This window comes from Hirundo rustica, chromosome 7 (genome assembly GCF_015227805.2).
Source record: "Hirundo rustica isolate bHirRus1 chromosome 7, bHirRus1.pri.v3, whole genome shotgun sequence".
NCBI classification, from domain to species: Eukaryota; Metazoa; Chordata; class Aves; order Passeriformes; family Hirundinidae; genus Hirundo; species Hirundo rustica.
In genome coordinates this window covers 35652642-35787307 of record NC_053456.1, presented here as the reverse complement: position 1 = coordinate 35787307, position 134666 = coordinate 35652642, and the positions used below count along the sequence as shown (strand labels likewise).

The window sequence follows — 134666 nt, the reverse complement described above, 5'->3', positions numbered from 1 at the left end:
TCTTTTTTCTGCTGTTGTTTTCCATTTTTTTTCTAGCAGGGAGACTCCGTAAAGCTGATGGCAATATTGCCTCTGCTGCTGGCAATCAGGCTGCAAAACAAATTGTTATATAAAGAGAGGGGAATGGTAATGGAGCTGCATTTTTTTCATGTTTGTTATTGAAGCAGTCCGCAGTGTTTTGCAGGGATGAGAGATATCCATCAGAGAACAGGCACATCTGCATTTTCTGGGAACACAGGAGGCACGTTGGAGCTGGGCACAGTGTCTGGGGGGGAAATATCAGCCCCATCCTCACCCTGCACCCTGGATGTGCAGTGGGAGGGCGTCTCATCATTCCCCATTTGCCTCTCCCGCCAGTTGTGTCTCCTTGGTCTCTCTCACTGGACCTTCCCCTGTGCCCTCACCTTTCCTAGGTGAGGATTTCATCCAAGATGCTGATCCTCTGTGCTCCTCACCGCCTTCCCTGTTTGAGCTAAATTATCTAATTGTCTACCTGCATGGTGCCATTAAAAATTAACCCTCCTCTGGTTTTGACCAGGAGCAAGGAAGGCTGGAGCTGCTCATCACAGCCAGCTCCAGCTTTTCTCCCCAACCTGCTCTGGAATTGAGATATCAAGAGACAAGTTCAATTATTTCAAGAGATCTGACTTCTCCGCTGCAATGAGTATCAGTGGGGTGTAGGCTGGTTTTTTAAATGCTAACACTCCCATCCATATGAAAAAAGGATCTTTTAGTGTCTGCCTGCCCCAGAGGGATGAGCTCCTTTCCACAGCTCAGGAAGGGGTGGAAGGAGTGGGTTTGCAGTATTTTCCCCCAAAGCCTTTGCCCCGAAGACATCATTTCTCAATCCAGCCTTGCACAGGTATTTCAGGAGGTGGCCAGTCCCTTCCCCTTGGTGTGTCACTACATTATTCCCACCACAGCACCCTCATTCCAGGGCTTCCCTGAGCCGAGACCTGCAGCACTTTGTGTCACACAAAGCTCTCTCAGGAGCTGGTGGGATGAATTTTTGCCCCTGGGCTGCAGCACATGGCCACAAGGGTTATTGCTGGAGGTCTCTGCAACAAAACCCTGAGCTTGAGGGTAGCTCACAGCTGCCTTGTTAGGGTGGATATTGCTTTTCACCTGAAATCAGAGCTGCTTTATTGACTTGGTGATGCCCGGCTCCCAGGCAGCCAGGCTTTAATGCATACTAATGAACAAAACAAGTGTTTTCCCCCAGAAGTGTCACGTGTTTCCCCAGACTTTCCCGCAGCTCAACCCGAGAGATAACATCAAAGTGGTACAATTTAATGAACCTGCTCCCTTACAGTGTAGAGCATAATTTACTGGCTGCTATGCAGCGAAAGAAACCCTCACTGCTGGTGAGGCTTTTCAGTCTATTCCTCTGATTTTAATAAGTTACAACTTACCTTGTGCCATTTGGGGGAAGAATGTGCGAGATGGAATGATAAAACAGTGATTCATCCCATGCTGGGAGGTTTATTAAAAGAAAAACAAACCCAGAAAACAAAAAACCAGCATAAACCTGACCTTTCAGCTATGTGTGTGAAAAGGAAGGAAAAAATGGTTCTGTTTTTAGAGATTCCTTCTGTGCCAGACAGAAGGGCTCAAGCCCTGTGCGTTATGAGGAAGCAGAGATACCTGTGCACATCCCAGCCTCTCTCCACCTGATGTCCTGTCGGGTTTTTTCCCCGAGATTCAGGTGGGTTTAGAGTCTTTTGCCCTCTGCAAAGCTCTGAGCCAAATGTAAAAAAGAGACGGAGTCTTCAGGTCCTGATTTTTCAAGGCTGTGCGCTTTGTTTATTGTTTCTTATTTTACAAATTTCTCAGTGCCCAACAAAGGTCTGTGCAGCTGCTCGGGCATCTGACGACTCCTCCCAAATGGGGCTGTCACTATCTTTTATACTAATTGTTACATGTTCTTTATTTATCATTATTTGCCAATACCTATCACTTATACTAAACAGGTCATCCCTACTTTGACCCAATCTCTTTAAACTACTTTGTGCCACCGTCGCTGCAGAAAATGGAGCGAGGGAAGAAGAAAGAAGAAGCAGGAGACAACGCCCCAAATTCTCCATCTTGCCCCCATTCACTTCAATGCTAAAAACCCAAACCTACTGTTTTCTCACCCTGTGATAAGCTAAACTACTCTCTTTCACACTCTTGTGGCCTACAATCCCTCCCGCAGTGCAGGAAGCCTTTCCCATGGACTGAGATCAAAGCCAGTGTCCCTCTGAGCTCTGGGCCAGGGTCCCAGACCCCCCTGTCCAGGTCCCTGACCCTCCAGGGCAGCCAAAGGAATGCCCTGGACTCCAACAATGTCCCTGGCCTCTTCTCCCAGGAAAAACTACCACTAAGATGAGGGGAAGTGGCCTCAAGCTGCCCCAGGGAAGGTTCAGGTTGGATATGGAATGCAGAATTTTTTCACTGTAGGAGCAGTCAGACTTTGGGGCACTGGTGGGGTCACCGTCCCTGCAAAAAACCGAGCAGATGTGGCCACATGATTTAGTGGGCACCGGTTAAAGGTTGGACTTGATGACCTGGGAGGTTTTTCCAGACTTAACCCTCCCATTATTGCATGGCACTGTGTCCTGGGAGGCCACCAGCCCTCATCCCTGCTGCCCTGGAGGAGAGGGACTAAAGGACAGGGCAGGACAGCCCGGGCTGCTGCTCAGCCACAAAAACTGCTGCTCTTTGAGGACGAAAACCATTTATCCATGGCACATCCCTCGCCGGGCGAGGTCCCGCTGCTGGAACAGCCTCATTCCAAGAGGTCACCTCGCTTTGGAACCAGCAAGAGCTGAAGAGCCCCAAATGCTGCAGCCCAGCTCCTGCACGAGCAGAGACTCCGAGAGCAGGGAGGGAGGCTTTAATTATGCAGCGGTTTCCGTGGCAACCTCCTCACTCAAGCGGCGGAGCACAAGGGCTCTCTCCTCCTGGCTCTCCTTTGCCTCTGGAACAATCAGGCCAGGATGAGAGCCCAGCCGTGTTGCACAGCTCTGGGCAGGCACAGAAGGAGCGGGAGCCTTCCTCCCCCAGCACTGAGCCCTGAGCGGGCCCAAGGAGCCTGGCCTGTGTTTCCATTGCCATTTCTGGTCACCTGCCTGCCTGAGAGATCTTCCAGGGGTTGTTGGCGAAGCCAGGAGAGGGAGGCATTTTCCTCACAGAGTCATGGAACGGTTTGGATTGGAAGGGACCTCAAAGCTCATCCTGTTCCATCCCTGCCATGGGCAGGGACACCTTCCATTGTCCCAGGCTGCTCCAGGCCTCATCCAACCTGGCCTTGGACACCTCCACAGATCCAGGGACAGCCACAGCTTCTCTGGGCACCCTGTGCCAGGGCCTCAGCCTCACAGGGAGGAATTCCCTCCCAATATCCCATCTATCCTTGCCCTCTGGCAGTGGGAAGCCATTCCCTGTGTCCTGTCCCTCCCTCCCTTGTCCCAAGTCCCTCTCCAGCTCTCCTGGAGCCCTTTTAGGCCCTGGAAGCGGCTCTGAGGTCCCCTTGGAGTGAACACCTCCAGCTCTCCCAGCCTGTGCCCATTGGAGAGATGAAGAAAGCCAGGTCCTCATCTCTGCCTCTCCCTGGGGTAATGTTCCCCATTTTTTGGCCCTGCTCACCCTTTCTGCCAGGTTTAAGAGGAGTTGCGTGCCTGTGTTTCCTTGTCCTGCTCTCACCAAGATGCTGGGATTCATTGCTGGTCAAAGGGGCCCTCACGTGCTTCTGGTTTTTACTTCACGAGGAGAAGCCTGGCTTTGAAGTGGGGGCCACAGAAACAGGTTTCTAATGAAGCCATCCTTCCCTCTGGCATGGGAAAAGCAGGAAGCCCTCAGCTCTCCCTTGCTCCATCCAAAGGAACTACAGCTCCTGAGATGACATTTTAGAGCACGAGGGGAGGAGGAGGAGGAGGAGGAGGAGGAGGAAGACATCAAGGTGGTGTCCAACCAAAGGCATTGTTCTCTTTTCTCCGGGGCCATGCAAATGGCAAAACATTAATATTTGCTTTTTCATTTCCCCCTGGGCCCCATTGTTCGAGGGCTCGGCCTGGAGACGACTTTGCAGCTCACCTCTGTTTACTCTGAGGGCCTGTGGCGGGCCTGTCCCTTCCTTCGCTGGCTGGGTGGGAAGGAAAAGCTAATTCCTCCTGGCGTGAGGAGACTCATTGTCCCTCTCGAGTGCCGTTCAAGAACAGCTGCTGCTCTTGCACGGCGGAGCTGTGTTTTTTCTTCTTTTTTTTTTTTTTTTTTTTTAGCGGCTCAGCATTACTTAAAAGGCGGGCCGGGCCCGAGCAGGTTTTCCAAATCAAATGGCTGGCTTGCTGTGAGGCTCAGCCCGAGGCTTGGAGTTGGGAAGGGATCCAGGGACAGAGCAGGTCAAAAAATCCCACTTGGCCTCTTGCTTCCCGGTTTCTGACAGCTAACCCCCCGTTTTTAGCAGTGACTGCGTGAACTCATCGCTCTCGGCCTCTTCTTCTGCTTGCCTTGAAACAAGCTCAACTCAAACCAGATTTTTATGTATCCAGAAATAATGATATTTCCAAGGATCTTTTTGGGTGCATTAAGGATGTCAGGGTGAGGCAGCGATTCCTCCTCTTTCTTTTAAGCTCTGCCAGCCCCGCTCTCTGCAGGTGGTGGGATCTTCAGCAGGAAGATTTGCAGGGCTGCCCCAGAGTTGTGGTTTCTGCCTCAAACCCAGCAAGCTGGTGGCTTTTACCACCTATTAAGAATTGCACCCCGTCTGTCTGACTTGATTTTTACCCTCACTCCGTAAGAGCAGAGCCATGGCATGAGATCTGCACCTTGCTGGGCTCCCAAGCACTTTTGCTGCCCCAAAAAGCAAGAATTTTCCCTCAACTGGAGGCAGGGAAAGCAAAGAGGCCTCTCCTGCCCAAACTCACCACCACATCTTTGTTCACTGCATGATTTAACAACTGTTGGGGTTTTTGTAAAGCAATAAAAAGCCTCTTTGGATTTATTGTTCCGTGTCACTCCCTCAGTGCACAGCTTCCATTCCTCCTTAGTCCAGCAATGGGGTTCCTGAGTCAGCAACAGACCCAATCCCATCGAGATTTTAAACCTGGCACTGTGGGACTGAGGCCTGGGAGCACCAGGGGCATGAGGAAGAGAAAATTCAGGTTTAAGGGCAGAAGGATGCTGCTTTTGCTCCGTTATCTCCACGTGTGCTGCATGCCCAGGCTGGATCCGGGATCCAGAGTGATCCAATCCCAGCAGCAAAAGCAGCAGCTCCAAACCCTCCATCCTGGGTGGGTGTGAATGACCCTGGAAGGTGGGTTTGGAGACCTGGACCAAAGGGCAGGCGGCACCTGTGGCGTCTTCACCTCCTGCTCGTCCTCAGTACCAAAACTGGGAATTGTGCGCTGAGAGAGAGGTGGGATGGCAGCAGAAAGATGGGAATGGAGCAGAAAGGTGGGAAGACAGCAGCGGATGGGAATGTGTCAGCACGGCGACGCTGCTCCTTGTGCCTCACCTCAAATTCCCAGCCTGCCCCAAACACATGCACTGGGATGTAATCCTGTTACTGAGGGCAGGACCGGCCCCAGGCCATTCACAGCACCTCTGTTAATTAAGACCAGCTCTAAGCCTCTTCAAACAAGGTGCCTGGCAAGCTGGGGAAAGAGCCAGGCCACTGGTTCGCTTTTGATGTGCTGCATCCAGAGCTTTCTGGGAGCCAGTGTCACCACCAACCCAGGGCAGGTGTTCCCTCATGGCAGAGTGAGCTACACTGTGTCCCAGGCTTACAAAATCATGGAATTATGGAATGGCCGGGGTGGGAGGGGACATTAAAGCCCATCTCGTTCCACCCCCCTGCCATGGGCAGGGACACCTTCCACTATCCCATATTGCTCCCAACCCGGTCCAACCCGGCCTTGGCCACTTCCAGGGGCAGTCACAGCTTCTCTGGGCTGCTGAAATGACGGAGAAGCAAAGACATCCCTCCTGAAGGGACTTAGGGGAGGTCTGGCAGCCCAAATTTACTGCAGGCATCATGCAACTCGTTAGTTTTCATTAAATGCAGCTCCTCGAGCCAAGCGGGAATCACGGCTTTTGTTAAAGGAGCCGTTGGAATCTCTCACAAGAGGCAGAAAGCAGAGAGAACTCAGAGCTGGAACAGAAAGCAAATAAAACTCCAATATTTTGGCTTTGTAATGAGTATAATTAATTATGCTGAAGCTCTTTGCATAATTCCACAGTTGTCTGAGAGGGTTTGCCAGAGCAAGTAGCTCTGACACGCTGCACGCAGAAACTGCCCTTTTGACTCCACGAGGATATTGAAGATGTTCTGGTAAATATTTACATTTTTTAATCTCCAGTGCTAATCAGAGCTGAGATTATTGCAGTCACAAGAGTTTATTAAAAGAAACTCTGCCCTGATTGCTCGCTTTTTGCATCTCCTGGGGTTTTTTATCCCTCCCACCTGCCCCCAAACTGTCCATATGCTGAGGAAGCTGGGATTTTATCGTGGTTAGATTTGTTGGAATACTGCAGTTTCTGTAGTAGTTTGAAAGGGTTTGGTCCCCAGAGGCAGATGTTGTCCCAAAATTAGATGCCACACAAATCGTTCTTGATGCTGAAATTACTGAAATATGGGGAATCTCGGGGTAGAAGTTATTCTGCAGGCTTTTTTCTTCCCCAAAGCTGCTGCTTATTGGGAAAAGTTGATTTCATTGTGAGGAAGGGGCAGTGTGAGCTCTTGTGGCATTTTCTCAGCCCATATTCAAGGTCAAGCTTCTCCTGTAGCCCCTGGAAGGGCTCCTTTGGCCCCATTCCATGGAAGTGGCCTGGGTTATCACCATTCATGCATCATCTCACCACAGAGCCCTGGGGCTGTCTCATAAACACTCCCCAGGCCAAATTCAACGCTTCGAGTGTGCAGTGGGGAAGAATTTGCATCCCTGAGCTGGGAAGACCCAACGCTGATGGAGCCCTGCTTTTCCCCAGTCCTTGCAAATCTGCTTGGCTGTGCTGCAGGGGCCCTGGGATGCTCTTAGCAGGGCCTCACTTGTGCTCCAGCAGGAGCCTGAGCCATATCTGTGGGAAATCTCCTCCCCAAAGGAAAGGGTTCAGTGATTTTTCCTGCTTCCTCGCTTTGCAAGTTGAAAATTAAGCCCAGTCTGGGTCTGTGCTGCAGACTGCCTTGGACCGGTGCCTGGGTTTTATGGGGTGGTTTGTCCAACCAGGAGCCACAAAGGGTCAGGAAAAAGACCATTTTAAAATCAAGGTCTCTTTACAGGTCTCTGTAAATGCCCCCTGAAGCCTTGGATTTCTTGCAACAGCCATCCCTGCTGCCAGGGCTCGTTCTGCCCTCTGCACAGCAACATTTGTGACAGGGGAAAATCAAAGGCTGCGTGTCCTGAGCTGGCAAAACCAAGGACAAATAATTGCAGAGCCGAGCAGTCAGTGAGGACAGAATAAATGAGCTATTTGAAAATCACAGCGGGGCTCAGCACTGCAGCTCCAAGCCGCTGCCTGTGCCCCAGAGTCAGGGAGCTCTGGGATCTCTCCTGCCTTCAGGTGTCTTTGGTTTTTTGCTCTTTAATATCAGCCCTGCAAAGTTTGCAGCTTGTCTGGGCATGTTCTTTCAGTGCTGCTGAGTTTGGGCTCTGGGCAGAGGTGAGAAGCTCCCAGATCATCCTTAAGGGGAAGGAAAAGCATCGCTCTTCGTTCAACATGACTTTTCACTGGGGATGGGCCCATTAGAAATCGGGGCAATGCCACCAAGTGAGATGCTGGGAACCCTCAACCAAACTGGGGAGGGAAAACATCACCTCAGGAATAAAACAAAGAAATAGGAAAAACTCCTATATTTCAGTTTTCTACATGAAAGAAACAAACTGCTGCTGTCATCTGTCCCCCCGGCAGCGCCAGGCTGTCTCATAGCAAAGGCTCACCCATCTTTTCAAGTCTGCCAGGTAATTTTGACCTTGTTGCCAGGCCAGACTGGGCGTTTGGGGCTGGCACCAGACAGGGTGAGGAAGGAGGGGAGGGAAAAACATTCGATTCAGCGCCACGGGAATGAAGCAGTGTGAAAAACAGGGAGCAATCCGTGAACAGATGGAGGGTGAAGTGATGAAGACTCGTGGGCTTTGCTGCATTAACGATGTTAATAAGCAGTGAGGAGTGATTAATGAATTATAGCCAACGGATTGGGGTCAGCCGGGGACAACCCCAGGGCAGTGCTGCCCCTGCTTTGCAGACAGGAATGGAGTTCTGGGTAAATGGGTGCCTCCCCACCATCCAGCTGCATTTCGGAGCAGGGAAGTCTTTCCCAGACTCTGGATAAACTCCCTGCCTGGCTGAAGTGGCTGTTACCCTTTCCTGCACAGGCTGAAACACGGGGAAAGGAAAATGTAGCACTGTCCAGAGGGGCTGGCCCCAGGATCTCTGGGAACACGGTGCTCTCCTGAGTTTTCCCAGGTGCAGGACACCTCGGAGCAGGCTTTGAGCGATGTAAGGTGTAGGAGATGAGCATTGGAGGGCAGGGCTGTGTTTCCAGGTGCCTCAGGGATGTGCTCCTCCACAGAGGACTGGACACAGACACAGCCAGGCTGGGATCTGCTGGAAATCCCTTCCTCAAGGAGCTTCCAACCAGGCCAGGGGCTTTCAGCACCTCTGTTGTCTCACCCTGATGGGGGCTGAGGGTCATGACCTCAGAGCAGAGCAGGAACCTTTAATCATTGGATCACAGAATCATAGAGGCTGGAGAAGCTCTCTAAGATCAGAGTCCAACCACTTCCCCAGCACCGCCAAGGCCACCCCCAACCATGTCCCCAAGTGCCACATCCACACAGCTTTTAAATCCCTCCAGGGATGGGGACGCCAGCACCGCCCTGGGCAGCCTGGTCAGGTGCTTGATCACCTTTTCAGAGAAGAAATTTTCCATAATATCCAATCTAGAGCAGGCTGGACAGGGCTTGGAGCACCCTGGGATGGTGGAAGATGTCCCTGCCCATGGCAGGAGTGGAACCAGATAAGCTTTGGGGTCCCTTCCAGCCCAACCCAGTCTGGGATTCTGGGATTCCGTACGATCCCAATCACTCGCAGCCTCGCTGTCCTTCCCTACTAAACTCAGCTTTCCGCTCTGGCTGTCAAGTTGGGCAGAGGTGTTTATTCACCACGTAATTAATCTCTGCTGCAGTCTGGAGAGCCTGGAGAGGCTCAGCTAAGGCAGCGTGGTGCTCAGATTCCTGCTGGGCTGCCAGGCAAACAAGGCAGGACCTCCAGAGATTACATAATTTTTCCCAAAGAACCTCCTGCCATGCAGAGATGGAAAAGTATCTTAAAGGAAGCTGGTCATTCCCTGAGAAAAAGCAAGAATAAAGTGGATGAACTCTTCCATGGTCCCAAATCAACAGAGAGGAACACCCAATGTGATTCAAAGCATCATTAAATTAATTACTGATAAAAATGTCCACCAGTGATGGTGCTGCTGCCCAGGGTGCTCAAGGCGAGCACCAGGAGTTTTACTCCAGATGGAGGCTGAGCCAAGCCATGGAGTAAATGGACTTTTTGGGATGAAGGATGGCAAATGGGTCAGCGTGGGACACGCAAATCCTGCTCTCCATGCTGCCACGGACCATGGTGGGATATTCAGCAAGCACTTGTCCCGTGTCTCCTTTGGGACAGGTGGATCAGGGAGCATCTTCCGGCCTCCTGTCCCATCCTCAGCCATAAAGGCAGCCCAGCTCAGACAGTTCCAGACATCTCAGTTGGAAGAACGCTCAGATCGAGTCCAACCATTCCCTCAGCACTGCCAAGGCCACCACTAACCCATGTCCCCAGTGCCACATCCACACGGCTTTTAAATCCCTCCGGGGATCTTGACTCCACCACCGCCCTGGGCAGCCTGTGCCAGGGATTGACAACTCTTTCCACAAAGAAATTTCTCCTAATATCTGATCACCGAGCAGGCAACACAACCCTCTACTCACAAAGTCAACCACGAAAGGTTATCCATGGATATTGCTGTGACTCCTCATGGCATCTTCCAGCTCCTTTAAAGGTCCCTTCCAACCCAAACTCTTCTATGGTGACTTGAGAGAAAGAAAATTGAGCTGCAATTTCTACAGGTAACCTGAATCTGCAACAGCCCCATCTGTTTAAAAATAAATAAATCTTTGTCTCCAGGACAAGCTGCTGTAGTCAGGACTAATTGCAGGAGGTTTCTGGAACTCTGACTGTGGTAACAGTGTTTGGCTCTGGGCTTCTGCCACCGGCAAGTCTCCAGGCAATTTCCAGAGGAAATCAGTGCATTTTCCATAGATTAATGCAGGAGAATTGACGGCTCAGAACGTCCCCAAACTCATGTCTTTGCTAGGTCACAGCCTGGGGAGGGTTTATCCCTCTCCCTCTCAGCTTTGCACTCCCGTGGGGTCTGTCTGTGTGGTCACATCTGTGCCTGCTCAGCTGCCTGCTTGATCCCACAACGTCTGCAAGACACCTGCATTGTGTCCCTGGAAATATTTATGGAAATTTATCCATCAGCAAACAGAGACGAGGGTGCGGCCCGGCAGAAATTTAGCTGAAATATGGCTTTTTTCTCGGTCTCAGGAATGAATCTTCGGGGATTCAATAGTTTCGGCTGACATGCCATTAATTTCAGGCTCTCGTTAGCAAGGAGGAGTTGATGCTAATTGTGCAAGGCCAGGTGACGTTTGAAATAGGATCTGTGTGGGCATTGTTGTAACTGATCCTTGGCTGCTCGGGAAGCCTTGGCTGGGGCCTCAATGGCTCTCCAAATACAAATATTTGCCTGTGGATGGATTCCTCATTATTAATTTAAAGCCTGCCATAAATCATGAGCTCAGAAATGCAGACTTAAGCTTCACAGGCAAAAATAGATGTGGCCTCTTGCACGGGGAGCTGTTCCCGACCACGCTTCCATAATTGGATCACGCTGAAATGGATACCTTAAATTTAGTTACAAAAGGCTAACAAGAAAAAAATGCCAGCAATTTATCACAGGCACGGTGCTATATTTAAAGCTGTCAGCATTCCTGGGCTATAAAGTGATTATAAATCCCAGTGATTTGTAACCGGCCGTAGGAATCTGCCTCCGCGCTGACATTCAGCGCCCGAGTTCTCCACTGGCAGCCCTGGATTCAGCCACGTAATTAAGCTTTCACCTCCTTTTCAGTTTAGGAATAACCCTCCTGCTCTTAGGGGTTTGAATGCTCTGCCAATTCCAGGCCCCAACTGAATTGATTTCCTTCAGTAATCAATACCTTGCTGTTGGTTTGGAGGTGGAGGTGCCGGAACGCTGCTCTCACGTCCCATTTATCTGAAATAAAGCACTGGTCTGGCGCTGTTCTGGGGCGCTGGCAGCTCATTAGCTGACACATGAGAGGAGCAGCAGACAAAAAACTCAGTGAAGTGTGCTTTTCCGCGAGCCTTTCCGAGGAATCTTTAGAAACAGACGCACAATGATCCATAGTTTGATACCTCTTCAATCCCTGGAGCTTGTTGGCATTGCCAGCTTGCAGAAAAAAAGGGATAAAAATCTTGGAAGCAGGCAGGCAGGGAGTGACTGTGCTTGGCTGAGGCTTCTTCCAGGTCTTCGCTGGTTCACGCCCTGGAGCAAGGGAGTTTGCCTTGTTTTAAAAACTCATTTAGGGCTTAATCTCCAACCTCGAGGAAGGTGGTGGTTCACTTCTCCTCACATTGGTAAAGGACTTTTCCACGGATAAAAGCCATAGAGTACTTTTTAATTTAAACTCGAATATACCTGCCCTCCATTCTGCAGCCTGTTAGGATTTCAAAACCTTAATTTCTAAATGTTTCCCCTTTTTTCTGGGTTACAACCAAACCCAGTTTTGTACATCGGAGATGGTGGAATTGAGAGCTAATGCCAGCTCTCCATCCCTTCTTACCAAAACCAGAAATGGAGCACTGATGTCTACTAAGGAAGTCCATTACTTCTTATTAAATATTTGAAAAAAATATTATTTTTATAACAGAAAAGAATGTTTTATTCAAATATATTTTCACCTTTGCTTGCTGTGACATTGAGATATTTTGCCTGCTCAAGACGCACACAATGGAAAGATATTTGCTTGAGTCATGACACGGATAATCCTGAAAGAGCCTGGAATTCAGGAAATTGGCCACAAAATAAGCCAGGGATCGAAGCATCTGCCTGTGGCTCTGCTCCCCTTTGTGTTTTCATTTCCTACCTTCATTCCTTCTCCCTTATGTGATCTCAACCCCCTGGAATGCATTTATTTATTAGCGAGCTAAAGAACAATAAGCGAAAAAATGCAATAAAAGAAGAAACTGCTCCTAAACCTCCCTTGCCAAGCATGTGAATCCTTCACAAAACTAATCCACTCCACAGCTCCGCAAATCACTGCGGAATGTCAGTTGTCCCATGGGATTAAAGAGCCCTCAGGAAGGCTGCTGAGATATAGGGTGGGGACCCCCATTTCACCACTTCTGTGCTGAGTACTTTTCCGTGTTTTCTAACAAGAGTTGTGCTTATCAGATTTTTTTTTTTTTTTTTTTTTTCCACAGCCCAAAAGCTCTTTGTTTTCTTGCTTCAAAGCCAGGACAAAGCCAGGATGCCCATGATGCCTTGGGAAGGCTGACCTGAACCAGAGACTGGACAGAGCTAGAGAATAAAGTAGATATTTATTGAAAGGCCTTTCAGGATACACCTTGGGCAGGACAAGAGCCTGGCCAGGGATACACCCAAGGTGGATTTAGAATGGTCACGAAAAATGGACAGCCGGTCATGAGGTCTTACACTTTTATATATGCATATATATTTGCATTTGCATATATATTTATATTTGCATATTGGGGTTTAATTGTCCAATTACAGCTTCATGTTGTAAGGCTTCATTCTTCTTGTTTTCTCTCTTCAGTCCACCGTTGTTTGTGCTTTTGGGCCTGAAAGTTCTCCTTGGTCTTCAGCAGGAAAAGGATTTGTTTTGTGTCCCTACTCTGTGAAGAGAGCTTACTAGCACTTAATCAGGACTACACCCCTAGGCAGCACAGAATCTGAAAAACATGAAAGCTAAGACTTAAGGCATTACCCATGAAGTGTGAATTTGTCCCTGGAGGTCCAGCCATGCTGTGGCCTGGGCTGCAATAAGCTCAGCACTATACAGACAATCACAGAATCGTTTCAGTTGGAAAAGCCCTCTAAAATCATCGAGTCAAACCATTAACCCACCACTCAGTTCTCAATTCACACATCCCAGGAGAGATTTTCCAGGGAAGGCTTCACGTGTGTGTCCAGACCAAGAAAAACATCCTCTTTCAGTGACGACTGAACAGCAGGAGAGTGTGGTCAAAACCAGGCCAAGTTCAGCTCTGCTCTTACTGAGGCTGAGAATTTCACCTTCCCCATCCTCCTGCTCACCAGGCACCTCAGAGAGGTTTGGGGAGGGGGCCTTGCTTTCAGAGAAGGCAGAGCTCACATGATTTATGGAAGTGACAATCTCCCCCAGCTGAAAACTGAGATAAGCATCTAAAGGTGTTCCGAGAAAGGTGGAGAGGGACTTGGGACATAGGCAGGGTGTGACAGGACAAGGGGGAAAGGCTTCACATTGAGGGATGGTAAAGTTAGATGGGATATTGGGAAGGAATTCCTCCCTGTGAGGGTCGGCAGGCCCTGGCACAGGGTGCCCAGAGAAGCTGTGGCTGCTCCTGGATTCCTGGAAGTGTCCAAGGCCAGGATGGACACTGGGGCTTGGAGCAGCCTGGGATAGTGGAAGGTGTCCTTGCCCTGGGATGAGATGAGCTTTAAGGTCCCTTTCCAACTCAGACCATTCCATGATCCTGAATTTCTGTTATTCCATTCTAATAAAATTCCTTCCTTCCAGACAATCCAGCTCTTGTTCACCCCACTCCTACATCCCATTTGATGGCTATGTGCGCTTCCCACCCAACTTCACCACTGGAGCAGGGTCCAGGAGACTCCCCCTGGAACATGGTCCCAGCATTCCCGGGGCAGATGTAGGTCCTGAATGCTCTGGGTGGGATCTGGGGAGCTGCAGGAAGCACTGTGTGATCTTTTCCTTGACTTTGTTGGTACCCACCTTTGTGAGGGTAATCGTGTGCTTAAAGCAGAGCCAGGGGAGTTAGTTTTCCTAGGAATTAAGGGAAAAGTTCTGGCTATTGGTGTTTCACAAAGCTGTGCCTGCGTAACTGTTCAAGGAGGCTCAAATATATCTGTCAAATGTGTGAGTTTATTTCAGTAATGCCAGAGGAACAGGGGCATTTTCAGAGGGAGAAGAGGCACAGGGATGTGTCAGCTGAGGAAACAAGGAAAAGGATGGCAGTGGTGGTGTTCTGCTTCTTGAGCCCAAACCTTCAAGACATCAGCACTAAAGTGACTAATACGTTTTTAATGGGACCTCTCACTGATTTTCTACTTGTCTTCCAGGCAGAAAGGTCTGCTGCTGCTGGTAGATCTTGGACAGGTGTGTGAATTTTTGCTGCACAAGAAAGATGCTCAGTCTCCTCCGTTTCCTTTCCATTTCCACCGAGATCAGCCCTCACAAACTGAGCCCTGGCTTTTTAGCAGGTATTTGGCATGTCCTCCCCAAACATCAACACAGCTGACAGACGCTCCTCTGTGAAAAAACACCTCTTTGACATCTCTCCTGCACAAAAAAAATAGGGAAAGAAACAGCTTCCCTTCCCCCTTCCCTCCTGCCTTGCCGGCTCTTTTGGAGATATCTGATTGCCAGCGTGACTCATCCAGGTGCCAATAGCAAACGGGAGGGAGGAGTGGCTTTTGATGTTCCAGGGAAATTTATGTTCCTAATAATCAGTCCTTGGACGGAGTAAAGAGGGCTCAGCCAAGCAGACATCCCAACTCCGAGGCTGATGGCTGCGAGGGACGTTTTCCTCCCTCTGTTAGCTTATCAAAGGTGTGGTTAATGGCACACATTAATTAACACAAGAGATCGAAAGTAGCAGGGTTGAGCCAGCAGGACAGGCTGTGACTTCCTTTGGGAAAGAGTTTAATGGCCTTGATATCCCAAATATCCCCAGAGCAGGCAGGGAACAACGCTCAGCCTGGAGTGAGGAGATGGGGCTGAATTGACAGCACAGAAGGGACCAAGCCAAGTGGCTGAGGCCTTCTGCAGGGTTATGAAACCTTCTTCTGGAATGATCTTTCCACCATAAAAACAGAGTTCAGGATCCTCCTTTAAAGTGAGCTTGCTCAGCGGTGCTTTGGATGTCTCCATGTGGGTTCCTGCCCATAGAGACTTCAGAGCTGGACTTTGAAGTCGTCCACCCTCCTCCCCTGGGTCTGCTCTGACTTTGACCTTCCTGACCCAAAAATAGTTCCTCTCAGTCACAGAAAATATCAAAGGCATCGGACAATGGCTGAGTCCTTGTTCTCCCTGAAGGCAGTGGGAACTCTGCCATGGTCTGGAGAGAATGTGATCGGACCAGCAGGACGATCCTCTTGGTCTTGGGGTGGGTGACACATTTCCTCTTGGGGACATGTGGCCAAACCCAGTCTCCATGTGGTGGCCTCTGGGATGTAGCTGCAAGAGAGGTCACCTGGCCCAGAGAGGTCACAGCAAAGCACAGGAGCTCCTGGATCAGTGTTGAAGACCTCATCAGAGCCAGAGCTGCAGCAAAGATGTTGTCGCAGCCTACAGGTCCTTCTCCACTCAATCTACCCATCCTGCACCACCCGACCCACACGTCCTACACCATCTCAACCTACAGGTGGTCCACCATCCAACCCACAGGTCCAATGCTGTCCCAGCCTGCATGCCCTACACTTTCCCAACCTACATTTCCTTCCTCCAACCCACACGTCCTACACCATTCCAGCCTACAGATCCTCCTCCATCCAACCCACAGGCCCAACACCATCCCAAACTTGAGGTCCCTCTCCATCCTACCCACAGGTCCAATGCCATTCCAACCTACAGATCCTACACCTTCCCAAACTACAGCTCCTCCTCCATCCAACCTACAGGTCTGACACCATCGCAACCCACAGATCCTTCTCCATTCCAACCCACAGACTCTAGACCATCCCATGCTACAGGTTCATCTCCACTCAACCTACACATCCTACACTGCCCAACCCACAGGTCCAACACCATCCCAAACTTCAAATCCCTCTCCATCCAACCTACAGGTCCTGCACCATCTTAACCTAAGGTCCTCCTCCATCCAACCCACAGGTCCAATACCATCCCAGCCTACATGCCCTGCACCTTACTAACCTACAGATCCTCCTCCATCCAAAGCACAGGTCCACACCATCCTAACCTACACCATCCTAACCATTCATCCATCCAAAGCACAGGTCCACACCATCCTAACCTACTCCATCCTAACCTACAGGTTTATCTCCACCCCACCTACACATCCTACACCACACAAACCACAGGCCCTACACATGCATAACCTACAGATCCTCCTCCGTCCAGCCCACAGGTCCACCACCATCCCAACCTACAGGTCCTTCTCTATCCAGCCAACAAGTCCCTCAGCCATCATCAGTCGCACGGGTGTCATCACCTCACACGGCTTAGCTGCGTGCCATGACCTTAGCTTCAGCCTGACCTGAGGTTCACTGGAAGCCCAGACTGTGAAATCATGTGAACAAGGAACAATCTCCACTCTCATTTTTTAAAGTCTGAAAGTCTTTTTGGGAAATTGCTGTCGTGTATTGGGAACACCACTCCTTTACAGTAAGACAGATGCTGTGAAAGCCCAGCCTGTCTAAATTTTTTACTTGTTTTGGGGGGCTTGAGGGTTTTGCCGGGTTAAAAAATATATTAGCTCTGCTCGCAGATCTTGCCTTACCAATGGCTTTGGACTATCCGAGCTACAACAGCTCTGCCATTAGGAAGAAAACCATCTTTTGAGCCCGTGGCTGGGAATACTGACAAACTAAGTGCCAATTTCTCTGCTGGAGCTCAGGCTCCATCAGAACAAACTCGTGGTGGTGTTTCAGTTCATAACCTTCTCCACAGGCAACACAGTCCAACTTTAGAGACGATGAGACAAAAATAAATGGAGGAAACTCAACATGGGAACATAATCAAAGGCATTGAGCCTTTTAAGATAGCGTCTGCCCCAATGTTTACAGAATCCTCCTAAAGGCAGGAGACTTCTTCTGGACTTCAGAGACTCATTGCTGCTCTGTTCTTGTTTATGGCCCTGATGCCAAAGAAAATTGAGGGGCTGATAAGCACCGTGCACCCTGCCATGCTCTGTCAATGGACTCTTCCTTGGGATTAAGTGCCTGAACAACATAAAAGTGTTTTCATTCTGCCTTATGTTCTCATCTGCCTCCAGAACAATTATTTTCAGAGTTGTACAGGAACATAGGCTCAGTAGGACTTGTGTTTTGTTCCTGCTTTTCCATCAAGCTACAATGGAGAGCCCACGTGCAGTGTCTCACTCTCACTCCCAGACCATGGCATTGTCCTCACGGGCTTGCCTTGTAATTGTCCCTCGTGTGGGAATTCGCTCATCTGAATCCAGAGCACGCTCCAGCCTGCCAAGGAATGGCTCCCCTTGGAAAAGTAGACATATTTAAAGGGAGCTTTCACTGTAGCCACTCGATGTTCAGTCTCTTCTTGTGTCTGGACCCCAATTAGAGAAGGGAGTTGACAGATCAGGAGCTAGAATTTGGTAGGCCTCGCAAAAGAGCTTCACCCCAGGCTTGTAATCTCCTGGGGTTTTCCATGATTAGTGGCTCTAATCCCACTGGTTGGATACAATGGAATAGAAACCCTCTAATTGTGTGTTAAATACAGTTAATTGCTCACCAGGAAGGAATCTAGGCCTTCCTAGTTGATGGTGGGAAGCAGTGGTAGCTGAAGGAGGAGGCCTCTAAGGCAGGAGGCAGGGCAGGGCTGCCCAGGTCACCTTCCTCCTCTGCCACCTGGGCTGAATCCAAGTGGCCATAGCTCCAATCCTGCCAGAGCTCCAGGAGCATTTGGACAGTGCTCTCAGGGAGGCACAGGGTGGGATTGTTGGGTTGTCTGTGCAGGGCCAGGGGTTGCATCGATGATCCCTGTGGGATATCCTGTGATTCCACCCCTGCACTGCTCTGGTCTCTGCTCTGCTCCAGGCTGCTCTTTGGTTGGTCCCATCCCTCGCTGATCAACCCATCCTCGTTGGGAAAGGGGCGCACAGACCTCCTTCTGCTTCAGACCTCAGAAACCGCCTCAGATCCCTTTTCCTTGCGGGAATTCCAGACCAGTGTTAGCTTGCTGCGTTGCAGGTGAGGTGGAGGGGAAGGGAGGTTGAAGGAAGGGAGGTTTCCCATATGCGGTGGGAAAGGAGCATGGGTGTGCACACCCAGTGCCTGCACCGAATTCCATGGAAAAACTGCCCCAGGAGCTGGGCTGCCAGGCTGTAAGTTTGGGAGAGAAAGGGAACACGGCCAGCAGAACACAGAGCCTGAAGCAAGAACAAGCTCAGGATGAAGGTGGGGGGCCGGGGGTTTGGCTCTTGCGGGTTTGTTGTTGCAGGGAGGAATGCGAGCAATTCCTTGGCAGGATTTCTCCGCAGGATATTAGCATTAGAAAGGGACTTGCTGAGCAGGGATAGTTCAGATGCGGCTGTTGCTGGCTCGGTTCACTCTCTCTGGGGGTCTTGGTCTGCTCTGCCCTTTTCCAGTTGATACAGTCTAAGGATCATTTGATTCCTACACAAAAATTCCTGCCTCGAAACCACCTGAGAAGGACAGCTGGCTGGATAACATCCCATTCGGCATCCCAGAACTCCTTGGCCTTTCTTTGCAGGCAGAGTGCAACCCAGAGCTTGCAGGAAAGGGGCTCCTGGCAAGGGCAAAATAACAGATTGATGCTTTCTTTCTTTTCCTGACGTGATGAGGGGATCCCAAATGAGTCTTTTTTTCTCTCCTGGCTCTGGTCCACATTAGGAATTTTAGCCTAATGAGTATATGATCATGTCCAGGGCACTCGGGGGTGGATGGAGAATCTATACCTCAAGGACAGGTATTTTTAAGGCACAAATGTGGCTGGAACCCAGGGGGATATCACACCCCCTGACTATTGAATAGGGATTTTTTTTTTTTTTTTTTTTTTTTTTTTTTTTGGAGGGGGGAAAAACAATCTCTGTGTCTCCTTTTACAGCAAGTTGTAAAACTTTACTGCTTGTCAAGCAACACAGTACCTGCCACTTCTGGGAAAAGGAGTTTTACTGTCATTAGAGCAGATTCACCCCAGCACCTCAGGGCTCAGAGCTGCTGGGCACAAATTCACGCCCTCGATCACTTCTAACAGCACTTGGGAAAAGGCTTCTCGTCCCACCCCTCACTGCTCTGGGAAATCACATCCCGACCCAAACGGAGTTGGGAGAACAGCTGTTCATGATCCTCCCCTCCTCGAGGGCAGATTAGATTAAACTGAACCAAAAAGTGTCCAGACTGTGCAGCTGTTAAGGAGCCAAGAATTAACGAGTTTTCATGATCCTGGGTCTGCACTGCAATTTCTTCTGCACCCCTGTGGCTGCCCACGTGCACTGAACAATGAATGTGCCCTGTTTCAGGGTCCACTGGGAGGTGAGTGAGTCTTTGTAAACTGAAAGTTGCCCTTTGAGCCGCATGAAAGTGACTGGGGTGGCAGAAATGGAGTCTGGCAGCCCCTATCCATGGATAAGGAGCTATGCAGGCTCCTGGAACAGGGGCAGAGAGGAAGCAGCCTCCAGGTGTAGCTCCAGCTTCTCCCCTTCGGGCCACAAAGTTTTGGAGCCACATGGCTGCAGAGGGAAGGGAAGGAATCCTGATTTTCTTGGGAGATTCTCCTAAATGTGTGGAGAAAGAGCACCCCACTCCTTCTTTGCACTGAGACACCTTTAATCCTGTGGAGATGCCATTCCCGTTCCTTGTTGGTGTGTCAGCCCTTGCTCCATCACGGGATACCATGATCTCCTTTGGAGCTGCACAGTCAGTCCTCTTCCAAGTCCCAAAAAATTGGGAAAAACCCTTTGAAAGTTTTATGCACTCAGTAAATGATACACCAGGTCTGCCTACCAAGGAGCCGGGAGTTTTCGGGATAAGGACAGGAATGTTAATGGTGAATTAGTAAGAACGGCCAGTGGAGCATGACACTAATCAGGAAAGGTGATCACGCTCTGCTTGAAATCTGTGACTGCCCCTGAATCACCTGGATTTGCTGCTCCCCCGGGCTGGTGCAGCAGAGCCTGCAGAGGGAGGGAGGCTGGGCATTGCTGAGGGTTTGACAGGTCTGATGGCTCTCTCCTGAGACCATTTCACAAAGCCTTAATGAAAATCCCACTTCAGCAAGAGGTGGTGTGTAGGGATGGAAAACAGGGAGCTGAACTGCTTTTTCAGGTTAAAGCGAAAGTCTCAAAACGAGTGATGTGGGCACCTGAAAGCTCATCATGATCTTTGCCAGGTCTCAAAGGGACTCCATTCTCTCTTGTCCATGAGGGTCTCAGATCCTTTCCAGGGCTGGGAAAATCCACCAGGAGATGTGTATTTGTTGAACTGGTGCTCCAGCAAGTGCCAGAGGTGTTGCTTGAGATTTGGAGAGTGACCAGGGACCCCAAAGAGCAAAAATTCAGTTCTCTGTTGTTGGGTTTGGTGGGGGTCAGGGAGGATTTAATGTGCTTTAAAGTAAGTGTGCATAAAAATCACCTCAGACTGGTTTGGGCGGGAAGGGACACCAAAGCCCATCCAGTCCCACCCCTGCCATGGGCAGGGACACCTTTGACGAGACCAGGTAGCTCCTAGCTCCGTCCAACTTAGCCTCGAACAATTCCACACACGGAGCAACCACAGCTTCTCTGGGCATAATATATACACACATACAACAAATACCAGTTTATATATGTTTTAATAAGCATATCCTAAAAGTCCATGAGCCCTCAGTATGGAAATTACGAAATGGACCAGGGCTAAACTACTTCCCATTCCCATTATCCGTGCTCCTCCCACTGATATTAAGTCAGACTTAAGTATTTCCCTACAGTGTGAAGCAAATAAAGAAAACAAGAGTCAAGTGGAAGGTGCCATTAAGCTGTAGGCAAACTGGCGAGCTTCCGACCCTGGGAATGATTTACTGGTGTCTTTAATGAAGCCTGAGTGGGTGAATTATGGGCAGAAAAACAAGGATAAAAGGAGAGCAAGATGAGGGTATTTTTGTAATCTGTAAATTCCTGTCAGATTTATGCTTTTCTCAAGTTTTACGAATGCTCGGACATAATTATTGATAAACTTTTTACAGTGGTGTTTTCATCCCAAATTTAGTTTGTGTTGTGAGAATATCTGTTAGAACCCTATCTCATTCCAGCTGTTCCAACATCCAGGCTACTTTTGCCACTACCACAGACAGACCTGTTATCCATCTGGGATGGGTTGGGATGGATAGAGGGATACCGGATTCTACTAGCACTTGTGTGGGTCTACTTGAAGATAAAGCCACGAAGCAAAACTGAGCAGTTTTGCCACAGAAATGTTTATCTGTCACCCATTTCCCACCCACCAAGGAGGAAAAGAGAGTTTTGGATTCAAATCAAAAGGGTTGGTGGAGCTGGATCCAAACGGGCCTGATACCTCAATGAGGCTCCAAGGAAAAATCCTTGAGCTTGGGTTGACAGCATCCAGCACCCACAATCCAAGAGTAACATAAAGACTTGAGGTATTAAAGGCTGGGATCAAAGTAATTCCATGCTTTCCTGTTTGTCCCAGCTCCTGACGAGCATGAGAGCTGCTGGGACTAGATAGGAGTGGTGAACGTGCTCCCGGGGAGGTGAAAGCCTTTTGAACTGAGGGCAGCAAGGCATGAAAAGCACATTTGTGCCTCCCCACTCCTCCCACCTCCTGCAAATCTTGCAGGGTGGGGAAGCCTCCCTCAGTCCAAATGTTTTGCCACGAGAAAGAAATGGAGGAGCAACACTTGGAAGTTCAGGGCTCTGTGTCAGCATGACCCTGGTTCTCTCTAAAGCCCAGGAAGAAATAACTCCTGGAGAAGTGGTAGCACTGGTTCTTCCAGGTCAGCCCGGTTTGCACGGGAGCATTTCGGATTAGTTTATGATTTTTAAGGCCATGTTTGTGCCAGCCTAAGCCCTGGAGGGGATAACACCAACGTCATACAGCCCATGCAGCTACAGCCAGCCTCTCCCTCCTTCTGACTCTTCCCCCATTACCCTCTAAGCTCCCAACAGCTTGAGGCTGTTGTGGGCTAAGCCACCTCTTGTTACCTGTTTTTAGATCCAGGTTACTCTGTTTCCAGGCTTTTCATTCCTGGTTTTAATTTTCCGAGCCAGCCAGAGCCACATCCAGCCCTGGGGACCTCAGAGAGCTTCAACCAGGAGTGAGTTTGGCCCAAGGTGTTTCTATCACTAAGCTGTCAAAACCAATTTCTTCTGATCACAGTGAGTTGAAATCCCAGTGGAGGCAATTCATCTCCTGCTGGATGCTGGGTTGAACGGCAAATAAACATCATAGGCAGGAGAGCCTGGCTGGAGATGAGAAATCTTGTCCTGTGATGAGAGGTTATGAACCTTTCTTATCTTATCTCACCTTTATCTCTTTGGGTTTCATAAGGAGAAGCCTGACGTGACAGCAGCTCATCCCCGAGCTGGGGGCTGGGATACCTGGGGTGGCTGAGGGTGCTGCTGCCAGCTCTGCTCCCCAGGTTTGTAATGTGGGATGAGGCTGGGACAGTAAAACTGGAAGCTGTGGTCCTTGTGTCCCTGGCTGTGTTTACTCATTCCCAGGGGCTGAAGGACAAGGTGGGGAGGGAACAGGTCAGCCTTGGAGCCGTGGTGGATTTAACAGCAAACCCTTTATCTGCTGCCAAGGTGGAAGCAAACACCTGTGGGAAGGTGCCAGCCCTGGCCAAGGTCATTCCTCCAGAGCTCCTGCCCACACTGAGCAGTGTTTTGGGATGCAGCAGTGCCTGGGAGACAGCAGCGGAGCAGCTTCATTCCCTTCACCTCCAGCTCAAGTTATCCTTAATGCTGATACCTCCATCTGTCTGAGCCCCAGGACCCCTCTGAGGGCCACCTGTGACCACTCTCCTGGACATATCCCTCCCCTCCATGCCTTGCAACTCCCACCACCTCCCACCACAGAATCGCAGAATATTCCGAGTCGCAAGCGCACCACTTGGATCACCAAAGCCCAACCCGTTCCACCTCCCTGGACAATGGATGATTTTTCCCCCGTTTGCCCACAGCAGCTGCCACACGTCTGCAGAGTGAATTAACCCCATCCCACCCGGCTCCCATGGGAAATGGGTGTCAGAATCATCCCTTGCCTCCCATTCCCACACTGCTCCGCCGCCTGCCAGCGCTGCAGCAGCGAGGAGGAAATGCCAGGGCTTAAGCGATTTAGCTTGGGGAATGAGTGAAATCTACTTACATGGGCTAATTGATAGCAAATGATTCCTTAATAAGAAATTATGGAATTGCCCCCTAATTTACGAGGAAGAACAGGACCAATGCATTGAGGAGCTGAGGGGTGTTTCCCGCGGTTGCTGGTGATTTTCCTTCGGAGATGCTCTCGCCAATTAACTTTTCATGACATAAATTTGTTTGCCTTAAAATATCCAGTTAGAAGCATTTGCAAATGCATTATTTAAGGCTTGAAAATAAATATTGGATGCTCAGGCTGTGCTTTGTGAGAGCTCTGAGCGGCGTGGCTTCTCACTCAATTATTGATTGCACTTTCTGCCATGCTGGAGACGTTCCTCCATGCAGACAGAAAAATCCCAGCTTGTTTACTTGCTCCTTCTATTTCTCAAAGTCTCCAAAAAACTCACCCAGCAACAGATTTGGGGATGGTTATAACTTTTATATCTCCCTTGATGTGGGTTTTCTGGTGTTTAATAAGGTATGAGCACCTCGTGCAGGTTTTTTTTTTTTTTTTTCCCCCTTACCAAGAAACAAAACACTTACTGATGTTTTTCCGTATAAAATTTTGCCAGGATGGATTTATCCTTGTGTCAGATCTGATTGTAAAGAGAACCACAGAATCATGAAGGCTGGACAAGACCTCCAAAATCTTCAAGTCCAACCCTTGAAGGCTCCTCAGAAACTGTGGTGGCTTGGACCACACCTTGGGCAAACATCAGCAGAGAGAAGTGATTAAAGCTCATAGCCAAGGAGGTGAGATTTGTAACGGAGAAGGAATTGCATAAACCTCATCTTTGGAAGATTGCAGAGATGTTTCCAGGGATATCTGGGGGCTGCCAGTGCCCAAAACTGCTTGCCCTCGGCTTTCTGTCAGGAGATCTGACAAATATTCGCATGTGGAAAACCGGTCAGGCTGCTTGGCTTTGCAGCTGGAGCCTTGGCAGGAATGGGAACACCATGTCCAGGGGGAAGAAGGTTTCTACACCCCATGAAACCCTCTGCTGCACAAAAAAAGCTGCTCTGAGGATGCTTTGTGAGAGCCCCAGCATCACCCCGGATGGATCTGAGCATTGTCAGAGGGATAAATAATGCGGGACCTGTCGGGAAGCGTTGCAGGGGGAATTCAGTTTGCATCCCAGCTCCTTCCCACATGGCAAACTGGAGCCACAGAGCTTGGAAACTCTGCAGACTCATGGCCATAATTAATAGTACAAAGAAGCTGGCAAGGGGACGCCACCAGACAGGCTCCAGCTCTGGCTCTGACCGGCAGCAGGTCTGCAGAGCCCTGGCCGAGCCGTGGCTGGTGGTTAGAGCCAGCGGGTATTTCACTGCTGCCTTCAAAGGAGCCAACATTTTGCCCCAAAACCCTGCTGCTCCCATCTGCTGCTCCATCCCTGGCACAAACAGACCACACAAATCCCAAACTTTTTCCACAGGGTGCCCACCACAACAGAGCCAGTCTGATAAATGCTACCTCACTCCAATTTACCCACTTTTAAAATGGGAATCGTGCCATTCGTGCTGGTGGCAAGCTCATCTTATGGGTTGGTGGTCACTGTTATTGCAGGGAGGGTCTCAACATCCATGCTAATAATCCCACGGCACTGGGAACTAAATGAGCTCCAGGCACTTGCCAGCTGGAAAAGAAAACTGGGCATTTCTTCGCCGGAGGAAAAGGAGGGCAAATAATGGGCTTAGAAAAGAGAGAGTGCCAAGTAAAACGCAGAGCCAAGTGCTCGCTGCTCTCCTTCACATGCTTAAAGAAAGCAATTCAGGCTCAGCACACGCAGTTATTAAATGGGGGGAAGAAAAAGAACTATAATTCTTGTGACTCGGTTTCTTTGTAGGGCGGCCGAGCAAACTCCTCGATCCGCCGTGACCTTGGGACATAATGGGGCATTGAAAAGCAAATCCGGCGGCACAGAAAGGAAGTGTGTTCCACCAGGGCCAGAGGAGGCACTGAGGGAAGGAACAGCCAAGTGGTTATCTCTGACTGGCTTAAATCTCAGCCAGGCAGAGCTCTGGACAAGCCAGGCTTTGTTGGGAGAGCCACGGGCAGGGCAGTGTGTGGGGTTGTACCTGGCAGCTGATATGTAACATCATTTCAGAATGATAAAAAAACTCACTTGGGATGCTCTTCATCCTTGGCAGGGTGGAAAAATCACCCAGGACATGCACCTGTGTGGCAAAACAGCCACCACATCCTCGTCCTTGGGGGCTGCTCCAGGATGCCTGGTGAAGGAGGGATAGTGGTTATGGATTTCAAACCCTGCCAGGGGAAATGAGGGAAATCTGAGCATCAGCATCACTGCTTTGTCCCCCTGGTTCTGGCAATAAATGTCCCCACTTTCATCTCGGCACAGTTTTGAGCTGAAACACTTGTCAGCTCCCCAAGCTGGGCTTGTTATCACCTGAACTCACTGGAAACACCCTGAACTATGTTCACGCTGACAAATTTCAGCACTGTGCCCTTGCTCTGCTACACGGGGCTGATCAGAGAATCCCAGGGTAGTTTGGAAAGGGATCTTAAAGCTTAAAGGGATTTTCTTCCACCCCCCTGCTGTAAGCAGGGACATCTTCCACTGGACCAGGTCGTTCCAATCCCTGCCCAACACGGCCTAATTCCTCTCTCCCCCTTTGCCTCTAAAAACCAGGGAATTCTAATTTTCTCCTTTATCTTTTGAGTCCTGAGCCCTTTCCCATTGTGAATAGCAGGTAGCTGAGGGTGCTGATACTTTTATCCCAGGACACTTCCACCCAGTATTCCTGGGATGAAGCTGCAGAGAACGCTGCTTGCTTTGCCCTTGCCCTGTGTCTGCACTAGGCTCTTGCAAATGCCCGTCCCTGTCCCAGGCCACACCGGTGTCTGGTGCGGACACCCAGCGTGGAAATCCAGGTGGAAATGCCCGCAGGCAGATCCTCTCGTTAAACGGGGCGAACGATGTGAAGCAGCTGCTCCGAACACAAGTCAGCACAGTCATCAATTCAATTAACCCCACTGATTAATGCAGGAGCTCAGCAACGGCCATAAATGAGGCTGTTTGTCGCTGGACATGAGGAATTATTGTGTCTTACACTGCTTAAGGAAGGAAACTTTCCCCCGTTTTATCACGGAGCTGTCTGGAAAGTGGAAGGGCTCCGGCAGTGATCTGAGGGAAGGGAATAAATGATCATAACAAATAAAGGCGCATCCCTTGGCAGCACCATTAAATGGCCCTTGCTCCCCATGCCTTTGCCCCAGAGAATCTTTAGATGTGGAGGGAAAATTTGGGAATGAGCAGCCCGAAAGAGGTGGAGAAAGGGCTGCTCTGAGCCTCTGAGGGGCACGGAAAGGCAGTCTAGGAGGATGTTTAGCTAAAGACAAAAGTATTCTTGGCTGAAAAACAGGACTTTCTGCTCCTCTAACTGCCTCATGCAAGCTCTGGGCCTTTTCCAGGCCCACAGAAATCTGCTGGAGCATGACTGTAGAAATCCCACAGTCTGGAATCTGTTGGTAGACGGAAGGAGGAGGTTGGAGCCACCTCACCCTCATGACGAGATTCACAAGGATGCATCAACAACTGTATCCCCCTTTGCATCCCCCCTCTGCTAGCCAGGGATATTTATCCATCTGGGGCAGCCATCATAACCAGCTATCACTTCCCTGTTCCTATTATCCCGGCGCTCTCTCCCCTAACGATGATAAAAAAGCCTCATCCTGCTGGTTGGTTTTAGATAGAGCTGTCATTGAGTCTGGGAAATTTTTTTTATTTTCTTCTTTCTTTTTTTTTTTTTTTTTTTCCTGCAGCTTCCGTGGTTCTGTTGCCAGGAGAATCTCCAGCGGGAACAAAAGCTGTTTTATTTGGTGGGATGGGACTCGGGGAGGAAAGGAGAGAAGGGGAAGGGCGGCATTAACTCGTGGGCTGTGGGTCTTGCTGCTGTGAGCAGCCAGGCAGCGTGGGAGTGAGGACAGGGATACCTTGGTTTCTAAAGGGTGATGAGGAAAAATGAAGTGGGCGATTTGGTGGGAATGCTGGCTTAAAAGGAAGGATTTTGGTTGCCAAAAAAATCCTAAAGAGGTATTTTTTATTAGGTAAAAATACCTAGTATTTTTTTATTATGAAAAGTTACCAAAAGAGGCTCCAAGAAAGCTGGAGAGGGGCTTTGAAGACGGGCCTGGAGGGACAAGGGGGAATGGCTTTCCACTGCCAGAGGGCAGCGTTAGATGGGATATTGGGAAGAAATCCTTCCCTGTGAGGGTGGGCAGGTCCTGGCACAGGGTGCCCAGAGAAGCTGTGGCTGCCCCTGGATCCCTGGCAGTGTCCAAGGCCAGGCTGGATGGGGCTTGGAGCCACCTGGGATAGTGGAAGGTGTCCCTGCCCATGGCAGGGGGTGGCACTGGATGGAGTTTGAGGTCTCTTCGAGCCCAGAGCACTCTAGAATTCTAGAATTTTGGTTATAATAAAGGACTTTGCCGTGTGGAGTAGTCCTCCAGGGGGAGGCAGGTTGGTGCAAAGCTCTCCAAAATCCATCCCTTACCACGGGGCAGGGTGAGCAGCAGGTGGGATTTATTCCCTAGCAGGGATGAGGGGTGTGATGGGGACAGGATCTGTGGAAGGACACTGCAGGATTTACTCCGAGGAGCAGAGAAGGTGCAAGACCTGTCCCTGTAGCTCTTTCACCTCTCCCCTCCTCCTTTCTGCTGTCCTTTGTTCATTCTCTCTCTCAGCTGATGTCAGGCAGCCAAAGATATTAAAAGCCTCTCCGGAAGCTCTGTCCTTTGCTCTGTGCACGTCCTCATCAGGCTTAAAAAACTAATCCCTGTTATTAGCAGGAAGTGGTTATTACCTGGCCTGGTTTTTCTGTCACCTCACAAACCCCATCCAGGAGTGATCACAGGGGATATCAGCCCTCCCCCTTCCCACAGCTTTCCTTCCCCTTTGGCACCAATGGCCACAGATTTACAAATCATGGAATCACTGTTTGGTTTGGGTTGGAAAAAGACCCTAAAGCTCATTCCACCCCCTGCCATGGGAAGGGAAACCCTCCACTGTCCCAGGCTGCTCCAAGCCCCAGTGTCCAACCCGGCCTTGGGCACTTCCAGGGATCCAGGGGCAGCCACAGCTTCTCTGGGCACCCTGTGCCAGGGCCTGCCCACCCTCCCAGGGAACAATTCCTTCCCAATATCCAATCTATCCCTGCCCTCTGGCAAAAGCAGAGGCCAGGCTTGCCAATATCATGTAGGGAATTGCTACCTCCAGCCACTGTGACGGATGGAACGGGAATGAATCCTCCAGACTCCCAGCTACAAGAGGAAATCAGGTGTGTGCCTGTGGAGACGGGTGTCGGAGGAGTAAATCTGTCCCACTTTAATTCCAGCCCGGCACAACGGAATTCCGAAAACGAAGCAGAAATAATCCATTTGGGGAGCCTGGCAGAGGGAGGACGCTGCTTTGTTTGCCAGCTCCAAACGGGGCGAGCCTCGTTTACGAGGCACTTCCGTGGGTAATTGGCTTTGAAGCGGGAATAAATCTTGTTGGAATTTATTGGCTTTATCCAGCTCCTAAACCCCGAGTACCTTCGGGCAAACACTTGGAAGCGCTGCCTGTGGCAGCAACGCTCCAGAGCCTCGATCCCTGCCTCGGGATGCAAACAGAGCCGCTGCTTCCCAGGAAGGAGTCAATAACTCAGCTGCCATAGGAGAAGAGGGACATCAAACCCTGCCAGTTATCCCTCTCCTTCGTCATTAACCATCAGGGCTGTAATTAATTCACAGCAAGGGGAAGATTGGCCCGGGAAGAGCTCGCCCCAGGGAGTTTGCTGGGAGTGCTGTACTAACCAAGCGTTATTAAACGTACCTTGGCAGCCAAGCACGCGCTCCCCCAGCTCTGGAAAGCCATCCATAGCATGATCTGGGCTAAGGGATTCTCTGGATTCCTACCAGAACTGCAGGATCACGGAAAAAGCGCTCCCTGCGGCGCATAAGCAACCAGCTGCAACAAACACGGAGCTTGGTCCCACCGAGGGTTCTGATATTCCACGTGGAAGCGGATTTTATCAGGTTCAGGTTTGGCAACACTCCCTCCTGGAAGGTTTTGGGATCTCAGGGTTCATGGCTGAGCTCCTGCTGTGTCTGTGAGAGCATCCCTGCCCCTGCAAGGATTGGAATGAGATGGGCTTTAAACCATTCCATGATTCTGTGATTCCATGATCCTCCGGGTGAGGAGATTGGTGGTGCTGAGTTTGGGACTCGTCAGACCCAGGTCCGGATGTCCAGCCCCTATCTGCAATTCCCAAGGCAGCATCAGAGCAAAAAGGAACTGCTCTCTTCCCAAAAAAAGCTGGCTACACTCACATAACCTGACCCACTGGAATGCCATCCCGGACCAGCCCTGTCCCTAAGAACTGCTCAGGCCAACAATTTCCACCCAGATTTGTGCCTGAGAAACACCACAGAGGGGAACGCAGAGAGAAATGAACTTTACCGTGGGATTCCTGCAGGACAGAATCCCAGCACCACAGAAAAGCCTGGCCTCGTTAGGGCATTTTGTCCGGGGCTAATTCCTCCCTGGTATCGCTTCCTTGCTCTGAGCTGCTCCCAGGCATGGCAAACTGCTCAGCAAACAGAGAGGGATGGATGCAGATGGAATGCTCATCCCTCCATCCCAGGCTCGGCACCAGCAATGTGCCCAAGGCACGCCCTGAGCGCTGGGAAAGCTGCTCCTGGGATAAGCAATGGTTGTTACCCACAAATGGCTGATTTCTAATGGAGTCCAAGCACAGCATTGGCACTTGGAGATGTGCTTTTTCCCAAGGGATCATGAGGATGCTGAGCTGGAACTGTAGATTCTTGTACACCTTCTCCAGCCCACTGGAAAAGACACTTTTGTCCCTAAAGCCACTCAAGGCGCCAGACCAAGACAGGAATAATTTTGCACTTTCCAGTATCCAAAAAAGGGGAATCACACCAGAGATGGAAAAGAGGAATAAACCAGCAACTCAAGTAGCGATTTTAATGAGATTTTTGCAGGAGCAGAGGGACAGGAGCACCCCAGGCTCAGTGCCAAGGCACACAAATGGGGGGCAGCACCCAGCCCAGCTGCATCCCAGGTGCCATCCCAATGTTTTCCACTGGCAAAACTGGATGGAAGTGCCCCGTTGCAGTTCGAGAACTGGGTTATCCGGCTGCAGGGAACTCACCTTGGAGAAACCCCAAAGCTCCCAAAATAATGCCACGGAAAAGCGCTCCCAAGGGTGCTTTGAAGTGGTTCTGTGTGGCTCGTTTTGGGAAGCCAGGAAAAGGCTTGGATGAGGCCGGGAAGTCCCAGCTGAGCCCCGGGATGCAGTCTGGCCCTGCACCGACTCGCAGCCACCCCGTTGCCACCCCACTTTTGTCTCAAGCCGGCCAAAACTCCGTCTCCTCCTGTCACGCTGGGTGCAGGAGGAGCCAACACCAGGAAGAGGAAATTTAATCATCAGATCCCGATTAAACCCAGGAAAAAACAAGGAGGGAGTGGGAAGAGCAGTGGCTCATGTAGCCTGGACCCATCTGCTCCGATATTTCTCGCTCAGCTGCTTTTCCAAAGGGTGTTCCAACGGGAGATGGCCACTGCGGTGGTGGTGTTGGTGGCCACTGCCTCTGGGAGCACTTTGTTTCCTTCCCTGTTCTGCTGCGTTGATGCTCCTGGTATCCCATTTCCTAACCCTGCAGCCCAGCCGGGCAGCACAATCCCAGGATGGAATAACTCTCTCAACCTATGGGATTTTAGAGACCACAACCCTCTCTTTCCGGCTTTGGGTGCTGTAGGAAGCTTAGAAGCCGCTCTCCGGCCGTGGTTAACGCAAGAAGTCAAGAGTTTAGCGTTTTCCTCTGTGCTTCTCCTGCCTTTCCCACCCGGGGAGAGCAACAGGGGCGGGATTTCTGCTTTCCCGCCAGGATTTCGCAGCTTCGCTTCCGTGACAAAAACGGCCAAAAAGCAAGAAAAGTGGGGGGGGGGGGGGGGGGGGGGGGAAGAAGGGGTCATGAACCCTGATCTGCTCAGCGCGCGTCACCATGAGCGTGACGACCCTCCCCACCGGGCTGGGCGGGCGCGATGTCCCCCGGCGCTCCCCGGTCCCCGCCGCCCCGTCCCTCTCCCCTCCCCACGTGTTCGACACGAGCATCTCCCCCCGGCCCCGCACCCCCGGGGCCACGCCCCGGCCACGCCCCGTGACGTCACGGCGGGCGGGCGCGCGCGGCCCGTGCCGGCGGAGGCGCGCCCGGGAGCGCGGCGGGGCCGGTCCCGGTGGTCCCGGTGTCGGAGCGGGCGCAGGTGAGAGGCGGGAGCCGGGCGATGCTCGGGGGCTGCCGGGGATGGGAGCGGCTCCTCCCGGGCTCCCGGGGCCGCCGGGGAAAAGTTTGTAGCGGCGGCGGCGGCGGGAGGGCGGCGGCGCTGGTGGCGGCGGTGGTGGAGGGTCGGGGCTGAGCCAGCGGCGGAGCGCGGCTGGGGAGAGTGTGAGTGTTTGTGTGCGTGGGGCTCCGTGTGCCTCTCGTGTGACACTGTGTGTGCGCTGGTGACCGCGTGTCAAGTGGCGTGTGTCTGTGTGTGATGGTGTGACGCTGCGTGTGTGACTGTAAGTGTCCTCTCTGGGTCTGCCAGCCGTGTGTGCGTCCTGTTTGTGACTGTGTCGTGTTGTCCTCGGTGCGCCACTTGCTGCGTGTGTCGTGCGCGTCTGTGCGTGTCGCACGTCCCCTGTGTGTCCCTGTGTGTAGTGTGTCCCCCGCGTGCGTGGCCTCGGTGCTCGTGTCCCCGCGCTGTGTCCCCGCCGCGATGCGCTGTGTCAGGGGGCGAGTGTGACCGCGGCGCGCGTGGCTCCGTGTCCCCGTTCCTTGGGAGATGCCGTGGGGTGGGTGTGCACACCCGTTGTCCCCCAGGTCCCGCTGGCACCGCCGCGAGGGGATGGGGACGGTGGGCACCGACTCCCGGGATTGTCACCCGGACGCTTCCCGGTGCCGGCGGTGTCCGACAGCCAGGGCGGAGTGGCCGGGCTGGCTCCTCTTCCTTATCGGCCACAGCTGGGACGCTCCGGGGAGTTCGGGGCTGTTTCGACCAGCATTCCACCGGCTGTGCCTGGCATTCGTTTTCCAGGAGGATTTTCCCAGCTGGGGCTCGCCGAGGGGTCGCTGACCTCGTTGCTCCTTGCTGGCCGCCCGGGGGGATGCTTTGCGGGGGAGGGATGCTGCGCGGGGCTTGGTTTTCCAGCTGTTGCTCCCGGGACGCGGTTGGGTGGGAGAGGTGGAGGTGTGCAGGTGTGTGATGTGCTGCAGGCTCGGGCTCCCGGGAGTACCGACTTCTCGGGATTCCTGGCTGTTCAGGAGTAACTGGATGTTACCTAGACTCGGCGTAACTGTGGTCCAAAGGGGGACAGCGGTGACCGTGAGGTCGCTCTGTGCCCAAATTAAACCACGTCGCGTCAGAGCCCCAAAACCCAGAGGAGTTGTGGGATGTGGGATCAGTCGGATGCAAATTCCTAACGCAGCATCCCTTGCTCTGGAATGCCCATCACTGCCTTTTCCCACCCATCCTGTCTTTGCTGGCTGATGCTCCCTGAGATTTGCAATGATTAAGTTTTGTCTGTTAATTAATATATGCATTACAAGTTAATAATTTGGTTATGCTGAACGGAGCAGCAGCTTGGGTAGGAGCTGGGGGCGTGTTGTGTTGACAGCTCTGGCTAGATGCTGAGACTCCAGAATAAGGATCCGTTCTTCATTTCCTCGTGCCTAACTCCAGCAGTGGGATGCTTCAATTCACCTTAAAGTAAAAAAAAAAAAAAAAGATAATGAGAACAACATCCTCCTGGGATGAGTCGTAGGTCTGGCAGGGGTCAGTGGTGGGTTTGCCGGTTGGGCTAATGCTTGATGCCTTCAGAGAGCTTTTCCAACCTAAATAATTCCAGGATCCTTGGAGCGGTTGTGTCTCCTCCTGGCTGTTGCTCCTGCACAGCTGTGTTGGTAGCAGACCCTGCAGAGGGCACAGCATCTCTGGTGGCAGCTCTTCTCTCCTGTTCTGCTTTTTCCTTCTTTCATCCTTTGCTCCGGAGCAGCTTGCCCTGACAAGCTGGGGCTGCCCCATCCCTGGAATGTTGGATGGGGCTTGGAGCAGCCCTGCTCTGGTGGAAGGTGTCCCTGCCTATGAGGTGAACTTTGAGGTCCCTTCTAACCCAAACCATCCATGATTCCATGATGATTGCCTTAGCTTTTCCAGGGTCTCCATGTTCTTTCCACTGAGAGCTTTTTACCCCCCCGCCAGTCACTCACAGCAAAAGAATTCCCACTTTTCTCCCCTATCCCACGGACCCGCAGCCTCTGCTGAGCACATCCCCTCCTGGCTGGGGAATTTTGCAGGCAGAGATGCCAGCTTTCCATGGATATATATTTCCAAAATAACTCCGTCCGGGCCGTGGAAGGGAATGTGCCTTTCAGAAATAGCAGCTTCGTTACTTTTAATCAACTGAAGCTGGAGCAGCGTGGAGCGACTGCAGCCGCCGCTCGCCTCGGCGCTCGACATCCTAATTATGTTTGCCTTTTAATGAGAGGAAAACTATTTGCGAAGCTAAAATATTTATTTTAGCCTGGTGGGGTTGCTCAGAAGAGCTTGTGTGGATGGTGAGGAGGTGGTTTAGACACTGTGTAGGGTTTTGTTGTTGTTTTTTTGGTTTTTTTTTTTTTTTTTTTTTTTTTTTAATGAGAAAAGCATTTAAATATGACAAGAGGCTTTCTCATGGCCGGGGCTGTCTGTGCCGAGGGAGCTGGCAGCTGGAGAGGTCGGGGATGTGCAAGGGAATTTGCATCCTTCTCAGTCTCCTAATTTCCAAGTGGTCTGAGAGTTGCATCGCCTCCTGGCTCTGTGGGTGGATTTCTGCTGGCAATTGGCACAGGAGTGAATGCAAATAACCTCACCTCGGAACCTCTTGGCCTCGGGTTTGGCACCTGCCTTTTCTTTCCTGCCCAAAATTCATCCTAAAAGCTCCTGAGCTCTGCAGGCTGGCCCGGAGGCTCCCCGGGAGATGCTGAGGAGGTAGGATGGGCTTTTATAGAATTGTGGAATTTCCTGAGTTGGGAGGAACTCGCAAAAGATCGTCCAGTCCAGCCCCTGGCCCTGCACAAGCACCCCAACAATCCCACCCTGAGCATCCCTGGCAGCGCTGTCCAAACACTCCTGGAGCTCTGGCAGGGTTGGGAATGTGCACCTTCCCTGAGGAGCCTTGGGCAGTGCCTGAACCCTCTGGGGGAAGAGCCTTTCCCTGATCTCCATCCTAACCCTGCCCTGGCACAGCTCCAGCCATTTCCTTGGGTGCTGTCCCTGGCCACAGAGAGCCGGGGATGGCAACACCCAGAAAAGATTTGTTGCCAAATGTTGACTTCCCCAGTGACCAGAGATGGGTCAGCTTTGAAACAGGGAGATCAACCCACTGGGAAATGTATTTTTGCTTATTAACTGGGATATCTTAACTGGAGCCCCTCTGCTCTGGAACCAGGCTGGGAGAGCTGGGAATGTTCACCTGGAGAAGAGGTGGCTCAAGAGAGAGAGATCACAGCCCCTTCCAGTGCCTAAAGGGGCTCCAGGAGAGCTGGAGAGGGACTGGGGACAAGGGATGGAGGGACAGGACCCAGGGAATGGCTTCCATTGCCAGAGGGCAGGGTGATACTGGAACGGGATAGTGGGAAGGAATTGTTCCCTGTGAGGTGCTGGCACAGTTTTCCCAGAGAAGCTGTGGCTGCCCCTGGATCCCTGGCAGTGTCCAAGGCCAGGTTGGACAGAGCTTGGAGCAGCCTGGGACAGTGGAAGGTGTCCCTGCCCATGGCCGGGGTGGGGTTGGATGAGCTTTGAGGTCCTTTCCAACCCAAACTGTTCTGGGATTCTCTGGTGGCTGCAGCAATGTGTTCATGGAGAGCAGGGTGTGGGCGCTGCTGAGGTTCCCTGCCCTCTGGACGATGCCCTGCTAGGATGCAGGATGCATCTCCACTGCCAGCACCAGCTCAGGACCCATCCCAAGCTGCTCCCCAAAATCTGCAGAGCAGGATTTAAAAGCGCAGAATGCGTCCCGCATTGCTTCCCTCAGCGGGAGCCGAGCAGGGACTGCTTCCCTGGGCTCCCTCCCGGCCAGCAATCCCTGCATTCGCCCTGCCCAGGGCTTGGGCACAGGGCTGGCATTGTCTGGGGGCCTCGGCAGCGCCGTGCCAGCCTTGGCTGGGGCAGGGGGCACGTGGCTCTGCTGGCGCTGGCACAGGGAAGATCCCACTGACGGGACTTGGACGCAGAGGCCGGAGGAGCAGGAGAAACCCTGGGCTGCTCCTGGTGGCGGTGGTGGGGCTGAGTCCTGTCCCTAAAGGAGCTGAAGGGTTGGTGTCACCGACCTGGGAGCACACCAGGGCAGCTTTGCTGGTAATTATGAGGCTGCAGGGCTTATTGCATTCAGAAGTATTTGCAGCCCCAGCTGGCTTTGTGGCCATAAATAATAATCTTGGGGGTTTTAGGAAGGGAAGAAGGAGAAGGCTCGTGCAGGACCCGCAGCTTTGGCACGTGCATGTCCTGACAAGTCCCTTTGCTTCCCAAACAAGGCAGAGGGACTCGCTCCCAGCAGCTCAGATCTGGTTTTTAGTGCTTAAGTGATGCCCCAGTTCCGTTAACACCACAACCATCCACACCCACGGATAATTTTTGAGGATGCCTGTGGCATCTCCCTCTTCTTGTGCTACTCCTTGCAGCCTTGGGTCCTTAATTTCTCCTGGTGGTCCTGGAAGTGATTTCCGTGTATTTCTGTTTCTGGGGGCTCCTAAAGAAAAGCGGGGGAGTATGGATAGGGATGTGTGTGGATGGCTCACAGCAGCAAGGAGGGCAGGAGCACATGAAATCCCTCTGCTGCCTCAGGGGGGCTGCGAGTCCAGGTGTTTCCCAGGGTAAAGTCAGTTTTTCCTGGATCAAAGAGCAGACCTTTCATTGTGTCCCTGGATTCACTTTTTGCCCCTCTGCTGGGAAGTTGCTCTTTTGGGTGCGTCGCGTGATTTTGGGAGGAATCCCTCGGTGTGCCATGGAGCAGCATTTCCTGGCTTTAATCTCATTTTTGGGTGGCCAAGCTGCTGCCCCTCCACTGGGAGCCCCATGAGCAGTGCTCCCCAGTCCCACGGGATATTTCTATTTTTAACCTGCTGATTCCATGCGGATTTGTGCGAGGGGTTATTTTCAGTGCCGGGAGGCAGCCATTCCCGTTCCCAGCTGGCATATCAATGGCAGAGTCATGCTCTCATTCCCCAGCTCCTGGGGCTAAAGAAGTGTTCCTGCTTCTTCCTACCCGAGTGGGTGTTCCCGCTCCACCCAGAAGAGAGGTTGTGTCAAATCCAGCTGTGGGAAGACGGCACATCCCATCTCCTCTTTGTAGGATCACCACAGAATCCCAGATTGGTTTGGGCTGGAAGGGGCCTCAAAGCTCATCCCATTCCACCCCTGCCATGGGCAGGGACACCTCCCACTGTCCCAGGCTGCTCCAAGCCCCACTGTCCAACCTGGCCTTGGACACTTCCCAGGATCCAGGGGCAGCCACAGCTTCTCTGGGCACCCTGTGCCAGGGCCTCAGCACCCTCACAGGGAAGAATTCCTACCTAATACCCACCCAGTTTCTTTCAGTTTGGGAGAACAACTTCGTAGACTTAAACCTCTGTATATGAAAATACAAAGGTGGAAGGTGGCCCAGCCACTGGTTTTTAATTGCTCCGGTGTTTCTTCCAGCTGAAATGGCTTCCAAATGAGAGAATGTAGGTTTAGATGGGATATTGGGAAGGAATTGTTCCCTGTGAGGGTGGGGAGGCCCTGGCACAGGGTGCCCAGAGAAGCTGTGGCTGCCCCTGGATCCCTGGAAGTGTCTAAGGCCAGGTTGGACAGGGCTTGGAGCCACCTGAGGCAGTGGGAGGTGTCCTTGGAATGTCAGGGGATGGAATGGGGATGGGCTTTAAGGTCCTGTCTAACCCAGACTGTTCTGGGATTGGGTGACTTTTCATCATCTGGCTGCTTTTGTGTAAATTGGAGGGATGCTGATGCACATCTGGCTTGCTGTCCTGTTAAATGATGGGGAAGGCTTTAATAATGATGATGATGTGAAAACCTTTCTTTCTCACTGTTCTCTGCATTCTCTGGAGTTGCTTCCTTCTCCTGCCCCGCGGGAGGGTCACCCTGGGGACCATCCCATCATTTCCAGGAGGGGAAATCACTGCCACGGAGCCAAACCAGATGCTTTCTAGCTGACTCCAGAAAATTTTGCCCCAGCAAAGACTCCTGGCTGTGGTGTGGGATCGTGGGGCTGCCGTGCTCACCCCGTGCTGCACAAGCTCCGTGCTTCCTTCTCTCCGGGGGTAAATCCAGCTGCCGCCCTTCTCCCGCCGTGCCTGGCCACTCCGCCCGGATAAAGTGCTTTAGGTCATCCCTATGAAGTGTTTCAGGTCGTTTTGGAGGGGGCAGGGTCGGCGTGGTGTGTGGCCTTGTTTGAACAACGCCGGCTGTTTCCTTAGGAACAGGGAAAAAAAGGCTTTTTTGGAATTGAACAATTGTGCGGCGCCGGCTGGGTCAGTGCGGAGGAGCCGGGCAGGAGGTGTTTTATGGGCACTGCTGCTGGAAGCAATGATCCTAAAGGTCTTTTCCACACTAACTTATGAATCTGGGATGAGTCCAAGAGCAGGTTTGCCTGGACTTCTTACTGCGTCCGGGGCTGGATGCAGCATCCATCGTTTTGGTTGGCCTGGTGGGGAAAGGTGCTGGATAACTTTATCCAGCTAAAAACACCTCCACAGGTAAAGTGTGGAGAAAGGGAGCAGGGAAAAAAGAAAAAAAAAAAGGCAGGAGTTGGAGTAACGGATGCAGCGGTCACACAGGGAGTTCAGCCCAAAGCCTCCCAAGTCTCACACACCTCTGGGACCGAGAGCGTTTCAGCCCGGGTCGTGTCACTGTGGGAGATGTTAAATCCCTGATTCCTGCCTCGTTCCCTGCCGCTGCTCCGTCCTCTTGGCTCACATCCGTTCCCAGAGCGGCTGCTGGGTCCCTCGGTGCAGAGGCTGCCACGGCTAAAATTAAACAAAGAGAAACTTCCCATTTTTTTGTGAGCGCTCCAGCTTCCGGAAAATGGCAGCGCGCTGGAGGCAGGCGAACAAAACAAGGCGTCCCCGGGCAGAAAAAAAAAAACCCAAAACCCTCCTCACCTCAGAGGCATTTCCTTGCTTTCTTTCCCCCCTTTCTCTCCCTCCCCATCGTGGCTGCTCCATTGGAAACCTGCCATCAGATTAGGGCTCCCGGGGTGGGGTTGCCTGGGAAGCGTCTCCCAGGCGGCAGCCTGCATGGAAAGCCCAGCTTGAGGATCGCTCTGCTCTCTCCCCCACATCCTCTCCTTGCTTAGTTTGCCAAAAACATCCTCGGGGGGCGGGGGGAGGTTTGGGTGCATGTGGCTGTGCCTTTGGGGCAGGTTGAGCTGTTTGGATCCGTGAGGAAGTGCAAAGGAATAGTTCCCAATGGGCCTGGGAGCGATTGGTCCTTGCAAAGGATAAGGTTTGGGGTTAGGGAAAAAAGGAGGAGATGCTTGAGTGCATGCTGAAAAAAAAAAAAAGAGATCTGTGAGTCCATCCCACAAAAGCAGGACCCGTGTGAGTGTATCCTGCAAAAAAAAAAAAAAAAAAAAAAAAAAAAAAAAAAAAAAAAAAAAGGAGGAGGAGGTAGGGGTGCATAGGAGGAGATGCGTGAGTGCATCCCAGAAAAAAAAGCAGGAGGGAAGCGCATGTGTGGGTAGATCCTGGATAAAAAGAGACATGCAAGTGCATACCACAGAAGGAGAAGGGGATGCGTGGGTGCCTCCTGGAAAAAAGAGGAGCTGTGTGAGTGTATCCCATTAAAAAAAAAAAAAAAAGGATGAGGAGATGGATGGTGCCTCCCTCAAAAGGAGGAGATCGGAGTAAATCCCACAGAAAAAGGAGAAAGCGCATCCCACAAAAAGAAAGAGGGGAAGCCCAAGTGCATCCCACAAAAAGAGAGAAGGGAGGGGTGCATCCCACCGCTTGTCTTCCCTTGCTCCAGCTCCTCCTTCCCTGTGGATGCTGTTGGCTGCAGGTTCCTTGAACAGAGCCTCCCCATGGGTGGTGTTTCTGCAGGGATGCATCCCGTGATTGCTCAGATGGGACAAGTGGGATTTTGGAGAAAGGGGAGAAAAACCTGGCATCCCCAGCGCCGGGTTGGGTTATTTTGGGGGGTGTTTTGTGCCTTTTTTTTTGATACCAGCTTCCCAGAAAGCATCTCCTTTCCATCAGCTGAGCTTATCAGGGAGTGAGACCACAAAACAAGGCTTTCCTGGGGTCTTCTGAAGTGTTTTGCTTGGTTTTCTGGAAATGGACCATGGACAAAGTATTTTCTGTCCTTGGGGGGTGGCAGTTGCCTCTCCAGCAAAGCAGAGCTGCCAGTGCTGGCCTTGGCCCGCTCGTCATTCCAAGGGCTGCCTGGGAAGGATGCTCTGGGATGGGGACATCAGCGTGGCGTGGTGGCTTTCCTGCGCTGCCTGGCTCTTCACATCCTGCTCAGCCTAGAACACAGGTGAAGTTTTGGGGGGTTTAGGGTTGGTTTTTTTTTTTTCCCACTGAGAGTTGCTGGAATCAGCAAATGCTGCAGAGAAACAGCTCGGTGCCGTCAGTGCTTCCAAGTAATTTTTCCCGTCTCTCCTGCTGCTCCCGAGCTGTGGCCCCTACTCCCCAGGGAGAGCTGCCTGAAAGTTAATCGCTGCTGAAAAATGCTTTAATTAACTCAATTAGCCAGATGGTCCATCTGGGCTCCTGCAGAGCCTGATGAGGTCCCTGGAATGAGGTCGCAGCTCCACCCTGGTGACTGGGAGGACACAGGGACTCATCCAAATCCCCATGGGATGTGCTGTGCTCTCCAGAGCATCCCTGCCCCTGGACCTGCAGTGGGAGGTGTTTGACAAGGGCATGGAGTGACAGGACAAGGGGGAATTGCTTTAAATTCCCAGGTCTAGAGGGCAAGGTTAGGATATAGGGAAGGAATTCATCCTTGTGAGGATGACACCCAGAGAAGCTGTGGCTGCCCCTGGATCCCTGGAAGTGCCCAAGGAGAGGTTGGATGTGGCTTGGAGCAACCTGGGCTAGTGGAAGGTGTCCATGGGAAAGAGTTGGGCTTTAAGGTGTTTCCAGCCCGTGATTGTGCACCTTGCCCTGCCGCGGGACATCCTTGAGGCTCCCCCCGGGTCAGAGCAGCTGGTGCCTCTGCAGCTCTTCCCGTTAACAGGAGCTCCTAAAACATCCACCAAATCCAGGACACGGCCAGGCGTGGAAAGAGTGAGCAGAGAAGAGCCCCGCACGGCTGTTTGAGCGGAGGAATGCAGGGCCCTGGAGCAGGGATTTGGGAAGGGTGAGTGTTTAACCCCCTGTCTGCATTGTCACCGTTCCATCCCGGCTTTGGCTCCGTGTGTTGGGCTCTGTTCTAGAGCCTGGCCTAACAAAAGCTGGTTTTCCGGGCTGTGATGGAAACCTGAGCTCAGGCAGGTGGACGTGCATCCTTTAGGCAAAAGGGCGGAATGCGTGTCCTGAAGGGTTTGGATACCACTGGAAAATGGTGCAGGGAAACTGAGGCACGGGGCATCAGCGTTTCTCCGTGGGAAGGTGGTGGTGGTGGAAGGAAACCGTGGTGCCCATGTCTCCAAAACTGGGCTCCAAAGTCACTCCAAAAGGGCTGTTGGTGGGGGGTGGGAAGATAAATCAGTGTGGGAATATTTGCTGTTGGGCCTGATTTCTAAGAGATTGTGATCACAGAGTGGTGATGCTGCATCAGATGCTCCCCTGGCTTGGAGAGGGAAGGGGAGGTGTTCTGCTTTGGGAAAGGGCAGGTAATTCCTGCTTTAAGGCAACTGAGCTTGTGAAAGTGGGACAGAGGGTAATTCCCAGTGGGAATGTTGGCAGGGGAGGTGATGCTGCTGAGTACTCCTAGAATGCAGAGCATCTTCCTTTGGGATGAGATCCACTGCCCGGTGCTCCTGCCTGAGGAGGTCCCAGCTCACCCTCAGCTCCAGAGCGGTGCCGAGTCTGAGCATCTCCCTGATTTCTTTCTTCTTCTGTGGATGGGAATCCTTTGGAAACAGAGCCTGTCCATGGAAATCCCACACTCCATAGTGCTGCAAACACTTCTGCCTCACTTTTGCCTTTCACTAGAAAATCCTCATCCCCCTTCCTGCACAAAAAATGTGAGTAATGCTGGAGAAATTTGGGATGAGGCCCAGCAAAGATCGGATATCCGGCTAAGCAGGGCTCTGACTTCTGTACTGAAAACTCCCAAACGAATAATGCAGCCAGAGAAATGGCAGATTTCGAAGGATTATATTTTTCTGGTGGTGCTCTGTTTTATCTCTCTTTAAATTTTCATTCTGTAAAACTTGGGAAGGGCTTTTTTTTTTTTTTTTTTTTTTTTTGTCATTTTAATCTCCTCAATATATTTGTTTTATGCTCAAGAAATAACACATTTCCCGTTGTCCTGTTAAAGGCAGAGCTGATGGTATTTAAAAATAATGCTGGTGCCAGTTGTCTTGTGATGCACATCATGTGTTCTGGCTGTAAATGTTGTTTACTGGGATCATGCATGGCAAAAAAAAAAAAAGCTGAATTCACTGTAAAAGTGGACTGTTGGGAGGCTAAAATGCCAGTGGCTGTTGCCCTAAGGAATAATGGGTGGTGGTGGCTGTCTCTGTTTTGGTTTTCTTTCCTTCTCGACCCTGCTGAAAAAGTTCCCATTTTTTTTTCCTGTTGTTCGAGTACTTAAGTCATTCTTCTAAATATAAATCTCTCCTGATGCGTCAGCTGTGCCTGGGATTTCACTTCTTTTATGTGGCACTTCAAGCAAGTTTTAATTAAAAAAAAAAATAGTCCATCTGCATTGGTTTGATATTTAGGGAGTTTTTTTCCTCCTCAGAAGCGTGTCTAATTCCAGCCTGATCCTGCAAAGTCCTGCAGGCTGCATGTGGCCATCAGCTGGTTGTGCTGGAGAGTATCCTCAGCTCCTGGAAAGTTTTTGCTGTGTCCTGTTTGGAATCAGGGAATGGTCTGGATCGGAAGGGACCTTAAAGCTCATCTCATTCCAGGGCAGGGACACTGCACTGTCCCAGGCAGCTTCAAGCCCCTGTGTCCTACCTGGCCTTGGACACTTCCAGCAATCCAGGAGCAGCCACAGCTTCTCTGGGCACCCTGTGCCAGGGCCTCTCCACCCTCACAGGGAGGAATTTCTTCCCAATATCCCATCTCTGACAGTTTAAAGCCATTCCCCCTTGTCCTATCTCTCCAGGCCCTTGTAAAACATCTCCCATTCCCTGGAAGTCCAGGTCTTTTCCTCAGGGCTGCTTTCAGTCATTGCTGCTTCTCCTGGCAGAGCTGTCCCATCACTGGCACCAACATCTGCTGGATGTGACCAACCCTGAAATATGGAAGATCCTAACAGGGGAAAAAAAGAAAATTGGGATGTTGATGTTGCTGTGGAAGATGCTGAGAACAGGAGGTGTTGTCTGGGCAGGTCGATGAAGGTGCCATGGATCTGTCTTCTCTAGCCAAGAACCTGCTGCTTGCAGCCCGGTGTTTTGGGTCTGGAAATTAAAATGCACCGCTGTGGTTGTCAAAGCAGCCTCCAAGCAGAGCTGGTGGTGGGATTGAAGTTGTTTTCCACAGAAATCCATAGATGCAGGAGGATCTGTGTTGCTCGTGGCCCGCTGACACAGAGCATCTGTCCCTGAATATGTGAGGCTTTTTAACCTCAGTTTAGTCCTTACTTTCTGAAAAGAGGTGTTCTCGTAGAGACAGGGGATGAGCTTTGGGCTCCTCTGTGTCTCCTGTGTGGCTCCCAGTGGCTTTCCTCTAATTTGGGTACTTGTCTGTTGGCCCAAAGCCACGCCTTATCATGGCTGATAATGCCTCACCCCTAATTCAAGCTCCAAAATTCCAACATTTAGCTCCATGGAGTCTTACAAATGGGAATTGAGCAACCTAGTCTAGTGGAAGGTTTGCCCATGGATGGGCAAAGAAGGGGCTTTAAGATCCCGTCCAACCCAAACTCTTCTGGGGTTCTGCAGAGTCTCAGTGGGAATGGATGGAGCTCTGGGGCTCCAGCAGGGAGGCTCTGAGGTTCCCCCTGGGCAGTGAGAAGCCAGGGCAGGTCTGTCTCCTTCCAGCCTTGCCTGGGGCTGACTTGTTGGAGGCAGCAGAGAGGGAGTAACTTGTCCTCTGGAAGTGTTCCCTCTGTGGTGGCTCGGAGTTGTCCCTTTTTTAAGGGATGCTCTTGTGCTCTCTGTCTGGTGCGCACACGGGAGGTGTTTTGTCCTTGTGAGTGCAGTGCAGGGAGCTGTAGAAATTACTCCACTCAAGCAATAAAGCTCTGCCTTGGGCAGGGAACAAGCTGCCGTGGCTTTTAGGATGACTTTCAGGTGTAGTTTTAATTTTGCCTGGTGACTAATGCTGCAAAAAAATGTGCTTGAGATTCAGCCCTGCTTTGTCCAGCAAGGAGAATAATTTTGAGCAAAGACTTTCGCCAAATTTGCATAAATTACTCTTTTTTTGCCAAAGCACCTTGCTAAATAAGGGGCACCTATCCCCCAAATGGCTAAATGTTTTGCCAGGTGTTATGTCCTGGCCCGGGGAAGCAGCTTTGCCATCGCACACAGCGGAGGCTGCAGAGAGAGGACTTTGGCTCTCGCCTCACGCCGCATTAATCCCGACAAGGGCCCCGTGTGTTCTTGAACTGACGTAAAGCTGCAGTTCAAAGTGCGTGACTTTGTTTGCAGATAAAGCCTGCCCATAAACATTTGGGGCTTAAAAGTGATGAAATTGGTTTCTTATCAGCCATCTGACCCACGGTGATGGGATTGAACAGCTCTTAACCTGGCGAGACTGAAACAACAAAACCCCGAAGCAGCTCCGAGACCAAAACAACAAAACCTTGAAGCTCTGACAGATGGGGGTGGGTGGTTTTGTTTTGGGTTTTTTTCCCCTTCATGGCACTCCCAATGCTGTGGAAAATGCTTGGAGCCACTGCTTGGGTGCTATCTGACCTCAATCACCCCCAGGTTGAGTTAATTTGCAGGTTGCATGGAGTCTCTGTGCAGTCTGATGGGCTTTAATTTTGGGGTAATTAATTAAACAAGCAGGTGTGGTGTTTGCTCTTGTGTTGCATAAACAGCAGCCAGTTTTGGTGGATCTCAGGCAACCTCCTGGCTGGCAGGCAGGGGTAGGTGTCTGCACCTGGAAAGCTCATTCCCACCCCTGGAAAAGCTCTAAGCTAAATTAAAGTGAGGACTTGTGCCACTGAAAGCCACCTAAAATGAGCCATGTGGTCTTTTTTGTCCATGTAATGAATGTGGTGTTCAAAGCATGTTCTGGATCGAAGCAGGAACACTTCCAGGGATGGGTCTGCAGCTGGCTGTATTTGCAGGTGAGATCAAACCTGAGGTCCTAATCCAGGCTCTGTTTGGTTGGTTTAGATCAGAATATTAAGAAGAAATTGTTCCTGTGAGGGTGGGCAGGCCCTGGCACGGGTTCCCCAGAGAAGCTGTGGCTGCCCCTGGATCCCTGGAAGTGTCCCAGGCCAGGTTGGACGATGGGACTTGGAGCAGCCTGGGACAGTGGAAGTTGTCCCTGCCCATGAAACAAACTTTAGGTCCTTTCCAGTCCCAACCATTCCATGATTCTCAGATCTGTCCTCACGTCCTCCTCCTACTTGCATTATCACCTGGGAGTATCTTTGCCCTCTTTCTAACATGGAAATCCCTGGTTTGTGAGATTGGGTGAAGCATGGAGCATCCCATGGTGTGACCAAACCCCATCTTGCCTTCCCATGAGAAAACCATCAACTCCAGCAAAGGGTTAAGCTGCTTAAACCCAGGTGTCCCAGGCAATCTGGTTTGGGAATGTTTACCAAAGAGGAGCTTAAAAAACCCCTGCTGTTTTGGGGGAATTCTTTGCAATTCACTGATTCCGTTTGTTTCTACTCGAAGAGAGGACAAGAGGTTTTTGGCTCCCGTCAGCATTTTCAGCGTAGCTGAGGGTGTCCTGTAATCCAGTGGTAGATAAGTGATGGATTAATCAGGGAGGTGTGCAAGAAAATTAAACCAAGGGGTTGGTTTTGTCCCAGCATGAATGAGTTCTTGGAATCCAGAGGCGTTTCATTCATCGTCGCTTGGTGTTCACAGGCTTGCTCAGGTGATGAGTTGGCAACAAAACCCCATGTTTTTCCCTAGAATGGATCTCCTGAGTGAGGATACCCGGAGATGGATCAATCTTAGTGGAGTACTTGGGCTGGGAGAGCTGCATGGATTAGGCTGTGATGACCTGCTGGGAGCTGCCTCGTCTCTGGTGGTCTGCAGCTCATCTCTGGAGCTTTGTGGTGTCCTCTCTGCACCAGCTGTGGTGGCAGCCTGTCCAGCCAGCAGCACGAGTGACCTTCTTGTGCCTGCCCTTCTCTGGTGACACTGGTGGGACTGATTTTCCAGCCAGGAACAAGGAGAACACGTGGCATTGCAGCAGCTCCTCTCCGTCAGGCAAGGGCAGAATCAGTGAAGGGTGATGGGGACAGGGCTCTGAAGTGTTGATGCACTTAAAGATCTGTCATCATCTCCTCTTGGGGGAAGCTCAGCAGTTCAGGGACTTGGGGTTTTGACATCTCTTGAAGGCCAAATTAGCATCCAAATTATCCAAGGAAGGAGAAGCTGCCGGGACTGTGGCTGGAGGGTGGGAAGATAGCAAGTTGCTCCAGGATTTTCTCAATTAGTGCTTTTTGCCTTCAAGCTTGCATGGATCTGGTTGATTTGAGATGGGGAGGAGGGGTTGAGTGGCCCCCCTTGGGTGATTATGAGATGGTTCATGCAGCACCCACAGAGGTTGGAAGCTGTTTCCCCTCCTTTTGACTTCCGTGGTTTCCCTTACTCTGCTCTTTGTGGGTGTTGGCCTGAGATCTCCTGGGTGACCATGGTGTCTGTGTGCATTTTCCTGGTGATTCTGGGAGGATCTTTTATTTAAAAATAAGTGTCTTATTGTGGCTCTGGAAATCTGGGTTTCATTTCTCCTCCTCCACTGATTGCCTGTGTGAGCTTGGGCTGTTTCCTGACCCAGATCAAATTTGAGTTTGCCTGCTTTGAGAGACGTTTGGTCCGTGCTTTTGTCCCTAAGCGTCCTTCAGCAACAGTCTTGCTTTGGCTGTTGGCCAAACTCTTGGGCTTGTGAAGGACTTTGGAGAAGCTGTGAGGGCTTGGAGGAAGGCAGTTCTCTCCTGAGCTCCTGTTCCATCCAAGGATTTTAAAGCTAGAGTTTATGGCTTTTATGTTTAACTCCTCTGGGAGCACAGCACTGGATGTGACTTTGGGTTCTCATGGTTTTGTTGGTCCCTGTGGAACTTGTCTGGATTAAACTCCTTGCCCTGCCAGAGGAGCATCCATCCACAGCTCCCTGTTGAAAAGCCAGAACACCTTTGGGAGTGCCCTGCCTGAATTAGGAAGTGTTTTTTCCCCTCGGAAGAACATTGGGCAGACAACAGGGACAGGGTGGACCAGGACTGAGCTCTCTCTTTTCCGATACGAGGGCTGGTGGACATCAGACGAGAACCTGTTCCTGATGGAAATGAGTTTTCCATTGCCTTCCAGCCCATCCATGGAGTTCCTTGCTGTAGGACATTGTGTGGGCGAAAATGTCTGTGGGTTCAGGGAAAGACTGAGCAAGAGGTCCAGGTGAGGCTGCAGAATGGTCCCCGTGGAGGCCTCCTTTGATCTCAGTGCTTCACCAAGAGACGTTTGGGCAGACACCACCTCTGGGTTTTTAATTGGCTCTGTGGAACAGAGGAATCTGCTGTTGTGGCATGCCTCGCTCTCCTTGGCAGTGTTCTGGCAGCATCCGTTGCACCGAGGACCATCCCGCTGGAGACATCCCTCTGCCTTGCTTTTTTGTGGGGGATGCCAGAGGGGGTGGCTGGTCTTCCAGCCCGTGGCAGTGTTGAAACCATGGAAGCAAATCCGGCTTTCTCTACTTCCCTGTGTTATCAGGACGGGCACGCGTGTCGTGGTTTTGTTGCCGGGAATTGTTGCTATGGAGCGGGAGGACCTGGGCTGTTGTCCCAGGAAAACCTTCTTTGTGGCCCTGTAAACCTGCGCAGGGTTCCTGCCCTGTGCAGCACCTCCGGCACCTTTCTGCACTTCCAGGTTTGCTAAACCTCTCACACCAGCGCCATTTTCAGGGATTTGTGGTGGGCTTTGAGGTTGCTGTGGGTGCTCGAGAGCGGTGCCTGCATCTCCAGGACCCTCCTCTGCCATGGCGTCAGTGCTGGGCAGCAGCAGGAGGTCCTGCAGGGAAAACTCCCTTTTCCCACCCTCAAGACTAATTTATATTTGAGTCTCATATAGCTGGTGATGGATATCCAGCAGGACTCGTGCTCCAGTGTCGCTGCTATAAAAGGAAGCTTTCCTGTCCTTCCTGCTTTGCCTGTGAAGGATGACATCCCCGGCAGGGAGGCCGTGATGGACGCCAGCCACCAGCAGACACTGGCAGCACACGCTCAGCCAAAATTGCCTTCATTCCTATCCCTTCCCCATCAAACTGGCCACGCTTGGCTTTCCCTTGCCTGGCAGCAGGAGCTGAGCCAAGCTGGAGCTCGAGGGCAGGATTTTTCCATGGGGCTTGGCAGGGAGCGGAGGGAACGGCATGGCACGGGGCCGGGCTCCACTGCCGCCGTGTTGGGTGCAGTCATTCCCACATCACACGGTGGGAATGGGCTCCAAAGCAAACCCCTGGGACGTGAGGGTGTTGCAGGAAGGGTGGGAGGTCCCAATACTTCCACAAGTCCCTTCTTGTTGGCTGGAAAAGGAGCCAAAAGCGCCGTGTGTTGTGTTCCTGGCAGCTCCCGGGAGGCTCGCACGGGGACGGACGTGTGAGTTCACACCAGGGTGTTCTTTCTGGTACAAAGAGTTTTGGTTTGGTGTTGTCTTAAGGGGTGGTTTATCTTTGCTTGGCTGGGTTTTTTTTTCTTGTTTTTGGAAGATGAAAGCATTGGCTTGGCAAATACAAGCGGTGGAGGAGGAGGAGGAGATAAGAGAGAGGCAGCAGGGTCAGGAATCACCGGGATACAGGGCATGGCCTGCATCAGACTTGGGGAGTGCCTGGGCCAGGTTATTGAGGGGAGAAACTCAACAGCAGCCAGCTCTTCCCCACCCATCCCCACCAGCGAGGCTCCTGGAAGAGATCTGGCTCACCAAGAGATGAGCTACAAGGTCATCAGCCTGTTCCTTGCCACCAGCAGCTTCCAAAGCTGTCCCAGCCTTGTAGGAGAGTGCAGAGGACCTGGATGGGGCTGTGCTGATGGTGCCAGTTTCCAGAACATTGTGTTTCTTCGCCTGCCTGAAGATCCCTCAGTACCAGCACGGAGAAAGGAGGGAATTCTTGAGGTGGTGGGATCATTTTCCGCTGGGGAGGAAGCGTGTTGAGCTAGGGCCAGCGTTGTGTTGTGTCAAAGCCATGCAGGAGATCTTGAGGATGAAGAATTCACGGGGCAAAACCAAGTTCCTAAATCAGATTGTTTGCTAAAATTTGGCAGTTTCGGTCACTTTGGGGCTTTTTACAGCTTCTTTTGTAGGCCATTGCACCTTGCAGTAGGTTGGTGTCATCTGGCACTCCCTCAAGCCTGGGGTGTCCCCGGGGTATGGAGGGGTCTTTTCTGCATCTGATGGCACAGATTTGAGTTACTTTGGGTTTTGTGACTGATAAGAGCAACATTTTCAGTGAATTCTTTGTGTGGGACGAGTGTTGGGAGCACTGTGGCTCTGGGACGTGAATTCCTCCCTAGAAAAAGTTTTAAGTTTGCTCATATCCAAGCAAAGCCAACTGTTTTTAAAAGAAACCTCCAAAAACACTTCTATGTTTGTAGGAGAGCCAGAGGAACTCGACTTTGGAGAAGGAAAAAGCAAATTAAAAGCCATAAAGCAACAAGTGCCTGGAGTTGATCTTGGCTCTGGTGCAGGGAGAGGATGATGAGGGACTGATTGGATGCTCTTTTTTTTTTTTTTTTTTTTTTTTTTTCTCCCCAATTTTCAATTTGTGGCCAAGGATAGGGTGGGAGATTTTCCCTGAGCTCGCACCACAGTCTTGAGAGGCTTTTAATGGATTTTCCAGGGAAAACAGGGGTGCAGGGTGGTAGTCATGGCAGAGTTCACTGGTCTTGTGTCGCGGTGGCTCCGGTTCCTTGTGCTTCCCACCGACACAGATGTGCCCTGATGGGATGGACCCTGCAGCTCCAGGGAGGGCTGGGAATGTGGGATGGGCAGGGATGAGCGCTGCTGCCCTTGCTGGTGGCGGCTCCTTGGCTGCACCTGAAAGGACCTGGCTCCATCTCCAGCCCCGACGGTGCTCGGTGCCGCCCAGCCCTGCCAGCCCTCCTGGCTCTTATCAGCCCAAATTCTTGGCAGCCAGGGATTTTCCCCTCGCTGAGGCTCCTGGAGGGGTCCTCTCCCACCCTTGGCCAACAGCAGATCCTGCTTCCCGCCCTTGGGCTGTGCGCTTTTGGGTGTTCCCGTGGTTTTATTGCATTTCTTTGCTCCAGGATGTGGGTTTGGTATTTTTCCTGGGATTGCTTTTCCCTGTCCAGCATGGCTGGGTGCCCGTGGTGTGTGTTTGATAGCTGAGTGTCTGGCCAGAGGTGGGTCCATCCCGTAATCCCATCAGGATGCTTGGAATGATGGATGGAGCTGGGAGCGCTGGGGAGGACGGGGCTCAGCTTGTGCCAGGTCTTGGGGGGGCTCCCCTGGGCCTGCAGTTGGATTTCTGGGATAAGGTCTTTTTATTTATTTTATTAATGTTTATTTTTGGCATAGGATGTTACTTTTAACCTTTTCCATGCCACTGCATGCTGGGAAATGCTGCAGCTGAGATGCTGAATGCTGTGTGTTCAAGTGCTGCAGGAAAATTTGGTTTAGTTTTTAGTGAAGTTTTAATAAGTGTCTTTTTAAATAGATGTGACACTGTCACCAGCCCCAGACCTGTCTGGTGGGAGCCGAAGGAGCAGCTGAAGGTGTGTCAGGAGATGTTGAGGTTGGATTTTAGGAAAAGATTCTTCCCCCAGAGGATGGTGGGGCACTGACCAGGCTCCCCAGAGAAAGTTAGAAGTTAAAAGAAAAGACGGAGACACCATCCATCCCAGGAGGCTGTGAGGGTGCACCCACGGGAATCTGCTCACCGAGGCTTCCCTAAAGCTTTCTCCAGCTCCCAGCAAAGCCTGGGTAGGATTTGGGAAAGAAAAATGTAACCACTGTGGGGCCCTGATCCATGCAGCTGAATTTGTTGGGATGGGGGTAGCAGGCAGCATGTCCCCCGAGCTCGTAGGGATGGATTTGACCCCGCAGTGTTCCCTGTTCCTCGCAGGAGGAAAAAGCCAGTGTGAAAAGCAGGTGTGGGTGCCTTTGAGAAGCTGCAGGACGAGCTGCTGGCGCTGTCAGGGCGTGCTCTCGTCGCCCACTGGTTTCCTTCCCCCCACCATTCATTTCGGGTTCTGTTTGTGGCTTTGGGTAAACAGATGGGGCTGGGTTTTTCCCTGGTCTATATTTAACCCCAGGCTAAATTTAAAGCGCTTTCAGAGGCGTTTGCAGACCATTGTCTCGGTGATTTCTAAACAAATCTTGCCCCTTCCACCCTTTGTCTCCCCCCACTTACCCCTTTTATCCTCAGACAGCTTGAATTTGAGGGTTTGCTGGATACCTCTGCATTCAGATACATTTTGGGTTCATCCCCAGCTCCAAAACAGGGCTCCCATCCCAAATCCAGCTGCGGGGGGGCTTCATCCTTCAGTGTGTGTGTGTATCCCGACATCCAGGAGGGACAGACAGATCCAGGAGGGACAGACCGATCCGGGATGCTGCTGTCAGGAGAGGAAATACCTTTCCATTATCCCTCCTTTGTGTGTAGATTCTCGATGCCTTTTGGGGCCTCAGGGTTCGATGCAGAGGGGATTTTTCCAGCTGTTTCTTCACACAGCCACATCTGTCAGAGACCTTTAGCAGGAAGCTTCCCATCTCCTTATATAAATAGAGGGAGGGGGAGCATCCCTGCAAATTCCAGGCTTGTGGATATGTCAGTGAGAGCTGTCAGGGCTATAGGTGCCGTAATTAATATAAAATTCATTTGATGCTGGACCAGCAGGCAGGTGTTTCAAAACATATTCGTAGCCTATGCTTGGTTTTTTCCTACTTTGTGCAGTGCTGCCCGAGTAGGGGGGAACTTCGGGATGCCACAGTGGCTTGATTTTTTTTTTTTTTTTTTTTTTTTTAAACAAGATTGTGTACAAGAGTCGCCAGAATTGGTGAGGTGTGGGATCTCTAGAGAGAGGCACTGTGTGTTTGGGGTCTTGCCATGCCGCCTAGAAAAGCTGCAATACCAAATGGCATTAATGGGAAACTGGGTGGGTGGTGAATGGTGCCAGCCAAGGGGAGCATCCTTCCTCCCTTCCTTGCTTCCTGATGGAGCTTCCTGCTGGTTATTCCTTTGTCTTGCCCCTGGCAGCAGCTCCAGGTGCCCTCTTTTACGTGTCCCAGCTCTGGTAAGTTCAGCCTTGACTCGAAGCCTGGTTTCCCTGTGTTTATTCCCCGCCAAACCCCTTCCCCTTGGATTGCTCCCAGCAGGACCCGACAGGAGGCTCTCCTCGAAGCAGAAATGTTTGCACACAAGTTCTCCCTTCCCTTTTCTGGCTGCAGCCGGGTGCATCCCTTCCAGCCAGCCACATTCCTGGCATACCAGCCCTGGGGATGGCTTGGGAAGCATTTCAGGCAGGCTGGAGTATCTCCTGCTTAGGCTCTCCCCTGCAAATTTCCTCTTGCTGCATTCCAGAAAAGGGCACCGAATCCTTCAGGACTTGCTGTTCCCCCTCCCAGTGCTGGAGGAGACATCAGCTCTGTATTCCCACCTAAGGAATTTGGGTCTGGCTGTTATTTTCTGCTTGATTTCGTTTTCAAGCAGAGGGAAGAAAAAAAAAAAATTGCATGGGAGGGGGAGAAGGGAAGAACAGCGTTAGGAGTGGATGAAAATCCCTTTGTAAAGCAAGGGATTTGGATATAACTTTTAATTGAAAACTTTTATGTTTAAGACCTGTTGGTGTTTTGCAGCCAGGCTGGAGTTTTGTGGCACCTCTCAGGGAGCAGAAGGCAGGAGCTGAATCCAGAATTTCCAGGATGATCCTGGGTACGCCAGACAGCGTTCCTGCTCCCTGGTGCAAACCTGGAGTAGCAACTCATGGCTCAGGCTGCGCTCCAGCCGTGCCTTCAGCCTTCTCTGCTTGTCCTGGCCCATCTGGCCACTGTCCCAGCTCCAGAGGGACATGGATGACGTCAGGGGAGCTCTTGCCCATGCTTGCATCAGCCACGATGTTGGTGGTCAGAGTGTCCTGTGGGAACGGGCTCATTTTCCTCTTGGCTCCGGCAGGCTGATGCAGCTGCTCTTCCACAGGGGTTCTGGAAGTGTTTTTGCAAGTGCTTCTGGAAAAAAGGAGGAAAAACCCCTTTATTTTTATTGCATTCACTGCAGGAAGGAATGTTGCTCTGCCTGGTTGGCTGGGTGAGGGGAGAGATGCTGGGAGCAAGTGGGAAGAGCCAGTCCTCATCCTAGGAGATGCTGCAGTGGGAGAGAGGGATGGCCCATTTGAACAGGGAAAACGCCTGGTCCTGTGGGTCTTCTGTGCTCTCATAGCAGCCCAGTGCTTGGTGGTTTTATAATTGTATTACAGCAACGTGCAAATGCTTGGGAAATGGGGAGAAGGACCAGTTTGCCATCCTGGGAGCAGTGTATTCCCAAAAAACACTTAAAGGCCAGAGGGCTGCTTTGGATGGGGCTGTGTCCAGTGTTGTGCAGGACCAAGCTGTCCTTACTCTCCAAGGCTTTGTAGGCACAGCTGTGGTTCCTGGGAGCATCCAGGTTATGTTCCATGGTGGTTTAAGGAGAACGGGACAGGCTCTCCTCTTTCGGCACCGTGGGATCAGCGCATGGGTGGCACGGGGGAACCCAGAGCCTTTCTAACACCCTGGCCTTTGTCTGTCTCTCCTAGGCTGGTTCCCCGAGGTGACCCTGGGGTCCCCATCGCTGGCAGAGAGGCGATGGCCATGTAGTGCCCGCCGGGAGCGGAGATGGCGGCGCAGAGGATCCGGGCGGCCAACTCGGGAGGGCTCCCGCGGTGCAAGTCCGAGGGGACGCTCATCGACCTGGGCGAGGGCTTTGCTGAAACCGCGCTCTGCGACGTCAAAGGTGCGTGGGGATCATCCCCCTCCTCGTTTCAGGCCTGTCCTCATCCCCTCGGGAGGGCTCGGTGACAAACAAGTTCCTTCTCCCCAGTGCTGGGAGCCTGCAGGTTGCTCCTCCAATAATCCTTTATTTTTATTTTTTTTTTTCACCTTTTATTGCCTTTTCTTTTTTTTTTTTTCCCCTTCCTGCTGTGTTTTCCTTACCCAGCATAAAAGCTGTGGTCAGGTGGGAGGGGAATTGCTGTTCCCCCGGCAGGAGAACATCCCAAAGAAAAACTCCAGGTGGAAGCTGGAGAGCGCTGAGGGCCTTGAAAATAAACATGCACAAAGACGATTGTTTTTGCAGGTGTAGCACCTGAACATCAAACACTTGCTGCAAATTAGATAGGTTTTAATGCAAAAATAGGAACAGCTCCTCTTCTCCAAGGGGTTTCAGCACATCCCTGTTAACCCCTGCATCCCCAGCTGGAGGGACATGGGTGCAGCCACTTGCCTGTCTGATCTGACACCAAAAATGCTCCGTCCTGCAGGATGACTGAGTTAACAGCCGCTTCCAACCTAGCAGGCTGCCAAAATAATTCCAATTTAGAGTTTCTGTGTAGTTTTCCACTGGATGAATGTCCTTGTGCCTTTGCCTGCTGTCAGATGAGTTGTTCAGGATGTGTACAAAACTCTTCTCCTCCAAATACTCGAGCCCTAGGCTATATTTAAAGGCTTCTCTTTGCTCAGCTGTATCTTCCCTTGCCTTGTTATTTCCGTGGGTGAGAAGTGCTGCCAGCCTGCGAGTGGTGACTGCAGGCATGTGCAGACTGAGCTCCCATCCCTTTGTCTCTGGGATTTTAAGGGCTTCCTGTGTTTTCTAAACTCCCTTTTCCTCCCAGAGAGCTCTCGAGCCTGTTGAAGCAGGTGCTGTCCCAGTTCCCTTGCAGCTCCCTGTTAGTGAAAATCCAGCTTTCCTTGTTTTCTTCAGTCTGTCTAGGGAGACAGCACACGTTTAACCATTGATAGAGCATCATCTGCAGGTTGTTTTTAGCACTTCTTACAGAAACGTCCTGAAAATGAGAGCACAGCCAATAATTAGGGTGGCAGTGTAGGCTCAACCCAGCCTGGATGTAAATTGGGATGCCCTGGCAGAAAACTCTTCCACTGGCACTTCTGCAGGAGAGGTTGGAGATGCTGCCAGGACCAGAACAGCAGTGTGGGAGGGAGGTGCTGGGATTCTGTGAGGGTTCGAACTGGGTAACCTGTAGAACCGCAGAACGGTTTGATTTGGGAGGGACCTGGAGGCAGGGACACCTTCCACAAGCCCAGGTTACTTCAAGCCCCATCCCACCTGGCCTGGAACACTTCAAGGGATTTAGGGGCAGCCACAGTTCCTCTGGGAATGTTTGACATGTGCAGGAGAGGGGTTACAGCAGAGCAAGAGGGCTTTTAGCCTGGAGGGAGAGTTATCTTGTGTTTGGATGAACCCTTTAGGGAAGAGAGGTGTGAATGTACCAGAAATAGTGGAGTTTTCTTGAAAAAAATTTATGGAGAAAAATACCTTCAGGCTTGAGAAGTTGCCCAGGGAATTAGTGGACCTGGAAGTGTTCAGAAAACACATAGATGTGGCACTTGGGAATGCGGCTTGGTGGTGGACCGGGCAGTGCAAGGTTAATGGTTGGACTCCATGATCTTGGAGGCCTTTTCCAACTTTATTGATTCAGTGATTCCAAACTACCTCCATCACTTAAAACAGCATGGAGGGGTGACCTGGGATAAAGGATTCCAAGTCAGTGGTGACTCTGTTGTGCACCTCTCACAGTGCTGTCTCCTCCTTGCCTCTGCAGTGCCTTCTCCCAGTGCCTTGCTGGTGGACAATCCCACGTCCTTTGGAAACGCGAAGGAAGTTGTAGCAATCAAGGATTACTGTCCCACAAATTTCACCACCTTGAAGTTCTCCAAGGGGGACCACCTGTACGTGCTGGACACGTCGGGAGGGGAGTGGTGGTACGCCCACAACACCACGGAGATGGGCTACATCCCATCCTCCTACGTGCAGCCCGTGAACTACCGCAACTCCTCCCTCACGGACAGCGGGATGATCGACAATCTGCTGGAGAGCCCCGACGAGGGTGTCAAGGAGCTGGACCTGCTCGGGGAATGGACTGATGTAAAGAGGAACTCTGCCAAATCCTACCACAACAACCCCTTCCTGAACGGAGTGCAGACCAACCCGTTCCTGAACGGGAATTTGCAAGCAGCGCCCGGCTCGGACAAAGAGTCTGACTCCAGTGCTGCCGTGGATTTGTTGCTCTTTGACACAGGGGCTCCCACTTCGGCTCTTCCCAGTTCAGCTGCCAACAGCAGCCTGGGGAACCTTTTTGACGAGTTTCCCTCCGCAAACAGGCTGGATGTGGAACAGCCCGTGAGAAGGGACAACCCCTTCTTCCGAAGCAAGCGTTCCTACAGCTTGTCCGAGCTGTCTGTCCTCCAGGCCAAGTCAGACGCGCCGGCATCGTCGTGTTTCTTCAGTGGTTTGAAGTCTCCCACCCCTGAGCAGTTCCAGAGCAGGGAGGATTTTAGGACAGCGTGGCTGAACCATAGGAAGCTGGCTCGGTCTTGCCATGACTTGGATTTGCTTGGCCAAAATCCTGGCTGGGGTCAGACGCAACCGGTGGAGACCAACATTGTGTGCAAGCTGGACAGCTCCGGCGGGGCCGTGCAGCTGCCGGACACCAACATCAGCATCCGCGTGCCCGAGGGCCACGTGTGCCCCGGGGAAACGCAGCAGATCTCTATGAAGGCCATGCTGGACCCGCCGCTGGAGCTGAACAGCGACAAGTGCAGCACCATCAGCCCTGTCCTGCAGATCAAGCTCAGCAACATGGAGGTGAAGACCTTCATCATCTTGGAGATGAAGGTGTCGGCGGAGGTCAAGAACGACACCACGAGCAAGAGCCTGGTGGGGCTGCAGTGCCTACGCAGTGACGTAAAAGAGGGGCCATACACACCGATGCAGCTGAGCTATTCCTACGGGGACACGATCCAGGTGCAGCTGGAGAACCTGGAGCCCTGCATGTACATTGCGGCCGTGGCACAGGGCCAGAACATCCTCTACCCTTACACCGTGTGGGATTACATCAGCAAGAAGATCACGGTGGGCGTCTACGGCCCCAAGCACATCCACCCTTCCTTCAAGACCGTGGTGGCCGTGTTCGGCCACGAGTGTGCGCCCAAGACCCTGCTGGTCAACGAGGTCACCAGGCAGTCCCACAGCCCGGCTCCCGTCGCCCTCCAGCTCTGGGGGAAGCACCAGTTTGCCCTCTCCCGTCCCCAGGACCTCAAGCTCTGCATGTTCTCTAACATGACCAACTATGAGGTGAAGGCCAGCGAGCAAGCCAAGATCGTCCGGGGCTTCCAGATGAAGCTGGGCAAGGTCAGCCGCCTCATCTTCCCGATCGCGTCCCACGATCCCAACGAGCTCTCGGACTTTACGCTGAGGATACAAGTCAAGGATGACCAGGATGCCATTCTGACCCAGTTCTGCGTCCAGACGCCGCAGCCGCCTCCAAAAAGCGCCATCAAACCCGCGGGGCAGAGGCGGTTCCTCAAGAAGAACGAGGTGGGGAAGATCATCCTCTCCCCTCTGGCTGCCACCGCCAAGTATCCGGTTTTTCAGGACCGGCCGGTGTTGAGCCTGAAGTACGGGAAGCTGCTGAAGACAGTGGTGAGGCAGAGCAAGAACCACTATTTGCTGGAGTACAAGAAGGGAGATGTCATAGCCCTCCTCAGTGAGGAGAAGGTCAGGTTGAAAGGCCAGCTGTGGACCAAGGAGTGGTACATCGGCTACTACCAGGGGAAAATCGGCCTTGTGCACACCAAAAACGTGCTGGTGGTCGGGAAGGTCAGACCCAGCTACTTCTCCGGACCGGATCTCACCACCAGCCTGCTGCTGGAGCAGATCCTGAGGCCCTGCAAGTTCCTGACCTACATCTACGCCTCGGTGAGGACTCTGCTGATGGAGAACCTCAGCAGCTGGCGCTCCTTCGCCGACGCCCTGGGCTACCTGAACTTGCCGCTCACGTTTTTCTGCCGGGCGGAGCTGGACAGCGAGCCAGAACGAGTGGCCTCCGTCCTGGAGAAGCTGAAGGAAGATTGCAACAACGTGGAGAATAAGGAGAGGAAATCCTTCCAGAAGGAGCTGATGACGGTGAGTCTGAGGCCTGGCGAAGTGGGGGCTTCATTCCTGGCTCTGCAGGGAGGGCAGGGGAGGTAGAAGTTTCTTAATTCAGTCTTTAGAGGATGAAGTCCGTCTTGAAGGTCTTTTGAAGGCTGCTGGGCAGCGTCAGGTGGGAGTCCAGCACTGTGGTTGATGGGCTCTTGGTTTAGTGGGATCATGGCAATAATGAGTACTTGGAGAACTAAGGTACTTGGAATTCCCGAAATCACACAATGGCTTGGGTTGAAAGAAACCTCAAAGCTCACCCAGTTCCACCCCCTGCCATGGGCAAGGACACTTTCCACTGTCCCAGGTCACTCCAAGCCCTGTCCAGCCTGGTCTGGAACACTTCCAGGGATAAGGAACTTTTTTTTTTTTTTTTTTGAGTAGCATCTAAATCAAGGGTACCTCTGAGTTGGAATGTTTTATACATTGCAAATGGAAATGTGTGACTTGCTCCTTCTCCTGGAAGGAATCTGGGAGGAGTGCTGCCTGCCGGTATTTCTAGGATGCTGTTAGCAAGTAAATCCTTCATGAAATATCATCTCCATGATCATTTCTAGCATTTCATAGGATGTGAGCCAAAGAAAATACAGGGCAAAACGTCTGGAAGAGATTTGCAGCTCTCTCCCTTTCCGTGCTCTCCCACAGGAGCAGAACAACTGAGTTACGGAGAACAGGATGGTTTAAAATGTCAATTGGATTAAGGAATAGTGGCGGCCTTGTGTGGCAAAATGAAATTATGGGAAAAAGGGACTGGGGCTGAATGAATGAGTTCAGTTCCCACACGCCTTTTAGGGAGAAGGGGGAAATTTAAGGATGGAGTAGAAGGTGTCCATGGTTATTCATGGAAATATCGTCCACAGAGTTCCTGTGCCCGGGTACCACTTTGGGGCCTGTGGGGGGGTGTTTCAGCTTTGACTTTCAGCTCGCAGGTGGTGCCACCAACGCTGCTTCTGCTGCAGGGTTCTCCTGGCCATCAGTGACACCTTCCTCACTGAGGGTTGGAAAATCCCCCCTCCGGCTCCCTGTTTCCTCCCAGGGAGGGTTTGTTCCTTTAATCATCAGGCTCAGTGAATGTCAGGATGAAATTAGTGCTGCTGTTGCTGGATGCTTCCCGGAGCTTTGTGCTGTTTGCTTTACGTGTTTGCAAATCCCGTAGGTGTTGCTTTTATCTATCCCGTTGTTTTCAGGGATCCCAGACAGTCTGCAGGTCATGGAGAATCCTCACTGGGGAGACAAAGGGAAAGATAAGGCTCTGGGAGCTGCTGACTCAAGAGGAGGGCTGGGAGCCGCAGGAAAACAATGTGCTCCCCTGTGGCTGCCGGGAGAGCAGAGTCCCAGGGCAGGTTTTATTCTCCTTGTTTCTCTAATCCTGCTCTCTGTGAGGCTGAGCCTGTGGATAAAGGATGAGCTCCCTTCTTGGTGGAACTCGATGCTGCTTCCAAACCCCTGGCTGCCGTCAAATCCTCCTTAGCCTATGGAGAAATTAGATTGAGCCTGTTGAAGGAAGAAAATAATGATGTTTCAGGGGATGGCAGTGGAGCAGTAATGGATTTTATTGTGTTTAAATCTGATTTGATTTGTAACAAATGGACTGGCTTTCTGGCAAGAGGTACCAGCTGCACTAAGCTCCAGTGTGGCCATTTCAGCTGAGAGTTGGTTGTCTCCCCTCAAAAGGACTGGAAAGGGAGAAGTGGAAGCAGGTTTATCCGTGTTGAGTACACAAAATGCCAGTGGCAGAGTCGTGCACCAGCAGCCAAGCAAGGAAAAGCCTGGTCATGATGACTGGTTAATCAGTAATCTGCCTTTAATTACTATTTTTCTAATCAGGCACTAGCACTGGAGTGTGAAGGTAATTCAGGGGGATGTGGCTCAGGAATTACTCAGCGGAGAGGGAGAGCTCTCCCTCCTTCCTCTCTGCCTGGTGGAAGCAGGCAGCACATGGATGGCTTGGATAAAAAAGCTGGGCACGCGTTCAAGAAGATTTCATTGCCCCTGGTGCAAGGCCCATGGGGTTAGACCTGCCCCGAGACACAGCATTTCTCCCTCTCTGGCTGCCAGAGAGACTCTCATTTATCATCTTTCCAACAGACACTACTGTTGGGAAAAACACAGGTCTGCTGGGAATGGCCCCTGGCACGGCAGCAGGGAGCTGTGCAGAGGAAACTATGAGCTTGTTCTTCTCCAGGCTACTTGTAAAGGTCACACAGGAGATGAGCTTGGGATATTTTTTTCCCCTCCCATTGTTTTGTTTGCTCTGACTCCCGGTATCCAGGTATCCATGTGCTGCCTGTCTCCTGCCAAGAGTTTCTGCTTTTCCCTGGTGTGTGCAGGCCTCAGAGAGCCGCTGGGAGGCTGTAGCTGTCCTGAAGTCCTGCAGGTCAGGGTGTCCATAGCTTTGGGTTGGAAGGGACCTTAAAGCCCATCCCTTTCCAGCCCCTGCCGTGGGGAGGGACACCTTCCACTATCCCAGGTTGCTCCCAGCCCTGTTTCATCCTGGCCTTGGACACTTCCAGGGATGTGAAGCCACATCTCAGAGCAACCTGTGCCACGGCCTCAGCACCCTCAGCATGCTGAGATCCAGCTGGGCATTATGTCCAAGGGAATTACCCCATTGAGGCAGTGCATGACTGTACGAGGTAAAAGAAAAAAATGTGTATTTAAGGCTGAGCGTGTGTATTTTAAACATATGAGATGATTTTGGATGTGGTGACAGCCAAAGCGGTGAGTGAAAGAAATGTTTGATGCCTAAACAAGGGTTACTTTGGGGAACACTTGTACAGAGCCAGCTTTTTTGGGTCAAAACCTGACCTGTATCCTAGAGAGGATGATGAGCCCGTGCATGAACATCCTCTCACCCCATGGGTCTCATGGTCTCCTTGGGGACTTTATCCCCCAGGTTTGAGGAAGTCTCAGGGGGAGACTGTTTTCCACCACAATGATGCTTTCCTTCATTAGGAAATGGGGTTCTGCATTTCAAAGCTGGGATGTAAATTCAGCCTCCCCTGGATGCCTTTCAAGTTGAGGTGTTCCTGCTTTGAACTGGGATTTGAATATCAAACACCCTCTTTGCTCTTTGCTGGGCTGGCTGAGCCGGTTCCCAGCTGCTCTCAGGGGAATAAATAAATATTCCTGAGGGCTCTGGCAAAGCACAGCCCGGGTCACACCTGGGTGATGAGGGATGGAGACGCACTGAGTGGACCCTGCTATCCTTGGGAGGCTTGTCCAGGGCAAGGGAGGAGGATGGAAAAAATTGTAGCATAATCCCACTGGAGGATTAAGTCTGCTGAGCTAATCCCAGTGTCTCGCCGTTTCCAGTAACATTCCCCCTCTGGCTGCCACCTCGGTGTCTGTGATGCCTTGCACCCCATCCCCACGTGGCTCTGGTGCTGTCCCCAAGTCCTGTCACCTCTGCTCGTGTGATTGGAGCTGCCAGGGCACAGCAAGTGGTTTTGGAGTTAACATCCCTAGATTTTAGAGTTAACCTGCCGCGCTCCAGACCAATGCGTCTCTCCCAGAGTCGTTCTGAGTGGTTTTGCAGTTCTTGATGAGGGGGCCTCCGAGGTGTTTTCCTTGCTGCTGTTTTTATGTTCAACTGGAGGAGCAGAAGGAGCAGGAGAATCCACCTCCTGCAGCAAAGGGGCAGGAAGAATCCATCTCCTGCAGCTCCATCCTTCTTAACCCTCCAGTGCTGCCTTTGACTTTGGGCAGGAGATGAGAGCAGCTCCTTCACCCTGCTCTCCTAAATGCCAGGTCGACGTGGGGTTGGGATCCAGCTGCCTGGAAAGGCAGGTTTGAGGGTGTTCAGTCTGCCCCTGCCTTAGGGCCCTCCAGATCCCTCACCTGCAGAGGGTGGTGGATCCATGGGCTGTAGGAGAGGAGGCGGTTCTGGCGCAGGCGTGTGAGATCTAAATGCTTCTTAATGCCTTTTTGCAAAACCAAGTGAGTGCTTTTTTCGATGGGTTTTCCTTGCTTGTTTAACAAGGGGGTTTATGGCCTCCCTGGCTCCCACAGGAAGCCGGTGTCAGCACTTTGGAGGAGCAGGCACGTGCTGTGCTGCAGCTGTGATTAGAACCCAGCTCAGCTTTAAGCTGGGAGCAGATAAGGGGAAAATCAACGTGCATTTGCTTTGCAAATCGCTGGAGTGTTTTCAGATGTTCCCATCTTCCCCAGCTGTCCCCAGTGCAGTCTCTAGTGGGAGGATTTAACCCTTCTTTGCCCCAGAGACAAACCTGGATGTGCCCAGGCCCCTGTGTTGGGAGAGGATGTCAGGACCCACGGGGGCGGAGAGGTGGATTCTGGCCACATGGGGAACCACCTTATCCTTATGACTTCCATAAGAACCATCCCTGAGCTGCTCTGAAGGGTCTGTTTGCTTGATTGCCATTTTTAATCACATCAACCCCCCTCCTGAGGTTCAGGGTGGGAAATGCCCAAGGTCTGGGGTTGCTGCTGCTGGGACTGTTGTGGTCCAGAGGCTCTGGCAGAGGCTGTGGGAGCCCTGGGGAGTAGGATGATGATCCAATCCTGGCAGACAGATCCCATCCTCTGAGACTGAACACTGCCATTAAACCCTTCCTTTCCCAGGGCTGCACTGGGGGTTTTCCCCTGCTGCAGCTTCATCCCGCTCTGAGAGGCTTTTAATGTGATTTTACACTTTAAGGCAGGAGATAACCCTATTCCAACCTTTTTTACCTGGCTAAGTCACTCCTACCTAGAAAACCCAGACTGGTGCAGTTGCTCTTTCCACTTCAGAACCATTTGTGGAAAATCTCCCTTTTAGGACAGTAAAAGATACAGGATGAGGAGGATAAGAAGAACATCCCAAGCTGAGCAATGGTCCTGTAGTGCTGTAGTCTTCACCTGGGTCTCACCCCATTCCACCCCCTCACGGGGCTGATGTCTAGGTCCTATCCCAAAATGTCCTGGTTTTCCCTTGCCCACTGCTCCTGCAGCTCTGGGATGGAGTCTGGATTAGTTCTCTTGATTAAAAGCATCTGTTGTCCTCAGCCCCTGGGATGCTTTAAACTGCTTAAGGTGGGGCCTGGACATCTTGGGAGGGGTTGCCTGGGGAATGAGGCCGCGAACCCCATCCCGGAGGGGTCAGAGCGCTTTGTGCAGTTCATGGGATTATTCTCTTGCCAAGCCTGGTGGCCTAATTTCCCCAGCTGTCACTAAAAAGGCGGCGGGAGGATTTTTGGGACGCTCTTGGGGCGGGGTTCGCCAGCCGGCCGCTCACCCCCGGCCTTGACCGCCTGCTTGCTTTCTCCACCCGTGTCCTCTCCAGGCCCTGCTGAAGATGGACTGCCAGGGGCTCGTGGTGCGGCTGGTCCAGGACTTTGTGCTGCTGACCACGGCCGTGGAGGTGGCCCAGCGCTGGCGGGAGCTGGCCGAGAAGCTGGCCAAGGTGTCCAAGCAGCAGATGGACGCCTACGAGGCCCCGCACCGCGACAAGACGGGCGCGGTGGACAGCGAGGTGAGAGCGGGCGCGCCCGGGCCTCGGGAAAGGCCTCGGGAAAGGCCTCGGGGACGTCCCCACCGCGCTGCCGGCCCCACCGCGTCAGTGGCTGGGCCCGGCGGTCTTCGAGGCCTCTCCAGCCCAAACCATTCCGTGTTCCTGTGGGGATGCCTCCAGAACGCGCTCTTGTCGGAGGGTCACAGGGATCTGAGGGTGCTGGGGGCGGCTGTTTTCCCAGGAACGTGCTTGTTCTGGGATGCTGGCTTGTTGCGTACAGGTAAGAATTACTGGATTTCTCCGAGAGCCAGGTGTGTTTAGCTCTGCGAGGGTTCAGCACCTCTGAGGGTGTCCAGCACCTCGCAGAAAATGGCTTAAAATAACAAGCGAGACGGTATGATCAAGCGTGTCTTGAAAAAGCAAAAAGGTTTTAATAAAAGAAGAAAATAAAGGAGCAGAGCCGCTCACGGTGTAGGGACAGGTCCCACACACCTGCTATAACGCCCCGAAAATGCGCTGAGAAGCCTCGTGCTCTCTCTTAAGTATTGGGCGATTTGGGTGGGGTTTTTTTGGCAAACAGCCCAATAGGGAATTGCTGCTTTTCTGAGGAACAGGTAAAGAGAGTTATCAGTGGTTTTGTCTTGTCATTGAGCCAATTACTGCCGGGAGAGCAAAGGAACTTGTAGTGGTTTTCCCTTTAAAGTCCTAAAGTGAAACTGGAACCTTTTTCTTTATATAGAAAACATCTACCTGGTTCAGTGCTACATTGAATCTTATAAAAAAAAAGCTTTATAAAATCAGGCCTTAAACCTGTCACTTCTTCTAAGTAGAGATCAGCAGCTAGCTAAATTCCCGTGTGAAAGAATCTCGACAATGAAAGTCAGTTAACACAACAGTTTATTCTTGTGAGAGAAATAAGTTTGCCGCCTGCATAAACAATAAACCTATCCCGTGAGAATCAGTGAAAAAATATGTAAACAATCCGAGAACAGCGAGATTTGATAAGCAGGTAAAATGCTGTTTACTAACCAGTGAATTAAGGGACGAGAAAATTACTAGCCTATTGGAGCTGAACGTGAGAAAACTGTATGAAATTGAGTTGTGTGAATGAAAAATTGGCTTTTCTTCATGGCGAAGCTGAGTCCTGTCTGCTTTATCACTGCAACGCTGGCTGAGCTCTGATCCCCTCCCACCTGTCCCCCCCTCTCCCCAGGCCATGTGGAAGCCGGCGTACGACTTCCTGCTCACCTGGAGCGGCCAGATGGGGGACAGCTACAGGGATGTCATCCAGGAGCTGCACACGGGGCTGGACAAGATGAAGAACCCCATCACCAAGCGCTGGAAGCACCTCACGGGCACCCTGATCCTCGTCAACTCCTTGGACATGCTGCGGGCAGCTGCCTTCAGCCCCCAGGACCACGAGGATTTTGCCATCTAGCCCGTGTTTGTCCACTTCTCCTTGGCTGGGAATTTTTTTTCCCCCTGTGCTGTTTTTTCCTCCTCCACCTCCCTTTTCTCGAGCAGTTGACTATAAAGAGAAGGGAGTGGAGGTGGCTCTCCCCTGGGTTTGAAGAGGCCAAAGTTTGCGAGCTCTCCGCCAGGACTGGAAATCAGCAGGAGATATCCCACCTTGATGGGAATTCATCTGGAAGAGGACGGCTTTTCATCCAGTTAAACTATTTCTTACTAAAAAAAAAAAAAAACACAACACTTTCAAGAGGGCAAGAGGTGGGGAGGGGTCCCAAAAGAGGTCACGTTTTCTAGGCATTTACAAATAAAAGTCTAATTTTTGTAACGAGCAGTAAAAGTTGTCGCCACTTTGGGGAGGGGAGGGGTGGGGGAAGCTGTGGCTGGTTTTAGGTGGTGGAAACTGCTTTGAAATGATGGGGTTTGAGACAAATACGAGTCCTGTAAATAAGTATTTTACGAGGAAGCACAGTAAGTGCCCTTTCCTCTCACCACAGGCAGGTTTTGGGCTGCCAGATGTGACTAAAGCACCATAAGGAACTTGGGCTTTCCCCAAATTCGGGATGTGCTCAGCCCAAGCAGCACCTTGCACCGAAAAAGCCTTTTTTAGTTTTTTGTTTTTGTTTTTTTAAAATTTTTATTCACAGGCCCTGTGAGCATTTTGGTTGATTTTTGGGGTTATTTTCATGTCTCTGCAGATGTGGATTTTCCTGTTTGTGGCCAGGGAGTTGCCTGTTCCTGTCTTTTAACCAGGTGGAACTTCTTCCCACCTGGATGTGGTACAGGACACCTCTGGAAGAAGCTGGAGGTTTGGGGCTTGCCAGAGACCTGAGGAGATGGATCAGGAAAATGGTGAGAGGGAATCAAACTGCCCAGGTGCTCCTGCCCTGGGGAAGAGGCCAGAAAGGGGGAGGAAATTGTTGCCATCCAGATAATCCCTTTAAAGGCCAAAAAAAAAAAAAAAAAAGAAAAAGGAAGAGAGAATCTTTCTCCTAATTCGAATTCTGAGCTCACTGGGGATGTCTCAGGTGCTCTTTGTCATTGATTTCTAATTCTTCAAGGCTCCTCAAATCCAGTTTAACTTGTAAATAATCTTTGCTATAAACCTGGTGCCAAAAACCTCAGTATTTGTGTCACCCAGTGCCCGTATCATTTTTCGCCTGTTCCTTTTAAATCTGAGTTTTTTGAATGACTTCCTTTCCTCCTCCTGCTCCTCAGCCTTCAGATATTTCACCTGGGAGGGAAATAGTTTTGCACAGAAAAGATCATTTTAAGTGCAAAGGCTCCTTTTAGTGAAAAGCTGCCACCAGAGGATGTGTAAATGTTCTTAAAGGATTTTTTTTTTCCTTTTTAGGTTAATTAAAAAAAAAATAACAGAAGAAAAAGAGTAGGCAAGGCATCTGGTGGAGGGAATGGTGTCTTTTCCTCTTCTCAAAATCCCATCCCCAGAAGTGACCGCTGTCTATGGACCCCTCAACAGCACCATAAATTTCTCCTCTGGGGCTTTAAGGGGTTCCCTGTGCAACACCCCATAGCCCAGAGGATCTGTCAGCAGCCCAGCCCCATTCCCTCTCCCTGAGGCACTCATTTATTGCATGCAGGAGCTAAAATCCCTGTTGCAGTGAGGGTGCCCTCCAGGTGCAGGCAGCAGGATGCCTTTCCCCAGGGGTTTTACCCAAGTCTGGGGTTTTACCCAAATCTGGGCTTTCCCCCTTCTCCTGGCAGGCTCCAGGGCTCTGCAGAGGGCTGTGCTGGGGGAGTGGCAGCAGCAGGTGAGGGCAGGGGTTTGAGGCTCCCCTGATCCATGAATAATCCCAGGGTTTTTTTCACCCCCCCCTTGGTTTTTCTATCTACCTCAAGTACTCTGAATACCCACCTTGGCTGCCTCAAACACTCTGGGCTCAGCTCCTCACCACCTGTGCCCTCCCCCGTCCCTTGGGACCACGGCCAGCACGTTTTGGGGCCCATGGGGTGAAGCTGCGTTATTTTCTCCCCATTTCTGGTCTGAAATCCAGTCCTTCCTCCCGTGCTGGGGCTGGGAATGTGTTCCTCACATGCCTTCTGAACGAAATCTCAAGGCCTTCTCCTAAAAATCTGTCTGGGCTTTGCTTTGCCACCCTTGTGCAGTAACTGGGTTTTGTTCCTATTGTTAATGGTCCTTTTTTTAAAGAAAAGGGCGTTTTTGGGAGAAAAAAAAATCCAATTAAAGCTGTTACTCTCCAGTGCTGTTGGTTAGATGTCATCTGCTGTTGTCTCTTCATCCCAAAGCAGAGTGGAATTAATTTAGTGGGGTTTCCACTCTGCCAACACCCAGAGCCAATGGCCCTGAATCCTGTTTCCTCCCCTCAGTGTTTCCATCCCACTGTCTCCAGGGGAAAAGTGGCTGGAAACAGTTTCACCTCCCAGACTGCTCCTTATGCTCAGGCTCTAGATAAGGAACTTCCTGAAGTGGGACAAGATGGGGTTGGAGGATTTCTTTTGGCACGGAGGGAGTTTCCTGGTTGTTTTCTGGCTGGGGAAAATGCCCTTGCGTTTAGCCAAGGCTGTTGTGGTGCTCCCAGTCCCACTGGAGGTCAGATCCCAAGCCAGGGAAGGGAAATATTTGGGTTTTTGCTGGGGCTCTCAGGCCCGTCCTGCCTTGTCCCAGCTCTGTGGGATGGACACAGGTGATGCCCCACCATGGATACCCTGCTCTGGAAAATAGGGACACCAGCCAGATGATTCAGGGAGTTCTCCCTTGGCTTATTCCCTGCTGCCTGGCTCCCTGGAATATTTCAGCTTCAAGGAAAGAAAGGATTCGGCTTTTTATTCCTCAGGGAACAAAATGCTTCAGCGTGAATCACCTTGCAAATGCATCCCCTCAGCATTTTCTCCTCTGCTTCAGCTATCACAAGTCAGGGATCATCTTCTGTGGGCTCATCCAGCACCAAAAGGTCGGAGGAGAGGTGTCAGGAGGGGGAAAGGAGAGGAAAGTCACCCCATGGTTATTGGGGTCTCCACGCAAAGCGTGGTTTGCAGGGAAATCTGGAGCCTGTGGTGAAAGACCCTGAAGCTCTCTGGGTGTTTGTTTTCATCCCTACAAATCCCTGCTGGAAAAGACTGGATTTGCCTCCTTCCCAGCTCTTCATTGAAAGCCTGTTGAGGATGAACAGGACGTGATGTGAGGAGCAGGCTGCGAGTGCTTAGAGGAGCAGGGTTGCTCCTAAGCCTTCCCCAGGTTTTTCTCTTGCCACCAACCCCCCACCCCTCCCCAGGGCTGTCTCCTGCATCCAGCCTCCTCTGGGGGCCATATTCCCAGGCCATGTGGAGGCTTGATGGTTTGTTTTGTGGAAAACCGTGGTAGAAACACCTTCAGTGAGGATCTCAATGGATCCCTTGGAATCCTGTCCTGGGTGCTGGGATTTGCTGGCATTCAGAGCACATCAGGCTCAGCTGTCCTGTTCCAGGCTTGGGTTTCCTTGTTTGCTGGATCCTTTTTTTTTTTTTTTTTTTTTTTTTTTTTTTTTTTTTTTTTTTTTTTTAACCTGAGTAGCCCGAGGTGACTTAATCAGGCCTGATCCCTCACAAAAAAAAGGGCTTGAATGGCTGGAAATTAAGGATGATGGTCATCCCAGGAAATGCAACTCCCATTTCACAGCATGACCCTCTCACCTCTCAAGGCTCCTTTCAAAAGCTTTTTTTTTTTGGTAACAGGCGTTACCCAAAGCATCCCCTGGGTCTCCCCTCTTCACAGCTCAGCAGGTTTAATCCATTGCTGGAATTCGGGGGCTTCTGAACAACAAATGGCACCTCTAGGCTTTTTAAAATTTTATTATAACTTGGGGGGAAGAAGGATGTAAATGTTTGTTTTTCTCAAGGGGTGGCTGATGGCTGGATTTGGGCTGGAAGGACCCTGATGTCCAAGTAAAAAGGAAGAGGACTCTGAGTGAGGGGAGGAGTGTGTAATTTTTTTACAGTTTAACAGCCTCACTCGGTGCTGGGATGTTGGGAGTGGTGGTGGTTGTGGTTTCCCTTTGCTCCCCCTGCCCCTCCCTGAGTCATCCCAGCCCTGAATCACCCTCCTGCTCTGCTGAGATCATCTCCAACCCAGCCCCCGAGAATGGCTGCAGCATCCCTCCAGCAGCCTCTGGAATATAACTGTGGGTTCCTGCCCTCCTTTGATCCCCCCCACTGAACATTAATTAAAGCTTCCAACCCCGTGGCATCGTCCAGCACAAATTGAGTCCCTGGGACCGAACCACAGGGGGATGCTTGGATCCGCCTCGGTGAAGCAGGGACCATGCCTCCCCCTCCCCACAGATAATCCAGGCTGGTAGCATTCCTGGGAAGAAATCTGCTCCTTTTATTCAGGCTGGTTTTATTAAATAAACCAGGCAGGAGCTGGCTGGGGGGATTTGGGATTTGCTCGATGACTTGCTTTTATCATCCTAAGCAATCAGCGGCGGCACGGGAGACCTTTCACCCGTCCTTAAAAGAAACGGAATTGATGCTCCCTCCCGTGGAGGGAGAGTCTGTCCTGCCCTTTGTGTCAGGTGTTTTGGCAATCCCTTTTCCTCAGGTTTCATCCCACTCACCTAGAAATAACTCCTAAAAACACCCGTGCAGGTGATAATTAATCCGAGGGCTCTGTGGCTGCTCCAGCTAAAATTGCCTGGGCTTGCTGGTGCCAGCTCCCTGTCACCCTCAGGCAGTGCCAGGGATCCAAACTGCCGTGGGATGGGACATCTCCAGTGCCAAACCCTCTGGAATGCTGCAGGGATAACTGGGGGATGGTGCAGGGCCAAGGCGTGTTCTGGACCACTTCCCTTGGGTGTTCCCACAGCATTATCCCTGCACTGCTCCCCAGGCTGGGCCATCACAGCTGCAATCCCAAAGCCACTCTTTTTTTTTTTTTTTTGTGGATGTGTGTGGGTTTGGGGTGAGTTTGAGTGGTTTTTGTTAAATGAGGCTGGTGCTGTTCCTGGCAGGTGGGTTTCCCTCATCCACACTCCTCAGGGAAGTGGGATGCGCTCCACATCTTCTCATGTCATGCTCCCGTGCTTCCCACAGTGGGAAATGTGCTCCTGGAAAATCTCTCCAAACTGGAGTTGTGGCTGGGTACCAGCAGCAGTAAGTTATTTACTTCTTACAAAGCCACCCAAAAGGTAGATTATCAGATAAATTAATTAAATGATTAACCGTAGGTCTGCGTGTGAGCATCCAAGTGAGAGTGTCCAGGGCAAGGGACCCACCTGTGCGTGGAGCGCTGCACAGGTAAGGAAGGGGAAGTGTTCCTGTGCCTGTGAATAACCAGGGTATTTATCTATAAGGACATATTTCTGAGGGGGAATGGCTTTCAGCTGACAGAGAATAAGTTTAGATGGAATATTAGGAAGAAATCCTTCCCTGTGAGGGTGGTGAGGTTGCCCAGGGAAGCTGTGGCTGCCCCTAGATCCCTGGAAATGTCCAAGGCCAGGCTGGACAGGGCTTGGACACCCCGGTGTGTCCCTGTGGCCAGGGGTCTCGGTGGGCCCCCACACTGGGGAGGTGGAGAAGCCCAAGATCCACACGGAGCTCTGTGGCGGTGGAAAAACCTCACTGTTGCCCTTGGGGACTGGGCTGAGGCTGAGAAACCCTGTGGCTGCAGAAAAATGCCAGCAATTCCTGTCATTTCCCGTGCTCTGGCTGGTGGGAAGCAGGGAGAGATGCCGGCTGCATCCTCCCCCTGGAGCCAGGGCTGCTGTGTCCCCCAGGATGCCCCATCCCAAAACCATAGAGCTCCCTGGCTGTATTTTGCAGCTGGGGTGGGTCTGAGCAGTCCCGAAGAGCTGGGAAGCAGCACTGTCTCTTTCCCAGACGTACTGGGTGCTAAAATCCAGGGGGAAATAAGATAAACCCTCCGAAGGTCCCTGGGTGGGAGCAGAAATCACCATCTCTGGGGGGGAAGCTGCTGAGGTGGGAGGTGTTTGTATCCCCGTTCTCCAAGGGCCGTGAGGGCGTTTTGGCTGCTGCCTTTTCCCCAGAGATTCGCTGGAAAAGCCCAGCCAGCAGTGCCTGGGGGCTCTGGGGAGCTCGAAGCAATGGCTGGCCCTGCCTCAGTTTCCCCTTCCAGAAGGTGCCCCGGTCTCAGCTCTGGCACTTTAAACTGGGCTGTGGCTGTGCATTTCTCCACCTCCCAGTAAGGGAAGCGGGGCTGGAGGCTCTGCCCTGGTTTTTTGGCTCTGTATGGCCCCCAATGAAGGGGCAATAAGAGGGGACATGGTCCCCAGATTATCCCTTCCCCTGGGAAGGTATGGGGGGCGCAAGCTATGGTCATGACCCAGCTCCTTCCTCTGCACCACAGCCACTTGTCCCAAGCGCTTCGGCTCCTAGCTGGCTCTGGAAATCCTCTCCTGGCAGCAGTGTCCATATTCCTGGAGCACACGGGGCATAAACAAGCCCCTGTGGGGTTCCAGCCACCCACCGGGGCTGGCTTGGTGGGAAGAGTGGCCTTTTCCCGGCTCCTGATCCCAGAGTGTCCTCTGCTGGGCACTGGCGTGCTGGTCCAGCCCCGGCCCGGCACATTCTTTCTCCGAGGGAAAATATTGAGCAGGATAAAGCGGTGAGGGTGAGGAGAGTGAAGGGAGGAAGAAGAGGAGGATACCTGGTTTCTGCTGTTGCTTCTCTTTGGCTGGGTTAAAAGTATTTCTGAAATGAAATAAGTCATGGGATGGGCATTTTGACTTCCTTCCTTTCGGTTTTATTTCCCCTGCACTAGGGGGTTGGAACAGGGATATTTTTATATTTTTTTTTCTCTGTTGTGTTCCTCTGATCTGAAATCAAAGAGTTTTCCCCTTGTCCATGCAGAGAAAGTCGCTGGGTTGATCCAGAGCCAGTTTGCAGCAGGGCACTCGGAAAACATCTCAAGGACGTTTTGAAGAGGTGTGGGGTTGCTTTTTTTTTTTGGCATTGGACACTGCTGGGAGCCAGGGATGCTCAGAGAGGACTGAAGCCATTGTGGCTGTACTGTGACAGCCCAGAGGTCTCGTAGGGTCTCCTTTCCAGCTGCACTGCTGTCACCAGAACCTCGGGGACAGCCGGAGCTGTCACCTCAGGAACGTGTGGAGCTGCAGCAGCTGCATTTTCCAAGCAGGTCAGCCCTCACACACCGTGGGGAGTCTGCACACTCCAAAGAAAGGTTTCCTTCTGTGTGTGGTAGGCAGGAGCAAGGAAAGGAAAGTGCTGGATGGGATGGGGGTGGATGTCCATGGGCTGTGGGGACAGGCTGAGGACAGAGCCTTGAACTTCACACAGCTTCCTCTGAAATCCCCACTTTTCCAAACAGCCAGAGTAAAGAGCAGCAGCAGGTACTCGGCAGGACGCCTGTGCTGCCCCGATGTACTGGGATCCCCGCTTCAGAGCCCAGAATATTCACCTGGGAGCTGTGGCAGCCTCAGGATATCACCTCTCAGGAAGGACCAAGTTACCTGGCAGCAGGGACTGGAACGAAGGGGGCTTGTGTATCAAGGTGGCTTTTACACCATGGGGGATTGAGTCTGTCCCTTCTCCAGCTCTTTTTCCATGAACAAACAAGCATCCCCCCAATAATTCTCAAGACAGGAAACACAGCAGCCTTTATTTTTAGTATTTGGGGTTTATTTATAGGGATGGGGTTTGGGGTCTTTCCCTGAGCATCACTTACACAGAGCAAATCAGTTGTGGAGGTCTATAAGGAATGCTTACAAAGATGTCTTCATCAGCAGGTTACCTCCAGGCAAACCACATCTGCCTGATGGGAAATTTGGGGGAAACACCAGTGGTTTTCCAGCAGCTTCCCTGCCAGAAACCTTGGTTTTCTTCAGGGTCTTGTAAACACACAAGAAGCTGTGCATCAAGCTTGGTTTGCGTGACAGAAATTACGAGGGTACAACATTTGCCTCTCAGACAGCAGCAGCCACACAGAGATTTCAAACAGAAATCTGACCAGATGGTTCACCTAAAGTCCTCCAAAATCCCCACAGATCTCTGCTGCAGGTTAAAAGAAAAAGTCACAGAGAGTCCTCTGCACACTGAGAGGTGGAAGCCAGGGGCCTTGGATTCCACACTCAGACCTTCCCAAGTGACTGCAGCACTCCTACACAAGGCATTTTTAACAACCATCCTTAATTAAAAGGCCAAAATTAGATCAGTGGGACAACCCTTGCCATGGTGCTATTTCAAGGGATCCCTATGATTCCTTGACTGAAAAATCGTAGTGTTCTATTCATTGCAGTGAAATTTTAGCTGTTCCCTGACCCCAACGCTGGGTCCGGAGCAGGAGCTTCGTCACCCACCACGGTTTCCAGGTGCTAGTGGGACTTGGCTTTGGCGGGCTTCCCGGTCCTGCCCTTCTTGCAGAAGCACCTGCGGCAGCAGCAGAGGCAGCACTTGAAGGAGATGAAGAGGGAGAGGAGCGTGACGGCCGCCAGGAAGGCGATGACGTCCAGCGAGTGGTACTGCACCCAGTTGAGGTCGTGGGCGGCGGGGCGCAGGTGAGGGGCCCCCTTGTGCCTCATCACAAACTCCACCCAGTGCACGGCCAGGTCCAGAGGGTGGATGGGTCTGTCCAGGTGCAGGTCGGAGAGGCGCTGGATGTTCTCCTTGTACCTGCAGAGAGAAGGCGTTGGGAGAGGGGTGGCGCTTCAAGCGTGGGGTTGATGCCTTAGGATTTTTAGCTTTTATGCTTTTCTGCTTTAGGGTGTAACTCTAAAACTCCTTAGCTTGTCGGCTACTGTTCTCCTGTTCTATTCAGACAAAATAAAAGCCCTCTAGGCCTGAAACTCAAGGACACCTTATTGCCTCAGGACTTGAAAAAATGTAAATAACAGTGAATTGTGGGGGGAGCAAACCGGGGGTATATGACTTCATTACCTGAAGCTGTAATCGAAGGATTAACCCCTGCTATGTAAACGGGCCAAACTCATAATTGTCTGAAAAACTTCTGACCACCATCTATCTTGGGTGTAGCCTCTGGGAGGCTTCTGGCTGCCCAAGGTGTATCTATTGAAGGCCTTTAATGAACACCCATTTTATTTTCTCAGTCTTGTCTAGCCTCTGTTCTAGGTAGCCACTCCAAGGCATCAGTTTTCAGGCGCCCCAGATGGGACAAGAAAAGCTTCTGGAAAACCCTTGGACCAGAGAAACACCCAACCTTTTTTAAATACCCACTTTATTCTCTTAATCCTGTCTATCCTCTGTTCTAGGAAGCCACTCCAAGGCATCGGAACCACAGAGTGGGGTGGGTTGGAAGGACCTCAAAGCTCATCCCTCATGGGCAGGGACGCCTTCCACTAGGCCAGGTTGTTTCAAACCCCATCCACGACACTTCCAGGGGTGGAGCAGCTGCAGCTTCTCTGGGCTCTTGTGCTACTGAGCCCCTTGAGAAGGATAATGGCAAAGTTACAGGCCCAGGAAGTGCTGTTTCCAATGACAAAAATTTAAAAGAAAAAGAGGGAATGCTCATTTTGGGCTCTCAGCAAAATCTCTCGGGTGAAGGTCTCTGGCTGAAAGGGATAGAAAAGCTGACCAGCTTTTCCAGCAGCATTATTATTGTTTTTTGTTAGTAGTAGCGTTATTGCTATTATTGCCATAAAAATTGGGTAGGAAACAATGTCAATAAGCTGCTGTTTCTCAGGAATGTGGTGGAGTTTCTTAATCCTTGACATCCACGAATGGGAGCTTGAAGAGGAGAGCTCTTATGTCCGAAAGAAATCTCTGTTCTGCCTTTAAACCCCTTGGGCGTGCTGACTGCAGCACTGTGATCGACCCTGGGCTTCCTCAGTGCGTCCCTGCATGTTCCTCCTGTTCTGTGCTGGAATTGTCCAGCCTTGCAGAGGCAGGCAGCATCTCTCTGTGCTCACAGAATTCCTCGTGAGCACTGAGGGGGGGAAAAAAAGCCAGACAAAACTCACCTGTAAGATAAATAAGTGATAAATATGTCTGACAAACCCTTTTCAGACTCCCCACCGACCTGTGTTACCACAGGCTTGGGAACAAAAGCTGTTTGCCACTTGTGTCAGTCCTCTCCGTCACTGCCTTGGCTTTGAGAAAGTGACACATTTTTTTGGCAATTTGATTTCTTCCATTGCGTTCATGGACCATCTCCCCTGCTCCCTGCATCCTCCCTTCTCAGCCACTTCTTGTCCCCTAAAGGGGAGAGCCTGAAGTCAACCCGGGGCGAGCATCAGCTCCTCCGTGGAAGCAGCTGCTATCAAATCCATACTTCTGATAAAAGGAGCCATTTAGGAAGGAAAAACGCTGTGTTAAGCTGGAAGTGAGCGTGCTGGGGGCTACATGGTAAGAATGGGGAAGGCTGTGCCTCGGGTACTGACTTTTTATCGTTGATCACTGCTTTCAGGGCGGTGGAAATGTCGTTGGAAGTCATCTCCAGGATGTTCAGCGTCAGCCCTGCTCCCCGGGACTCCACTCTCTTGGCGTTGTCCATCTGGTCCCCAAACAGAGGCATCAGCACCATGGGCACTGCATTGCATATTCCCTCATAAACACCATGGGAGCCTCCGTGGGTGATAAAGGCACGAGTCTTGGGGTGAGCTGTGGAGGGAAACACAGGCTTGCTTAGCTCCTGGAATTGTTGACTCCCGGCAACGTGTCCCTGGGGAAAAGAAACATGCACAAAAAAGGGCCGCAGTTGGGATAAATCAAGGATTTGGGGCTGTTGTGAGCATCACCCCTCGTGGCCAGACTCAGGGACTGGAGTGCTGTAGACCTCTGTCTTGGTTTTGGGTAATCCTCCAACTTCAGGATTAAACCAGAGCCAGGAGAGGTTCAAAAGGATGTTATGATTAGTTTTCACCATCTCTTCCATGGTAGTGAAGGTCTCTCACAGCTGAACCTGTTCTCTTACCAACAGATGCTCTCCTGGCAACAATTCCATCACTTTAAAAGCCCAAAGACCTGTCTGGAAGCGCTCCCTCGAGGACCGTGAAGTTTCTTTTCAGGCCAGAAGACGGGACAAAAACACCGCTGGGTGCTGAGACTGCTTAGTCAGACATAAAGACTCCCATCTTTGACCGGTCCTGAAGTGTTGGAAAAACCTTTTCAAACAGAGCTGTTTCATAATTTGGTGATTCCCAGCTAAGTTACTAAAGGACAAGCCCTGGCTCCAACAGCAAAGGCTGCAAGGAAGGTTTGTGTCCCACAGTGATGGGTCAAGGGATGGTAACTCACACCTGACCCACGGATGATGCCCTTGGGGCCTCACAAGAGCAGCCCTGGAGCACCAGCACCACCATGGTGTGTCAGACCTACCCAGGAGGTCGTTCTGAGGCAGCCACTTGACGAGCTTCACGTTTTTGGGCAGGTTGGGGGGTGCCTTGCCCGTGTAGCGCCACAAGACCTGGCAAGGGAAGAAAAGCCCACGTCAGATCCCAGCAGGAGAAGGAAGGGAGCGCCTGAGAACAGCATGGAGCTGCTCTGCTGGAAGGGGAAGAGGGAATTGGTACCGTCTGAGGGACTGTTCCCAAGGCCTCTGCGATTTCCATGGCTTTCTTCATGGGAATCTCGGACACCATGGAGCCCAGTGAGAAGACAACGATGCCGTGTTCTCCAGAGGCATTCACCATGGCTTCAAATTCCTGCCAAAGGAAAGCAAGCCTTTAGTCAAAGCCCTTTCTCTTATCAGAGGTTGGAGTTGCTGCCACATTCCCACAAAACTCTCTGGAAAGGCAACAGAACCAGCAGTGAGCACAATGTAATTAGGACCAGGAAAACGAGTCGTTACTGACAGTTCCGCTTCCAAAGCAGCACAGCCAGCAGGTCCAGGGAGGGCATTCTCCCCCTCTCCTGAGACCATACCTGGAATCCTGCATCCAGATCCAGGGTCATCAACATGAGACGGACATGGGACCTGTTGGAGCAAGTCCAGAGGAGAACCATGGAGTTGACAAAGAGGCAGGAGCACCCCCGCTATGGGGACAGGCTGGGACACTGGGGTTGGTCAGCCTGGAGCAGAGAAGATTTTTGTGTGGGGACCTCAGAGCCCCTTTCCAGTGCCTGAAGAGGCCCAGAAGGAAGCTGAAGGGGGACTCTTCGTGAGGAACTGGAGTGATGGGACAGGGAATAATGGGCTCAAATAAAAAGAGGGGAATTTTGTGTTAGATATCAGGAAGAAATCCCTCCCTGCGAGGGTGGGCAGGCCCTGGCACAGGCTGCCCAGAGAGGCTGTGGCTGCCCCAGGATCCCGGAAATGTCCAAGGGGAGGGTGGATGGGGCTTGGAACCACCTGGGATGGTGGAAGGTGCCCCTACTGATGGTAGGGGGTGGGACTGGATGGGCTTTAATGTCCCTTCCAGCCCAAGATGTTCTATGTTCCTAAAGAAAATGAGTCTTGGGGAAGTAAAAATGGGCACATTTAACCCAAGCCTAGATTCAGAGCTGATGTTCTTCCTTTCAGGCCATGCAGCTGCAAGAGAGAATTAAAATCCTGGAAGAGGGTTCTGACAGCAGGTAACTCAAATTTCTGATGTCTGGGTTTATTGTATCTGCTTTGGGTATGATAACACTGAACTGCTGCCAGTTTTGTCTCTCTTTTGTTTGAGTGATTTAAATAATAGAAGGAGATCTAGCACTGGAATCCAGGAACAAAAGGATTCCAATGAAGCAGAAAAAAACAGCCCAAGGCTGGAGCAAAAATTCTTTGAAATAGAAAATTGTTTGGTTGAGCCAAGGAAGGAAAGGCAAAACTGGAGGAAATTGTCGTAGGCATCAGAGTTAAATAAGGGGAATACAATGAACTAAATGCTCCTGTAAGTCTGGCAATTTCCATGTTATCTCTGGGATCTGAGGGGATAACCAGAGAACCATGGAATGCTTTGGGTTGGAAGGGACTTTAAAAATCACCTCATTCCAACCCCCTGCCATGGGGAGGGACATCAGGGACTGATTGTCCGTTTACGCTCTTTTCCATATTTTTGTGGCTGTCTCAGGGCATATTTAATCCTATTTATATTCTGTGGGACATTACTTTGCTTTTTTAGATGTTTTTTAGCTCCAAGGTCTGACTTTCTGCTCAGAAGTTCTCGTACTATGAGGAAGTTCTTTTCAGCCCTACTTTGGGGATACATAGATTATTTTAGTAGTGGTTTTAATCAGCATCTGCTCATACTTTTACAAAATATCTGCAGTGCAGACCTGTGGAAAAATAAGAGAAATGGGAGGATATCTTAATGGAAAGTGGGAGATATCCCATACTGAGGAATTTTGGCAGAATTGAAGCAAAATACAGTTACAGTGCAGAGTATTTTACACAAAAGTGGGAGAAGTGCTGCTTCACTGGTGGCGGGGATTTCATTCGGGCATGTCTGAACTGTCTGAAGTTCATGGAACATCCTCAGCTGGAAGGGACCCACAAGGATCGTGCAGTCCAACCCATGGCCCTGCACAGACCCCCCAACAATCCCACTCCATGCATCCCTGAGAGCTCCTGGAGCTCTGTCAGCCTGGGGCCATGCTCATTCTCTGGGGAGCCTCTTCAGTGCCTCAACACCCTCTGGGAGGAGAACCTTTTCCTGATCTCCATCCTGACCCTGCCCTGAAAGCTCCAGTGGCTCCCTTGGGTTCTGTCCCTGGCCACAGAGAGCAGAGACTGGAGCTGTCCTTCCACTGTCCCTCTTAAGGAAGCTGTAGAGAGGAAGAAAGGAAAAGGGAATGGAAACAGATAGGAAAAATTGAAAAGAAAAAGGCTTCTTTCTTTTTTTTTTTTTTTTTTTTTTTCTGTGCGGGTTTGACTGAGAATGTAGAGGTGTCCCACAAAAGTAACTTTTCCCTCATTGCTCAAGGCATGCAGCGGTGCAAAATGCATTCCCAGCCACTTTCTCCGGGCATCATTTACTCCAGCCTGGGAGCTCCATCTCCTGGAGAGAGCTCACAGCGCACCCACAGGTAAACTCCAGGGCAAAAAACGGGAACTAACCTGGGGTAATCTGTTTTCCCGATTGCAGCCTATGCCTCCGACCAAGACCATGTTGGGCATGAGGGGCCTGGGGTACTCAAAGACAAAGTCGTATTTCATGAGCCAGACAGCGGCGTGGCTGAACAGCTCGGGCACGGTCACCTCCCGCTGCAGGAACTCCCGGATCAAGGGATCATAGGGAGAATAAAGGACAGAGCAGGCCAGTGAGCTGCCCACGGCGGCCAGGAGGTTGCCCAGGCGCTGCCGGAAGGACATGTGGTCCGTGGAGCGCGTGAAGAACCGCGGGACGTAGGAAGGAGGGCTGGGACACATTGTGGCCTGGAACTCCAGACTGCACGGCAGCCCCCGCAGGAAGTACACGGAGGGCAGGGACAGATGTTCCGCCAATATCTGCCCACATGGGAAGAAGGGATCCATAAAGACGGAGTCAAATTTGCTTCCCTCGAGGTATTGGATCAGCTCTTTGTTGGACAGGAGACGCTTGCAGGACTCCAGGAACATGTTTGTAAAATTGGCAATTTTGGAGAGTTTTTCCAAGAAGGGCTGAGGTGTGAAACTCCTGTGGCCCATCTGTTTGAACTCTGCTTCCACAAACTCCTTGGTGTAGGACACAGGGTAGGTTTTCAAAGTGTAAAGCGGGGATGAATGGATCCGCAAATTTATCTCCGGCGCAACAACCACGATTTCGTGTCCCTTGTCCCTGAGCTTCTCCACGACCGGGCGCATGCTGAGCCAGTGGCTGCCATCGATGGGCACGACCAAGAGCTTCCCACCTTCACCAGAGGCCCACAGCAGGAGGAAAAACACAGCCCAAGAGGCAAGAGAAAGAAATCCTGGCTTTGGAGAAACCATTTCCCCGGTGCCGCTAGCAAAGTTTTAAACGGCAGTGAAACTGTGGCCGAGGAATGACTTGCGGGGTGCTTCCCACTTGAATTTTAACTGAGGTGGGTTTTTAATTTTTAACAGGCAGAAACTGGGGTAATTTTTAACTGTGGGTAAATATTGGGTTTATGATCTGTGCGCAGGGAATGCTTTCAGTGAGTGGGTGCCGCGAGGTGAAGCTGAATGTTCGGATTGACAGTAGGAGGGAGGAGTGACCAGCTGTCTGTGGGGCTGAGAGGCTGAATGAGAGCCACGAGTGGGACTGACCCAACAATCACTACAGCATTAACATCCAGTTAATGATCAACCCCCTGCCTGGAGTCCACTGCACTGACTGGACATAGAACACGGCACAGATCTGACCTTTGGATTGCTTTGTCCCCCCAGAGCGTAACCGAGAAGCGAAGATTGACAGAGGTTTGATAGGGAGTGGGTTGTAAAAGTTTATCTCCAGATTTGTTGCTCTGTCACAGCAGTTATCAAAGTGAAAGCCCTGAATTTACAGTAGTAAAGTTTTGTAAGGTGAGCAATAACTCCTGCTGTTGCTGTTCTGAAAGCAGAATAAACTGGGGATATCTGCATTATTTGCACAGCACGAGGGGAATCCGAACAAGGGACAGTAGCTACAATCCTGAAGGCTTCCTTTCCCGACCATCCTCTTATTTGCTGTCTTCCACTGCTGTTTGCACAAATCCAGAGGCAACAGAGCTCCCTCTGCCGTCTTTGCACGCCCTTGGTTTTGGGCTGCTAGTGCACATGGAATCATGGAATATCCTCAGTCAGAAAATCCTGACCCATATGGATCAGTGATCCAAAGCCTGGCCCTGCACAGACACCCCTACAATCCTACCCTATGCATCCCTGGAGTGCTGTCCAAACTCTCCGGGAGCTCTGGCAGCCTCGGGCTGTGCCAAATCCCTGGGGAGCATGGGCAGCGCTCCAGCAGCCCTGGGGGAAGAACCTTTCCCTTCCCCCTCCCCTGATACTCTGTGCTTCACCCAGCTTCATGTTCAGTGGCACAGCAAAAGTGCCTGGGCATATCCACAGAATGAATTCTTTATTTCCAATTTTTGTGCAATCAAGTCTTTTGAAATTAACTGGCATTCCACATCCCTTAGGGATATGAAATCCTCTGACCTAGAATTATTTCGTCATTTACCTGGATATAGAGCCACGAGTGATGGTGACAACTCGACCTAAGCTCTCCTGGAGAGAAACCCTTCAGCAAGCCTTGTAATCATCTCAAAGCCTAAGATTCCCACTCCCATGCCATCCTGGGATTTGATCACACCCTGCCTCAAGCGCAAATATCACTACAGGAAACACTTAAGCAAAAGCACATCTTGAACAAGCACCAACACCACCCTCACGGTAAAGCAATGACAAACCTTTGAGAGTGGTTTCTTTTGCTGACAGTTGATACCTCCAATATAGACCATGTTGGGCATGATGGGGCGCGGATACTCAAAAACAAAGTCGTATCTCATCAGCCAAACTGATGCTTGACTGAACAGCTCCTGTATGGTTACGTCCCTCTGCAGGAACTCGGAGGCCAAGCTCTTGTAGTTCAAATAAAAGAGGTGACAAAGCAAAGGCTCTGAGAGCCCAATTAGGAAGTTCTTCACACGCTCTGGGAACGTCATGTGGTCGGAAGCAGATGAGAAGGTTCTGGGCACATAGGATACAGGGCTGGGAGACTGCGCGGCGTTGTAGTCTAAGGTACAAGGAAGGCCACGCATGAAGAACACAGAGGGGAGGGTGAGATACTCAGCCAGAATTGGCCCACAGGGCAGCACAGGGTCCATCATGATGGCATCGAATTTGCTGTCCTGGAGGTATTTCATGAGATCTTTGTCAGATAAGAGATGCCGACAAGCAGAAGAGAACATGTTGGTCATCTCTGAGATATTGCTGAGTAAAACTGAGAGTGTTAACTGAAAGCTCTTTTCCCCCAGCTCCTGGTAGGATCGGTCCACAAACTCCTGGGTGTAAGGCACTGAATATGTTTTGATGGTGAAGGACTGGGAGCTTTTCAAGAACAAGGCAGCATCAGGAACCACGGCCACGATTTCGTGCCCCTTCTCCCAGAGTTTCTCCAGGACCATACGCATGCTCAACCAGTGACTTCCATCCTGAGGCACCACCAAGAGCTTCCCACTGTCTGCCAGATTCCAGAAAGCCAGGAAAAGCACAAGCCCAGCATGTACCTGGTGCCTCCACATAACTGTTAGGGCAGTTATGAACCGTGGGGCAGGAAAAGAAACGGGCTGCTCCTCCTTATGTTGTTCAGCAGCATGTGGAGAAAAATCTCCTTGTACCTCATTTATATCGTGGTGGACTATAATGTTTATCTCTACAAAATGATACAGGTTATTGGAGTTCAAAGACCACATTGCTGATAAAAGCCTTGATTAAAGTGCTGTTGAGGCACCTATGCTTCCCTATGCATTTAAGCTATCTTGAATTATTCAGAATAATCAGCAGAAAAAGCAGTGTTCGTGGAGGAGTTTTACTGTGCCGGGGTTGCTTCAAGTGACTCACTGTGTACTCAACTGTCCGAGGCCAGATTCAAGTCAGGAATCAAATTTATGGCCACTACACAGAGCTTACAATCACAAGAATTGTGTTGCACCGTCGACACGCAAGACCTAAACCCCCAACCTTTGCTCAGGAAGGTGGCTGGAGCTCACAGAGAATGTTCTCCATGGCTAGCAGGAGCTGGCACACAGAGCAGCGAAGTCACCAAAGTTTGGGTAACACATTAACCAACCACCTTTCACCTTTTTTAGCAAAACAGTGATACAGCAGAAAGCACAGTTTGTGCTCAAGAGGGGCCATCAGAGTTCACAGGTAAGTGGCTCAAGGCTAAACATCTCTCTGAAAAGCAATGATGTAGCAGAATATGTGGCTCTTGCTCAAGAGAGGCCACGGGAGTTTGGGGTGAGAGGCTATAGGACAAATGTGCTTGAAAGTTCTTAATAACAGTCCCTTTCCCAAATTTCAGATGGCTTGGCTGTGGTATAAGGTATGTAAGTCCACACTCGTGGACAGAAGGGCCTGGCCAAGCAGATCTCACCTGCCATTAAGGCATATTCCACATGGACAGGGAAAAGCTGGATGCCAAAACTTTGCAAGTTTACAAAAGCAATACAAGATATGCGAATGGTAACTGGACAAGAGCTGGCTGGAAAAGACAGATTCTTTTAGACCCCCCCAGCCAAGCACTCCTGAACAGAGTGCATCTGAACAGAGAACTCTGAGCAGTTTCTCCAGGCCTGGAAGAGTTCTCTTGGAGCAGGTAGGAATGATGGGAAGTCTGATCCATGAAATGGCTACCTTTGCCAAAGGCACCTCAGTGTGATAAATACACTCCAAGGCTAATCCTTAGTGTTATTCCGAGATTAAGACTAAGTGTATCCTAAAATGTTTATTTGGAGAGGAGATCCTACATGTGGCCTTTTAAAGAAAAGGGGTTCTTAAAAGCCAGCAAGAAGGACTGTAATGTTTATGGAAAATGCACTAAATAGGAAGGAATTTCAGACATTAGTGGGGAGGTTTAGATTGGATATTAGGAAAAATTTCTTCATGGAAAGGGTTGTCAAGCACTGTCCAGGGCAGTGGTGGAGTCACAGCCAAGTGTTCAAAAAATGTGTGGATGTAGCACTTGAGGACACAGTTTGCTGGTAGACCTGACAGTGCTGGATTAATGGTTGGACTCTGATCTTAGAGGGTTTTTCCAACTTTAACAGTTCTGTGATTTGATGCAGTCCTATTCTGCAGCTGGTGAAGCAGAACTGTGGAGCTCTAGCTGGCAGTAGGGTAGCACTGAAAGACCAGAAAACTACAGGAGGTGGAGGGAAGAGATTCTCACCTGTCAGGGCTGTATTTCCACATTTCTGTGGTAAAAAGATCTCAAATAATGAGTTGAAGCAGCATTAAACAACCCTTAAGGTGGCAGTACGTCCTCAAGTAGTAAACTCTGAGTTGAAGAAACACTCCTACCATGCATAAAGGCCTCTCAAATCTGTTATCTGGTTATTTGGTATGTAATCACTCCCTCCTAGTGAAGTTCTGCTAACATTTCAGCCAAGTGTGTATCATCTGTGAGACACTAATACAAAACTCTATAAAACAACACTAAAGAGGTCAAAACCCCAAAGCTTCAACCCAAGCCCTCGAGGCCAAGCTCAGAAAAGTAAAAACAAAACAAAACAAAACAAACCCCACCAACTCAAAAAGTTCAGGAAATTTCAGCAAAAGTTCATAGAAGTTGTGGCACTGGATTTTGAGCAGCACATGAACACCCTTCATGTGTTTACAAGTGCAGAGATTGAAGTCCACAGGTCCAGCCCATTCCAAAGGTGAGATAGCAGGAGAAAGTCAAGCACAAGTACAGAACAGAGTGCCAAGGTTGTAAGCTGGAAACAGTACAGTAAATATCCGAGCTAAGGGAATCCAAGATTATGCTCCCTATAAAGCCTACAAACCCTGGCAGGCAGCCTGTGCCTCTTTTTAACACCCTAAATCCCTTTTAAATTCAGTGGGTGTATCTACAAAAAAGAAAATCTGTGGCTCTTGACAGGCTGATTTGGATTCCTTTTGGGGCATGGTGTGAAAAAATATCCCCCTCTTTTGCTCTAAGCTTGCTGCATTTCAGTGTTAGTCATAGGACAAATATTGGGAGAAACTATCGGATCCCCTTGCACCTTTAGCTATGATTTTCCAGATTTTACAGACCTCTGCCATAATTATTTTCATAGGTTTAGCTGTACACTTTCTCCTTTTCTGGCCTGAGGGCCAAGTTTGAATCCCCTTAAAAATCCTCCAGTTTTACTGTGTGAGATTGGGCTTTTTCTGAAATTTCAGCCTCATCTCAGCATTTTATAAAGCAAATATCTGAAAAACCCAACAGGAATAATTATTATTAAAAACAGAATCTATGAAGATACACGGCAAACCAGAAAATCTACTTGAAAACACATTAAAAAAAGGCTGGCATGAATCCAACACTCATTTTAGAAGAATAAAGTAACTTATACTTTGCTTTTTCAATGCTGGATGAAAATTTAACTAAGGAGCATCACTAGCCTGGGATATACGGGCTGGAAAAATGAGCCTATAAAAGCCTCATGAAGGTCAGCAAAGGCAAATGGAAAGTTCTTCCTCTGGAATGGGATAATCCCATGCCACAAGACAGGGGCACTACAGCATGACTGCAGGAGATAATGAAAAGTTAAGGAAAAAATGACATTGACTAACAGGATAAGAGATAACAATTCATAAGCTGCAACATGGAAAATTTGAACAGGATACAGGAATTAATTGGATATAATAAGGTGTGTTCACTATAAGAGATATTTAAAAATTGACAATACAGAGAAAGGAACAACCTTGACCTGAACATATTTTGACAGGCTGTTCTCAGACAGACCTCTAATGGCCTTCCAGATGAAAATGTTTTATGAGCCTCTGACAATTCAAAGCACAGAAAATCCTTCTTTAAGGAATGGAAAGAAAAAAAAAAACCAACCAAAAAACCCCCAACCCACAGTTGTAGACGAAATCAGCCAGAGCATAAATGGAGACCCTCTCAAATCAGAAATTGTCTTGCACCATAACAACAGCAAAAGCTGACACGGAGCAGAGGCACAGGATCAATGGGGAGTCTTCCAAAGCTAATTCCATATACAACCCTTTCTCCGCCTTTCTACTCTGATAATCCTTCTCAGACTCCTGAACCAGCACCTCTCTACAAAGCATGAGCAGTTGCAAATCCACCTTTCTGACCAAAGCTGTGTTTCAGCTTCCCCGAGATTTCCAAAGCCTGCAAGAACAAAGGAAATCAGAGCGTGACCCACCTGATTTAGCTTCTTGTGAGCACAGTTCACTCCACTAATCAAAACCATGTTGGGCATCAAGGGTTTTGGGAAGTGCAGGACAAAGTCCAGCTTCATGAGCCAAATGGAAGCCTGGCGCAGGAGATCTGGCACGGTCACCTCCCGCTTGAGGAATTCTGAAGCCAGTTCTGCATAAGGTTGGTAGACAATATCGCAGAGGAAAAAATTTGGGATCTCATAGATCATGTTCTTGACTCGCTGGAGGAAGGTCATGTGGTCTGTAAGGTCTGTAAATACTCTGGGGACATAGGAAGGAGGATTGGGGCACTGGGTGGCTTGATATTCAAAACCACATGGCATTTGCTGTAGGAAGTACACAGAAGGCAGGGAGAGATACTCCGCCACTATTGCCCCACAGGGTAGGAAAGGGTCTGTGAGGACAGCATCAAACTTGCTCTCCTCAAGGTATCTGATGAGTTCTTTGTTATGGATTAAGTGTGTGCAGGTGGCCAGGAACAAAGCAGAGGTCTTCTTTGCCTGTTGATACTGTCTAATAAATCTATCTAGAAAAGATCCATCTTCAAATAAATCCTTTATTGACCCTTTGAAAATTCCATCCATCTCTTCCTGCGTGAAAGGCACTGGGTACATTTTCATCACAAAGGTCTTGGACGGTTTGATCTGCAAGGAGACTTCAGGTGCCACCACGACCACCTCGTGTCCCCTCTGCTGGAGCATGTCCAGCACTTCCCTCATGCTGAGCCAGTGGCTCCCGTCCACTGGCACCACCAGGAGCTTCCCAGCAGCAGCCAGACCCAGCAGGGACAGGAGCAGAACCACAACAGGTGGAGAAGCGCTGAGCCCCGGGGCCATTCCTGCAGGGATCAGGTGAGTGCCTCCAGGGAAGGAAACCTGTGGCAGCACTGGAGCACTGGCAATTGCTCTGCGCCTTTATGCAGTCTGTGCCCCAGTCCAATGTTACACCCTTGCTTTATTTGGTGTGCAGTAAATTTGTAATCACTGGTGTGATAAAAGCCTGCATAGCCAGCAGCAGATTTCAGGCAGCTGATAAACATGGGGGATGCACCAGATAAACCTCATCTTTTATAACAAAACCTTTGGCACTTTTGTCACCTTTGAGCATCACCTGCCAAGCCACTGGAGACCCTTGAGACCTCTGAAATTGGGTTTTACACCTCACACAGCCATAACCAAGCCAAAATGTTCTGAGACAAGTCTGCAAACAGAAAGGCTACTTCTCAACAAGAGAGTCCCCAGGCTACCACCTTCCTCTGGTTTCCAGCTCTGGAAATACCCGGGTGAAGAAGCAGAAAATCCCACCAGCAAAGAAAGATGTAGTGAGGCAACAAGAACAGAAGCCTGAGGTGCAATGCTCAGTAAACACCCAACGCAACTACAACAGTTTGGTACTTAGAGATTACACCTGACTGCGAGGCTTTGCCAGCCCCACAGACTCCTTCATCACCCACTAAGAGAGTACCAAGTTACACAGAGTTACACAAAACCTCCCTGAATATGTGACACGAAAACAGCAAATGCAGAGCACACTTTACACGTGAGAAGGTACAGCACAGCTGCCTACAAATGGAAAGGGAGAGAAAACTTCATGAGCCTACATCCAACCACCCAAACTGGGAACTTGATTCCCATCAGCAACACAGGACTCAAGCCTCCTGAAGACAGAAATCCATCACAGCACAAATTAAAGATAGAGTGTGACCCACCTGAGAGAGCCCCTTGTGAGCACAATGTACTCCTCCAATTGGAATGATGTTGGGCATCAAGGGTCTTGGATAGTCTAAAACAAATTCTGACCTGAGGAGCCAGACCGAGCCCTTGCGTAAGAGATCCTGCACAGTCACCTCCCTCTGCAGGAACTCCGAAGCCAGTTTTGAGAATTGGTCGAAGGCAAAACTACAGAGGAAAAAGCTTTGGGTGTCGAACAGGAGATTCTTCACTCGCTGGAGAAAGCTCATGCGGTCTGTAAGTTGTGAAAATGCCCTGGGCACGTAGGAAGGAGGATTGGGACACTGAGTGGCTTCAAAATCTAACCCACATGGAACTCCTCGTAGGAAATGCATGGAAGGAAGTGAAAGATGCTCTGCCAGTATTGACCCACAGGGTAAAAAAGGGTCTGTAAGGACGGCATCAAACTTGCTCTCCTCAAGGTATCTGATGAGCTCTTTGTTTTGCAAGAGCCATTCACAGCTGGAGACCTCCAAGTCAGTGATTCTTTTAATACTTCTGTATACTTTAAGAAATCTTTCAAAAAAGGATCCCTCTTCAAATGAAACCTGAAAGAATGCTTTGAAATCTTTCTCCATCTCTTCCTGTGTATAGGGGACCGAGTACATTTTCATCACAAAGTTCTTTGATGGTTTGATGTGCATAGTGACTTCAGGTGCCACCACAACCACCTCATGTCCCTTCTGCTGGAGCATGTCCAGCACTTCCTTCATGCTGAGCCAGTGGCTCCCGTCCACTGGCACCACCAGGAGCTTCCCAGCAGCAGCCAGACCCAGCAGGGACAGGAGCAGAACCACAACAGGTGGAGAAGCGCTGAGCCCCGGGGCCATTCCTGCAGGGATCAGGTGAGTGCCTCCAGGGAAGGAAACCTGTGGCAGCACTGGAGCACTGGCAATTGCTCTGCGCCTTTATGCAGTCTGTGCCCCAGTCCAATGTTACACCCTTGCTTTATTTGGTGTGCAGTAAATTTGTAATCACTGGTGTGATAAAAGCCTGCATAGCCAGCAGCAGATTTCAGGCTGCTGATAAACGTGGGGGATGCACCAGATAAACCTCATCTTTACAACAAAACCTTTGGCACTTTTGTCACCTTTGAGCATCACCTGCCAAGCCACTGGAGCCCCTTGAGACCTCTGAAATTGGGTGTTACACCTCACACAGCCATAACCAAGCCAAAATGTTCTGAGACAAGTCTGCAAACAGAAAGGCTACTTCTCAACATGAGAGTCCCCAAGCTGCCATGTTCCTCTGGTTTTCAGCTCTGGAAATACCCGGGTGAAGAAGCAGAAAATCCCACCAGCAAAGAAAGATGTAGTGAGGCAACAAGAACAGAAGCCTGAGGTGCATTGCTCAGTGAACACCCAACGCACCTACAACAGTTTGGTACTTAGGGATTACACCTGACTGCGAGGCTTTGCCAGCCCCACAGACTCTTTCATCACTCACTAAGAGAGTACCAAGTTACACAGAGTTACACAAAACCTCCCTGAATATGTGACACGAAAACAGCCAATGCAGAGCACACTTTACACGTGAGAAGGTACAGCACAGCTGCCTACAAATGGAAAGGGAGAGAAAACTTCATGAGCCTACATCCAACCACCCAAACTGGGAACTTGATTCCCATCAGCAACACAGGACTCAAGCCTCCTGAAGACAGAAATCCATCACAGCACAAATTAAAGATAGAGTGTGACCCACCTGAGAGAGCCCCTTGTGAGCACAATGTACTCCTCCAATTGGAATGATGTTGGGCATCAAGGGTCTTGGATAGTCTAAAACAAATTCCAACCTGAGGAGCCAGACCGAGCCCTTGCGTAAGAGATCCTGCACAGTCACCTCCCTCTGCAGGAACTCCGAAGCCAGATTTGAGAATTGGTCGAAGGCAAAATTACAGAGGAAAAGGTTTTGGGTGTCAAACAGGAGATTCTTCACTCGCTGGAGAAAGCTCATGCGGTCTGTAAGTTGTGAAAATGCCCTGGGCACGTAGGAAGGAGGATTGGGACACTGAGTGGCTTCAAAATCTAACCCACACGGGATTCCTCGTAGGAAATACACAGACGGCAGTGAAAGATGCTCAGCCAGGATCACACCACAAGGTAATACAGGGTCTGTAAGAAGGACATCGAACTTGCTCTCCTCGAAATAGCTCATGAGCTCTTTGTTTTGCAGCAGATGTTCACAGCTGCTGACTGCCAAATCACCGAGTTTTTTCATATGTTTATACACTTTCAGAAATCTTTTCAGAAAAGATCCTTCCTCAAATAATGAGTATAAAAATGCTTTGAAATCTCTCTCCATCTCTTCCTGGTTGTTGAGTGGGCCTGAATGCCTTTTCATCACAAAGTTCTTTGATGGTTTGATGTGCATAGTGACTTCAGGTGCCACCACAACCACCTCATGTCCCTTCTGCTGGAGCATGTCCAGCACTTCCTTCATGCTGAGCCAGTGGCTCCCATCCACTGGCACCACCAGGAGCTTCCCAGCAGCAGCCAGACCCAGCAGGGACAGGAGCAGAACCACAACAGGTGGAGAAGCGCTGAGCCCCGGGGCCATTCCTGCAGGGATCAGGTGAGTGCCTCCAGGGAAGGAAACCTGTGGCAGCACTGGAGCACTGGTGCTCGCTCCACGTTTTTAATTAATCTGTGCCCCAGTCCAATTTTACACTCTTGCTTTATTTGCTGTGTGGTAAATTTGTAATCACTGGTGTGATAAAAGGCTGCATAACCAGCAGCAGAGTTCAGGCAGGTGATAAATGTGGTGAATGCACCAGATAAACCTCATCTTTTATAACAAAACCTTTGGCACTTTTTTGACCTTCGAACTCCACCTGCCAAGCCACTGCAGCCCCTTGAGACCCCTGGAATTGGCTGTTACACCTCACACAGCCATCACCAAGCCAAATGTTCTGAGATCTGCCTGTGAACAGAGAGGCTGCTTGCCAACATGAGATCCCCCAAGCTGCCACCTTCCTCCGTATTCCAGCTTTGGAAATACCCGGGTGAAGAAGCAGAAAATCCCACCAGCAAAGAAAGATGTAGTGAGGCAAGAAGAACAGAAGCCTGATGTGCAATGCTCAGTAAACACCCAACGCAACTACAACAGTTTGGTACTTAGGGATTACACCTGACTGCAAGGCTTTGCCAGCCCCACAGACTCCTTCATCACCCACTAAGAGAGTACCAAGTTACACAAAGTTACCCAAAATTAGAGATTTTTGGGACACTTAAAACTGGATAAAGCAGAGATAGGAACATCCTAATCTAACTGTGAAACATGGGGGCTAAAAGTCAAAGAGTGATCAATTAGGTGTAATAGTCTGAACAATGTCTCTCGCTCAACATATGCTGGGCTTGACCGAGGAAGCAAGGCTATTGCTTCCAACAGCAAGATGAAAAGAATGTGAGGCTAGAGGATAAGAAAGAAACTGTCTGCTTGAGGCGGTGATGAGAAAGTCTGTTATGGCCAAGGCTAGACTTGGGGCTCAAACTGTGACCAAGAATCCAGTGAGCATACGCAAGAGGATGGAGTAAAAAGTTCAGATGAGAGGAAGACTTGTATTACTTCATCATGAAGACCACCGAGGACTACCAGAGGGCATTGCGCAGGCGCAAAACACTGATAAGCGAATTTTAATACAAAGCGAGAATAAGCGGAGTTAGGTGATGGATATGCATAGACTACCTAATGCGTATGTGATATCTTAGAGAATAAGTAGAGAAAGGTACATCTTTGGAGTTGCACATGCCTTTAGGAAAGATCTGCATCGCGCCCGCTACTGACAAAATACATACCTACTCTTCAACTAACTCTTAATAGTTGTGTAGTCTTTTTTCCACCAATCAACTGGACATGCTTTGACAGGAGGTTCTCAGAGAGACCTCAAGTGTCCTTCCAGATGACAATGTTTGAGGAGCCTATGACAGCCTATGAAAATCCAACATTAAAGAAAAAAAACAAGGACAGAATTGTAGAGGAAATCAGCCAGATTGGAACAGAGAACAAATGAACACATTTTCAATTCAAGGTATGTCTTGCATCACAAGCTCGAGGCTTGAAAGAGGCTCTGAGGAACCCACTGCAAACCAAACTTGGCCTGGAGCAGAGGCACAGGATCAATGGGGAGTCTCCCAGAGCTAATTCCATATACAATGCTTTCTCCACCTTTCTACTCTGATAACCCTTCTCAGACTCCTGAACCAGCACCTCTCTACAAAGCATGAGCAGTTGCAAATCCACCTTTCTGACCAAAGCTGTGTTTCAGCTTCCCCGAGATTTCCAAAGCCTGCAAGAACAAGGGAAATCAGTGCGTGACCCACCTGATTTAGCTTCTTGTGGGCACAGTTCACTCCACTAATCAAAACCATGTTGGGCATCAAGGGTTTTGGGAAGTGCAGGACAAAGTCCAGCTTCATGAGCCAAATGGAAGCCTGGCGCAGGAGATCTGGCACAGTCACCTCCCGCTTGAGGAATTCTGAAGCCAGTTCTGCATAAGGTTGGTAGACAATATCGCAGAGGAAAAAATTGGGGATCTCATAGATCATGTTCTTGACTCGCTGGAGGAAGGTCATGTGGTCTGTAAGGTCTGTAAATGCTCTGGGGACATAGGAAGGAGGATTGGGGCACTGGGTGGCTTGATATTCCAAACCACATGGCATTTGCTGTAGGAAGAACATGGAAGGCAGGGAAAGGTGCTCTGCCACTATCTGCCCACAGGGGAGAAAAGGATCTGTAAGGATGGCATCAAACTTGCTCTCCTCAAGGTACCTCATGAGCTCCTTGTTGTGGATTAAGTGTGTGCAGGTGGCCAGGAACAAAGCAGAGTTTTTTTTTGCCCGTTGATAAAGTCTTGTAACTCTTTCCAGAAAAGTCCCTTGTTCAAATACGTCCTGTACTAATCCTTGGGGAACTGCATCCATTTCTTCCTGAGTGAAAGGGACTGGGTACAATTTCATCAAGAGGTTCTTTGCTGGCTTGATGTGCAAAGTGACTTCAGGTGCCACCACAACCACCTCGTGTCCCTTCTGCTGGAGCACGTCCAGCAATTCCAGCATGCTGAGCCAGTGGCTCCCGTCCACTGGCACCACCAGGAGCTTCCCAGCAGCAGCCAGACCCAGCAGGGACAGGAGCAGAACCACAACAGGTGGAGAAGCGCTGAGCCCCGGGGCCATTCCTGCAGGGATCAGGTGAGAGCCTCCAGGGAAGGAAACCTGTGGCAGGGCAGCACTGGAGCACTGCTGGCTGCTCTGCGCTTTTATGGAATCTGTGCCACAGCTTAACTTTTGATCCTTATTTTGTTTGCTGTGTGGTAAATGAGTAATCACTAGTGTGTCAATAGGCTGCACAATCAGCAGCAGAGTTCAGGCAGCTGATAAATGTGGGGGATGCACCAGATCAGGCTCATGTTTCATAACAAAATCTTTGTCAGCTGTCAACTTTTAGCACCACCTGCCATATGAAGGCAATCCCCTTCATACAATTTGCTGCTAGACTGCACAGAACCATAACCAAGCCAAAATTTTTCAAGATCTGCCTGCAAATACAGAGGCCGCTTCTGAACATGAGAGTCCCCAAGCTACCACGTTCCTCTGGATTCCAGGTTTGGAAATAGCCAGGTGAAGAAGCAGAATAATACATCGGCAAAGAAAGACGTAGTGAGGCAACAAGAACAGAAGCCTGAGGTGCATTGCTCAGTAAACACCCAACGCAACTACAACAGTTTGGTACTTAGGGATTACACCTGACTGCAAGGCTTTGCCAGCCCCACAGACTCCTTCATCACTCACTAAGAGAGTACCAAGTTACACAGAGTTACACAAAACCTCCCTGAATATGTGACACGAAAACAGCAAATGCAGAGCACACTTTACACGTGAGAAGGTACAGCACAGCTGCCTACAAATGGAAAAGGAGAGAAAACTTCATGAGCCTACATCCAACCACCCAAATTGGGAACTTGATTCCCATCAGCAACACAGGACTCAAGCCTCCTGAAGACAGAAATCCATCACAGCACAAATTAAAGATAGAGTGTGACCCACCTGAGAGAGCCCCTTGTGAGCACAATGTACTCCTCCAATTGGAATGATGTTGGGCATCAAGGGTCTTGGATAGTCTAAAACAAATTCCAGCCTGAGGAGCCAGACTGAGCCCTTGCGTAAGAGATCCTGCACAGTCACCTCCCTCTGCAGGAACTCCGAAGCCAGTTTTGAGAATTGGTCGAAGGCAAAATCACAGAGGAAAAGGTTTTGGGTGTCAAACAGGAGATTCTTCACTCGCTGGAGAAAGCTCATGCGGTCTGTAAGTTGTGAAAATGCCCTGGGCACATAGGAAGGAGGATTGGGACACTGAGTGGCTTCAAAATCTAACCCACATGGGATTCCTCGTAGGAAATACACAGAAGGCAGTGAAAGATGCTCAGCCAGGATCACACCACAAGGTACTACAGGGTCTGTAAGAAGAGCATCAAACTTGCTCTCCTCAAGGTATCTGATGAGCTCTTTGTTTTGCAGCAGATGTTGACAGCAAGCAGCTGACAAATTACTGAGTTTTTTCATACCTTCATACACCTTAATAAATCTTTCCAGAAAAGATCCTTCTTCAAATGAAGTGTGTAGAAATGCTTTGAAATCTTTCTCCATCTCTTCCTGTGTGTAGGGGAGTGAATACATTTTCATCACAAAGTTCTTTGATGGTTTGATGTGCATAGTGACTTCAGGTGCCACCACGACCACCTCATGTCCCTTCTGCTGGAGCATGTCCAGCACTTCCTTCATGCTGAGCCAGTGGCTCCCGTCCACTGGCACCACCAGGAGCTTCCCAGCAGCAGCCAGACCCAGCAGGGACAGGAGCAGAACCACAACAGGTGGAGAAGCGCTGAGCCCCGGGGCCATTCCTGCAGGGATCAGGTGAGTGCCTCCAGGGAAGGAAACCTGTGGCAGCCCTGGAGCACTGGCACCCACTTCACTCTTGCAAGAAATCTCTGCCACAGCGCAACTGTGGATCCTTATTTTATGTGCTGGGCACTGAATATGTAATCCCTGACATGATAAAAGGCTGCAGAACAAGCATAAACTCCTGCAAAGTCCATAGAATCACCAGATACCTCCCATCTATCCCTATCAGAAGAACAGTAAAGAGTACCCCAAGAAGGAGGCAGGTGTGGCTCTGGGACTGCCCTTTGGACTCCTTGCCTCTGGCTGGATTTTCTGCAGTCTCAGGAGATTTTCACATGTAGGAGATGTGTTAGATGCACATCACCCTTTGGACTAGCAGAGGTGTCTCCTTTCCTCCAGGCAAGGCCTGTCCCCTCTCCCCGTCTCTTGGAAAATTCATCTCTAGGAGACCCAGACCCCACAGCAGCTGTGGGACATCTCTTTAAGATGGTTTCCAGCCTCAGAAGATGGAAGAGGTGGAAGGATGATGCCAGGTTTCTGAAAAGGGATTTATGATCACTTGTGCTAGTTTAACACAACCTGGCTTTTAGTGGGGACAGAGGAAGCCAGAGAGGCTGCTTCTGAAAGAGAAGCTCATCATAACCTCTATTCTGTTCAGCAAAGCCAATTCCTGAAGGCTCTGAGGATTGACATGTTGGCTGGTCCAATTAGAGAAGTCGGTAATGCTTCTGTGGTGACATATTTAAGAACAAGAAAAGGTGTGAAATTCTTCTTTCTTCGTCTCCTACTAAGGGTGGTGAGGGGGCTGCTGGGTCCCTTCCCAGCCTGGCCAGGGCCATGCCATAGTCTGGGGAAATCCTGGTGGTCCGGGGCTGGGAGCGCTCATGTAGCCAGAGCTATCTCAGGATGATCTGCAGCAAGCTGTGCTTTCTTGGCTGCTTTTGACTAGCCGTGCTGTGGGCAGAAGAAACAGGAGCGGCAGCAGCGGCTTTTCCTTTTTGGCACCCCACGTGAGGAGAGGCACTGAGTGGAGCTGGCGGCTGGTGCGGCTTGCGCAGTGCCGGCAGGGAGCATGTGACCAGTGCTGAGGGGCATGGCGAGCACTTCCCCGATGCGTAGCCCAAACAAGATCAACCTTTCAGCACTGCAGGACTCTACAGAAACTTTTCAATTGATAGAACTTGAGAACAAATGAACATACGGATACCAATTCTCTCCCGAGTCAGAGAAGAGAGAGAAGGGAAGACACCTTGAGAACATGGCGACACTAAGGTCGGTGAAAAGGAGGGAGGGGGAGGAGGAAGTGATCCGGGCCTCGGAGCTGAGATTCTTCTGCAAGCTGTGCTGAGGACTACAATACAACAAACTATTGCCCTGTAATTCATGAAGTGCATGGGGGGATACAGAGATCCACTGGCAGCCCATGAGAAAGAGTGTTCAAGCTGGAGCATGTGGATGCTGAAAAGCTGTGATCTAGTGAGAAACTCAGAGGGAGAAGAACCTTGCTTCCAGAGACAGAAGAAGACCTTTGCTTCCAAACTAGAACAGCTCATGCTCAAAACACTACACTCCATGAATTAAAATGACCCATGCAAACAGTTGTAGGAAGACTGTTTTGCCCATGGGAGGGACTCACATTGTAGCAAGTTAGGCTTGACTGCTACTCGTAAAAATTTGAACCATGTTGGAAAATTTCACTGAGAACTGTCCCAGGAAAAAGACCCCATGGCATAGCAAAAGACACTCCTCTCCCTAAGCAAACTGAAGAAAGATTTTTAGGAGTGACAAACTAACTAAATACCCCATGTTTTTCCTCCCTGTGCTATTGGTGGGAAGGAAAGAAGGGTGAGGCATGCAGGAGAAGGTATTCTAAAGATTTATATTAGCTCTAATTATCTTCTATTAATTCTGTTAATAATTTTTTCTTTATACCTTTTAAGCTTTGAGCCTGTTTTGCCCTTAAAGTGTTTCTTCCCAATCCTTACCTCAACTCATGAGCCGCTTTTGTCTTTCCTTTCCCCCTCCTCTGCTCAACTATAGCAGAAAAGAATGAGCAAATGTTTTGTTCTGGGTGCCTAGCTTCTAGCTAGCGTCAAATTCCAACAACACTCTTTGAGGGAGACTCCACAAAACAATTCAGGGCCTAATTATGGCTTTGTTTTTGTTACTGACAAAGAACCAATGATGCCCAGCAGTGGTGGAGGTGTGTGAATGCTCGCGTGGCCAATCCCAGTGTGCATGGGCATGTTTGTCAGATGTCACAGCCACCTCCACACTTGGGGATGGGTGGAATAGCCATGTATTGAGCTTCATGATCCCATCCTGCAGCACACCAATCCTAAGGAAGAGCACTGAAGAGAAAGCCAGGGCACCAAAAGAACTCACCCAACTTCCCCGGCTCTCCCCTGGAGCAGCAGAGGAGGCTCTCCAGGAGGAACACTGCACAGGGCTGTTGCCAGAATCCAAGGGAACCCAAAGTTTGGCATCATCACCAAGGCTGCACCCAAACCCAAACCCTCAGTGCCCGTCATGCTGTGCTGGATGTGTCAAAGCAGACCTGCTCCAGGCAGGAGCTAGGCACTTTGATGGTGGAATCAATCTCTCATCACAGACCTTCACCAGAAAACCCCCGTGATTCCCTTCAACTGAGCACCCTTTAAAAGCCAGAAGGAACAGCCGACTACACAGGAAGTGGAAAGTCAGGAAGAAGGAGAGAAAAACAGTTCCTTTCCTGAGGATTCACCTCACTCACCAGAAACAGGAACTCAGTGCCTATTGCATAAAAAAAATCCCCTCTCCTTTACACAGAAACCAATCAAGGCATGAATTAAAACCACACCCACCTGAGACAGTTCCTTGTGAGCACAGTTTACTCCTCCAATTGGAATGATGTTGGGCATCAAAGGCCTTGGATACTCTAAAACAAATTCTGACCTCAGGAGCCAAACTGAAGCCTGGCGTAAGAGATCCTGCACAGTCACATCCTGCTGGAGGAACTCTGAAGCCAGTTTTGAGTAGGGTTCAAAGGCAAAATCACAGAGAAAAATATCAGGGATGTCATGAAGTAGGTTCTTCACCCGCTGGAGAAAGGCCATGCGGTCCGTAAGTTGTGTAAATCCCCTGGGGACATAGGAAGGAGGCCTGGGACACTCAGTGGCTTCAAAATCTAACCCACATGGGATTCCTCGTAAGAAATACACGGTAGGAAGTGAAAGGTGCTTCGCCAGGATCGCCCCACAGAGTTGGACAGGGTCTGTAAGGATGGCATCAAACTTGCTCTCCTCAAGGTACCTGATGAGCTTTTTGTTTTGCAGGAGATGTTCACAGCTGGAGACCCCAAAGTTAGTGATTCTCTTAATACCTTGGTATGCTTTAACAAATCTTTCCAGAAAATATCCTTCTTCAAATGAAAATTGAAAAAATGCCTGGAAGTCTTTCTTCAAATGGTCCTGTGTGTAGGGGACTGAATGCCTTTTCATCACAAAGTTCTTTGATGGTTTGATGTGCATAGTGACTTCAGGTGCCACCACAACCACCTCATGTCCCCTCTGCCCCAGGATGTCCACTACTTCCTGCATGCTGAGCCAGTGGCTCCCGTCCACTGGCACCACCAGGAGCTTCCCAGCAGCAGCCAGACCCAGCAGGGACAGGAACAGAACCACAACAGGTGGAGAAGCGCTGAGCCCCGGGGCCATTCCTGCAGGGATCAGGTGAGTGCCTCCAGGGAAGGAGATCCCTAGCTCAGTAATTTTAAGCGATCTGGTCTCTGGTTTTTGTGGATGATCTTTAGACTGATTTGCATTTGGTAAATGTTTCAACATGGACATGGCAAAGATGGCACAAAAGCTGTTAAAGTTCATCCTATCTGGCAGACACAAATCAGGGCAGGAGTTACCCTAGGAAACACACCTCTCTCTGTATTGGAGGACCACCGGGTTTGGAGGAACACTGCCTATTTATGTAGGGAAGAGGTCAGGAATTCCAAGGTGCAGCTGGAGCTGACCTTGGCCAGGGGTGAAAATAACAACAAGAAGGGCCACTATGGTCTGTCAGCCACAACAGGATGGTCAAAGGTAGTGTTTCCCCCCCACAGTAAGCAAGACTAGGAAACTGGTAACAATGGACAAGGTGAAGGCTGAGGGAGTCAAGAACTTTTCTTGCCTCAGCCTTCAATGGCAACCTCTCTTCTCACACCTCTTGAGTGAATGGACAGCAAGATGGGGCTGTGGGAGCAAAATTCCACCCAGTGTAAGAAAAGATCACGTTGGTGACCGCTTGAGGAGCCCAAACATAAGGGCACCTGATGATCCAAACACGTGGGATCCCATGAGATGCATCCCAGAGTCCTGAAGGTGTTAGTTGATGGAGTTGCCAAGGCAATATCCATGATATTTGAAAAGTCCTGGCAGTCAAGTGAAGTCACAGTGACTGGGAAAAGGAAAACATTGCACCCACCTTTAAAGGGACAGGAAGGAATCCCCTGGGAATTACCAACCTGTCAGCCTCACCTCTGTGCCTGGGAAGATCATTCAACAGACCCTCCTAGGAGACATTCTATGATTTAAGTAAATGAGGGATACTTCAACAAGTGGTCTGCTCAAAAGAGCTAATTAACAGATCATTAATTTTCCAAAAAAGAATTTTCAGTGCAAGATAATTCCTCCCCTCCTGTCATTCCATAGAATTTTCTGTTTGTGAAAGTTTAGAAAAAATATTAAAGTTTCACATGGGAAACAGCCTGTATTCTTCACCAGTTTCATACCGTGACACTGCAAGGAAAGTGGAAAATTTGCTATCAAAGTTCATTTCCCTGCAAGGCCTCTTTTTGGAAGGATGAAGCAGGAGCTGGAAGGAGGAAGGACACAGCCATGGTTTTTGCCAGCTGTACTTAAAATTGAATTAGCAACTCAGAAATACCATTCTAGATCAGTCTGGGAAGAGTTTGCCCCTAGGCCATGAAAATAAACAATATTAATGCATAGATAGGATTTGAAGACAAGCCCTAATCATGAAAATTATTGCACAGAAATAATTTTGACAATAGAAGCATTTAGTGTTGAGGTTGATAGCCTACACCAGAATATTTTTAAGGACATCTATCAAACTACTGCAGCTCTAGGCACATCCTTTGTAGGGAAACTTTTGGGAAGGCAGCATAAAGCTCTTGCACATGCAGATGCTGCCAGAGCAAGCAGAACATTATCTACCACTTGATGTGTTATGATAGTTCATTTCTGAATTATGAAAGGGTGGGTCTATTAACCAAAAAGATTTTTTGTTTTTAAAAATCAATTGTGACAGTAAAACCAATTCATGGATGTAGTTATAGACACACAAAGCATTTGCAAACAGCATTAAATGTTCATATACTTTACCATGGCAATCACTGACCTGAGACAATGGCTTTTTCTTTCTGCAGTTTATACCTTCAATAAAACCTATGTTGGGCATCACTAGCATGGGATACTCAAACCCAAAATCTGTTCTTTCAAGGCAGATGGATCCATGGCTTAAGAGCTCCTCCACTGTTACTTGTGTGTGAAAAATATCCGAGGCCAGAAGTTTAAATGGGAAATAGGCAAAAAGGCAAAGAAGGGAATCTATGAACTTGAGAACTGAGTTTTCCACATGCTGGATAAACGCCATGAGGTCTCAGCTGTCCATAAATGTTCTTGGGATGTAGGAAGGCAGGTCTGGGCACTGAGCTACCTGCAAATCCGAACTGCAGGGAAATCCCTGGAGAGAGAAAACAGATGGGACCGAGAGATACAGAGCCAGGATTTGTCTGCATGGTACAAGAGGATCTGTGAGAACTGACTTTACTTTTGGAGATACTGCATCAGATCCTTGTTGTGCAGCAACAGGGGGAGGTGTAGTGTTTGGAGATGAACTGGACTTTTTCAAGGAGAGCAGTAATTCTTTGATGAAGAGGTTTTCTTTCAAAATGATCACTCTCAAGGGAGTGCACACATGCTCTCAGCTCATCCCTACTGTCCTAGGGTGATTTTATGATGCTTGTATCCCCAGTCGTCTGTTCTGTTATGTTGGATATTGTGTCCTGTACCTTTAACACTGGTTCTGAGAGCGAAGGGCGAGAAAGCAGCAGCATGGAGTTTGTTTTCAGAAACAGCATTTACTCCTCTGCATTCCTGCTCCTGATGGTGTTCATCTGAAGCACAGACAAGACAGTGGGACAGAGATCTCCTGTGCTTTTACTTAGTTTAGCTAGCTGAGGCAGAGAAGTTCCCTGGACTGTTTTTCTCTCTTTTTCTTGGGACCGTTTAAACCTGCTGTGGACTGAAAAACCCGGAGGAGCACCGGGATTTCACACCTGTAGCCCACTGGAGCCTGGACCTTGGTGTTTTTCCAGTGCCAGAGGAACTGATAAGAGACTGAGTGAGCTAAGCTAACCCAAGGACTTCCTCAATTTGCCATCTCTCTTCAGAGCAGAGAGAAGTTTTATTGTTTCATATTATTCATTTTTTGTGCTTGTGGGCATTTTGTTTTTTAAATGAATATTTTTTTCCATTTTTCTCTGAGGAAATTTTCTCCCAGACCAGTCGGGGGAGGGGCCATTTGGGTTTGCTTCCCAGAGGAACTCTACTCCGAGGTTTCCTCCTGAATTTGCCCTGAACCAGGACAAAGACATTTATTGGTGCCCAACATGGACTTCTCACAAGAGAAGTCCGGCCTACACGAGGCAACTTCTCAATCCTTTCTCTCACTTAAGACCTTTACTCTCTCTCTTCACTGATTTCCGTCTCATGCAGTGTCTCTCCATTGTTCACTCTGTCCCTTTCCTCTCACTCAGAGAAGTGTTAAGACTTGGAAGTTTTATTTGTGCCAGGAAAGAGTTATTATCTTGCCCAGGCCTGCAGAGAGCATGATGGTTTTTCTTGGCGGTGACCGAAGGTGGTAGGGTCAGGCCTCACTGGGATGGGCCAGAATCTTTGGGTTCTGGCTGCTTCAGGGCCACTTGCCACCTTTGATCTCAGCTGCATGATCTCTCAAGCAGGCTGGGCTTTCCTCCCCACCTTTTTCTTCCTCTGCCCAAGAGTCACTGAAGCGGGGGGGGGAAGTGGGGGGGTGGCTCAGTCCCCACAGCTTAGCAGCAGGGTGTTTTACAGCTGCTGGAAACCTGATCCAGGCCGGGAAGGGGGCACATTCTCCTCCCCTCCCCCAGCCCAGGAATCACCGGTCCCAGCAGCTTCCCGGAGGAAAAGCCTGGTCTGGGCAGGGGCCAGCTGGCCCAGTCCACCGGGAGCCAGGGCCAGGTTACCTCTTCCAAGGCAGGGAGGAAAAGGAAGTTTTCCAGAATTCTCCTGATTTTTAAGCCTGTGTGACCCAGAGGTGTATCCGTGTATTTAACTGGCCAGTCTGGTGGTCAGTCTCAAAGCCAGCCATCAATTGGTCTTTTACCATCAGTACTAAACCAACACACCTACATAATGGCACCAGATACCTTTTGAGGGTGTAATACACGGATGCCTCCACACTCGAGTTCACTTCTGGTGCCATGGTGACAATCTGGTGGCCTCTCTGGCTGAGGGCCACCAGCAGGCACTGCCAGCAGGCAGTGACTCTCATCCATGGGCACCACCAGCAGCTTCCTACCCCTGGCTGAGCACAGCAGGGACAGGAGAAGCAGAATCCCCATCAAAGCTCAGGAGCTGTATTTACCCACAGGAACCACGTTCCCAGAGATTCAAATTCTGCTCATCTGCCAGACCTAGCTGCATTTAAATACAGCCACAGCTCCCTGCCAGATTCCCACATTTCCCTTTAACGACCCAGGTTTTCCAGGTGAACCATTCACTGGTAACCATTGAAGGCATTGATAAACCATTTAATTGATAAATGAATTTGCGTTGGGAGAATTTGGCTTGGTAAGTGACGCTCCCTTCCACCTCAGTCTGTGCTGATTAATGCTAGATTGAAAATAAAATTGACTTTGCCAAAATAAAACCCCAAGAACATTGCTGGCACCTGGAAGTAACCAGGCTTGCTGAAAGCAGTTATTAAAATGCTTTATTTCTTTCCTTCTTTTTTGAGAAGCATTTTACAGCTGTTCTGAAATGCTTGGTGAGTTTATGATTAAAATTATAAAAGTGTGCCACTATACAGCACAATATCTATGTAAACCCTTAGGAAGAGGCTCTGGGATTTACATATGGCTCAGTAATGGAGCCAGGAACACCACCAGGAATGAATTTAATCCACTGGAAAAGCAGCGAGGTTTGCATCAGTGAAGGAAAATCACTGGGTTGATGTTGTCACACACACTACTCCTTGTCCTCATCCTGACTTATCTCTCTCCATCATTTTCTCCTTCTGGGAGTGATAGGAAGAAATCAGGAGTGAATAATCAGTATTTCTGCAATAAATATTGCTGCTGGACTATGATCTTTATACCGTGGGGGGAAAAAAAAAGGGAAGGAAAAAAAAAAAAAAAAAAAAAAAAAGGCAGCCTCAGAGAAGTGTTTGGTTCCATGCTGGAGCTTCTCCATGGCTTTGCCTGAAGGGAGGATGTTCTGCTGCTTTCCCAGAGGATCTGCCTGGCTTTGTCTCCAAGGAGCTGTTAAGCAGCTTAGTGGACAGAAGAGACAGGCAAAAGCACTGCCCTGATAAAAGGGGGGCTTGATAACAATTTGAAAGAGATTTTTGTGAAAAAGCAGAGCAACAGAAACAAACAACCCGATGTTGGCACTAGAGAAGGTCGAGGAGTGAAGCAAAATCCGAGGGTAGGGAAGACTGGCACTTGGGAAGGTGTGAAAAGCAAATCTCTTTTCTTGTGAAGCTTCTCCCATTCATGTTCACAAAAGCCTGTGACTATGAAGGAAGAATAAGAGTGGTGCTAGGCCAGAAGAATCCATTCTAAGGGCTTTGGAAAGGCTGGCAAGTGAAAAAAGTTCGAGGGAAGAAGAGAGGAGAGTTTGTTGAATTTTAAGTAATGTTCACAAAGATAAAACTTCTTCCTTTTTAGGAAACCAAATTATGTATTGCTGAGAGAGCAGCATGACACTAACTACAGATCCATCACTGCTGAGGAGTCTTCCCTTATCCTTTATCTCCTCTTCCACTTAATCCCTGGCTTCACATGAGACTGTTCCACTGACAGCACAAGCAAGCAAGAATGCACATCACACGCAGCAAGAAGCTAATGTACATCCTGAGCACCACCGAGTTGGTCAAGGGCTTTTTAGACCACAGATTCCCCAGCAACCACCCACCAACATTTCCCCATCCAAACTGGATGTGTCCTAAAATAGCAGCTGAGATTTCAGCTGGTCCTCACGGAAGCTGTTAGACCAAAGCCTTCACCACAAAATATTAGCCTTTGACTCAAAAACTGCAGATACATAACAGAGAACATGATGTTTCTTGCACATGACCCAGTAAGGTATTTTTCTGACTAGATAAGCAGCTAATGGTCTTGAAGAATTATTCTCCTTCCTTCTACATGATGCAAAGAATTATTGGAAGAGCTGTTATAATTTACCAGTCCATTTTGCCATTAATTCCTGCCTGAGAATTTCTTACCTGATTTCAGCTGGAATTAAACACAACATAGGAAGTGATGCCCTCACCAAACAAAATCCCCTTGTTGGGCAGACCTAAAGAAAGAAGTTGGACTAACATCTTGTGCTCCTGGCCTGGTTTTTATGTGAACTGTCTGTACAGAAAGACTTACGCTAAATTATATCCTTAGGTAGAATCTCAGAGTGGTTTGGGTTGAAAAGGGCCAAAAACCTCATCCCGTTTCACTTCCTGCCATGGAATATCCCAGGCAGGGATATTCCAGGTTGCTCCAAGCCCCATCCAGCCTGGCCTGGGACAGCACTTCCAGGGATGGGGCAGCCACAGCTTCTCTGGGCAACCTGCACCAGGGCCTTGCCATCCTCACTGGGGAGAATTTCTTCCCAGTATCTCATCTAATTCTTTCCTTGGGCAGCTTAAAGCCCTTGCCCTTGTGCCATCACTTCAGACTCTTGTAAATAGTCTCCCTCCAAGAGAGATACGAGATACATCCAAATCAAATACCTCACTTGGATCGTGCAGCTGTATGACTGCCACAACCTCTCCCAGCAAGCCACTGACCTGCGATAACGGCTTCTTCTTCTCTCCACAGTGGATGCCTCCGATGAAAACCATGTTGGGCATGACAGGCATGGGATACTCAAAGACAAAGTCGATTCTCCTCAGCCAGACGGATCCATGACTTAAAAGCTCTGTCATTGTCATTGGTTTTTGGAGGAACTCTGAGGCCAGCTCTTCAAATGGGGAATAGGCAATATTGCAGATGAAGGACTCGGAAAGGGCAATTAGGAAGTTCTTCACCCTCTCAGAGAAGGTCATGTGGTCGGTGTATTCCGAGAACATGCGTGGGACATAGGACGGCGGGTCTGGGCCCTGAGCCGCACGAACCTCCAAGGCACACGGAACCATCCGCAGGAAGAAAACACTGGGGATGGAGAAGTGCAGGGCAATGATCTGCCCACAAGGGGACACGGGATCCGTGAGCAGGGCATCGAAGTGACTGTCCCCGATGTACTTCATCAGCTCTTGGTTGTACAGCAAGGACTTGCAGGAAGCGTGAAAGATGATCCCACTCTTCCGGTAATCCCCCAAAAGCTTCCAGAATCTCACCAGGAAAGGCTCTTGGCTGAAAGTTCTTGCACTAGTGGAGCGTATGTGTTCTTCCACATCTTCCTTTGTGAATGGCACAGGGTAGGTTTTCAGTTCGTAGACACCCGAGGAATCGATCAGGATTTTGTTGTCCGGTGCGATGACCACGATTTCGTGCCCTCTCTTGCTCAGCTCAACCAGCACTTTTTTCATGCTGAGCCAGTGGCTGCCCTCCATGGGGATCACCAGCAGCTTCCCAGCAGCGGCTGGGCTCAGGAGGCACAGGAAGGGGAGAAGCAGTGCCACCAACATGATGTGGGTTGTGCAGAGAGGAGCCCTTGCACCAGAGAGGCCAGGGGTGCTTTGCCAGCTTTTGTAGCCGTGCTCCACCTCTGCCCTTTTGACTCGCCTCCCACTTCAGGTCCTCAGACCTTTGCAACAAGTCACAGAAAGCAATAAATGATTAGGAAAGATTCAGGGCAGATTTGGTCTTCAAAGGTGGCTTTGTATGAGTCAAGGAAGGTGTGTCACCTTCACACATGCCAAGCTAAGATTATTGGCTCAATGCCAGCTTCTTCCCTCAGCAAGATCCCAACTTTGTGGCACTTCTTGCCCCCAGCCCACCATGCCCAAGGTCTGATGTCAAAATGCAGGGATATTCTGTGAAAAAAATGCACCCACAGAGTGGGTGGGAAGAAACACTGCTGATTTGACATGGGAGGACTGTGCCTATCAAGAGAGCACTGAAGGGACTCTTTTCCATCGCTGCCACTGGAGGCCAACAGAGTTGTCATAGACTGAGGTAATTTATCATTTTTTAAAAGCATTTTCTTCCCTGATGAAACTCATCCAAGTAGTACAGTGAAACATAAGTTACAGTAAAGATAAAGATCAAAAAGCATTGTTACTCTGCCTGGGATTTGCGTTTCGCTTTTTTTTCAGTAGTCAAAACCAGCTGGCACCCCTGAGAAAAACTGATTTTCCTTAATGCAAACTTGCATTTTTTGGAAGATAAGCAGTATTTCAATTTGGAAAGACAGGTGTCTGCTAGGGAGGGCAGGGCCTTGGAATGGAGAATGCAAACCCCCTCCCTCCGAATTATTATAATTTTGAAAATTTAAGGGCTCTCAGGCAAAGATATGGGGATAGGAATAACATCCCCCATTCATTAGTAGTATGTATAACAAAGCAAACAAACAACGACAGCATCAAGAATAAGCAGGACCAGGAACCTAGTGTCCGCCTTCTCAGCTGCGGGCGATTTCCCCTTTGGTGTAGTTATGGTCACAGCCAGCAGGGGCGCTGGCGGCTCCCAGTGGGCGGGGCATGTGCGATGATTCCCCTACGACTGCAGGGGGCGCTCTGGCGCGGGCTCGGGGAGCATGCGGTAATGGTGGTTTTGTCCGAGATGGGAAGGGATGGAAGGGATGTTCCAGAAAGTCCAGAGCTGAGGCTGAAGATGTGGAAGGCCTCAGCAGGTAGGGGGTGCAGGCTACAGAGCAGCAGAAAAAAACTCAGAACAGTGCCAAAAAAGCGGCGGTGGGGCGTGTGGCGAGACAACAGCGGCCCTGCTCCCAGCATGGGGACAGGCCCCTCTTTTAGTGAGGCAGGAGATTAAAAGGTCTAAGTTTAGTGGCTGCTCCCAGGAGCAGATGCTCACCCCACACCAGAAGAAACAGGACTGAGCTGGGCTCCCGCAGGAGCAGTGAGTTCCTTTCGCCAAGTAGTAGCTCCATGTCCCCCTGACCCACCCTGAAAGTGAGAGCCCAGACTGAGTGATCGAGAGTTTCCCCTCCCCACCACCAGGGCTTCTTAGCAACTCAATGGGAAAAAATTCCACAGGTAACAAGGAAAGAAAAGGAAAGAAAAAATCCAACCCCCAACAAGCAGCCAGCAGAAAATCTTTCCTCATCTCTCCGTATAATTTTCATCTACTCTTTATCCTATCAGGTATAACATGAAGTTGCAAAAGAGCATTTCACCCTTGTACCCCAGATAACAATGACCAACAACACCTCTCTAGTTCACAAAGTCAAGAATCATTCATGGCCAACATGGGGTCAGTTCATGACCAATGCTGGGTCAGTTCATGACCTCAACCCTGTGTCCAGGTCCTTCTTGGTTATAAATTGCTGGGGGTTTAATGCTGGTGATAACCTCTCATAAAAGTTTATAAGTAGGTAATATTGGGAAACAATTTCCTAGTCCATGGCATTCTGGGCTTTAAATCCTTGCTAGAGCTGTTTGGTTGGTTGGTTTTTGTTTTTTTTTTCCCATGCAGTGTTCCTTCCCAAGCCTGGTGGGAAATCTTGGACTTTCCTGAGAACCTGCCCTCCAAAAGGAGCAGCAGCTCCATCACCCACACTGATCCCATATTGCAAGTTTACAACATGGATTAACTTAATGGGAATTTTCAAACCGCTCAGAGGAAGGAGTTGCACAGAAGACAGGCCATAACTTCAGACAAGGCTGCCAAATGAACACAAGAAGGTTGGTACACAAAAGCTCAAATGGAAATTTATAGGAAATATCCATACCCAGAAAAGCTTAAAACTAATTCAATAATCTAAAAAAGAAGGGGAGGATGGAACTGGAAGAGGATTTCTTTTGATGGCTTAGATATTGACACCTTGACAATAAAGGCAGATGTAAATGAATCAATGTAGTGGATGGCTGTGATAGAAAATAGGTATAATCTTCAGTCCTATAACCTTGACTGTAGATGAAAGGAGAGGGGATATATGGAAGTATGGACAGACAGTCCATGAGACAGCTGGGAAAGGAGGATACTGTAATTCTTCAGTTCAACAAAAGAGATTATTATTTGCATAAAAGCTACATGTCACTTAAATTGTCCTAATTAAGTCTGATAAGGCTTTAGGTTTGGCAGGATGTGATATAATCTGAATGCTAGATATTAGGAAATTGCATTTCTACATCATGCAGGATATCTACCTTTAAACACCAAGCTGTTGTCAGTCAGGATTTGAGTAAGGATGTGAATGACATCCCTTGCCCAGGATGGCAGGGGGTTGGAATGAGATAATCTTTAAGGCCCCTTTCAACCCAAACCATTCTGCCTTTCTGAGATACATTTATATTTTTGCCTTTCAATATAAAAACCAAACAAAATTTTGTACCTGAGACAGTTTTTTCTTCTGAACACAGTTAATCCCTCCGATAAAAGCCATGTTTGGCATCACTGGTCTCGGGAACTCAAACACAAAATCATATCTCATCAGCCAGAAGGATCCACGGCTCAGGAGTTCTGTTGCTGTCACTTTCTTTTTGAAAATCTCATATGCAAGTTCTTCAAAGTTATCATAGATAGGCTTACAGTAAAAGAGCTCCAGCAGATCAACCAGCATGTTCTTCACCCTTTGGGAAAACATCATGCTGTCTGAATTATCCAAGAATAACCTGGGGACATAGGAAGGAGGGCTTGGACACTGGGTAGCAGCAAAATCCATTCCACAGGGAAAGCCCCGCAAGAAGTAGATGGAAGGAACAGAAAGATACTCAGCCACCAGGGGCCCACACATCAGGATGGGATCTGTGAAAACCACGTCGAATTTGCGCTCCTTCAAGTACTGCATAAGCTCCTCGTTCTGCAGAAGGCTCTTACAGTTGGTGAAGAAGACTGAGGAGATTTCTATCACGCTCTGATACGAGGTAAGAACAACATTCAAAACAGATTGTTCAATAAAATGGGCATTAACAAAGGTCTTGAGCATTTCATCCAAGTATTCATCTGTGTAAGGTATTGGATATATTTTCACTGTGTAATTCTGAGGCTCCTTTGACTTCATATACAGACTGGTTGAGGGTACAACCACAACAACTTCGTGTCCCTTTTGCTGCAGTTTCTCCACTACTGGGCGCATGCTGAGCCAGTGACTCCCATCCTGAGGTACCACCAGGATCTTTCCTGCTTCAGCCAGGATTAAAGATGTCATGAGGAGGAATATCAAGGTGCCTCGGTAGAAGAGAGCCATTTTGGTGGGAGTGAATGAGAGTGATCTGCTCTGCAGGGATCCATCCATTTTATATGACGGTCCATGCAGACTAACCAGGGATTTTATTGGCTACAGAAGTTAATATTTAACTTCCCAATTTGGTTGTGATTACCTGTGATTTTTCTTACGTTTGTGGAAGGGAAGCCGTGTCCTTAGAAAATCATTTGTACTTTCTGTTAATGTTTAAGCTTTGAAGTGTGTCAGCACTAAGACACTGTCAGCACTATGTCTGTAACACCAAGAACAGGGGTATCATGTTGCAACAATCATCGTGGTTAAAAGCATTGACCTGGTGAATACACAGCGAGAAAATAGTAAAAATACACCCAGCAGAAAGGATGCAACTCCATTCCTGAGGACATGAGGCGGATGTTGAATTCCCACCTCCTGGAAGCAGCCAAACCTGCACCTCTCCCAAAGGGTGTCGCAGGCACCAGGATGTACCATGCAATCCCAAATCTGAGGAGAACAATCCTGAGTTTTTTCCTCCTGCCACTACACCAAAAAGTGAACTTTTGGATGGGTTCAGGGCAATCAAAGGGAGAGGAGGTCGGCACAGAGACACAAAGAAGGAGTTTTGGTCTTTGGCTGCTGTCTTGAAAACACTTTTCGTGTACTGTGAGCAAGACAAAATCTAGGAGGAGGTGTGACACCTGCCACTAATCTCGCTGCAGAGATGTTTTGATTTTATGCAAGCAAGAGCATTGCCAGAGCAAAGCCTTTTGGATGGTGCTAAGGAAGAAGTCCTTGTGATGAAAAACTCACTTCAGCACAAAGTTTTTCCGTTCTTTTTATAAATGGTGGTGGGACTCCCAGCATCCTCAGCTGGGAGAAACAAATCCCTACAGCCTTAGGCAAAGGGGTTTGTCTCATGACACCCAAAGGGTGCTGCGACTGCCCTGAGCAGCTCCACTCTGTCGCACTGGACATGGAGGAACCATCCTTAGACACGGAAAACCAATTTCACAAGATGGCCAGCGCAGGAGAGGTGGGAGACGGCACAGACTGAAAGCAGGAGACTGAACAGGTTTACAAATAATTCTCATTAAATGCAGGAAGTCTGGATGCAAAGAGTTTATTGCAACTGCTGTGACCGGAGCCGACCAGATTAACTTGGAAGTGGCTGCTTGGTGTGTTTTCTACTCTGGCCTCAACTGGATTTCAATGGCAAAAGCACTTGGCTGAAAATAGCCAAAGACGTTCATTTCCCTTGACTGTAACAGAAGAAGTCTCTTTACATGATGACCACACTTTCTCATGGACTCCATAGACTCCCTACTTTTTGTACCAGACCATCAGAGCAAAAACTCTGGGAAAAGAGAGGCAGCAATAGGAAGGGCAAGAGAAATTAGAGATAAAAGGGGGGACAGACAAAGAAAGGATGAAGTTCTTAGATGAGCACAGGATCAGCTGAGGTCAGATCTAAGCTGGGTAATTATTACTGAGAAAATTAACAGCCAGGCTCATTTTTGAAAGCAACAGATAAGTTTACATGTGTTTGTTTTTCATGTTGAGTAGCAAAGGGCACCTGGACCACACTCAGCTCTGAAGGGGCGTGGTGCTCATTACCAGCTCCTGTTTTATGTGTGCAGACAAGGAGCTGAGGAACTGAGGATTCCAAATGTGAGAGAGACAGCTGCCTGCTTGTAGGAAAGCCTTCCCCATTGCATACCAAAGGACATCAAGGCCTGGTTGAGCCAGGACTACACGTTGTTTTCCTCTCAGAAGTGATAAAGCTTCTGTGGGTTATTCCCGGCAGTCTCTTGGAGCTGGCAGGGAGTGATGGAGCAGCTCTGCAGGGTTTGGGCCCCGCACCTGTAAGAGACGGTCCAAAGATCCCTCACCTGCCTCACAACCGTCGCCAAGGACAGAGAATGAAACCCTGAAGCCCCAGCACAGAAGTTCTGGCCTGGCTGAGGTGGGACGTCTGCTGAGTTCCGTCCTCAGGTGTCTGCTCACCGCACCAAAGACCAGTCCACTTTTCCCATGGGAACCAGAGTGCAGGAACAACAGACTCGGGAAAGTTGGTGCTTGTTGTCTAAGCCAGCAAGTGAACCTGGACCTGTCCGGACTGAAACAGGCCCAACAGCTGCACCTGTTCCCAGAGCAACAGACCCTCGTCACATCACCCCACCTTCTGGCCAGCTGCCTCTCGCTTCTAAAAGAATATAAAGAGGACCCCTTCAGCTAACCCCATTTCATGATCACCCCTCGGGAAGACACATCTATAGGCATCGCCACAAGGACTCCGTTCTTCTTCGTTGGTAGCTGTAATCCCCTCTCTCTCTCTTCCTCTCCCTCTATCGCATACCCTGATTGCACTCAATAAAAGTGCATTGTTGTTGAGTAAACCGTTGTTGTCCCCTGCTGGGTCTTTTGTGCTCTGAGATCATCAAATGAACCATCACAACCCCCGCTTCTATTTGCAGATCGTGACAGCAAACTACGATTGCTTCAGCTCCAAAAGGCGCTAAGACTTCCTCCAACTGTTCACCTGTGAGTGGGACTGTCTGCAATGTGTGGATTTCTGAGTGGCACTAAGGAAAAAGAGTAGCAAACAGGTACCTCAGCACCACTAAAACTAAAGAAAAAACCCCAATATTCTTTGTGGCAGCCTGCAAGTGTTGGTTTCATCCACTGGATTTTGCTTCCCTGCTGGGAGGTGAGATTGTTGACCCACTTAGGCTCTGGGTCATGCAAGAAAGAAAAGGTTGTTCAACTCCAAAAGTGTGGGGATGATGCCCAGCAAAGCTGTGGATCCCTGGAAGTGTCCTGGGCCAGGCTGGACAGGGCTTGGAGAAACTTGGCATAATGGAAGATGTCCCTGCCCACCGTAGGTGCTGGAAGGGGATGAGCTTTAAAGTTCATTCCAACCCAAAGCAGCCTGTGAATCTATGTAATTTGATTGCCCTGCTTTCTGCATGAAGGAATCAGGCTTATCCATGGAGGAATCCTTGCGTAATTGAACCCAACTCCTTTTGTTGGTGCTAAGCAGCATCTGGGAAAAGCAGGTTGGTGGCTGCTGACAGGAACCTGCCTGATTCCACCTCAGGTTTATCACGATTCCACCTCAGGTTCATCACATTGTGGAGATACACTATCTTTGAAGAAGGAACAACCCATAAAAGCAATTATATAAGTTGGAAAGGAATTGAAATTTTTGTGAGAGCAAGAAGCAAATCACAGAACACAAATGGTTTCCAGGGCAGCTGTCTTCTAAGCCATAGATACCTTGTGAAAATGAGAGGGTTTTAAAGCAGGGCCTCTGCTCCTAAGCCCTGTGCTGGTGAGAAAAAGGTGTTTATTCAGTTACACTTTTTCCTTCCTTGAGTAGCTACCGACTTAAACCTGGGGTTAATTTAATGTTTTCAGCTAACCTGTTGTTTAAATAAGTACTGGCAGGTTTAGGTTAGAAAAACCCAGGGAGAACTTTGAAAGGTGGCTGTAGCTTAAATTCCTGAACTTCAGTTTAATCGAATCAGACTAACTTTGGTTTTCTGAGCTGGCCAAAGAAGCAACTTTGAAATAACTTTGGCTAAAGATGAGTTTGTCACCAGAGTGTCTCAAGCCTCACAGTTTGAGTTTATTTGCAATGTCACCATGACAGCCTTCAGGTAATTCTAGAGTCAAAATATTGGCTCTGATTCCTGCAAGCCTCGTGTTGAACTTGCAGACACTTTAGGAGTTGGAAACTTGGGATTTCTCTGCCTGTTAATGAAGATTTAATTGCTACTGAGACAGATCCCCAAGCAAAGTGCAGGACAAGAGGAAATCAGCCTGAGGTAGCTTGGTCAAGGTGTAAACGCAGTTTGTGCTCCCCCCGGCCCAGCCCTTTGCTCTCATGTTCTCCCACAACCTCTGTGGTGATCCTTACACAATTTAGGAATGAATTCCCAGCTGGGTAAGATAAGTAGGGACAGTTCTGCACAAGCCTGAGCTCCTTCAGCTCAGAGCAGCTTCTCCCTCCACAGGAGCACATCAGATATAGCAGAGAGGAACTCCTGTCTGGAATGAGACCACAGTGCCCCATTCCCCCGACAGTGGAAAACTGTGGAAGTGGTGTAACAAAAAGGCCTGTGGATTCCTTGTCTGAAAAAGAATCTGCATTTTGAATTGCCTGTTCTCTCTCTCTCCCCCAGTAATCCTTTTTCTTTTCTTACCTGTCAAGCAATGGGTTCAATAGGCTTTGAAGAACTATTTATTCTTCTCATAGGATTATGTTTCTGAACAGTCATTACCAGCCCAGGGCTTTCCTGGTGTGTGTGAACAGGCAGATTTCATTTCTCCCCCTATGACTCACTTTACACTTGTTCACATGGCTCCTGGGCACAACTCAAAGGGAAATAGGAGGAACTCCTCTGCTGTCAGTAGAAAAAGTAGCTAGAAAAGAAGACTGAAGAAAGAAACTTGTGAAAAATACACAAGGTTTTTCCAGGTGTGGAACTTGTGATTTTCACCTGATGGGCGTGTGAAGACAAGAGCTGGCAGGATAAAATGAGGGCAGGATGCCTCTACCCTTGCAGCAAAGTTACGAATGCTTTGCAGCTCTGAGACCTTCAGGATATAAAAGTAAAGACATTTGTTGTGTAACCAGCAATAATGTGCCTCTTAAATAGCAAACTAGCACCACTCTCATGAGCTCTAATGTGACAGAATGCCTTAGATATAATTTTTCCTAATATTCTAGTTAATAATATTATCCTTTGCCTTGTTTATCAAGATTAGAGGGCTCTTCATAAGCCTGTCAATAAGCATAAAAAAATCTTAAAGTAGAAAGAAAGCTCAAAGATATTGTGCAGGGATACAGCATGAGCACAATTCAGAAATGAGGGAGCAACTTCCTAGGAAAGAGACTGGTGTCCTGCTTTGAGCCTGGAAAGAAATTTCCAATGTTATCATTTTAGAAATAACATGGTGACTATCAAAAAGGATTTAGATTTCTAGATTAGCTTATTTCTTGGCATTTCAATGCAACATTTATGTTTCAGCCCCACAAACAAGAGTAACTTAACACAGACAGGCAGTTCAGAAATAATTTGTTGTTGAAATTACAGCTAAAGAGAATAAACCGATCCTGATGAGCCTGGAGTTAAAATCAAAAGATGACTCTCGGGCTTATGATCCAATGAAAGAAATATATGTCAGATGCCATTAAAGTGAAATCAAAAGAGGATTTGGTTGGCGGTTAATACACATTCATGAAGGACAGTAATTTCCACCTGGTAGATGAAATCTCTTTTCTGTTTCATTTGTTAGAAAATGCTTATCAACTCAAATAAGTCCCTATCAAGATTATTTGATTTCAGCCTGTGAAAAACATCTGCACAAACCTGGTTGAATTAAATCATGAGCAGAAATTAAAACCAAAAATCAATAGCGATAAACTCCTTGAAGCAACATAATGACTTTTCATTGGGAGATGTGCAATGTGTAGGCAAAGGAACGTTACCTTAGGCAGAGGTTTCTCCTTCGCACAGTTGATCCCTCCAACAAAGACCATGTTGGGCATCACTGGCCTGACGTACTCAAACACAAAGTCAAACCTCAGGAGCCAAACGGCAGCGGAGTTCACAAGGTCTGTGAGGGACACATCCCTCTGCAGAACTTCTGAGGAAAGCTTAAGTGCCTCTCTATAGATACCGTTGCAGTAGTCAAGCTCCAGGAGGGAAATCAGGGCATTTTCCACCCTCTGGAAAAACGTCATGTGGTCCGAGTTGAAGCTGAAGAGTCTTGGGATATAAGACAGAGGGCTTGGACACTGTGGGGCTGAAAAGTGCAGGTTGCAACCGAATCCCCTCATGAAGAACGCAAAGGGAAGGGAGAGATGATGGGCCAGGATGGTCCCACACATGAAGAACGGATCCGTCAGGATGGCATCAAAGCCGCTTTGGTTGAGGAACCTCAGGGTCTCCTGGCTGCGGAACAGGTCCTTGCACTGCCCAAAGAAGGTGCTGAAAACATGCACCGAGGCCTTGTACATTGCCAGGGCATTGAGAGGGAAAGGCCTCTCGGTCAGGTGCACGGCAACATATTCCTGGAAGGCGTTATCCAGCTCTTCCAGGGTCTGCCTCACCGGGTGCTTGACCACCTTGTAGGCCTGCGTTGTCTCCATCTGCCAGCTCACCTCAGGAACCAGCACCACTACCTCGTGTCCTCTCTCGCTCAGCTTCTCCACCACTTCCTGCATGCTTAGCCAGTGGCTTCCCACCATGGGCACCACCAGGAGCTTCCCCCCATCCGAGAGGCTGGGCAGGAGGAGGAGGATGGAAATCCAGGCACAGCAAAGCCTCAAAGCCATGTTGCAGTGGTTGGAGTAGGGGCCGTGGAAGAGATTGCTCTTGCAGGTTGTCGCCTGAAGATGCTTTGGAAAGCAACTGATGGGTGGAATTGTTGCACTGTGCTCTGTTGTAATCCTGCTGTTAATGATTCACAGCTTTGGGGGTGGTTTATCTTGTCTTTTCCTACCTTACTTGGAAAGCCAAAATTTGGTGACCCTTTCAATGCTGAGTCACTGGAGTTCCATGGTGTTCCATGAGCTCCTCAACCCGCTACTCAGATCCCTCAGCACTCGTCATCTTTCTTGTGTCTTGTGTTACACCTTGGCCAGGACCCAGGGAGGCAACCTTGGTGTGAACAACTCCCAAGCACACAGTAACAAAGGAAAACAGCCTCTTCATGTTGGAGGCATGGATCCTCAGGTGATTCCTGCAGGGATGGAGCAGGAGACCCTCAGGACGAGGCTCAGGGCTCTTCTGAGCTGGCGGGAATCTCCTCACTGCCAGTGACACCCTGAAGAGGTGCTGAGAGGGGCTGACCTCTGCCTGTACGGCCCAAGTTCTCACGAGAGGTGGCTCTCTGGTAGCTGAAAATTCCTCCCCACCAGGTAGGAGACCAGCAGTAAATGTGTTTTAGCAACCACTGGAGCCTCAGGTTTCAGACTTGACTCAGCCAAGGAGCAGGTTCAGCACTGATGGGATTTCCCCTGCCTCATGGCATTGCCATTGATACCAAATTAGAAAACAATGCACCCCAGGATATTCAGAGCTGTGCAGCTTCCACCCCTCAGGCACACAGCTTCTCTCATCTCCCTTCATACCCCGGTCAATGCACCAAAATGAAGTGCTTATTGTTTTCCTCAGATCAGCCTTATTTGTTTTCCCTCTTTTACCAATGTCTTTGGTTATTTCTACTGGGAAGGTGGCAGAGAGCAGTTTTATGTCAGGACGGCTTTTCAGAAAACAAGCTTTTGGAGCATCAGAGTAGGGGGGAGAAGCTCTGAGGTAAAAGAGACTAAGACGCTCTCTGAATCTTCTGTTATAAACTCTGAAGAAAAAACATCATAGTAACAACTAGTCAAAATGTTCAGATTTTTATAAAGCACACTTGGAACTGGGCAGTGTGAAGCTGACCAGTTTAGCAAACGGCATTTTCTCCCCAAGAAAAAGTTAATTTGTGTATTTTGTGATGGCACCCCAGCTGTTTGCTGAAGTGGGATAAGGAGAGGGCTGGAAGGGAAATGTCCTGCCCTTGCTTCCCTCCCCTCCCTCCTGCTGTAGGATGAATTTTCCATTCAAACCTTCAGTGTAAGGAATGGGTGCAAAGGCAATCCCAGGATGGGTGAAGTTAATCAGTACCTCAGCGTTTGTGAACTTGCCAAAGGCCCGCTCTCTTGGCCTGGTTATCCCAGCCAGGAATTCTGGAATTTGCTGAGTTCAAGGCAGGGTGAGATCAAAGTTGCTCCCTGCTCAGACACGAGCAAAGGGACAGTGGGAAGGCTGGATTTGGGGAAAAGTCACAAATTTGGGGGCAGCCCTGTCCAGAGCCAGGGAAGAGGTTAAAAAATCTCCTGAGCTGAAGGAACTGGGGGTGTTTATGGAGAAAAGGAGGCTAAGAGGGCACCTTGTCACTGTCTATGACTCCCTGACAGGAAGTGGGGTGGGATCGAGCTGACTTGCTGTGTCCCAAGGGAAAGGATGAGAGGAAATGGCCTCAAGTTGCACCAGGGCAGGATCAGAGTTGGTCAGAGGAAAAAGAAAATCACTGGAAGAATGGTTAAGCATTGGAATAATTTCCCCAGGGAGGTGGTGGAGTCGCTGTCTCTAGAAGTGTCCAAGAGGATCCTGGACGTGGCACTTGGGGATGTGGTTTAGGGGTGATGATGGCAGTGCTGGTGTGAGACTGAAACTGGATGATCCTGGAGGTCTTTTCCAAGCTTGATGATTCTGTCAGGTGCAGGCTGAGCCATTCCAGGCTCAGGAATTATTAGGGAATACTCAGGAGGGAATTATTTGGGTAGTTCCAACACACCAGCCATGGCTGAAATAAATCCATAACTGGAGATCCCAAAATACCTCTTCTAAATCCATGGGAAGAGATCCCCAAGCCCCTCCAATAAATCCATGGCAGGTGATGCCAAAGCCCTCCAATAAGTCCCAACAGAAATGCCTAAACCAGTTAAATAAATCTATGACAGGAGATCCCCAATCCCTCCAATAAATTCATGACAATGGATTCCAAAGCCCTTCTAATAAATCCATGAAAGGTGATCCCCAAACCCCTCTGATAAATCCATGCCAGGAGATCTCAAAATCCTTTATTAAACCCATGGCAGGAGATCCCAAACCACCCTCATATATCCATGAAAAGAGAGGCCCAAACCCTTCTATTAGATCCAGTAAGTGATCCCCATACCCCTGCAATAAACCGCTCTAATATACCCATGAAAAGAGAGCCCCAAAGCCCTCTAATAAATCCATGGCAAGAGATCCCAATCCTCTCAAGTAAATCCAGAGATTTCTCAATCCTGTCTAATAAATTCATGACAATCGATCCCCAAGTCCCTCTAATAAATCCCTGAAAGGTGTTAACCAAATGCTTCAAATAAATCCATGATTTTAGAGATCCCAAAAGCCTTCAATAAATTTATGACACAAAACAACTGTTTGTTTGAAAGAGGAAGCTGGTCTTTCTAGAATGCCAGGATGGTTTGGGTTGGAAGGAGCCCTAAAGTTCATCCGGTTCCAGCCCGCACCATGGACAGCGACACTTGCAACTATCCCAGCTTCCTCCACACCCCATCCAGCCTGGCCTGGGCCACTTCCAGGGGTGGGGCAGCCACAGCTTCTCTGGGCAGCCTGTGTCACTGACTTGCCATCCTCACAGGGAAGAATTTCTTCCCAATATCTCATCTAATTCTTTCCTCGGGCAGCTTAAAGCCCTTGCCCTTGTGCCATCACTTCAGGCTCTTGAAAATATTCTCAGTCTCCCTCCAAGAGAGAGATAAGATACATCATTATCAAATAACCTCACTTGGATCGTGCAGCTATGTGACTGCTTGTGGTGATTTGGCAAGGAAGCAATTCTTACGAGGAAGTTATAGCAAAACCAATTAGTGACAAGACATGAAAATTGACAGCTAATAGAGCCATTACAAAGGTGACATGCCTCTGCGATCACACAGGGTTAAAAACTGGAGTGTTGGGGAGGATGAAGCCAGAAAGCCCTATAAATATGATTGCTTAGACTCTGAGAATGTGAAACCTGTAAATGAGATAGAATTGAAAGTAAGTTTTGATGTTTGAGATGTCCTAGCTACTGGATGTCTCGGAAAACAGTTCTGTGACCAGCTGAAGGTCACCTGCAGCCAGACCCAGAGGTTCTGTCTCACCCCCAATGTATGGTTCATCCCACATTGTAACCCTCCCCTGAAGTATCAGGTATCTGTAACCCCATTGGCCCACGTCATGTTCCAGCCCACCTTGAGACCCCTTATCAAGTGGTTGCGAGGATGGGTTGGTCTCTTTGCTTTTTTGCTCTTTTGCTCTTTGCTCTTTACTCCTCTCTCCCTACCTCTCCCTTCCCCCACCTCCCTAGGCCTTGCCACGAGCTGCGCCTGGCAGCTCAGAGCAAGGCCTCATAGCCTTTACAATAAACCTCATCTTCTAAAACCCAGCTTCAGAGATCTCTCTTCTACATTCATCCACACCGTCCTGGAGTCCACAGCAGAGGAGCAATTTCTACACTGGAGAAATCCCAGGAAGACCCCTTTTTGCTTCCAGCCTCAGAAGAGGTAAGAAGGCAGCCTGGCTCCCCCCCTGCCCCAGGCAGGGGCCGGCCAGGCCTTGCCCGAGCCAGGCCTTTCCTGGGAAGCCCGCCAGGCCCGGTGATTCCCAGGCAGGGGGCGGGGAGGAGAATATGCGCGGTCCTGGCCTGAATCAGGTTTCTAGCAGCTGTTAAAACATCCACCCACTAAGACACGGGGCTGGGCCGGGCTCTGTTTTGCTGCAGCGCTGGCCAGACTGGGCCCCGCTCTGCCACACAGCCCAGCCGGCTCAGCCCGCAGTGCAGCTCAGCTGAGATTCTGCTGCCACCAAGTTCCAGCCATGGCTGAGCCAGGCCCCCCTCTCGCTGCGGGCCCCCCTCTCACTGCGGGCCCCTGAGCCATCCTGCCAGGGCCATGGAAAAATCATGTGGCTGAGAACAGAGGCAGCATGTAGCCCTGCATAGAAAGCAGCCCTGCGACTGGAATTGAATGTGGCAGGGGCCAGAAATAGCCATGCAGCCAGAGCAGCCCACCTGGCAGAGATCACATGGCCACCTGCAGGCCCGGGCGAGATGTTAACTCTTTCCTTGATAATGAAAGTTGCAAAGCACTAATCCTCTCTCTGAGTGAGAGAAAAGACAGAGTAATTGAGACGTAGATAGACACAGCGTGAGACCAAAGTCAGTGAAGAGAGAGAGAGGGAGAAAGTAAAAGTCCTAAGTGGGAGGAAGATTGAGGAGTTGCCTAGTTTGGACTGCACTTATCTTGTGAGGCCATGGAGAATGGATTAAAATATCCCTGTAACTTACAGAATGCTTTTTAGGGGGATGCAAAGTTCTAGTCATAGCCATGGACATATATAGCTATGATCTAATAGAGAATTTTGAACAGAGGAAGAAAGAGATAAAGAGAACTAAAGCCCTCTGCTCCCAGGGAAAAAGACCTCTCATTCTTGAGATGACAATAATTTTGCAGATAGATGAAGAGAACCATCATTGTATACTACAACAGTCATCCTTGAACTGTACCTTAAAATAACCTGATATGCCCATGAGTGCAGCTGTGGGAAGGCTGCCAAATGGGAGGGATGTCACGGTTTGCAGAATTCCCCGGGCGGCTGAAGATCGTAACACGGGAGCCACCAGAGGACTGTTTCTTGTGGCGATGTCTCTATGGGAGTTCTAAGACAGGCTCCTCTCCCTAAGAACTGATGAAAGACTATTTTAAAGTGGTGAAACTGATTGAAAATCCCAGGTTGTGTCTCTATGTTGTCAGTGGGAAAGTGAACTGACTTTCAGTATGGGGAGAGAAGAAGTATTTTGAAGGTTGTAGTCTGATTCTTATAAATTTTTTTCTTTCTTGTAGCGTTGTTAATAAACCTGTCTTTATACCTTTAAAGGTTGAGCCCGCTTTGCTTCTCTCGTAGTCCTATCTAACAAGGAAAAAAAATAAGTGATTCTGGTAGACACTCAAACCACTGCACTAATTTTGAGAAACAGTAATTGGCAAATGTGAAACCACTACATGAATTGGTGTTTCCGCCTGGTTTCAAACTAAAACCATCATACTACCACAGCCTCCCCAAGCCAGTGACTGACCTGAGATAACGGCTTCTTCTTTCCTGCACAGTGGATGCCTCCGATGAAAACCATGTTGGGCATGACAGGCATGGGATACTCAAAGACAAAGTCGATTCTCCTCAGCCAGACGGATCCATGACTTAAAAGCTCTGTCATTGTCATTGGTTTTTGGAGGAACTCTGAGGCCAGCTCTTCAAATGGGGAATAGGCAACATTGCAGATGAAGGACTCGGAAAGGGCAATTAGGAAGTTCTTCACCCTCTCAGAGAAGGTCATGTGGTCGGTGTATTCCGAGAACATGCGTGGGACATAGGACGGCGGGTCCGGGCCCTGAGCCGCACGAACCTCCAAGGCACACGGAACCATCCGCAGGAAGAAAACACTGGGGATGGAGAAGTGCAGGGCAATGATCTGCCCACAAGGGGACACGGGATCCGTGAGCAGGGCATCGAAGTGACTGTCCCCGATGTACTTCATCAGCTCTTGGTTGTACAGCAAGGACTTGCAGGAAGCGTGAAAAATGATCCCACTCTGGCGGTACTCTAGCAAAAGCTTCCAGAATCTCACCAGGAAAGGCTCTTGGGTGAAAGATTTTGTAGTCAAGGAGTGTATGTGTTCTTCCACGACCTCCTTCATCAATGGCACAGGGTAGGTTTTCAGTTTGTAGACACCCGAGGAATCGATCAGGATTTTGTTGTCCGGTGCGATGACCACGATTTCGTGCCCTCTCTTGCTCAGCTCAACCAGCACTTTTTTCATGCTGAGCCAGTGGCTGCCCTCCATGGGGATCACCAGCAGCTTCCCAGCAGCGGCTGGGCTCAGGAGGCACAGGAAGGGGAGAAGCAGTGCCACCAACATGATGTGGGTTGTGCAGAGAGGAGCCCTTGCACCAGAGAGGCCAGGGGTGCTTTGCCAGCTTTTGTAGCCGTGCTCCACCTCTGCCCTTTTGACTCGCCTCCCACTTCAGGTCCTCAGACCTTTGCAACAAGTCACAGAAAGCAATAAATGATTAGGAAAGATTCAGGGCAGGTTTGGACTTCAAAGGTGGCTTTGTATGAGTCAAGGAAGGTGTGTCACCTTCACACATGCCAAGCTAAGATTATTGGCTCAATGCCAGCTTCTTCCCTCAGCAAGACCCCAACTTTGTGGCACTTCTTGCCACCAGCCCACCACACCCAAGGTCTGATGACAAAATGCAGGGAAAATCCATGCAGAGGGTTCTGCTCCACATGGATCCAGACAGTCTTTTATACGATGGCCCATGCAGACTAACCAGGGAATCTGTTGGCTGCAGAAGTTAATATTTAACTTCCCAATTTGGTTGTGATTAGCCTGTGATTTTTCTTACGTTTGTGGAAGGGAAGCCGTGTCCTTAGAAAATCATTTGTACTCTCTGTTAATGTTTAAGCTTTGAAGTGTGTCAGCACTAAGACACTGTCAGCACTATGTCTGTAACACCAAGAACAGGGGTATCATGTTGCAACAATCATCGTGGTTAAAAGCATTGACCTGGTGAATACACAGCGAGAAAATAGTAAAAATACACCCAGCAGAAAGGATGCAACTCCATTCCTGAGGACATGAGGCGGATGTTGAATTCCCACCTCCTGGAAGCAGCCAAACCTGCACCTCTCCCAAAGGGTGTCGCAGGCACCAGGATGTACCATGCAATCCCAAATCTGAGGAGAACAATCCTGAGTTTTTTCCTCCTGCCACTACACCAAAAAGTGAACTTTTGGATGGGTTCAGGGCAATCAAAGGGAGAGGAGGTCGGCACAGAGACACAAAGAAGGAGTTTTGGTCTTTGGCTGCTGTCTTGAAAACACTTTTCGTGTACTGTGAGCAAGACAAAATCTAGGAGGAGGTGTGACACCTGCCACTAATCTCGCTGCAGAGATGTTTTGATTTTATGCAAGCAAGAGCATTGCCAGAGCAAAGCCTTTTGGATGGTGCTAAGGAAGAAGTCCTTGTGATGAAAAACTCACTTCAGCACAAAGTTTTTCCGTTCTTTTTATAAATGGTGGTGGGACTCCCAGCATCCTCAGCTGGGAGAAACAAATCTCTACAGCCTTAGGCAAAGGGGTTTGTCTCATGACACCCAAAGGGTGCTGCGACTGCCCTGAGCAGCTCCACTCTGTCGCACTGGACATGGAGGAACCATCCTTAGACACGGAAAACCAATTTCACAAGATGGCCAGCGCAGGAGAGGTGGGAGATGGCACAGACTGAAAGCAGGAGACTGAACAGATTTACAAATAATTCTCATTAAATGCAGGAAGTCTGGATGCAAAGAGTTTATTGCAACTGCTGTGACCGGAGTCGACCAGATTAACTTGGAAGTGGCTGCTTGGTGTGTTTTCTACTCTGGCCTCAATTGGATTTCAATGGCAAAAGCACTTGGCTGAAAATAGCCAAAGACGTTCGTTTCCCTTGACTGTAACAGAAGAAGTCTCTTTATATGATGACCACACTTTCTCATGGACTCCATAGACTCCCTACTTTTTGTACCAGACCATCAGAGCAAAAACTCTGGGAAAAGAGAGGCAGCAATAGGAAGGGCAAGAGAAATTAGAGATAAAAGGGGGGACAGACAAAGAAAGGATGAAGTTCTTAGATGAGCACAGGATCAGCTGAGGTCAGATCTAAGCTGGGTAATTATTACTGAGAAAATTAACAGCCAGGCTCATTTTTCAAAGCAACAGATAAGTTTACATGTGTTTGTTTTTCATGTTGAGTAGCAAAGGGCACCTGGACCACACTCAGCTCTGAAGGGGCGTGGTGCTCATTACCAGCTCCGGTTTTATGTGTGCAGACAAGGAGCTGAGGAACTGAGGATTCCAAATGTGAGAGAGCCAGCTGCCTGCTTGTAGGAAAGCCTTCCCCATTGCATACCAAAGGACATCAAGGCCTGGTTGAGCCAGGACTACACGTTGTTTTCCTCTCAGAAGTGATAAAGCTTCTGTGGGTTATTCCCGGCAGTCTCTTGGAGCTGGCAGGGAGTGATGGAGCAGCTCTGCAGGGTTTGGGCCCCGCACCTGTAAGAGACGGTCCAAAGATCCCTCACCTGCCTCACAACCGTCGCCAAGGACAGAGAATGAAACCCTGAAGCCCCAGCACAGGAGTTCTGGCCTGGCTGAGGTGGGACGTCTGCTGAGTTCCGTCCTCAGGTGTCTGCTCACCGCACCAAAGACCAGTCCACTTTTCCCATGGGAACCAGAGTGCAGGAACAACGGACTCGGGAAAGTTGGTGCTTGTTGTCTAAGCCAGCAAGTGAACCTGGACCTGTCCGGACTGAAACAGGCCCAACAGCTGCACCTGTTCCCAGAGCAACAGACCCTCGTCACATCACCCCACCTTCTGGCCAGCTGCCTCTCGCTTCTAAAAGAATATAAAGAGCGAACCCCATTTCATGATCACCCCTCGGGAAGACACATCTATAGGCATCGCCACAAGGACTCCGTTCTTCTTCGTTGGTAGCTGTAATCCCCTCTCTCTCTCTTCCTCTCCCTCTATCGCATACCCTGATTGCACTCAATAAAAGTGCATTGTTGTTGAGTAAACCGTTGTTGTCCCCTGCTGGGTCTTCTGTGCTCTGAGATCATCAAATGAACCATCACAACCCCCGCTTCTATTTGCAGATCGTGACAGCAAACTACGATTGCTTCAGCTCCAAAAGGCGCTAAGACTTCCTCCAACTGTTCACCTGTGAGTGGGACTGTCTGCAATGTGTGGATTTCTGAGTGGCACTAAGGAAAAAGAGTAGCAAACAGGTACCTCAGCACCACTAAAACTAAAGAAAAAACCCCAATATTCTTTGTGGCAGCCTGCAAGTGTTGGTTTCATCCACTGGATTTTGCTTCCCTGCTGGGAGGTGAGATTGTTGACCCACTTAGGCTCTGGGTCATGCAAGAAAGAAAAGGTTGTTCAACTCCAAAAGTGTGGGGATGATGCCCAGCAAAGCTGTGGATCCCTGGAAGTGTCCTGGGCCAGGCTGGACAGGGCTTGGAGAAACTTGGGATAATGGAAGATGTCCCTGCCCACCGTAGGAGCTGGAAGGGGATGAGCTTTAAAGTTCATTCCAACCCAAAGCAGCCTGTGAATCTATGTAATTTGATTGCCCTGCTTTCTGCATGAAGGAATCAGGCTTATCCATGGAGGAATCCTTGCGTAATTGAACCCAACTCCTTTTGTTGGTGCTAAGCAGCATCTGGGAAAAGCAGGTTGGTGGCTGCTGACAGGAACCTGCCTGATTCCACCTCAGGTTTATCACGATTCCACCTCAGGTTCATCACATTGTGGAGATACACTATCTTTCAAGGAGGAACAACCCATAAAAGCAATTATATAAGTTGGAAAGGAATTGAAATTTTTGTGAGAGCAAGAAGCAAATCAGAGAACACAAATGGTTTCCAGGGCAGCTGTCTTCTAAGCCATAGATACCTTGTGAAAATGAGAGGGTTTTAAAGCAGGGCCTCTGCTCCTAAGCCCTGTGCTGGTGAGAAAAAGGTGTTTATTCAGTTACACTTTTTCCTTCCTTGAGTAGCTACCGACTTAAACCTGGGGTTAATTTAATGTTTTCAGGTAACCAGTTGTTTAAATAAGTACTGGCAGGTTTAGGTTAGAAAAAACCCAGGGAGAACTTTGAAAGGTGGCTGTAGCTTAAATTCCTGAACTTCAGTTTAATCGAATCAGACTAACTTTGGTTTTCTGAGCTGGCCAAAGAAGCAACTTTGAAATAACTTTGGCTAAAGATGAGTTTGTCACCAGTGTCACAGGCCTCACAGTTTGAGTTTATTTGCAATGTCACCATGACAGCCTTCAGGTAATTCTAGAGGCAAAATATTGGCTCTGATTCCTGCAAGCCTTGTGTTGAACTTGCAGACACTTTAGGAGTTGGAAACTTGGGATTTCTCTGCCTGTTAATGAAGATTTAATTGCTACTGAGACAGATCCCCGAGCAAAGTGCAGGACAAGAGGAAATCAGCCTGAGGTAGCTTGGTCAAGGTGTAAACGCAGTTTGTGCTCCCCCCGGCCCAGCCCTTTGCTCTCATGTTCTCCCACAACCTCTGTGGTGATCCTTACACAATTTAGGAATGAATTCCCAGCTGGGTAAGATAAGTAGGGACAGTTCTGCACAAACCTGAGCTCCTTCAGCTCAGAGCAGCTTCTCCCTCCACAGGAGCACGTCAGATATAGCAGAGAGGAACTCCTGTCTGGAATGAGACCACAGTGCCCCATTCCCCCGACAGTGGAAAACTGTGGAAGTGGTGTAACAAAAAGGCCTGTGGATTCCTTGTCTGAAAAAGAATCTGCATTTTGAATCTCCTGTTCTCTCTCTCTCCCCCAGTAATCCTTTTTCGTTTCTTACCTGTCAAGCAATGGGTTCAATAGGCTTTGAAGAACTATTTATTCTTCTCATAGGATTATGTTTCTGAACAGTCATTACCAACCCAGGGCTTTCCTGGTGTGTGTGAACAGGCAGATTTCATTTCTCCCCCTATGACTCACTTTACTCTTGTTCACACGGCTCCTGGGCACAACTCAAAGGGAAATAGGAGGAACTCCTCTGCTGTCAGTAGAAAAAGTAGCTAGAAAAGAAGACTGAAGAAAGAAACTTGTGAAAAATACACAAGGTTTTTCCAGGTGTGGAACTTGTGATTTTCACCTGATGGGCGTGTGAAGACAAGAGCTGGCAGGATAAAATGAGGGCAGGATGCCTCTACCCTTGCAGCAAAGTTACGAATGCTTTGCAGCTCTGAGACCTTCAGGATATAAAAGTAAAGACATTTGTTGTGTAACTAGCAATAATGTGCCTCTTAAATAGCAAACTAGCACCACTCTCATGAGCTCTAATGTGACAGAATGCCTTAGATATAATTTTTCCTAATATTCTAGTTAATAATATTATCCTTTGCCTTGTTTATCAAGATTAGAGGGCTCTTCATAAGCCTGTCAATAAGCATAAAAAAATCTTAAAGAAGAAAGATAGCTCAAAGATACTGTGCAGGGATACTGCATGAGCACAATTCAGAAATGAGGGAGCAACTTCCTAGGAAAGAGACTGGTGTCCTGCTTTGGGCCTGGAAAGATATTTCTACTGTTACCATTTTAGAAATGACATGGTGACTATCAAAAAGGATTTAGATTTCTAGATTAGCTTATTTCTTGGCATTTCAATGCAACATTTATATTTCAGCCCCACAAACAAGAGTAACTTAACACAGACAGGAGTTCAGAAATAATTTGTCGTTGAAAATACAGCTAAAGAGAATAAACTGATCCTGATGAGCCTGGAGTTAAAAACAAAAGATGACTCTCGGGCCTATGATCCAATGAAAGAAATATATGTCAGATGCCATTAAAATGAAATCAAAAGAGGATTTGGTTGGCGGTTAATACACATTCATGAAGGACAGTAATTTCCACCTGGTAGATGAAATCTCTTTTCTGTTTCATTTGTTAGAAAATGCTTACCAATTCAAATAAGTCTCTATCAAGATTATTTGATTTCAGCCAGTGGAAAACAACTGCACAAACCTGGTTGAATTAAATCATGAGCAGAAATTAAAACCAAAAATCAATAGCGATAAACTCCTTGAAGCAACATAATGACTTTTCATTGGGAGATGTGCAATGTGTAGGCAAAGGAACGTTACCTTAGGCAGAGGTTTCTCCTTCGCACAGTTGATCCCTCCAACAAAGACCATGTTGGGCATCACTGGCCTGACGTACTCAAACACAAAGTCAAACCTCAGGAGCCAAACGGCAGCGGAGTTCACAAGGTCTGTGAGGGACACATCCCTCTGCAGAACTTCTGAGGAAAGCTTAAGTGCCTCTCTATAGAAACCGTTGCAGTAGTCAAGCTCCAGGAGGGAAATCAGGGCATTTTCCACCCTCTGGAAAAAAGTCATGTGGTCCGAGTTGAAGCTGAAGAGTCTTGGGATATAGGACGGAGGGCTTGGACACTGTGGGGCTGAAAAGTGCAGGTTGCAACCGAATCCCCTCATGAAGAACACAAAGGGAAGGGAGAGATGATGGGCCAGGATGGTCCCACACATGAAGGCTGGGTCCGTTAGGATGGCATCAAAGCCGCTTTGGTTGAGGAACCTCAGGGTCTCCTGGCTGCGGAACAGGTCCTTGCACTGCCCAAAGAAGGTGCTGAAAACATGCACCGAGGCCTTGTACATTGCCAGGGCATTGAGAGGGAAAGGCCTCTCGGTCAGGTGCACGGCAACATATTCCTGGAAGGCGTTATCCAGCTCTTCCAGGGTCTGCCTCACCGGGTGCTTGACCACCTTGTAGGCCTTCGTTGTCTCCATCTGCCAGCTCACCTCGGGAACCAGCACCACTACCTCGTGTCCTCTCTCGCTCAGCTTCTCCACCACTTCCTGCATGCTTAGCCAGTGGCTTCCCACCATGGGCACCACCAGGAGCTTCCCCCCATCCGAGAGGCTGGGCAGGAGGAGGAGGATGGAAATCCAGGCACAGCAAAGCCTCAAAGCCATGTTGCAGTGGTTGGAGTAGGGGCTGAGGAAGAGATTGCTCTTGCAGGTTGTCGCCTGAAGATGCTTTGGAAAGCAACTGATGGGTGGAATTGTTGCACTGTGCTCTGTTGTAATCCTGCTGTTAATGATTCACAGCTTTGGATTGGGGGTGGTTTATCTTGCCTTTTCGTACCTTACTTGGAAAGCCAAGATTTGGTGACCCTTTCAATGCTGAGTCACTGGAGTTCCATGGTGTTCCATGAGCTCCTCAACCCGCTACTCAGATCCCTCAGCACTCGTCATCTTTCTTGTGTCTTGTGTTACACCTTGGCCAGGACCCAGGGAGGCAACCTTGGTGTGAACAACTCCCAAGCACACAGTAACAAAGGAAAACAGCCTCTTCATGTTGGAGGCATGGATCCTCAGGTGATTCCTGCAGGGATGGAGCAGGAGACCCTCAGGACGAGGCTCAGGGCTCTTCTGAGCTGGCGGGAATCTCCTCACTGCCAGTGACACCCTGAAGAGGTGCTGAGAGGGGCTGACCTCTGCCTGTACGGCCCAAGTTCTCACGTTACCATTTCCAGCCTGGGAGGTGGCTCTCTGGTAGCTGAAAACTCCTCCCCACCAGGCAAGAGACCAGCAGTAAATGTGTTTTAGCAACCACTGGAGCCTCAGGTTTCAGACCTGACTCAGCCAAGGAGCAGGTTCAGCACTGATGGGATTTCCCCTGCCTCATGGCATTGCCATTGCCATTGATACCAAATTAGAAAACAATGCACCCCAGGATATTCAGAGCTGTGCAGCTTCCATCCCTCAGGCACACAGCTTCTCTCATCTCCCTTCATACCCCGGTCAATGCACCAAAATGAAGTGCTTATTGTTTTCCTCAGATCAATCTTATTTGTTTTTCCTCCTTTACCAATGTCTTTGGTTATTTCTACTGGGAAGGTGGCAGAGAGCAGTTTTATGTCAGGACGGCTTTTCAGAAAACAAGTTTTTGGAGCATCAGAGTAGGGGGGGAGAAGCTCTGAGGTAAAAGAGACTAAGACGCTCTCTGAATCTTCTCTTATAAACTCTGAAGAAAAAACATCATAGTAACAACTACTCAAAATGTTCAGATTTTTATAAAGCACACTTGGAACTGGGCAGTGTGAAGCTGACCAGTTTAGCAAACGGCATTTTCTCCCCAAGAAAAAGTTAATTTGTGTATTTTGTGATGGCACCCCAGCTGTTTGCTGAAGTGGGATAAGGAGAGGGCTGGAAGGGAAATGTCCTGCCCTTGCTTCCCTCCCCTCCCTCCTGCTGCAGGATGAATTTTCCATCCAAACCTTCAGTGTAAGGAATGGGTGCAAAGGCAGTCCCAGGACGGGTGAAGTTAATCAGTACCTCAGCGTTTGTGAACTTGCCAAAGGCCCGCTCTCTTGGCCTGGTTATCCCAGCCAGGAATTCTGGAATTTGCTGAGTTCAAGGCAGGGTGAGATCAAAGTTGCTCCCTGCTCAGACATGAGCAAAGGGACAGTGGGAAGGCTGGATTTGGGGAAAAGTCACAAATTTGGGCGCAGCCCTGTCCAGAGCCAGGGAAGAGGTTAAAAAATCTCCTGAGCTGAAGGAACTGGGGGTGTTTATGGAGAAAAGGAGGCTAAGAGGGCACCTTGTCACTGTCTATGACTCCCTGACAGGAAGTGGGGTGGGATCGAGCTGACTTGCTGTGTCCCAAGGGAAAGGATGAGAGGAAATGGCCTCAAGTTGCACCAGGGCAGGATCAGAGTGGGTAGGAGGAAAAATCACTGGAAGAATGGTTAAGCATTGGAATAATTTACTCAGGGAGGTGGTGGAGTCGCTTTCTCTAGAAGTGTCCAAGAGGATCCTGGATGTGGCACTTGGGGATATGGTTTAGGGGTGATGATGGCAGTGCTGGTGTGAGACTGAAACTGGATGATCCTGGAGGTCTTTTCCAAGCTTGATGATTCTGTCAGGTGCAGGCTGAGCCATTCCAGGCTTAGGAATTATTAGGGAATACTCAGGAGGGAATTATTTGGGAAGTTCCAACACACCAGCCAAGGCTGAAATAAATCCATGACTGGAGATCCCAAAATACCTCTTACAAATCCTTGGGGAAGAGATCCCCAAGCCCCTCCAATAAATCCATGGCAAGTTATGCCAAAGCCCTCTAATAAATCCAGACAGAGGTGCCTAAACCAATTTAATAAATCTATGACAGGTGATCACAGAATCCTCTAATAAATTCATGACAATAGACCTCCAAGCCCCTTCTAATAAGTCCATGAATGGCCATCCCCAAACCTCTCTAATAAATCCATGACAGGAGATCCTAAAATCCTTTAATAAAACCATGGCAGAAGAACCCAACCCCCCCTGTTACAGATGAGTAATGAGGTGGTTTGCTCTCACAATTAAGGGATAAATATTATGTACATGTGAGAAGAAGTATTGTAGATGGATAGTTAGGTTGTTTTGATATGTCCCCTCCCATAGTCCTGTTTTCCCTCTCCCTGGTATTGTTGTCATGGGATGGCCTCGGTAGTCAGGGCATTTGCGGAGGGCCAGCTTGTTACTGCGGCAATACCTGTCCTTCAATCAAGATGTAAGAAAGTGATCTCCACCAATGGACGGCAATGAAGGGGTTGATTGAAAAGACTTTGGGAGGGGCTAGGAGTACATAAGGCAAAGCATCCATTTTGTAGACAAGCATTTTGGCTGCTGGTCATAGAGACTCCCAGCACTGCTCTTTCTCATTTTCAGACTTTTGTTGTATTTTGATAAGGTTTAATAAACCTTTGAAATTTTAAAATTGAGCCTCATTTCTCAGAGCAGCAATATCCTAGGAAAGAGATTGGTGTCCTGCTTTGTGCCTGGAAAGAAATGTCCAATGTTATCATTTTAGAGATGACATGGTGACTATCAAAAGAGATTTAGATTTCTAGATTGGCTTTTAAAAACCCTGCAGAACAATTCTGGTAAAAGCAGATGTCAATGAGTAGGTATGAAAACATATCTATGAGCTCTGCATTCATTTGTCTGTCACCAAATCTACGACTGTAAGATTATTTCTTGGCATTTCAACGTGATATTTATATTTCAACCCCACAAACAGGTGTAACTTAACACAAACAGGCAGTTCAGAAATAATTTGCCATGAAAATACAGCTAAAGTGGATAAAGTGATGCTAATGAGCCTGGAGTTAAAAGATGACTCTTAGAGTTTTGATCCAATAAAAGAAATGTATGTCAGATGCCATTAAAATGAAATCAAAAGAGGATTTGGTTGGCGGTTAATAAACATTCATGGAGAACAGTAATTTCCATTTGGTAGATGAAATCTCTTTTTTGTTCAGTAGGTTAGAAAACCCTTGTCAAGTCAAATAAATCTCTATCAAGATTATTTGATTTCAGCCAGTGGAAAACAACTGCACAAACCTGGTTGAATTAAATCATGAGCAGAAATTAAAACCAAAAATCAATAGCAATAACCTCCTTGAAGCAACATAATGACTTTTCATTGGGAGATGTGCAATGTGTAGGCAAAGGAACGTTACCTTAGGCAGAGGTTTCTCCTTCGCACAGTTGATCCCTCCAACAAAGACCATGTTGGGCATCACTGGCCTGACGTACTCAAACACAAAGTCAAACCTCAGGAGCCAAACGGCAGCGGAGTTCACAAGGTCCGTGAGGGACACATCCCTCTGCAGAACTTCTGAGGAAAGCTTAAGTGCCTCTCTATAGAAACCGTTGCAGTAGTCAAGCTCCAGGAGGGAAATCAGGGCATTTTCCACCCTCTGGAAAAAAGTCATGTGGTCCGAGTTGAAGCTGAAGAGTCTTGGGATATAAGACAGAGGGCTTGGACACTGTGGGGCTGAAAAGTGCAGGTTGCAACCGAATCCCCTCATGAAGAACACAAAGGGAAGGGAGAGATGATGGGCCAGGATGGTCCCACACATGAAGATCGGATCCGTCAGGATGGCATCAAAGCCGCTTTGGTTGAGGAACCTCAGGGTCTCCTGGCTGCGGAACAGGTCCTTGCACTGCCCAAAGAAGGTGCTGTAAGTGCGCACTGAGGCCTTGTACATTGCCAGGGCATTGAGAGGGAAAGGCCTCTCGGTCAGGTGCACGGCAACATATTCCTGGAAGGCGTTATCCAGCTCTTCCAGGGTCTGCCTCACCGGGTGCTTGACCACCTTGTAGGCCTGCGTTGTCTCCATCTGCCAGCTCACCTCGGGAACCAGCACCACTACCTCGTGTCCTCTCTCGCTCAGCTTCTCCACCACTTCCTGCATGCTTAGCCAGTGGCTTCCCACCATGGGCACCACCAGGAGCTTCCCCCCATCCGAGAGGCTGGGCAGGAGGAGGAGGATGGAAATCCAGGCACAGCAAAGCCTCAAAGCCATGTTGCAGTGGTTGGAGTAGGGGCTGAGGAAGAGATTGCTCTTGCAGGTTGTCGCCTGAAGATGCTTTGGAAAGCAACTGATGGGTGGAATTGTTGCACTGTGCTCTGTTGTAATCCTGTTGTTAAAGATTCACAGCTTTGGATTGGGGGTGGTTTATCTTGCCTTTTCGTACCTTACTTGGAAAGCCAAGATTTGATGACCCTTTCAATGCTGAGTCACTGGAGTTCCATGGTGTTCCATGAGCTCCTCAACCCACTACTCAGATCCCTCAACACTCGTCATCTTTCTTGTGTCTTGTGTTACACCTTGGCCAGGACCCAGGGAGGCAACCTTGGTGTGAACAACTCCCAAGCACACAGTAACAAAGGAAAACAGCCTCTTCATGTTGGAGACATGGATCCTCAGGTGATTCCTGCAGGGATGGAGCAGGAGACCCTCAGGACAAGGCTCAGGGCTCTTCTGAGCTGGAGGGAATCTCCTCAGTGCCAGTGACACCCTGAAGAGGTGCTGAGAGGGGCTGACCTCTGCCTGTACGGCCCAAGTTCTCACGTTACCATTTCCAGCCTGGCAGGTGGCTCTCTGGTAGCTGAAAATTCCTCCCCACCAGGCAAGAGACCAGCAGTAAATGTGTTTTAGCAACCACTGGAGCCTCAGGTTTCAGACCTGACTCAGCCAAGGAGCAGGTTCAGCACTGATGGGATTTCCCCTGCCTCATGGCATTGCCATTGCCATTGATGCCAAATTAGAAAACAATGCACCCCAGGATATTCAGAGCTGTGCAGCTTCCATCCCTCAGGCACACAGCTTCTCTCATCTCCCTTCATACCCCGGTCAATGCACCAAAATGAAGTGCTTATTGTTTTCCTCAGATCAGCCTTATTTGTTTTCCCTCTTTTACCAATGTCTTTGGTTATTTCTACTGGGAAGGTGGCAGAGAGCAGTTTTATGTCAGGACGGCTTTTCAGAAAACAAGTTTTTGGAGCATCAGAGTAGGGGGGAGAAGCTCTGAGGTAAAAGAGACTAAGACGCTCTCTGAATCTTCTCTTATAAACTCTGAAGAAAAAACATCATAGTAACAACTACTCAAAATGTTCAGATTTTTATAAAGCACACTTGGAACTGGGCAGTGTGAAGCTGACCAGTTTAGCAAACGGCATTTTCTCCCCAAGAAAAAGTTAATTTGTGTATTTTGTGATGGCACCCCAGCTGTTTGCTGAAGTGGGATAAGGAGAGGGCTGGAAGGGAAATGTCCTGCCCTTGCTTCCCTCCCCTCCCTCCTGCTGCAGGATGAATTTTCCATCCAAACCTTCAGTGTAAGGAATGGGTGCAAAGGCAATCCCAGGACGGGTGAAGTTAATCAGTACCTCAGCGTTTGTGAACTTGCCAAAGGCCCGCTCTCTTGGCCTGGTTATCCCAGCCAGGAATTCTGGAATTTGCTGAGTTCAAGGCAGGGTGAGATCAAAGTTGCTCCCTGCTCAGACACGAGCAAAGGGACAGTGGGAAGGCTGGATTTGGGGAAAAGTCACAAATTTGGGGGCAGCCCTGTCCAGAGCCAGGGAAGAGGTTAAAAAAATCTCCTGAGCTGAAGGAACTGGGGGTGTTTATGGAGAAAAGGAGGCTAAGAGGGCACCTTGCCACTGTCTATGACTCCCTGACAGGAAGTGGGGTGGGATCGAACTGACTTGCTGTGTCCCAAGGGAAAGGATGAGAGGAAATGGCCTCAAGTTGCACCAGGGCAGGATCAGAGTTGGTCAGAGGAAAAAGAAAATCACTGGGAGAATGGTTAAGCATTGGAATAATTTCCCCAGGGAAGTGGTGGAGTCGCTGTCTCTAGAAGTGTCCAAGAGGAGCCTGGACGTGGCACTTGGGGATGTGGTTTAGGGGTGATGATGGCAGTGCTGGTGTGAGACTGAAACTGGATGATCCTGGAGGTCTTTTCCAAGCTTGATGATTCTGTCAGGTGCAGGCTGAGCCATTCCAGGCTCAGGAATTATTAGGGAATACTCAGGAGGGAATTATTTGGGTAGTTCCAACACACCAGCTAAGGCTGGAATAAATCCATGACTGGAGATCCCAAAGTACCTCTTATAAATCCATGGGAAGAGATCCCTCTAATAAATCCAGACAGAGATTCTAAAACTGCTGTAATAAATCTATGACCGGAGCTCCCAACACCCTCTAATAAATTAATGACAATAGATCCCCAAGCTGCTTCAATAAATCCATGAAAGGCGGTCCCCAAGCCCCTCTAATAAATGCCTGCCAGGAGATTACAAAATCCTTTAATAAAGCCATGGCAGGAGATCCCAAACTCCTCTAATAAAACCAGATATCACAAACCCCTCTGATAAATTCATGACGATCAATCCCCAAACTTCTGTAATAAATCCACGAGAGGCGATTCCCAAACCCCACGATTAAA

The 134666-nt window shown here is 49.6% G+C and overlaps 4 protein-coding genes across 7 annotated transcripts; 1 reads left to right on the top strand and 3 right to left on the bottom strand.

Annotated features, from left to right (window-relative positions):
- The first annotated feature begins 31580 nt into the window (after window positions 1-31580).
- On the top strand, window positions 31581-65106 carry SH3BP4 (SH3 domain binding protein 4). The gene is made up of 5 exons (XM_040069533.1): window positions 31581-31658; window positions 53463-53659; window positions 55485-57847; window positions 63147-63335; window positions 64528-65106. The coding sequence occupies exons 2-5, from the start codon at window positions 53542-53544 to the stop codon at window positions 64750-64752; spliced, it is 2895 nt and encodes a 964-aa protein (XP_039925467.1). The 5' UTR covers window positions 31581-31658; window positions 53463-53541; the 3' UTR covers window positions 64753-65106.
- Window positions 65107-72347: 7241 nt separating this feature from the next.
- LOC120754938 (UDP-glucuronosyltransferase 1A1-like) lies at window positions 72348-132316 on the bottom strand. Of its 4 annotated transcripts, none has more exons than XM_058421304.1 (5): window positions 131396-132316; window positions 76241-76372; window positions 76047-76134; window positions 75110-75329; window positions 72348-73385 (listed from the first exon to the last, which is right to left on the bottom strand). In XM_058421304.1, exons 1-5 carry the CDS (start codon window positions 132242-132244, stop codon window positions 73088-73090), a joined length of 1587 nt encoding a protein of 528 aa, XP_058277287.1. In that variant the 5' UTR covers window positions 132245-132316; the 3' UTR covers window positions 72348-73087. The 4 variants fall into 4 exon arrangements, with proteins under 4 accessions (XP_058277287.1, XP_039925200.1, XP_039925198.1 ...); XM_040069266.1 differs by lacking the exon at window positions 131396-132316 and adding an exon at window positions 114182-115030; XM_040069264.2 differs by lacking the exon at window positions 131396-132316 and adding an exon at window positions 96934-97787.
- LOC120755014 (UDP-glucuronosyltransferase 1A1-like) lies at window positions 88836-89750 on the bottom strand. Its single transcript, XM_040069496.1, has 2 exons — window positions 88896-89750; window positions 88836-88844 (listed from the first exon to the last, which is right to left on the bottom strand). Exons 1-2 carry the CDS (start codon window positions 89748-89750, stop codon window positions 88836-88838), a joined length of 864 nt encoding a protein of 287 aa, XP_039925430.1.
- LOC120754854 (UDP-glucuronosyltransferase 1A1-like) lies at window positions 93176-94087 on the bottom strand. Its single transcript, XM_040068892.1, has 2 exons — window positions 93236-94087; window positions 93176-93184 (listed from the first exon to the last, which is right to left on the bottom strand). The coding sequence occupies exons 1-2, from the start codon at window positions 94085-94087 to the stop codon at window positions 93176-93178; spliced, it is 861 nt and encodes a 286-aa protein (XP_039924826.1).
- Window positions 132317-134666: the final 2350 nt, after the last annotated feature.

Bases quoted from the DNA above. Each gene is read 5' to 3' on its own strand.
- SH3BP4 (XM_040069533.1), top strand. From the start codon at position 53,542: ATGGCGGCGCAGAGGATCCGGGCGGCCAACTCGGGAGGGCTCCCGCGG. The intron at 53,660-55,484 runs GTGCGTGGGGAT...TTGCCTCTGCAG, and splicing joins CGCGCTCTGCGACGTCAAAG to TGCCTTCTCCCAGTGCCTTG. The intron at 63,336-64,527 runs GTGAGAGCGGGC...CCCTCTCCCCAG, and splicing joins CGGGCGCGGTGGACAGCGAG to GCCATGTGGAAGCCGGCGTA.
- LOC120755014 (XM_040069496.1), bottom strand. From the start codon at position 89,750: ATGGCCCCGGGGCTCAGCGCTTCTCCACCTGTTGTGGTTCTGCTCCTG.
- LOC120754854 (XM_040068892.1), bottom strand. From the start codon at position 94,087: ATGGCCCCGGGGCTCAGCGCTTCTCCACCTGTTGTGGTTCTGCTCCTG.
- LOC120754938 (XM_040069264.2), bottom strand. From the start codon at position 97,785: ATGGCCCCGGGGCTCAGCGCTTCTCCACCTGTTGTGGTTCTGTTCCTG. The intron at 75,330-76,046 runs GTAGGTCTGACA...TTCCCTCCACAG, and splicing joins GCCTCAGAACGACCTCCTGG to CTCACCCCAAGACTCGTGCC. The intron at 73,386-75,109 runs GTCAGTACCCGA...TTCTCTCTGCAG, and splicing joins GCAGTGATCAACGATAAAAA to GTACAAGGAGAACATCCAGC.